Raw genomic sequence first — 144,179 nt, 5'->3', positions numbered from 1 at the left:
TGAGTACACATATTGGCATCTGTATGTGTGCCTAAAAATACACACACACATATATATCTGCATGTATGTTTTATATATATATATATGTGTGTGTGTGTGTGTATAATATGTATTGTATATATGGGTGGGTGGGTGTTGATAGATAAAAAATACCTATTTTGTTAAAGCTTAATTTTTATTTATTTTAATAGAGAGGTTTTGTTATTTGAAAAGTATACGAAAAATCATATTATAAGGCAATTTGGATATTTCTCATTTAAAAAAAAACTTAACCTAGTAGTCACACCCAGAGAGGGGAGCTCTCCTACATTCTTCCATTCTGTAATAAAAGCTTTTGCAAGACAACTTTGAGAACTTCAGTCTCATTGATTTTTTTCAGTGAGGACAAATAAGTCTGGGTTCCTTGTTTTCCATGCTGATTGAATTGGTTTTGGTCAGAATTGCTCAAAAATAAATGAAGAGGCTTTTACACCATTTTTTCCAAAGGTGGATTTCACAAGTCTACCTCAAATTATCTCAAATAATAACAGCAGCATTTGCAGTCATACCAAAATTTAAGGATGGATTGATTCCATGTCCATCCCTGTCTTTTTTTCCTGTTCTTTCAAAGTGAGAAAGAAACAGGGATTAATTGAAGAAAAGTAAGTGTGAAAGTTTGGGATTGGGACGGGGGATAGCATTCTACCTCACATAAAAGCACATAAGCCTTTTGTTTGCTGTTAATGAGCTCTTAAAGGCTGGTGTGGGGGTCAGAGAATTTTAGTTTAGTAAAAAACTATCTACTCTCTCTTGAATTACCTCACAAAACCACTTGTTTTATGTTTTTGCAAGGCAAATAGGGTTAAGTGGCTTGCCCAAGGCCACACAGCTAGGTAATTATTAAGTGTCTGAGGTCGGATTTGAACTCAGGTACTCCTGACTTCAGGGCTGGTGCTCTATCCACTACGCCACCTAGCCACCCCAAGAGTCATGGTACTTTGCTTAAAATAGAAGAGAAGGAGGGGAAAATTATAACTTGATAAGAAAAAAAGAAGAAAAGAACAATTTAGTGGGTAAACTCTGTGTGAGGTCCTTGGGCTCTTGACTCACCTATTTTTCTTCCCTGACTTAAAAATATAAAGTATTTATTGCTAATGACTTAAATTAATGCTTTATTATCCTGCCTGAAAATATCACAGTAATACTAATAAGATTTTTTCCTTTTTTAGATCAAGTCCTCAAGTCCCACAGACCTTTCATAGTGTATCTACAAATAGTGGGGTATATGGGGTACTCAAGGAGAACTAGTATTTCTGGTATGGGTGCTTGCCAAGCTCTTTTCAGATCTGCTTATCTACATTGGTGTTTACCTGTCTCCCAGCTCTCACCTGTGGTTTCATGATGCTGTAGTATATGCAGCAGCCACATTTGGTAAAACCATCTTGGAAGACAGGTTAATGAAGATAACTTACAGTAACTTACCTATGAGTTAGAGGGATTTCTTACCCCAAACATGTGAAATCTTCCCCCAGAAGAATGTGCAGATGAGAACAATTTGTTCTAATGGCCAATGATGTGGGTGAAGCAGGTGCTGTGGTATATTAGAGTTTGGTCAGACATCAAAGACACCAAGATTGCCCACTGCATGCTTGCTCAGGACTTTGGAAGAGAGAGACTGAAGTCCTCATGCAACTCTGCCTCACATAAATCCAACTCATGAGGAAATCAAGGCATCATATCACTGGATCTCTTCAAAAACATAAGATGAACAACAACAACAAATCATAGGCCATTAACTTCCCATTCTCTCTGCCTTCCCCTTCCCAAATAATGAAGTACCATTTAACAACCAGCCACAGTTAGAACTGATCTTTTATCCAGCTGGCATTGGTACTCATTAAAATAGCAAGTAAATACTTTTAAAGAATAACAACAGCAACAAAAACCCTTTGGATTAATAAGCATTTTTCTGCTAACTTACTTTTAAAATATAGTTGAGTTTGCATCCATGATCCTGGATGAAATATATGACACAAAACACACATAGCATGATATAGTATTTTAAGAACCAACTTCTATCAGGAAGACCTAGGTTCAAGTCCCATTTGACTATGTGACCCTGGACAATTCATTTAGTCTCTTGGTACCCAGGTCATATTTCCCCTATATGTGTTGTCTCCCCATTAGAATGCAAGCTTCTTGGGACCAGGAATTGTCCCATTTTTACATTTTTATCTCCAACATTTTGCAGAGTATCTGTAATACAAGTTATTAATAAATATTTATTCATGAGTAGATGTTAGGGAGGGGGCAATCAAGGTTAAATGACTTGCTAGTATATGTCTGAGATCAAATTTGAACTCAAGTCCTCCTATCTCCAGGGCAGGGGCTCTATCCTCTTTCCTAATTAGTTGCCCTTCATTCATTCATTCATTCATTCATTCTTAAATTTTAAGGCAGATGGCTATCTGTATTGGTAGAAGGGGTTTCCTAATCATTTCTAAATCAGTGAAATCACAGAAATTATTCAAAAATCACAAGGCATAACAATAGCAAGATTTTTTTCTTGCATATTTTTCTAGAGTTAAGATTCTATAGGTTATTCCTTCAGCAAGTATTTCATTCAAAAGATATTTTAAGGGGTTATTATGTGCGTAACATTATGTAAAGGGATACAATTAAAGTGTTACATAAAATAATGCAGTTTTCAATTATTACAACAATTTTTTTTCAGATCACACTATAAGGTAGGTAGCTACAAGATTACTTAGAAGATATCTGGTCCAATTCCCTCATTTTTCAGATGAGGAAACTAAAGCCCAGAGAAACTAAGTGCTTACCAAAATCACACCAGTAGCAAGTACCAGGATTTGAATTCAAGAACATCTAACTCCAAACTCAGCATTCTTTCCAATATATTACTTCTCTACTTATAAGGAAGCTTATGGATATACATCTCATTCAGTCTTTAGTATATATGTATGTATATATATATATATATATATATTTATATTTATATACCTGTACCACAAGTAATGCAAAAGTTATTTTACAGATGAAGAATTCTATTCTAAGAGGTTATACTGGCTTGTCTTAAGTTCCCAGAGTTAGTAAGTAGAGGGTTTGCCTTTGTTAAATTCTTCCCCTTCCCTCCCTTTTTTTTGGTTGAGTAACTTGCCCAAGGACACACAAGTAAGTACTAAGTGTCTGAGGTCACATTTGAACTCAGGTCCTCCTGAGTTGAGGGCCAATGACCTATCCATTGTGTCATCTAGCTAACCCTTTCCCCTTTTTTCTTTCCTGGTAGGGAATTAAAGAACCTGGACTAACCACTTACTCAAATCCTCCCCTGAAGATTTGTCACTCTTCCTATTGACCATGCTCTTTTTTTCTTTCTTAGCACTGAAAATTCTCTGCTACATCATATCTTCATTAAGGGTATTCAGGGACTACCCTGTCTTTGGGCAGAGAAAAGTGCTTACCCAAGGACCATCCCTATTCTGCTTGCAAAAATGACCACTTTGGACTCTTTAAACCAGTGGATTCTAAAGGGGGGTAGGAGAAGGAAAGGGAAAAAGAGTGAGAAGGAGAAGGAGAGGGAGAGAAAGAGGGAAACAGTAAGAGAGAGAACAAGAGAGACAGAGACAGACAGAGACAGAGAGTGAGTGTGTATGTGAGAAAGAGAAAGAGAGGAAGAGAGACAAAAAGAGAGTGTAAGAGGGTGTGTGTGTGAGAGACAGAGACAGAGAGAGACAAGACAGAGACAGAGAGACAGAATGTGTGCGTGTGTGATATATATATACATATATATGTATATATATATATATATATATATATATATATATCGAGAGAGAGAGAGAGAGAGAGAGAGAGAGAGAGAGAGTTAGCATCATAACACCTCTGTTATGGGACTGACTTTCTTTCCTTGCATGTACAGGAGTAGAGCTCAGTGTCAGTATAACTTTAATGTGTCCTTAATCCTTAGAATCATACCTCTGGGAATAGTAACTTAATATACTACAGAAACTTAGTAAGAATAATTAACTTCCTTGCACAGTAGTTGATTTTCTTGATTTAAAAAAGACAGCCAGTAAAAGTGATTTAAGTAACTCACAAAGTTCACATTGTATTGAAAAATAATTTTTAATGAAGCTGTTATCATGTAACGGGAATGTAATAAAACATCCCAAAACCAAAATTTTCTATTTTTATGAGCTCCTGTAAAATTTCCAAAACATTTCTTTCAATGAGCACAAAAATTATTGGATTGAAAATGTCCATGCCAAGTTTCTATTTGGAGTAAAATTTTCAAGACTATTACCCCAAAAACCTTTGAAAATGAAATTTTATCATGTAAATGCTGACAGATTACTATCACTTTGCTAACTATGTAGTACAAGAGTAAGGATCTTCAACTTCCTTCTAACCTACTGTTTCAGGGTGTCACAATTCAATATAAATACTTTCCTTACAAAGCATTACCCAAATGAGTTTGCATTTTTCCCCAGTTGGGGGGGGGGAGAGAGAGAGAGACAGAGAGAGACAGAGAGAGAGAGAGACAGAGAGAGACAGAGAGAGAGAGAGAGAGAGAGAGAGAGAGAAAGATGATGGAAAGTGAGGGAGATGATGAACTATGAAAAAGTGAAAATAGAGAATCCAATCTTTGGTCAGGGAACCTTATGTTTCAAGCACCTCACTTATCCTTTTGACTTATTCCTGAAGAAAGCACACTGACTACATTTATTTTCCCTTTTTTCAGCACAAACCTAAGATCACCCTTTATGCAAGTACAGACAAGAATCAAATCCTTGTCTGCTAACAAACAAGACCAAGAAATCAAATAGCACATATGGAATCTATTATGGATTATGGTTTGGCATAACTATTCTCTGCAATGACCTAGAAATTAATCAAAGGACCAACTATAGAGGTATACAGTAGGCTGCTACTTAAAACAAAGAGGAAATTCAGGATTTGGAATATATTTTTTCAATTCACACTATTCTTAAGTCCCTTCCACTAGATCAGTCACTTAAAGAATCAATGAGGCCTCCTCAATTCTAAATCAAGTTTCTCTTTTCCATAGGAGTGGTTCCCAAAGCATTAATCTCTGTCAATGTATCCAGTGCACGTTCCTCTTTATGAACAGCTTCCAGCATTAAGTAGAGCAATTCTGTCTACCATCTGGCTTTGTAAGGAAAAAGCTTCTTCTACGTGAAAATACAAAACTGACCTGCCTCAAGTCTAGACGCATAATCTTTTCAAGGATACAGACCATCTCCTTATCCATTCCAACTGAATGAAGTTTTAGATGAACCAGAGATAAGAGATGAAAGGTTTCAAACCTCATTTTATATGTTTGCTTTGAAAAAAAGAAAAGAAAAGAAAAGAAAAAGGGCATTGGAGTCACCTTTATGAGTACCACTTCCTCAGGGAACCAACAGGACGTTTACTGTTTACTGTGTGACAATCAAAGGCAAAGAAGTACATTTTCAATACCTCAGCAGGAAACCCTGGGTTTCTCCTGGGGTGTTGCTGACCTCTTTGCTCACCTGCTTTCAACTGATCTTGGTCAAAACTCTATCAGTTTCATTACTTAAGTGGGAGTAGCACTTCCCTTTAGTAACAATTCCAAGTGTTTGGATTTGGGAATAACACACTGGATGAAATCATAGTAATCAAACAAAACAGTAACTATAACAATAGGAAATTCAATAGTTAAAGAGGAAAATAAAATGATACCTTGAAGTCAGCTATAGGACCTCCAAACCCAGGATGTAATCCTATTTTGTTTAGAAACTTTTTGTCTCTTCTATCTTCCTTCAGCCCTGAGAGGAAGGAATCTGGGACCCTTTATCTAATAATATTTTAAAATAAAGGTGTGAAATTGCTAAGGAACACACAACACATCTTGAAAACTTGCTCTTTCAGCTTCTTGTGTGGCAAGTTTTTAATAAAGTTAAATGTCACCTACAGGGGAGTAGGTATTCTGTCATGAGAGAATATAAGCTCCTTGAGAACAGGAACTGTTTTGTTTATTACAACGTCAATCACAGTGCCTGGTACATTCGAGGCACTTAATAAATGCTTGATGATTGATGACTGATTGATTACTAATTCTATTGCAGAGAACAATAGAAGGTGCCCCTGCCCAGGCTCCTGAAGGTCAACTTCAGTGCCAGTTCACTAGTAGAGAATAAGGCAGATAATTTTGCATGCCAAAGTAATCTCAAGTACCCAATTCATTGTAATGAGCGATTCCAACACTTTTTGGAAACCTTTATCTTCTGATTCCTGGTTTACTAATCTGCAAATTGAAGGTAAGAACTCTTATACTGCCCATCTCATAAGTCTGTTGTGAGGAATGGACTTTAAAACCTTATAATATCTTTGGGTTAAGAAAGGGAAGTGAAATACCCTAGAGGAGCCTAGCTCTCCCACATATTCCAGCAAAAATTCTAACAATGTTCAAGATCAAATAATGTTCAAGAAATCCAAAGAAACATGGCATGAAGTGACTTCATCTAGAACAGGCTACACAAAAAAGACAGCCAGAAGCCTGTGGATATTTAGAGAGTAATCTCACTAGGGAAGCTGGCTTGAACACAGGTAAACACAGAATCTTAAGACTTAGAACTCAGAGGGATGCCAAAGGTCTATTTAACATTAACATAGTGCCTGTTTCTAAATGCAACCAGATGACACAGTTGGTAGAGCACTGGCCCTGAAATCAGGAGGACCTGCTTTCAAGTGTGATCTCAGACACTTAAAACTGCATGGCCTTGGGCAAGTCACTTATCCCTGATTGCATCGCATCCAAGATCATCTCCAATGGCCCTAAACCATATCTGGTCATTGGACCCAGATGATTCTGGAGGAGAAAGTGAGGCCGGTGACCTAGCACAATACTCCCTCATTCAAATCCAATTCATGTGCTTGTCATGACCTCATCTCCCTGATTATGGTCCTCTAGAACAAAGTACAAACATTATTACCAGGGACTTAATGCTGGTTGACTACTTCACTAGGAATGAAATGACTTACTCAAGGGGATCCAGGTAGTGATAGAATGGATTTAAACAAAAAAAAAAGAACCCAAAAAAATATGTGTGTATAATATTATATATATGCAAATATTTTAAAAGTTAGATAAGATCAATATGTGAATTATATTAGAATTAGAATAGAAAGCAACATGCATATTTCCTAGATATGACATTTACCTTGAGCTGTGCCTAAAAATCTCAACGAATGCAGCAAAAAGGAAATATTAAACACCCCCTTGACCAGCCATAATGTAATAAAATTATTTTTTTAAGGCAAATGGGGTTGTGCCTGTTCCCAGACACAATTAATAAATGTCTGAGGTTACATTTGAACTTGGGTCCTCCTGACTCCATGTAATAAATTAAAATGCAATACAATTATAATCAATATAGGGGGTGTAAATGAAGAATTCATAAATAAAATGGAGATTAATTTAATACTAAAAATTTTAGCCAGAGACCAAAGAAAATGACAACAATGACATACTGTAACAAAATTCTTTTTTAGTATAGCCAAAGCAAAGCAATCCCTAAAGAAAAATTTCTATCTACAAACATTTTCATTAACAGAAGAAAGAATAAGATCAGTATGTGGATCATGCTCTTTTAGTGATGAAAAAGAACTGGAAATTGAGGGGATGCCCAACAGTTGGAAAAATGGCTGAATAAGTGTGGTATATGGTTGTGATGGATTATATACTATTATGCCATAAGAAATAACAAGCAGGATGGTTTCAGAAAAATCTGGAAAGACATATATGAGATAATTCAAAGTGAAGTGAACAGAACCAGGAGAAAAATGTACAGCAATATTGTAATAATGCTTAACTGTTCAAACACTTAGCTATTCTGACCAAGAAAATGTTCCAAGACAATTCCAAAGGACCCATTATGAAAATGCTATCCATTTTCAGAGACAGATCTGATGATCTCTGAATGTTGATTGAAATGCACTTTATGTTTCTTGCTTTTCATTGTTTGCTTGTTTTTTTTAATGACTAATATGGAAATTTTAAAAGATAATTTGAATATGTAACTGTTAAAAACCAGAAAAGCAGCAATTAAAAAAATCTAACAAATAAAAATAGCAATCCTGAATATCAGGGAATAAATGAACAAAATTGAAAGCGATACATTGAATCATTAAATAAAACTAACAGTTGCTTATTGGGGAGAAACTAATAAAAGAGGAAATAAAAATTAGCTAATCTGATATTTTAAGATAGGAAAATCAAATTGTCAGTTTCAAAATAAAGAAAGTTTCACAACAGATGAAAGAATAAAAAACATTCATATATAATATCAAAATTAATAAAATAAGAAATATAGAACTGATATAACTCAATATTGGAGGGGAAGAATATGAGCAAGCTATAAATTGGGGGTATGAGGGGAAAACCAGGACCAGTTAAATTTGCAAGTGATTTCTAACAAATATTTTTTTAAAAATATTAATTCCACTAATATATATATACAATATTTAGAAAAATATAGGAAAAAGAATTCTAAAATCTTTTTATACTTAAACCAAGAGATAAAGCAGAAAAAGAAAATATAGATACTAAAAAAAGTTGAACATATTATTTTACAAAGAGACTTCAGTTACATATTAAAAAGATTATACACTATGATCAGGTTGATTTTATATAAGAAATGCAGAATTTTTTCATTATTAGAAAACTATATACTAGATCATATTAGTAATAAAATAATAACTATATGATTACATTATTATATGCAGAAAAAGTTCAAAATAAAATATAATATCCATTTTTATTAATAACACTGGAAAACAGGAATAATTAGACCTTTCCTTAATGTGATAGTATTTATCTGAAACAAAAATCTAACATTATCTGTAATTAAGAAATACTAAGGGCCTTTCTAATAATATCAGGGTAACAAGGATTTCCATTGTTGCCATTTATTATTTGACATGATTCTAAGACTTCTAACTATGGTTATAAGATAATAAAAATAAATTAAGGAAATCAGCATAAGAGGAAATAAATTTGATTTTACAGTATGACTAAGATCCCTAAAAGTTTTAACTAAAAAAATAAATAATTAACAGCTTGAGTAAAACAGTACCCTGATAGGGGATATTTACCTTTTAGAAGGAAACTCTTGAATTAATCCAAACAAATTGGTGAGAAAATCTTTTGAGGTTGGAGTTGGTATGAAGAAGAAAATCCTGGAGAAACACAAAAGCTGTCTTCAAGTACTGTACATGAAGGATTGTCAGGAAAAAGAATTAAACTTGTTTTGCTTGGGCAGAGTGCAAAACAAGGACCAAGGAGGTAAATTTCAAATTAATATATGGAAGAAAATCTTATAATTAAAGGAGTTCTATAAAGGAATGGGGTCACCATGAGAGCTATTGAATTTCCTGTCACTGGAAGTGTTCACAAAGAGGAGGGATAGTTGCTTATCAAGGATATTCCTGATTCAGGTAGCCTTTGGATTGGATGACTCCTAACCCCCTTCCAACTCTAGGATACTTTGGTTCCAGGATGCACAAAGGCAAAATTTAAGGCTTCATAACAGACAAATGGAAAATATCATTTAGAGGACAACAGCCCTTTGAGACTACAAATTGCAGAAAAGGTTCTAATTCTAATTGGAAGGCATTCTTTAGACCTGTCAAAAAGTCAATAAATAGCTATAACATGCCAGACAATGTGCCAAGCATAGAAAATACAAATATCAAAAAAAATATTATCCTTGACCTCAAGGAGCTTATAATCAAGAGGGGGAAGACTACAAACAAGACTATAAACAAGCATGAAGAATACCAAAGAAATTAAAGCAGGTGGGAAATGATCAGTCAACTGAATAACTGGAAAATGAAGAATAGACTGATCTGGGGACCCTCATTAAATAGAAATTTAGGAAGGAATTTTTGCTCCACATTCTATTCATGGTGTAGGTTATGTTGTCTGATGGAAAAGTGAAGAGAACAGTGAAATCACAGGCTCATCCTTATTTTCCCATCACCTTTTAAATTAATTATCTTTGTCTCCCTTTTAGGTTTTTCTTTTACTAAAGTAGTATGGGCCTACTAAAACAATATATCCTTTTCACCACAAAACGAAGCAGAATGATCCTATTCTACATCAATTAAGAAGCAAAACTAGGGAATCATGACAAATATCCATCTTAAAGATTTAATAATAAACTCATTGTAAAAATTTAGCCTCTAATTGGCATGATGGATAGCACTGGTCTTGGAGTCACTAGATTTGAGTTAGGGTATATCAGGTATAACTATGTGAAGCAAGACACTTAATTTTCTTATAGTACCATTTTCAAGGATAATTCTTCTCTCACTAACTTTGGTGGAAGGGGTTCCTAAAGGATAGTTGCTTTCATTTTTACTCTTAAAATTCTAGAAGTTGCAAGGCAGGCTGCTTTTTCTAGTTTTGCTGTTCATAAGTCCCCTACTGATTATCAGTCAAAGTTAATTTTTAGAAATGCATCCCAAATGAGGAGTTCACTGTGTATAAATGAGATCCCCAGGAAGAGTGGACACAAACTTAAGAGATTACAATACAGCAAAAGAATAAAATTACAGTCCTAAATACTGGAAGTCCTTTATTTTCTTAGTTCTCAACAAGTTTAGTTGTATAGTTCTCTGCAAGACTCTAAGAAGGGTTAATGCCATTTATAGTCATCAATCCAACTTCGTCAATGTGCCTAGTTCACAGGTTAGTAAACTACTGTCCAAATGATCAAATCTAACCCTATCACCTGTTTTTATACAGCCTGTGAGCTAAGAAGGTCTTTATATTTTTAAATAGTAGAAGAAAATTTCATGACATATGAAAACTATATGAAATTCAAATTCAACTTCAATAAATATTTATTTGTACATGACCACATTTGCTTGCTTATATAATATCTGACTGTTTTCTTGATAGAGCAGATGAACACCTAAGACATGATATTTTTATATGGACACTACTTGGCTCACTACAAAAAATCAGCAGCTAGGTGGCACAGTGGATAAAGCACCAGCCTTGGTGTCAGGAGTACCTGGGTTCAAATCCGGTCTCAGACACTTAATAATTACCTAGCTGTGTGGCCTTGGGCAAGCCACTTAACCCCATTTGCCTTGAAAAAAAACTAAAAAAAAATAATAAAAACAAAAAAAGAGTGAATTCAAATTATACAGCCTTTTGAATGCCATACATGATGGGGGGAGCTTTTTCCTCCTGTATTAATTTATATCATTATGCCAAGACATTTTATTTTATTTTTTTATTACCTGTACAGAACCATCTTGTCAAAATAAGAAAAAAAAGAGGGGTAAAGAAGTTTTATTATGATTCTTTTTTTTTTTTTGTAGCTCAGGGACAAGTTTAAAATTTTTCTAAACCAAAAGAATCATCCGATGCAAATTAAAACAGTTCTGAGTTACCACCTCACACCTATCTGATTGACCAATAAAAAAGGAAAATGATGAATGTTTAAGCGGGATGCATTGTTGGTGGAGTTGTGAACTGAAGAATTATCTGCAACTACTATTTTCAAAGCAGAAAGGAAGATAATTGGTGGTACTGGGTCCAGAATCAGGAAAACCTGAATTCAAATTTGGTCTCTGACACTTAGTTGTATGTTAATGGGCAAGTCATTTAACCTCTGTTTATCTTAATTTCTTCTAGTATAGAACAGAGATAATCATAGCAGCTACCTCAAAGAGCTGCTGTGAGACTCAAAAGAGTTAATATTTGTAAATGAGAAATAAAAAAGTGCTTAGCACAGTAACTGGAACATAGAGGACTTTCCATAAATGCTTATTCAACCTCCTATCTACTATTATCAAATTCATTAGCTTTAAAAATTAGGGTTTTGTTGCAAACTTGATGTTTCTTAATGAATTCATCCTAAAACAGGCAAAACAGCACTCTCATGCAAAACTTATGCCACCAACTTTTGAGTATGTCAAATTTTGTCAAACATGAAGCCCGCTGCATGGTAGGCCATGCACATTGTGATAGCCTCCATGATTGGCACTACTGTGTCCAAGGAATTTGTTCTTCTTCCTACTTTTTTTGGGGGGAGGGGGTTCACCCTCTACTAAAAGACTTCTATCTATTTCACCTAGAGTATGTGTCATGAAGTAAATCAGAACCTGATGTGGAGAAGGGATTTGTTCATCCCTTTTTCTCCCTATGAGAAATGGCCCTAGGGTTGTTTCTTTGTATTATTTGTCCTCAGTTTCTGATACTAAGTAATTCTCAACCAACCAAGAGTTCAAACATTGGTAATTTTGGAAATTGGAGGTGGGATGGGTATAAGTCATCAGTCATATCAACATTGAAATTCTGAAAAGTCTGGAGCCCTAACATCCCCCTCCCCCAAGGGTTTCTGAACTCAATGAGGATTGAGTTAAATTGTAATTTACATAAATTACAAGTTAATCCCTTTTCCTTCCCCAGGAATTGAGGTAATGAAGTAAGGAAAGGGCATTATGCCTCCTATGAGGCAGATGAAGGTGGAGTATATTCGTGCTATACCTTCTGAAAGAAACAAGATGAAACTACTGTTTTACACTTTGACAATAACTAAGCTAGGACAATTAAGTGGTGCAGTGGCCAGAGCACTGGTCCTGGAGTCAGGAGGACCCAAGTTCAAATTTGGCTTCAGACACTTAAGAATTGCCTAGCTGTGTGACCTTGGGCAATTCACTGAACCCTATTGTCTTAAATAAATAAAAAAATTTTATAAAGTCAAGAGGACAACAACTAACATTATTTGAATCACAAGTAGTGACAAATCCCATGGTTGTCAAAGTTAAAACAAAAATTGAAACCTCGATCCTACACAGATTTACAGCAAATATATTTTCCAAGATCAAACTATAGTTCCAGCAATGATTTTTTAGATCTTGATTTAACTGCCAAAGAAACTTTCAGATTTCAAAATTCATTTACCTGTGCAATTGAGGGACTTCCACTGAATTTTCAAATGGAAATGATTAAGACATGACATAAGACAAATATCAAGAGAAGAATCTAGAGGAATCCTAAAAATATTTTCAAAGGGATAAATATGTTCACTTAAAATCATAGACTTACAGACTGCTATCATTTTATAATAGTGTCTTTCTATGTGAAAAGATATTTTCAAAGATGCAATATGTAAAATCTCATTGCACATCACCATTAAAAGATGAACATTTACAATCAAATTTGATTATAGGGAATACTAACTTTGAATTCCATTTAAGGAAATCAATATCCCCTCAAAAAGAATTGTACCCTTCTCCTTAATAGATTTATATCACAAAAAAGCAGTTCATTATTATTATATTTAGAATTTTGTCAATAAAAATTCTGTGGAAATTTGCTTTCTCTCTAACCATATTAAGTTCCTATATGATACCTTTAATTTTATCTCTCTAACCACAAAGCCTAAAGTATTTTCTTATAAAGTCCTTCATAGAAAAAAAAATGTTATGGTCCTTGGTCTAGTTTTCCTCATTGTGGTATGTTATACAAAAACCCTGAATGGTATCTGATTCTTTAAGCCAGTCACAATTTATTTCCCATTATTGATATTAATTTAATAACTCAAAACTTCTATAAAGCTTCTAAAGTGATTAAGGACTTCTGCACACATTCTTTCAATTGATTAATCAATTTGATCAAGATAGTCTAGTTTTTCAAGGTTACTTCCACTAAGGTGGGGATAGAAATCACCACTATTACCCCCTTTTCCTCATTTATAAAATGGGAGTAGTAATAGCACCAACCTCACATTCTTGATGTGAGAATCAAATAAAAACCATATAAAACACTCTTAAAGTGTTAAATAAATGTTGATTTTTTTTAACAGTTCTGATAATTTTATATAACAGGGGAACATTTGAAAAACCGGAGACAACAACAAAAGTTATAAAACTACATTAATATGTTTCATATTTATATGTAAACAATACAATTACAATCTAACAGATTATTATCTTCTTTTTAAAAAAAACTATTCTAGCTTGTCTCATTACCCAAAAAAATTCTATATTTACTTTAATTTGATACTCTGAAGGATCTTTGATTTCATTTTCCTGCGTGCTTACCCCTCTATCAAGCTGATGGCAACTTGAGTAAGTCTTCCTATTCTGTGCAATTCTTATCTATGTCTTTCAATAAATTCCCCAGTGAGATTTTATGCAACACTTGAATTGCTCTTTAGAGTTTCTAAGGATGAAGAATTCTTTATCATCTAAGAGGCAGTAAATATTCTGCTTTTTCTATCTCTTGGAATAACACTAGGTGGGGCTAAGGGAAGAAAAAAAGCACAAAGTGAAATTCAAGAATGAAGGCATTTGGGAGGGTTGGAATATGACCTTAGAGGATGTATGAGAGTCAGAAGGAGAGACAAAAAGCAGACACTCGAGATTCAGGGGAAACAAATATAAATATGAAGGGTCAGGGTGCCCGAATATTCATCTTATGTCTCTAATCAAGATATATAAAAAGTAGAAAATGTTAATAACAAGCCCATTCCTTGTAGCACTTCCTTTCCCAATCAATTATTTTTGCTTTAGGTAGATTTAAGAGGTAAACAGCAAAAGGTACACTGTCCAATGATACTAAAAAAAAAAAGCAATAGGCCTTTTGTTTAGTATGTTTTAACACAAGTGGAGGCTTATGACTTAACTTGAGATATTCAGCAGCAAAAGGAGGAGGACAAGGAAAGGTAATATATCCAGTTAATAGTTACCAGAAAGACTAGAATTTAAGAGACTAAATTTTCAGCAAAAATACATATAATCTTTTACTTAGATATAGAAAAGATAGAGCTTTTACCATGTTCCAGACACTATTCTAAGTTTCTAAACAAAATAATTTATACCCTTATAGTCTAATGTAAGACAGTACTGTATAGGAGGTTGGGGAACACAAGGGGGGGGGGATGGTGTAGCAATGTGGCAAGTGAAAAGAAAGGGGGAAGGAAGAGTCATAAAGAGACAGACAGAGAGAGAGAGAGAGAGAGAGAGAGAGAGAGAGAGAGAGAGAGAGAGAGAGAGATTGAGAGAGAGAGTCCAAGTATGACTGCATTGGGAACTTCCTAAAATGATGACTCCAGAGAGAGATCTCTAATCAGAAAAGTCTTAGCAGGAAGGTTTCTCCAAGTGGATAATTCCCAGGTGGGCAATGAAAAAAAAAGAGGGATTGAGATTAGGGGTTGAGGGCAGGGGGAGGAGAGAGACTCCAGGCGTGGTTAAAGTGAAGTGTGGCTAATGGAACCATGGATAAAGATAGAAAAAGGGAGTGAGGGGTTAAGCTAAAACCTGTCTAATTGGTTGCCAAAATCTGTTATCAGGAGCAAGGAACTACAAAGTTAGCTAGGCTGGAAGTTTCTGAGGATATAAATTCTAGAAAGGCTCTCAAAAAGCAACAGGATAGAGATGACAAAAAGGAAGCAGAAGTATGCTTAAAGAAGAGATTATCCATTATAGATAAACAGGAGATGAATTAATAGCCAGCATTTCTTCCTTTGCTCTTTGGATTATTTGTAACTTTAATTATTTCAAGATCATAGTGTTTCATGATTCATAAACATATAATTACTAGTAAATTACTAATTACTAGTAAAATATTGGTATTAAAGAAATGATCTTTTATGACATTGAACAGTTAAAGATCTTTGAAATCACTATGCCATTTCTGAAATGAAATTCAACTTGATTTCTTCCCATTTAACTCTAGGCCTATTCATCATTCAGAAAATAAAAATTATATCTTCTTCCAATTTTTTTTGCAGGACCCTGAATCAACATATTTCCTTGTAAATCTTGAATGAAACTCATGCTTAAAGACAAGAATGATTTCTTATCCTAACATGCATATCTTAATAAAAACAGATCCAAAAGTCACCATTGCATAAATCAATGAATTTTATTCTTTTGATTCACTGGTGTTAACAAACACTACAAAGATTGTTATTGTTGTTGTATTGCTGGGTTTTTTTTTTTTACTCAATAGAAAGAGTCAAATGATAAGAGGATCAAAAAACCAATTAATTTCTTATGGGAAACTTGCTTTCATTTTATTCCAGTTAAGTCCCTTAAGTCTTTGAAATCTTTTATGTAGATATAATAATAGCTGACTTTTATACAGCACTTAAGATAGATTTAGATTTAACTAGGGACCTTAAAGGGATTCTAGAGGTTATTTAGTGTGCATGTTTAAATATGAAGAAAATCAGACTCAAGAGAGACAAGTAAACTGACCAAAGTTCACTGGAAGCTCCATCTTGAATTGGAAATGGTCTTAGAAATTCAATTGTCCAATTCCCTCATTTTACACATGAAGAAACTGAAGCCTAGAGTATTTAAGTGACTTGTTCAGGTTCACACTCCATCATAAGTTGGCAAAGTCAACATTTTAGGCAGTCAATGAAAATTTATTAAGTAACTACTCTATATCAAAGATTTTATTAAGTGCTGGGAATACAAATTTGAAAGGAGAAAACATGCCTGCCCTCAATCTAATAAGGCAAGACAATTCACAAATGGGGAAGGGGAGGAAGAAAAGAAAGAAGTACATGATGGAAAGGTCTAAAGGACAAACAAGTAAGAAAGGGACAGATGAACAATGGATTGGAACTTTCCTTAAATAGAGGGGTAAATGCAGGTGCTGTGTCTCTAAATTCAGTGGGATTTGAACCCTGTTCCTCTGGCTCCAAACTCCATACTATTTTCATTCTTTCCAAAATCTCATTAAATTTTCCCAGCAACCCTGTTCAATAGGTGTTATGATTAGTTTCATTTTACAGATGAAAAACAGGATCAGAAATTTTAAACGATTTGCCCAGAATCACACAGAAAGTAAGCATCTGTGTTATCGCTGTAAAAATAAAAGTGACTAGGTAGTGATATCAACTTTAAAGATGCAACAGAAGTAGCTCTAGTTAATGAAACATAGAAGGATAAAAAGATAGAAAGATGAAAGAAAGAAAGAAAAAGATAGATTAGGTGCAAATATCAATATATCAATACACACATATGTATAAAGACATCTATCTCAGATAGCTAGATAATATATATCTATGAAATTGATAGACTTTATTTATCTATATATATATATATATTCATCCAGTTATAAATTAATATGGATATATACACATACCTATTGTTATGCATGTATATATATATACACACATATGTGTCTAAATATGTAACTGCATATATGTGTATGTCTATAAAACCTAGGAAGGATGTGTGGATATATAGTGTTAAAGAATAATTCCATGATAAGTGGGCTATATTAGGTGAAATGGGTTGTATTGTTAAAGGAAGTTTGAAAGTGTCTGGCCAAGGAGATAAATATAGCCCCCATTTGAAGGAGTTCATATTTTTAGTTCATGGTCTCAAAAATCAATTTGAACACATTTCCCTTTCCTCCTCCCTATGGGAAATGTTAATGAAGGCTAAGGCCTGGTCCTAGAACAGAGGAAAACAGGAAGAAAGTCCAGGGTAAATCTAGTGAAGGCTCCAGAGACCTTGCTGTTCATAGTGCAGATAAAAAAGGAAGATGGGGGGGAAGTTCTTAGGTATAAAACCTGATGACGCCAATCACAAGTCATTCCAGTGAGGAAACAAAAGAGGAACTGTATATCTAGAGAAATAGAAGAATGACAAATAAGAAAATTTCATAGAAATGTGGGCAGATGTAGGAAATGACACACAGTGAGGAAAATTAAGCCAGAAGCTCAACAATATGTTTAGGTTGAAGACAATGTTTATACTAAAAGATCAAAGCAAAAACTCACTCTTCCTTTCAGGCAACAATTAGTTAATTACACAAGTGAAAAATAACATTTCTCCTCAGTTATAGTCATCCTATTCAGGATTATTTGATTGTCTGTTATATTTTAGTTATGACAGAAAAATATTGATATTTCACATAAACTCATGTGGCTACAAATTGACAAGCTCAGGTAATAATTATAATTAATAACTTTAAGGTATGCAAAGAATTTTACAAATATCTCATTTTATCCTTACAACAATCCTGGAAGGTAGGTCCTATTATTCACATTTTATAGTTAAGGTAAGGCAGACAGTTAAGTGACTTGTGCAGGATTATAAGGTTAATAAGTGTCTGAGATTGGATTTGAATTTAATTCTTTCAGCACTGTAAATCCATTGTGACACCTAGCTGCATGAAAATTCCATTGAGATTCCCCACCTGAAAATTCTCTTCCCTGGATTCTACTCTCTGTAGTTGTTTCTGCCTCTCTTTTCCCCAATTTCCATAAGAAAAAAAAGTTCTTCACTATTATTCAATTAGAAATCAGAAGGAATGGGAATTCTGAGAAGCCTAGAAAGACTTGCATGAACTGATGCTGAGCAAGATGAGCAGAACAAGAAAAACATTGTATACCATAATAGCAACTTGGGGGTGATGATCAACCTTAATGAACTTGCTCATTCCATCAATGCAATAATCAGGGACAATTTTAGGATATCTTCGACAGATAATACCATCTGTATCCAGAGAAAGAACTGTGGAGTTTAAACAAAGACCAAATTATCTTCAATTTAAAAAAAAAGTTGTCTTATGTACCACATAATTTTGCTATATCTAATATTTTGTTTTTTCCTCAAAGATATGATTTTTTTCTCTCGACACATTCAATTTTGATCAATGTATAGCATAGAAACAATGTAAAGATTATCAGACTGCTTTCTGTTAGGGGGAAGGGGGAGGAAAGGGAGGATGGGGGGAATGTGTAAAATTAAAAACTTTACCAAAAAATAATAGGTAGAAACTACTATTGTATACATTTGGAAAACAAATAAAATATATAATTAAAAAAGAAAAGAAAAAAGTTCCTGGTTGGCAAAGACTTTATTTTGTATTTGTATCCTCAGGAGTTAGCACATGTAAAGGTATTTAAAACTTCTTCATTCAAGGATGCATTCAAAAGAAAAGGACATGGAAATGAAAGACAAATAAAATAATGCCACCATATCCTGAGCAGCAACATAATATAGTCAGTTGTAAAGTGAACTGGATTTGGATTGAGAGACCTTGAATCAAATCCAAGTTCTGCTACTTGCTACCTAGGTGACCTTGAGGAAGTTACTGATAACCCTGAGTTTCAGATTCTTTATCTGTAAAATCAGGAACTTGGACTATATGACCTGTAAATGTCCTTATACCTCTGAATCTAGGAACATAAAAAAATAGGTATCAGCACCCAGGGAAAGGCAAATCTATTCAATTTCTATCTCCCTATCTCCTTCCTCTATCAAGGAGAAAACTTCAGAGCAAGAAGGAGAGAACAATAATGATTAACAGAAAACCAAAATCTAAATTAAGGAAACAGTAAGGACCTGACTATCCTTAATAACTTTGAATTGGCAGGTCAACCCTCTCTACAACCAGGAGTACACCGAGGCCAGCTCAGATCTAGAAAGCAGATTGTCAAATTTTCAAGTGTGAACATTTTCACTTCAGAAATTTACAAACAATACAAATTTATTGTTTTGGTGATTGTCTAGATTAAAGGAAGTGATAGAGAAAAATGTTAATTATGAAGAATAAATTTTAAAATGTGCCACAATCATTTTTCCCCTGGAGAGACAATTGTTAAACATTTACCAGCATGCCAATGATTACACTCCTAAAATAACCTGCAAATATTTTGCTGCAGTATTTTTAACGATGCTTGGAGGATCTTGGAGACAAGATAAGGAGATTTCAGAATGACTCATTTTTCAAAAGGAAAGAAAAAGGGTGAAATTTTCAAATTATTGTCTGATGAATTTGATATCAAGTTCTAGGAAAAGGATAAAATGGATTATTAATGAGCATATAAAAAGGGAGAGTTGATTATTATAAGTCATCTCTAAGAGCAAATCATACTAAATTAATATTTCGTTTTTTGACAGAGCTATTAGACTGGTACTTAAAGGGGAATCATGCAAACATAGTATGTATATTTGTATTTCAGTAAAATCTTTGACAAGTTTTTTCCTCATAATTTCCTTTTGGAGAGACACTGGAGATAGAGGGTAGTGTGCTAGATAATAGGTAGTTACAGTATATTCATTACTGGTTGAATGACTGAAGACAAAGAATATAGATTAAAGCATCTGTCATCATGAATATAAGTCTTTAGTGAGGTTCTGTTTGATATTTTTATCAATAGCTTGATTGAAAGAATAAATTAAATGATATCAAATCTATGTTTGAAATGAAGGTCAGATGGTCTTTTAATACATTAGCTGACATTATCAAAATTCCTGCCCCCCCCAAGAAAGAAATTGACAGGCTTGAAAACAAAGAAAAAGCTAAAAAAGATGAAATTTAATAGGAATAAACATAAAGTTCACATTCAAATTACAAAAAATAAACTGCACAAGTACAGGAAGTATACTTGCACAAAATATTCATAGCAGTTCTGTTTGTGGTAGCAAAGAATTGGAAATTGAATAAATGTCTATCAATTGGAGAATGGCTGAACAAATTGTAATATATGTATATTATAGATCACTATTGTTCTATTAGAAACCAGGAGGGATAGTATTTCAGAGAAGCCTGGAAAGACCTGCATGAACTGATGCTGAGCAAGATGAGCAGAACCACAAAAACATCATACACCATAGCAGCAACATGGGGGTAATGATCAACCTTAATGGACTTGATCATTCCATCAGTGCAATAATCAGGAACAATTTTAGGGTATCTTTGACAGAGAATACCATCTGTATCCAGAGAAAGAATTGTGGGATTTAAACAAAGGCCAAAGACTATTGCCTTCAATTTTTTTTAAAGTTGTCTTATATACAACATAATTTTGCTTTCTCTAATATTTTATTTTTTCCTCAAGGATATGATTTTTCTCTCAACATATCCAATTTTGATCAATGTATAGCATGGAAATAATGTAAAGATTATCAGATTGCCTTCTGTGGGGAGGGATGGGAGGAGGGAAGGGAGGGTGGGGAAAAAAATTGTAAAATTCAAAACATTACCAAAAAATTATAGGTAGAAACTATTATTGTATATAACCGGAAAACAAAATATATATATATACATGTAAATATATATAAAACAAGTATAGGATGTGGAAATGTACAGAAAAATAGAGAATATGAAAAAAAAGATATGAAGGTATAATATTTTTCAGCAGTTTGGTGAGGCAGTCAAACAAAGCTTCTACAATTGATCCCCTCACCTGAGCTACCTAACACTTGGAGAAGATTCTGTCTTTAGGAAGAACCTCTAGTAAAGTTAATAATCTACTTGAATTTATATCAGTGATTTACAAAATTCCACCCAGTCATAGTGATCTTGAAACCTCAGCTGCCATTCTTCAAAACACACCCTCCATCCCTCACTGACCATTCCCTTATCTCTATCACCCTCAACCCAACCCTCCCATACCCTGTATCATACTTTAAAAGCTATTAATTCTTCCATTGTGGAATATTTTTGCTTTATGGGTAACAAACTTGCCTTTTTCTTTTTTCTAAATTTCACATATTTTTATTATATTTTAAGCTTTGAACTGTCTCCTTTTTTCCCCTTCCCATGCCATACTAAAGAAAGTCACCATTTGAAATAGATAGAAACACATATTTATGCATTTATTGATATATAGATATAAATGTGTATATGTATATAAGAATGTAAAACCATACTATGCATACTTCTATTTATCAGTTCTTTCTTGGAGATGGATAACATCTTCCTTTGTAGTTGATTTGAATATTATAATGCTCAAAATAACTTAATCATTCATAACTATTCTTCAAATAATATTGCTGTTATTTTATATCATGTCCTCTTGGTTCTACTTAATTCACTCTTCTTTATTTCATACACTCTTCTTTATTTCATACACTCTTCTTTATTTCATTCCTAAAACCAACCTGCTCATCATTTCTTACAGCACAGTAGTTTATTCCAATCATATACCACAAATTTGTTTAGCCATTCCCCAATTGATGGGCATTGCAAATTTGCTTTCATCTTAAACTTTTCCTTTTCAGGTTCTCTCCCTATCACTATTATTCAGTAACTTTCCTCTTTCAGGTCCATATAATTCACAACTACAACCCAATCAAAATCCTGATATGGTTCTTATTCTTATATTGAAGAAGACCAAAATGACATCTCTATGTTTGAGACAAATTGCATGGCATTGATTGAGGATGGTCTGTTAAAAACACTATGTAAGTACTCAGTCCATCTCTCTGGGATCCTGTCCCTATCGTTAATCAATGTGGACCCAACATCACTGAGTAGTTGAGATGTACCATCTGTCTTTGGTCCATAAATAGTCTTCAGGGCATCATAAAAGCATTTTGGTTTGTTACTGTCTGCATAAAACTGAATTTCATCTGTCCTCCTACTGAACCAAGTCCTGCATCTCTCTAATCTTCACATGGACTTTACTTTTGATGGAATTAAATGCTGCCTTCTTAGAAATGGATGAACTATCCTGTTGGTAAACCCTGTGGAGTTCTCATTTTTCATTTAACAATTTCTGTATTTCCCTATCATTTTCATCAAACCTGTCTTGGTATATGGAAGTGTTCTGGTTCAGATGAGCAAATGCAGTGCTGTACATCAGATCTCTGAAAGTTGCTCACTCCTTTTCCACAGTTTTCCCTCCAAGTTAGCAACAAACTTCCCACTCAGAGGGACACTCTAATCTCTTGACATTAATTCTTCTAGTATTCATTTTGCCTTGGGCCGCCACTTTGGTTGAATATGAATTATTTAACTTAGAGTCTATGATTAGTCCAGGACTCTGTACCATACATTGCCTTTGTCACTCTCACATCCTGTCTGTCTCTTCTCCTCACAATCATATTGTCTAACAGATGTCAATATTTGCTACAAGGATACATCTAGGAAGTTTTATTGCATTTAGATAAACAGGAGACAGAGTTTATGATGAGGTCATGAGATACATAAGTCTTCAGTAGAAGGTGACCATTGATGTTGCTGTTTCCTATTCCATTCCTCCTAAGGACTATCTGCAATGTCTGGTAATCTGAACCTACTCTAGCATTAAAGTCACCCAGAATTATAAGTTTGTCCTCTTTGGGTACGTTGATGATAAGGGTCTCCAGGTCTTAATAAAATTTTTCTTTAACTTCATCATGGTAGGAGCATAGGCACTGATGATGGTGGCATGGTGCTTTCCTAGAAGTAGTAATCTAATTGTAATGAGGTTATCATTCACTCCTTTTGGTATACATTCAAGAATATTGACTAGATTAGTTTTGATTGCAAAACCCAGCTTCATAGCATTCCCTTTCACCACAACCACTCCAGAAACACATATATACAGCTTCGACTTCAGTAAGCATTCATTTGCCAGACTTGTTTCACTCAGGATTAATATTTGGATACCATACCTGCTGAAGTCTCTCACAACAAGAACTGCTTATCTTTCAGGATCTTTTGTGTTATCTATGAGTGTGCACACATTCCATTCACCAATGGTGAGTGGAATCTTCTTTAAAGAAGTTTTTGTAGATTTTTTTGTGTTTCAACCACATTGTGGGATTCCCCACCTGTGGTAATCAGACCAGATTTGCGTAAACAGACAATTTTAAGGGCACCTTTTCTATCCCCTTCCTCACATTAGGAGGTGGGTAGTATGATCCTTAAAAGGACTGCTCAGTCACCCAGGGGGGCTGTCAAATTCCACTGCTACTTTCAATGGGGAAATAACCCTTTGGCCTGGGCTGCCTGTGTGCAGGGCTATGACTACAGCTCCCAGTGTATCCACACCTGCTGCTCCATCACTTGCCTGTCAACACAGGCTTTTGAGGAATGGTTATAAGTGATGTCTTTTGTTGCCAGTGTAAATTGGATTTAAGTGAGATAAAGTTGCCCGAAATCAACCACCTCACTCTCTCTTCCAAAGTCATCATGATCCACATAGAAAAACAGAGTCAAGACAACTAGTGATGGTTTTAGATGCAGTGGTGTCCTCAATGTCTGACCAAGCTCTAAGTGCTCCACAGTACTTGCTTTAGCTGGGTTCATGGCCACTGGAACAAATTATTCTCCTATGACTATTTCACCAGTGGAAGACTTCACATGCTTGGGGTAGACAACTCCCACTACTCATCAATGAGCTTGAGACTCCCTCAGTTACCCTCAACCCAATTTAGCCCTCCTGCTGAAATGGTTTAGTGGGGTGTGGCTGCTGTGCATGCCACAGATTCTTGGAGCCACAGGGGAGAGTTAGGTGGCTCAAGTAGACATCAGAGGTAGAAAGTAGCCCTGAAGAGGGTTCAACAACCCTCACTTCAAGGTACTAGTCTTCCTTGAACATACCTTACAGCCAGCATTGACTATTTGCTAAAATGGAGAAACTGCCCATTTCAGAAAGAAGAGATGGATTTTCTGGAGCAAATGAAATCAGAATTTGGAGAAATGAAATCAGAACTCAGGTATTAGCTATACTACAATAAATACTTCCACCTGTGCACAATACTTTCATTATGGGGAGATCCTCCAATTTGAGAAGGGTGATAGACTTGGCTCTCTTCAACCAATTGGTGGCTTAGTAGTTATGTCACAGGGTGCTACCTAGATTACATAAATATTAGCGGGCTTGCCCATGATCATCTTTGACTGTATCAGAAGTAGGATTGGAATCTAGATGCTCCTGGTTCAGCAGGAACCTCCAAAGCTGCCTCTTTCATGGAGTATAACCACCAATTTATTCCCAGGTTTTCCACCCTTATAAACCTCTCATCAGTCTTCTGAAATACCTTAAGTGGGGTATAGTTGGATTTGTAATCAGAGGACCTGAGTTCAACTACTGCTACTTATTGTGAGATCTTGAAGGAATCACTAGACCTCTCTGGGAGCAAACTGAGAGCACTAGACTCTGATATCCAGAGTCTGTTCCAGCTTATGGTCTGAAAGAAAATCCTTTGTCACGGATTCTAACTTAATATATTCAGACCCTCAGAAGCAGGTAAAATTGGAATTTAATAAAATCCATGTTGCCTTGAGGACATTCCTCCACATGCCCATTAGCAATGACTAAACTCACTGTAGATCTTCTCAGTTTTGCTATAATATATATGGTACAGTAAAAAAAGTACCACTGTTGATACTAGAGGATTTGAGTTCAAGTCCTGACCCTAACACTTAATTTCCTTCTGACCTAGACATAACTTATGAGTCAGATCATGAAACACTAATCATGTTGACAGTCTATCTAGTCACCAAGGAAATTTGTTAAAATTTAATACACTTTTCTACCCACAATATGGTATTTTACATGGCCTATAGTTTTTATCCTAAATTTTTCCCCCCCAGGCTTTCACTCTACAAGCTACAATCCCTATAGTTTAAGAGTATTTTAGGGTTCTATGGTCTGCAAGGAACCTGAGAAGACCAACCATCATTTCACCCTAGAGCAAGACTTAAGTTCCAGTTCTGACTATAATACAGCAATTGTTATACTAGTATACTTCCTAAAATGTAGATGAGATGCTTAAGAAGTCTCACTTTCACTCAGGTAATGATCCTCATGACTCACAAGGACTAGTTTCCTCATTGGGGGCTTTCCAATGCTCTTCCGGCTTTGCTTTGATATACATCATATAATACTTTTGTAATCTAGAGAATCTAAATTCAAGCCCTGTCCCAACATTATCTAGGTGTCCTTGAAAAACTTAACTTCCATAGACTTCTATGTCTTCTTGTTAAATGAACCCGTAGGACCAGACAAGTTTAGCAAACCCTTCTGGTTCTAGATCTATGATCCTATGATCAGCTCTGTACTAAACCTTTCAAACCAGAAGATCACCTCTCATAAAAACAACTGGAATTTCTTCTAATATAGGGAAATTATTATTTTTAACCATGTGTCATAGACCCCTTTGGCAGGCTCCTGAAGTCCTTGGATCCCTTTTCAGATAAATGTTTTTAAATGTATAAAGTAAAAGATGTAGAATTATAAAGAAAATTGATTATATTGAAGTGGAGTTATCACATTTTAAAGCCAAATTCATAATAAAAAATTACTAACTTCCTGTTTTTGCACCAGGCATGATGTCAAGTGCTAGAGTTTCAAAAAAGATGCAAAAGACAGTCCTTACCCTCAAGGAACTTACATATGAGGGGAGGGGGGAAGCAACATGCAAACAAATTTATTCAAAATAAGCTATATATATATATATATATATATATATATATATATATATATATATATATATATACAGGATAAGCAGGAAATAATTAAAAGAAGAGATTCAAGAGGGTTTGAGGAAGGCTTTCTGTAGGAGGTGAAGGAAAACAGGGAGGTCAGTAGTCAAAGCAGGGAATGGGGAGCATTCCAGGCATGAAGGAATGATCATAGGTATTCTAGGGTACAGGAAGATCTCAAGGAAAGGCTGCTAGAGGCAGATTGAATTTCCTGCTACAGTCTCATTGCAACTCTCAGGTGAGAGGACCTCAGATCAAGGATTCTAGTGCACTAAGTCTTCCATCATCTACTGGGCCAGCATGATGCCTGAGGAAAGGCTACTCAGGGCTAGGCTAGGCAGCTTCCATTTGCGCCCCCCCCCCAGGCAATCATTTCAATCTCTACCCAGAGGAGACATTTTTGTGTCTTTTACTTCCAGCCCAGTCACCCACAAGGCATAGAAGAGTAACCCTACCTTTAAATTTAGGCCTTTCATCTCCTGATGTAACAAGGTCTCCCACTGCCTCCAAGGTCACTTCCAGTCATCATGATTCATATCTGACCACTAGACCCAGATGATTCTGGATGAGAAAGTGAGGCTGGTGACTGTGTATAGCCCCCCTCACTCAAATCCAAGTCACTTGCATGCCATGGCATCACCTCCCTGATATCATGATCTTCTTTGAGAATGAAGGAAAAATGACAACTCTGATGGTAACACTCCATGTTTAAACATTTTTATAGTCAGTTGTATCCTTCATTCCCAGTGACTCTAAACCCTGTTCACATCCCCTATTGTCTGATTTTTCTTTCCTCTTCCCCTGAAGCCTCCCATCACAAAGTTTTACCCTAAGTCCACCTAGCCCTTCCATTGTGTCCTCTGGAATGCTTTTTTATAGGCCACAAAATACCTTTATTTTAAATCTGTTCCTTTCCCACTCCTTTCCCACAGTTCCTATACTGGCTATACCTTCACAACCAGTTCTCCCTAGTTAACAGCTCAAGGCAGGGGAGTTCAATATTTCTTTCTCCATGTTGCCAGTTCCAGCTTCTCCCCCTTCCTCCATCAGCCTGTAACCTCTCTTCCTTTGAAGTTCTTGCTAGTCATATGCACACCTAATCAAAATCCTGGTAGCTATTTTCTACAGACCCCCCCCCCCCAGATTACTCCCATTCCTTTCTCAATGAATTTGATACCTGATTTAATTTTTCTCTCCTTAACTCCTGTCCTCTTACTAGGAGACTTCAACATATAACCAATAATAATCTATTGGTTTTCCACTTCTTCCTCTATCTTCTCTTAATTAATCCTATCCTTCATCTGTACCCTGACCTCAAATTCCTTGATCCCTTAATTCTTTCCTAGGCTATTTCCCCTATTAGCCATTCTCTCCTTTTCTCATCTTTACTCCTCTAAGAACAAATTCAATTCTACAATATTTTCCGTTTTTGGATTCCTACCCCCCTTATCATATCACTGATTATGCCCAGCTAGGCCCTTAAATCACCTCCACAATTTATTGCCTTTACTTAAGCACATGCTGCTGAACAAAGGAGGAAAAAAAGTCATACAATCATTTTGAATGCATCCAGTATAAATTTATGTTACATTACTTCAACTGGTCTCTTACTGCTGATAAGCAATTCAACAAGGCCTTCCTTATCAGCTCAGTATACTGCTCTCCACAGTGACTCTTCCAAACCTTTTCTTCCCTCCTCATACCTTCCATGGTTTCCCCTCTTCCACTCTTTTGGCTGAGAACTTTGCCTTATAGTTTCACGGGGAAAAAAATGAGGCCATTTTCCATAAACTTTTTTTCCTCCCCTTTTCCTCATCTCCTGCCACTTAAATTCCTTCTTCCATTTTCTCTTTCTTCATCCCTATTTCACATGATGAAGTGGCCTTACTTCTTAATTCTACTTGATCAAATGATCCCTTTGCCTCCCATAAGCTCTAATAGATTTCCCTCTCTGTCATCTCCACTCTTTCATTCATTTGTTTATCTATCTATGTATTTATTTATACAAGGCAATGGGGTTAAGTGACTTGCCCAGTGACACACAGCTTGGTAATTACTAAGTGTATGAGGCAGGATTTGAACTCAGGTCCTCCTGACTCCAGGACCAGTGCTCTATCCACTGCACCTCTTTCATTTATTTTCAATCTCTCTACTGGTTTATTTGCTATTCCATTCAAACATGCTCATGATTCCCCCATTCAGAAAAAAAACACTCACTTGATTCTTCCATCCGTGCTAATTACCCTATATCCCCTTCTACTTTTTGTAACTAAACTCCTTGAAAAAGCAATCTACAAAATGTTCTTCTGCTTTCCTGCTCTCACTCTCTTCTTAACTCCTTACAATCTGACTTCCAACCTTATCATTTCATCAAAAAGACTCTCTCCAAATTCAGTTGACAAATTCAATGACCTTTTCTCAATTCTCATTCTTTTTTTTGATTCTCATTCTTCTTCTCCTCCTCCTTCTTCTGTCTTTGATATTGTTGATCTCTCTCTCTCTCTCTCTCTCTCTCTCTCTCTGAACATTCTCTTCTCTTAAAGTTTCACTATCTCCTAGTTTTCTCCCTATATATCTGACCACTCCTTCTCTATCACTATTCTGATCCTCTTCCGTCATACCTTCTAATTTTAGTTATTCTTCACCATTCTATTCTGTCAAGTCTTCTTCCTCTATACTACTTTATTTGGTGATTTTATCAACTCCCAAGGATTTAATTACCTTTGCTATGCTAATGATTCTCAATCTATATTCCCTGCCCTAGTCCCTCTACTGATCTATAATCTTGAATCTCTAACTTCCTTTTAAATATCTTGAATTGGATGACCAGTAAATTTCTTAATCTCAATATGTCCAAAATAGAAATAATCTCTCCTCCAAAACCCTTCCCCTACTCCCTAGCTTCCCTATGATTTTAGAGAGTGTAGCCATCCTTCCAGCTCCTCAGGCTCACAACCTAGTAGTCATCCTGAATTCCTCACAATCTCTCACCCTCCCCACCCCATCCAAGCTGTTGCCAAGACCAGCTGATTTCATCTTTGCAATACTTCTCAAATAAACTCCCTTCTCTCCTCTGAGAGTACCACCACTTTAGTGCAGACTTCATTACCTTACCCCTTGATTATTGTAATAGCCTACTGTGCTTCACTCTGATTCATTTTTCATTTAGCCACTAAAGTGATTTTCCTAAAATGCAGGTCTGACCATGTCACCCATCCCTTTCTCTCCCATAGACGCATTCAATAAATTCCAATGGCTTCCTATTACCTCCAGGATTGCAAATACAAAATGTTTCACATTTAAAGCCCTTCATAACCGAGCCCTCTCTGACCTTTCCAGTCATCTTACATTTTATTCCTCAACACATACATTTCAATTAAGACACAGGCTTCCTGGTTGTTCCACATACAAGATATTCCATCTCTTAGCTGCAAATATTTTCTCTGGATGACTCCCATACCTGGACACTCTTCCTCCACACTGACAACTTACTTCCTTGGCTTCCTTTAAATCCCAACTAAAATCTTACCTTTTACACAAGAAGCCTTTCCTAACCCTCTTAATTCTAGTACCTTCCCTCTTTTAATTATTTCCTATTTATCCCATATATAACTTGGTATACATACATATATATATATATATAATATATATATATATATATTTGTCTGTTGTCTCCCCCATTGGATTATATGTTCCTTGAGGCCAAGAACTATCTTTTGCTACTTTTTAAACATAATGCAAAGAAGTCACTGGCTAGAGAAATGCCAAAAGCAAATTATCCTTAGAAACCAGGTGTTCTGGTTATAGATGCAGCACCAGACATGTTTGAGATTCTAAGCCTATTAGGGAAGATAGAAAACCTCAGTTTGATGATTCAGAGTCTAACTTTCTGTGTTGTTCTTATGCTTATTATATTATCTGACAAGGATAAAGTGGTCGAAAGTGATTATGCTATAATCTAGCTAGTTTTGGGGGTGAATAAGCTGTCTCTGCTACAAGAAAATCACATGCTATTTGACACTTTAGGTATGTGCAGAAGCTAAGAATTTTGCTGGGTTCTGAAATATTCAATAATCGTTTCAAGATAGTATTTTCTGGAAGTTATATGAAGCTAATGGGAAAGAAACTCTATCTCTTTATGAATTCCTAAATGAAAGGAAAGATCAATTGATTCACAAATTGTGCTGACTGCTCAGCTTACTAAAGAAGTTAATAGTCTCTTAGTGCTATTAGAAAAAAAATCTTCAGAGCCAAAATAAAAATGAAGTCCAACTTCCTTATCATCAGGAATAAGGGAATACAGAGAAAAACTGAGAGAGACATTGAGAATCCCTGAGAGTCAGTTTAGGAAGCTACCTTAGGAACAAAGAAACAAACAAAAAAAAGATCTTCAGGTATTTTATTTTTATTTTTTCAGTTAATTTATTCAAAACATGGTCAACACATTCAACAACCATGCGGTAGATGTATAAATAGGTAAAAAAATGGCATAGTTTTTTACCTTTATTGCTTATAATCCAGTAGACTATATCAGTACTTCTGCCTATGAGTGCAGATACCAGAATATTAATAGAGTGATAAAATATTTAATTAAATAACTAGAATCTAGAATATAAGTTAAAATGTATAAATGCATATTCACTATATCAATGTGCTTGCCACTATCATGCAGGAGATCTTGTACAGAGTCCAAGTTGAAGAGGAATTTCCTATGACTGGTGCTCCAGATGTTCCTGTTTGGGAAATACATTTTGGTCTTTTCTTTTTTTGTTTTTTTAACAAGGCAATAGGGTTAAGTGGCTTGCCCAAGGCCACACAGCTAGATAATTATTAAGTGTCTGAGGCTGGATTTAAACTCAGGTACTCCTGTGCCAGGGTACCACTCTGTGCCACCTAGACACACCTCATATTGGTCTTTTCATCAAGTCTACAAACACTGTAGAAACATATGAAAAAGGTCTATCATTCTCAAGCACTTGGTCTAAGCATATGCATAGGAAATACCAAAGAACAATGTCTAATTATATGGATTATAATGTGAAATTAGATAGAACCGATAGAACTCATGCATAAATATATATATCTCAGACAGACAATACAACTGAACTGTGAGTTGGATCTAGAATTAAGCAGGAGGTATAGGGTTAGTTGGATTTGTTTTCAGCTTCAAGCATCCCAAACTTCTTACAGGAATAAAGGCCCATGTTTTTAATGCCAACATTGACCAGTAAAAATACTGGTCATACAAAAATGTATGACTGCAAATCATGAAATACTATAATGTCTAAAGAAATGAAAATTAATATCACTCAGAGAGTATGGAGAGAGGTTCATGATGGGTGTTAATAGATAGCAACCCATAACACATAAGGTTGTCATCAGAGAAATTATGATTAACAAAAAAGATGAGCTGGTCATGTGTTAAAAAATTTAACTCCCTAAAATGGGGGAGGACTTTGTGTTTCTGCAGTAATATATCTGGCATTTACAATTTACAATTATTGTTATAGTTATGGTGCCATAGCAACATAACCAGGTTGCCAGTGCCTGATATCACTCATATATGTTATACTTTTATACTTAAGGCATATTATATTAAGTACCTTAAGAAGACAGAAGCATGGTGGAAAACATGAGACTGACAATCAATAGAAAGAGAAACAGAAGCAACTTTATCATTGGAGAATACTACAGACCACTTGAGCAGAAAGAGGAAATAGATAAGGAGTTAAAGAGATTACAAATCTGGCACAAAGGTATAATAAGGTAGTGAGGGAATGATGGAGGTTTCAATTATCTGATCCAAAAGAAGAGCAGCTATATAATATCCTTTTATGATTATTTTATCCTTCAAAAAGCTGAAGAATCAACAAAAAGAAATTGTTTTAGATCAGATTTTGACTAGGAAGGGGAAATTGGTTGCTAAGATAGAAATAATAGGAATAGGAATGTCCAGGCATATAACCACTCATTGTGCTTATCATGGAGAAGAAGATAGCTGAACACAATCTGATTTACTTCTTGTGTTTTGGAAATAAAGATTTTAAAGTTTTCACAGGAAAAAGAGGTAGAATCCAATAGACTTAAGTTAAATAGGAGGAATCATTCCAAGAGGTATAAGAAATTCTCAAGAATAAAATTATAAAGGGGGGGGATGAGAATTGTCTAAAGAGACTGATATAAATACATAAAAAATCAAAAGCCAAATTGTACTTTTCAAAAGAATGTGTAAAAGGTAGAGATGTGTAGGTTGGTAAGAGAGGATGAATACAAGCATTGCACAGTCCTATAAAGAAAGTCATGAAGGATAAAGTTCAGAATGATCTGAAGCTCACGAAGAAAGTTAAGAATAACAAGAAGGGCTTTCCATCCAGTTAGGTCAAGATCAGGAAAGGAAGATGGTCACTTCTTGGACTGAATGGGACAAATAGCTGGCAACCCAGAGAAGGAAGGTTACACAATTTTTATTATGCTTCTATTTTTTCTGCTAAGGATAATGACCTTTTTGATGAAATGATAAAAGAAAAAATACTACTAGGGAGTTGATATTTAAAATAGGTAAGGAGAAAGTAAGATAGCATTTTTTTTATTTAAGTCACCTAACAAATAAACTACATCTTGGAGGTCAGTAGAGAGATTAGGGCTGGATAAGTAGATAGGTGTTTATTAAATCCATGGGAGCTGATGAGATCCTTGAGTGAAATAGTGTAGGAGAAGAGAAAAAAACCCAAATCAAAACCCTGACAGACACCCATAGAAACCCAGAGATGTAAGAGTATAAAGAAGAGAACTATCGGACTGAGAGCCAAGATGGTTGGGTGAAGGCAGAATTCCCAACTCCTCCCACCCAAGGGGAAAAAAACTCCAGACGCTGAAAAATTAAAACTCCAACCAAAATCTAAAAGGGTAGAACCCATAGAAAGACTAAGTGAAGCAAACTTCCAGTCCAAGACCACTTGGTGGATCCACGGAAAAGGTCTATTCCACTAGAACCAGGAGTTGGAAAAAAAAAAAACTATGGTGCAGTCCAGAGCACAGCTGCACTAAGCTGGAACAAGCCAGCTCCAGTCTTCCAGGAACAGCCTGCTAAGTCCCTGGGTCCTTGGGAGTGCCTGGGTCCTTGACAGCAGGAGCAGTTTCCAGACCTCTTGGTCCAGGGATTTCTGGGGATGGCTTGGAGAGTCAATGAGAGAACTCTGCTGTACCAGAGTAAATGCAGAGCCCAGGCCAGCGTTGACCTCAGGGCTGCCCCCAGGAACCTACAGAGCCACCCGGTAGCAGCTTCCAGAGTGCTCAGCCTATGCATGGTAAGGGGGTGAAGAGAGATTACAGAGGGTCTCTCTCTCTCTCTGCAGTCCCTGGGGCAGGACTCTTTGCTCTTCTCATACTTAGATCCAGGTCCCCATCTGGGCCCCCATACTACTTTAGAGGAACAGGGACCTTCCCCACAGCTCCAGGGCAGGTCATCATTCACAGACCAGAGCACAGGTCAAGTAGTCAGAGTCTTTCATAAGACATTGGAAAAATTAAGGTCCCTGGAGGAGGTGGGGGTGTCCCTAAAACCCCCAAAATATTTGAAAGTGTGATAAATTAGTCATTGGCTGAGGAAATGAGAAAATAACAGAAAAAGAAGAATCTGACCATAGAAAATTACTTTAGTCCCATGGAGGCTCAAAATATACACTCAGAAGACAACAAGTTTAAAGTTTCTATATCCAAAGCCTCCAAGAAAAATAGGAAATAGTCTCAGGCTATGGAATGGCTCAGAAAAGACTTTGAAAAGCAAGTAAGGGAGATAGGAGGAAAACTGGGAAGAGAAATGAGAGTGATGCAGGTAAATCATGAAAACCAAGTCAGCAACTTAGTGAAGAAGATACAAAGAAACACTGAAGAAAATAGCATGCTAAAAATCAATTTAAGTCAAATGGAAAAAGCAGTTAGGCAAATGAGAAGACGAATGCTTTAAAAAGCAGAATTGGCCAGATGGAAAAGGAGATAAAAAAGCTCTCTGAAGGAAATAACTCTTTCAAATGTAGAGTGGAACTAAAGAAAACTGATGACTTTGTGAGAAATCAAAAAAATAAATAAATAAATAAAACAAGACCAAAAGAATGAAAAACTAGAAGAAAATGTGAAATATCTCATTTGAAAAACAACTGACCTGGAAAATATATCCAGAAGAGATAATTTAAAAAATTATTGAGCTACCTGAGGAGGTATAAGGTGAAAGGAGAGAGAGAGAGAGAGAGAGAGAGAGAGAGAGAGAGAGAGAGAGAGAGAATAAAATAAATGGGAGTGGGGAGGAACAGAAGGGAAGAAAATTCAATTAACAATAGCAACTTAGCAACTGTGGGGGAAAAATTATTGAAGCACCTTCTCTGATGGACTTATGGTAAGAAATGCAACCCATCAGAGACAAGAGACAAAGGTATCTAAAACACAGATTGAAGTATACTTTTTTTCCCTTCCTCTCATTTTATTTCTCTTGAGGTTTCTCTATCTTTGGGGGGGGGGGGGGAAGAGGAGGGTTTATGTCTATTTTCACAACAAGATTATTGTAGTAATGTGAAAATAAATAAATAGATAATTTTTTAAAAAAAGAAGATAATTGGATCAAAGTTTCAGAGAAGTCAAATAGAATGAGGATTAAGGAAAGGTCTTTGGATATGGCATTTAAAAGACCATTGACTACTTTGAAGAGAGCAATACAGGGCAAATGATGAATTAGCACAGAGGAAATAGATATATCTATTTTTATTACATTATTATTATATCATATTATAATTACTATATTGTTATATATTATAGCATATCTATTTATACAAACTTTTCAAGAAATTTATCTACAAAGAACAAAAGAGATATGTCTTAATAGAGGGGGGACAGTTAGATCAAGTGAATGTTTTTGAGGAAGACAAAGAGATATTTGTAGGCAGTAGGGAAGAGATCAGGAAGAGAATAGAGATGATAAAAGAAATAAAGTGTTGTAGGACATAGGATGGAATAGGATCATTTCTACAGGTAGAAGGGTTTGCCTTGGCAAAAGAGATAGTAGCAGAAGACATCTGAATAATATTAAAGGAGGGAGTTTATAGTAAAAGACCTCAATTTTTTTTTTCTGTAAAATGAGGCAAGAATTTCACCTAAAAGGATGAGGGAGGGGTGAGCCTTGGAAGGTTTGAAGAGAGATGAAAAGAATAACTGTGATGAGTAGGATAGTGAGTAGAAAAGGGAGGTATAGAAGAATTGACTAGGACTAGTGATGGTCCAGTTGAGGTTATTTAACATAGATTTGTAGTAGATTCAGGTGAGTTTTCTCCACCTTAATTCAGCAACATATGTTTAAGAAAAAAATAAGAAGATGACTCGAAGCTAATGCTTGGCAGGGCTCAACAAGTGAAATAAGGAGGCTTGAGACTCAAGAGAAAGACAGTGTAAAGCTGAACTGGTTCCTGAATGGTAAAGGTATGAAAGGAGGAGAGTTTGGCTAATGTACTGGTGATGGCCTAGAAGAAAACTGAGAAGGCTAGGCACTGGAGATAATGGTGTGGATAAAGAACAGAGTTTGGTATAGGAAAAGTAGAAATTCAAAAATTTGTGATCAAATAAGGGAATTTCAGAGTTCTTGAAATGGAGGTAGGGTATTGTGGTTAAATGTCAAGATATTACAATGTTTTATGTACGGCTGAGGTGAGATGGAGGAGATCATGGATATGAGGTTAAGTAACTGTGAGATTAGGGTGTTTGAAGGAGTATTAATGTGTGTTTTGAAGTCCCTTTGTTTCTGGGCAGGAATTGGAGAGGAGAGAAAAATAGTGGTCTAGATTTTGAACTCATGAAGGAAGAGGGGAAGTATACTGAAGGTTTAGAAACAACCAGAATTTTGATTGGGTTATAAATGTGAATTGTATGAACTTGAAAGAAGAGGTGACTGAAAGAAGATGGTGATAGGAGTAGAACCTGGAAATGGTAATGGAAATCAAGGAGTATTCCTACTTCCCTGTCTTGATCATTTATTCAAGGGGAATGAATAAAAGTACAAATAATGCTGAAAAGAGAGCCAGGTAGGGTTGTGCCAACAAGAGGCTGCCAGGTATTATGTCTTGCCAAGATAACTCATTCCTCCACACTAAGGCTCTAAAGTTCTTTTTCTTCTCATGTTATCCTTATGTTATTCCCCAAGGCATTGGGCCTCTATGGGGCTAATTCCCTCCTGAATCAAATGTAACTGTCTTTGATGTCTAGGGATGGAGCAGCCAGTAGACAGGAATACATTGACTGTCAGGAAGACATCTAAGTCGGGTCACAACCACTCTTGTCCTCCTCCACCTATGTTAAGGGGTCCCCAAACTTGCCTTTTTGAAAGGCCATATTTTCTAGAAATATTGGACCCAGAATATGCAGGAGGCCCTGAATGTGTCAAGGACAAAGGCCTCCTCCCTGATGATAAGCCAGATAACAGATATTCCTGGTTTAGTTCCCTAGGGAAGAGAAAAAACCCCTACTTTTTTCATTGCCTTGTGTCTCCCCTCTAGGAGAAGTCTTGTCCTTTTCACACCTTTAATGCACATTTCCACCTCCCATGCCAGTCCCCTTCAGGTGGAAATTGTGTTTCCTCCTTCATTTGATCTACTCTTATGAAGATGCAAATTTCTGTGGTTTTAGATTCCACTTGAGTTCAGTCCTCTGATAATAAGACTAGTTTTCGCCAAAGTTTTGTGAAATTGTGATTGCCTGTTGACACTTGCACTGGAACTTGAACAATTAATCCCAGAATACTGGTACTCCAATAGGTGAACTTTCACCTCATATGGCCTAGCACTTAGATACCTTATTACCAACAGTCCCAAATCTTGCATTAGATTTCCTCATTAGAATGTAAGTTCTTAATGATCAACAGGGAGATTTTTATTGTTTGATTATTATATGCTTTAAGAACCATTATCCCAAATCGGCCATAGGTTCTGGAACAAGGGCACGTTTCCCCCTGTAGGGTTCTAGGAGTACCCCTGAGGAGCTAGGAAGTGACTCTTTGATGACAACCCTCCCCCCCCAAGTGTGTTTGTCCCCAAGGTTACCAATTGGAAATCATTTTAGTCAACCTTAAGCAGCTTTTGGAAATGAATTTTTACTAAGGTGGTAGAGTTAATAAGACTTGGCATACGCTACTGGGTCTATACCCTGAAGAGATCATGAAAAAGGGTAAAAACATCTCTTGTACAAAAATATTCATAGAAGCCCTGTTTGTGGTGGCAAAGAATTGGAAATTGAGTGAATGTCCATCAATTGGGGGAATGGATGAACAAACTGTGGTATATGTATGTTATAGAACACTATTGTTCTATTAGAAACCAGGAAGGATGGGAATTCAGGGAAGCCTGGAAGGATTTGCATGAACTGATGCTGAGTGAGATGAGCAGAACCAGAACACTGTACATCCTAACAGCAACGTGGGGTTGATGATCTTGATGGACTCGCTCATTTCAACACTGCAACAATCAGGACAATTTTGGGATATCTGAATACCATCTGCATCCATAGAGGGAAGTGTGGAGTTTGAATAAATACCAAAAAAAAAAGGTATCTTATTATGGAATTTTGCTATCTCTTATATTTTATTTTTTTCTTAAGGCTATGACTTCTCAACACATTCAATTTTGATCAATGTATAGCATGGAAGCAATGTAAAGACTATCAGACAGTCTTCTGTGGGGGTAGAGATGTGAGATTGGAGGAAAAATTGTAAAATTCAAAAAACAATAAAAAAAAATAAGACTTGGTATAAAAATATTCTAGCCAAAAGTCTGTGACATACTCTCTCAAAAGTGAATACAAATTTCAAAAGAAAAGGAGCTCAAGTTTCAAAGGCAAATATGGCAGACAATTCATAGTTCATGGCTAATAATAGTAACTAGCATTTGTATAGTGTCTCCTATGTGCTAGATAATTCATGAATATTTCCTTTGATCCTCACAACAACCCTGGGAGGCAGGTATTATTATTATTATTATTATTATTATTTTCATTTTACAGTTGTGGCAGAGAGGTTAAGTGACTTGCCCAAAGTCACACAGTTAGCTAAAGACTTAGGTTAGATTTGAACTCAGGTCTTCCTGACTTCAGACCCAGCACTAGCAACCATCATAGTATGATTGTTTAAAGTCCTCCTCCATTTTGGGGGTAAAGAAATTCCCCATAGGCATGCTTTCTTCTTTGTGAAGCCATGAATCAATAACTACTCTAGTTCTTTTTTGTTTGTGTTTGTGTTTGTGTTTGTGTTTGTTTTTGCAAGGCAGTGGAGTTAATGGATTATCCAGGGTCACATAGCTGTATAATTAAGTGTCTGAGGCTAGATTTGAACTCAGCTCTTCCTGACTCCAGGGCCTGTCCTCTGTCCACTGCATCACCAAGCTGCCCCTTATCTACTCTATTCTTGACCACTGAAACATATCTGCCCATCAGATGACCTTGGAATGCCACAAGGATATCAATGGGAACATGAAAATTCCAGTATTTTCTGGACCTTCTGAAACTCAAAGTCAATGTCTGTCCAGAAGAGGGGCCAAAATCTAAGGTAAGATCTTCTGCTCTCTTCACTTCCTTCTCCCCAGGTTCCTTTCCTCCGTCCCTGCCCCAGGTTTGAACATTTCAATGATGTGAAGTACTCCCTTCACTGGCTTAGATTTATCCTTGTTTTGACTTAAGAAAAACCCATATGGCCAATCCTAAAAAGACAAGCTAGAATCTTTTCATTCACAAGAGAAATACAAAGTATTTAATCATATAAAGAAGAAAATTGCCCATTTGAATTCCCTTTTGGCTGGCCCTTCCTCTGCCTCTCCTGTCACATAAAATCATGGATGTTTAAAATGCAAAGCCCTTCCAAGTTTAAGCAACTATCTTATTTTACAGATGAGGAAACCTGAGACCAGAGGAAACTGTGGATGCCTTGAATTCAAGGTTCCTGATTTCTAGACCAATGCACCTTCCAGAGCTACATCTCCTTGCTCTTAGAAATTTGTCAAAGGCCCTGATTTTTTTTTCAACATTTACTCAATTGGACATTTTATTATTGTTTTTCAGTTGTGCCCCAAACTTAGTGGGGTTTTTTTTGGCAAAAATTTTGGGTTTTCTTGGCAAAGATACTGGAGTGGCTTGCCATTCCTTCTCCAGTTTGTTACAGAAAGAGGCAATCGAGGCAGACAGGGTGAAGTGACTTGCCCAGAATCCCCGTTAGCGTCTGGGGCTACATTTGAACTCGGGAAAATGAGTCTTCCAGACTTCAGACCCCAGTACTCGTATCTACAGCAACACCTAGCTGTCCCCCCATTTGACATTAGGTGCCCACCAATGCCAATCACTGGGTTCTGGGAAAGCAAAACCAAAAAGTCTCTTTAAGGAGTAACACTCTACATAGCATAAAAGGCTTTTCTGCCGTAAGCTATAATTGTCGAAAGCTCCTTTATTTTTTCATTTTCAGTCCCGATTCCTTCATCTTTACTTTTTGGCTTATTTAAAAGAAAAACTTTTATTCCTGATCCTTCCCCCCCCCCCCATTTGGATCCTCTTCATTCGTGTTTCCTAAACTTGGCCTTGTGCAGGTCTAACAGATGGAAGCTGCTTAAAAATAACTGAATACATTTAAAAGGGTGGGGTGGGGGTGGGGGGGCAAAATGACCTTTTTTAAAATAAAAATACCTTATTCTGTCCCACGCCCTCGCTCGGGACAGCTGCAGATCACGCTTGCAGCAAGCTTGGAAAGCGAACGAAAATTCTATTTAGATTTTTGAGCGTGCTGGTCACCATCGGGGCCATCCCCCGGCACAACTGTGAACCGCAAATTTGCATCTACTACCCCTGGGTACCCCCGGGCCCCCTCTCTTCTCCTCTCCCTCCTCAGTATCTGATCTGAAAGAGAAGAAGTCGAGAGTGAATTCGATTTAGAGTATGACTCCGGGTATCATTTCAAAAAGCCCGTGGAGGCGGAGCACTGAGAAGCGTCTCCCCGGCTGCTTCCGCTCGGGCGCCCGGAAGTAGCCGAGTGCACTCGTTACCCGCGGAGCGACTTCCGCAATAATCGGAAGGGGTGGGGCCCGGCTGACGGCTAGCGCCGCGCGGGGCATTGTGGGAAGGGCAGCCGGCGTCGTCGCTGCCATTTTAGGGAAGTCCTGTGGCCGCGGCCTCCGCGTTTTGGGGGGGGGGAGCCCTTCGTGGCCGTTGTGAACACGGAAGGTCGCCCTCGGGCCCGCCGGGGCCGCTCCCGGAGCTTCGAGGCGGCGTCCGGAGGCAGCGGGGAAGGCGGAGCGAGGGCGCGCGAGGCGGGAGGAAGGGGCCCGGAGGCGAAGGCGGCCTTGTGGGCCCGCGGAGATGGGCCGGTCCCGCAGCCGGAGCTCGTCCCGCTCCAAGCACACCAAGAGCAGTAAGCACAACAAGAAGCGCAGCCGCTCGCGGTCGCGCTCCCGGGAGAAGGAGCGGGTTCGGAAGCGCTCCAAGTCCCGGGAGAGCAAGAGGAACCGGCGCCGCGAGTCGCGCTCCCGCTCGCGCTCCACCAACGCGGCCGTGTCCCGCCGCGAGCGGGAGCGCGAGCGCGCCTCGTCCCCCCCGGACCGCATCGACATCTTCGGGCGCACGGTGAGCAAGCGGAGCAGCCTGGACGAGAAGCAGAAACGCGAGGAGGAGGAGAAGAAGGCAGAGTTCGAGCGGCAGCGAAAGATGTGAGCGCGCGCGCGCCGCGGCGGGGGGAGGGGCGCCGCGCCGTGCCCGCACCCCGGCCCCTGCCCGGCAAGCGCGCGGCCCGGGCGCGGAGGGCACGGAGGCCCGGCCCGGGCGCGAGGCGGGGCCTGAGTCCGGGGGGAGGGGCCCCATTAACCACATTTTAAAAAAAAGTGATCCCCCCCCCCCCCCCCCCCCCCCGGTCTACTGACGAATATTTTGGGAAGCGGGACTTAACTTTGTTGAGAGGGATAAAGCGTTTCGTTCCTCAACGTACTATTATGAATCTTAGATTATGCTCTTGGAGCGCTTTAGGATGCCACATTAAGGGACGTTAGAGGTCGTCTTCTCTATCCATCTCTATTTTTGCAGATGAAGAAATCATCCCATGTTGTCTACACTTTTTCTAAGATTTTTCCTCTCTTTAGTTTTTTTTGCAAGGCAATGGGCTTAAATGACTTGCCCAAGGCCACGGCTCTGTAATTATTAAGTGTCTGAGGGTGGATTTGAACTCAGGTCCTCCTGACTCTAGGGTCCCAGGTGCCGCCTAATAGACTCAAAATTATCCAGAGAGCTTTATTGACCTATCCATCTTTACTCTTGCAGATGAAGAAATCATCTATGTTGTCTATACTGTTTTCTAAGACCTTTTCCAAAAGACTCAAAATTATCTAGAGAGCTTTATTGACCACCTTTTTCACTGTGCAGATGAGAGTGTCTATACCATAAAACTCATCTATATTTAGAAAACAAGTTAATCATAATTCATTTATTTTTGACAAGAAATTGAATTTTATGAAGGGAAAGAGAAAATTAAACTTACTTTTGGATGTAGGAGTTTAATATGGGTTAAACTTTCATTTGGATTGACCTTAGTTGACAGAGTACCTTCCAAAAACCCCATGAAATAATTTGTAGTGTAAGAATTACCCCATTTTTAAAGACTCAGCTGCGTGTGCAGTTTCCTGTCAAATTGTAGTTGAGCTGGGATTCCAGCCTTCCATGAGGCTTATTATATAAGAGTATGGAGCAAACAGAATAATAGCATAACTACATATGAAAGGTGCAAATCGTGCTGTATGAGGTGGAGTGAGAGGATGAAGGTTAATATAGACTTCCTGAGGTTAAGAAGAAGCAACAGTGTAATGTAAATTCTGAAAAATCTGAATTTGAGTTCTGACTTTTAACAGTTTTAGTTAAGCCATACAATGATAAATTCTAGTTGATTCTTTGAACTTCAGTTCCCTTATCTATAAAATGAACTTTAATAAGTTTGTGGGAAATAGAAAAATATAAACAAGTATATATATATATATACACACACATATACATATATATATATATGTGAACATAAAAGATACAAATGGTGCTTTGTGATGTGCAGGAAGATGAAGGTTTTTATGGACTTTTAGAAAATGGGAGTAAGAGCCCATATTTGTTAATAGAAAGAACTTTGGAGTCTGAATTTGGGTTCTAGCCATGTGTCTAGGAATAGTTACTTCTCTGAACCTCCCCTCCCCCCCAATATCTGTAAGAAGGAGGAGGATCATGCTCAGGTTCTGATCACTTTACCACTTCATAGGCTTGCTGTGAGGAAAATGTTTTGTGAATAACCAAATGGAATCATACTGATTTGGGGAAGGCTTTCTGGAGGATTTGAGTATGGGTGTTATTGAATGTGTGAGATAATAATAGCTCACATAAATGTCAACCTGTAATGAGGTTTTGTTGGGGGTTTTTTTTTGCCAAGGCAATAGGATAAAGTGATTTGCCCAAGGTCAAATAGCTAGGTTAATTACTAAGTGTCTGAGGCTGGATTTGAACTCAGGTGCTCTATACGCTACACCACCTAGCTGCCTCCAAGTAATGGTTTTTAGAAAGCATCTTAGAGCAATAATGCAAATATTATTTTCCCCACTTTTGAGGAAACTGAAGTTCATACAGTAGGAAAACTCAAAGTCATAAGGCTTGCATATGTCAGGAATATTACTATTCAGACTCTTCATTTACTATGAGGAAACTGAAGCCCAAAGAGGTTGTAACTTACCTTAAGTCTTAGAAGTGGCAGAAATACCATTGGAATCCAGGTACCTGATGCCATATCCAGGATTGTTTCAACTTCATCATAGTTGCCTTTTAAACTTTTCCACATAAAATTAGTTAATTCAGGATTCCTTAATAGATGATTTAAGTGTTAGGGATGATCTAAACTATTTTTTAAAGATATAATTGGTTTGGGAATATAACTTGTTTGTTTTCAATAAAGTCTCCAATGCTGGGAAAGTTTAGTGTGACCAGAGGTCAGGAAACTGGCCATTTTCATCATTACCATTCTTGCTTGACTTTTTTCTCAAAGCTGCTGAGTGTTTCTGACCAGAGATCTTGAAGGCACATTTGTTGGTAGGATTGGGAGAATGATTTGGGAAGTTCTTGAAATCTTTTGAACTTAGCAAAGTGCTGAATGAAGTTTTGGAATGTACATTTGTATGTATACATTTTCCTGGTTTCTTGAGAGCTTAGTCTTGGTAGCTTGAAGTAGACAGTAATAATAAGTAACATTAATATCATTTTAACATTTGTGGTGCTCTACAAATATTTTCCAAGTTTTGATTTACAAGAAATTTTGCTGCCCTAGAATATTAATACCACTCAGGCCTAGAAGCCATTACTAGCACCTCCTTCCCAGTCATGTAAATTGCCTTGTATTTTGTGTGTGTGTTTTAAAATTTCCTTATGGATGTTTGTTATGTGGTTTCCACTATAAGCTCCAAAAAGGGCAGAAACTGATTCATTTTTGCCTTCTATCCTTATTCCCCAAGTATTTGACAATATAATAGAAACTTAGTAAAATACCTGATTATTACTTGCAATTGCCATCCCAACCTTAGGCCACCTCTAAATCTTCTTTAGCTACTCCCCCCCCCCCCCCTTATTTTCTCCTGCCAGTGAAATCCACATTTCTTCCCTCTTCTAGTCTTGCTATATTTGGTCATTTCCATGCCAGTAGTTTAGATCCTTTAAGTCTAGATTTTGTTCAAGACTTAGTGCTAATATATTCTACTTTTGGATTTCTTAAGAATGTTATAAGCCCTTTATTTTCTAAATTGTGAGGTTGTCCTTACAATGCTTTCCTTACCTATTAATATAATTGTGTGTAGTTTGAGAAAGGATCTTTTCTGGCTCTGGTCGTGGTATTATGAATAGGATAGCCTGGTAAGTTTCAGAAATAGAAATTTGTGAAATAAATCTGGTTGGTATAGATGGGGACTTTTTGCATGAAAGGAAAAACCTTTTCAGTCAGTCCCTAAATACCCCACAATAGTAGATCTTGCTGAGAAGAAATAAAGACCCCCAAATCGATCTGATTTGCTGTTTGCTATGCAGGGGGCAAAGAACCTTGACTGAAGGCCAGCTTTTTCATGTAAAAGTCAAGAAAATGCAAGAAAGATAAGATAAGATAGAATAGATAAAATAAATGGAGGTGAACCACATTAAAAGGAAAAACTAGACACTTGAGGACTTATTCTTGACCAAGCTAAAAACAGTAATTATGTAGCATTGGTATTGGTAGGGAAAGAGTGGCAAACAGTCTCAACCATTGTACTTTAACACATGAAAGTATCTATTCCTTGTTGAAAACATACCAACTAATACTGTTCAGCATTGTTTGTATATGGGGCATAGAGTAATATTTTTTTTCAGGTTTTTTTTTTTTTCAAGGCAATGGGGTTAAGTGGCTTGCCTAAGGCCACACGGCTAGGTAATTATTAAGTGTCTGAGGTCGGATTTGAACCCAGGTACTCCTGACTCCAAGGCCATTGCTCTATTCACTGCGCCACCTAGCCGCCCCCTGGCATAGAGTAATATTATTCCCCTTGTACCAAAGAGTACTTATACAATAATGTATCTCTTAATGTTTGGCTGCAGTTTTCTTTCAAGGAGAGGGAAAGGTCAGAATTATGCAATATTTTAATAATCGTAAGATTTGTGCATGACCTGAGAAGAGAGCATAGGAAAATGTTGAGAAAATGTATGAGAATGTTCATATTGATTTATGTATCCTTCATAGTTTATAACAGAATTTAGGGAGAGCTTTGTGTCTCTCCCCTTAGCATAGGTGAGTGATCCCTGAGTTGTACATTTTTAGCCTTTGGGTAGCATTGCAGCCTATTTTTAGTTAATAGTCTTCTAAAACTGTGAAATGGCACAATATGATCCAGTTAAATTAGAGCACATTGGTCTGTATCCACCAGACTATATTAGTCACTTATGTGCCCAGACTATACTAAGATTGTGAAACGACTAAAGGAAGAGGAAGTAGTCCTTGCCCTTAAGGAGCTTGCATTATTTAATTGATGTATTCTATCAGAATAAGAAAGCTGACTTATCTTGCCTTGTAAAGTCACTTTTGGTGATTAAAAAATTGATCAGTTATTCAAAAATTAAGTGCTGGAACATACTTTTTTTCCTGACTGGTACTAACTTTAACTTCCCTAAAAGATTTTCAAAGTCATAGACTATTTTAAAAGGTAACAAAGTTAGTATACTGCTGGGTAATTGAATTTTTTTTCCAATTTAACCTGAAGAGTTAATTTTTGATAATATTTTTATCTTTGTCTCACTGGCTTTACTCACCCTGTTCAACTGGTTAATTTGCATTTGTTTCTATGATATAGTAAGTTCTTGAGGGTTTATGTTTCATTTCTAATTCAGAAGTATAAATATTTTAGACAATAGGAATTCATTGAATTCGGATTTAAGCTTTAAAAATTAGACTATTAGTCATTATGTCATTCAACACCCAAACTTAACAGGTAAAAAAAATGACAAGTAACAGTTAAATACGGCTCTGTACTACTTTGCCTTTCTGTCTCACTTGCTATTTTATATTTATGCATCAGTTATCCATTATCAAAAAATAATTTTTAAGAACTCACAGTAATTTTTATTGTGGACTTAATAAACATCAGCATTTCCTAGAATATTCAATAGAATATCATCTAAATCTTAACATAGTAGTTTTTTTCTTTTACTCTGGCCCCTTCTGAACTTTTGCTCCCTTCCATTTTCAATGTTTCAGTTTTTTCCACTTCACCCAAATAGGAACTTTTCTTTCTAACATATTGTTGCTATATGCATGTTATTTTTACATATTTAAACAAAAAAGTCAGGATATTTGCTGCCTGAAAATTGATCGTTTCCTTCTGCATCATTAGTCCCATCACCTATCTACCAAGGGGTGTAGCTTCTTTTTGATCTTAGAAGTGTCTTTTTATTGTATACTTTTTTTTTGTTTTTGCTAGACTTGACTCAGACCTGTTCATATAGGAACAAAATATGATATTTATCAGTCATTTAGCAGTTAACAAGGAGATTACTAATTATTATTAATAAGGGTAAGCTCTGAGAATGAATTAGATTGACTTCACTCAGGGAAGACTGCCATGAGTATCTGAGGGTCCGAGGAGGTTTTTGTATTCGGGAGGCCAGTAAATGATGTCAACTGTCTGAGCCCCTTAGTCACCTTAGCCAACCAAATCTTAAGTCATGTTTGAAATAGTTATTTATGGAAAAACTAGCCTGATCAGCATGTGAGGAAAGGTTAGGATGTTCTTATCACATTGATTCAAATAAGTCATTGTTGTTTCTTTGCTATTTTTACACATGTGGTTATTATAACCACATTTTTTAAAACTGACAGTGTTTCAAGTGTGAAAGGTCATTAGTAAAGTCAGCCTCTCCTCCACCTTGTACAGGTCAGTGATTTATAGTTAAATTCATTGGGTACACTGAGAAGTGAAGTACGCAGAACTTGCACCTTCTGACTCGTAAGAGAAGACTCCTCTCTGAGCAGTAGTAGTATTAAGAAAAGTTCGTGTAAATAGGATGGTAGGATGGCCATCTTTACAACTGGAAAGACTTTATCCAGCCTAGTGCTCTATTAGAAAAAGGGAGACTTGAGAGGTTAACTTGAATTCCTCTACTCTAAATTGAATACTTTTTCTTCTGCTCTTTGCTGTTGCCTTAAAAAAAAAAACTTATTTTCAAGAGCATTTCTTTAGTTTAGTATAGTTAAATGTATACAGTTATTGAGATTCATGGATTATAAGTAAATAGTTCACATAAACTAGGAAGGGATAATGAGAATTAATGAAATTAAAGTACTTGCTATGTTCTGCACTGTAAAGCTGAACCTCCATTTTTGAGGAAGCACTTGAGCCATCCAACAACTAGCTCTCAACTACCTTCTCGTTTTGAAAAACACTCCTGGCTCCCACTGGCAAGAGCCTCCTGGAATCTTTTGAGGAAGATCTCAGGCCAGGCTGGTAACTGACACAGTCTCTGAGCCTGGTTGACATCCAGATACTCATTTGTGTGACTCTGGGAAAGTCATTTATTCTTCATTTCAGTTTCCTTGGACTACAAAATGGGGATTATACTAGTGCCTACTTCTATTTGTAAAACACTTGGTTAAGCACAGTGCCTGACATAATGCTTAAAAATGCTTAATCCCTCCAAACTTTTCTGAGTTCACCACCTTCCTGCTGGATTTCTTCCACAATCCCCTCTTCAACTTCCTTTTTTGTATAGTCTTTCCTCTTTAAAATATTAGCTCTTTTAAGATCAGGAATTTTTTTTCCTTACATTTATATTCCCAGAGTTTCACACAATATTTAGCATGCAGTAATCACTTGATGAATGCTTTGTTCATTGTAGCTCACAATTTTTCTTCCCTTCTCAATTCCTATCCTCATTCTAGAGAATACTTCAGTGTACATACTGATTCTTCCTTCAAAAATCTTAGTTCCCATGACCTGCTCTTCTGCTCCATTTCAACCACACACATTGCTTTTATCATGCCATTACCCACAAACGTACCACTTCTATATTCAGGAATTCTGAAACTCCCTTATTCATTCATAATCTTAGTTGTTTTTTTTTTAACCTCCCCCCTGTGTCTTTACTTTTTATAACCCTTGTCTTCATCTGCACCTTGACCTCAAGTCCTTTGACTTCTCAATTCTCTCCTGGACCATCTAATCAACACTAGTCACACTCTTCTCTTCTCCCCATCTTGACCCCTTCATGAACTAATTCAATTCAGCTCCATCCTGTCCTCCTTTCTTGAATCTTTATCCCTGCTATCATATCAATGATTATGCCCAGCCAATCCTCAGTCTTGAATCATACCCACTGTTTAATACCTTTACTTCTACACTGGTACTACTGAAAGAAAATAGAGAAATTAATGCTATCATTCTGAAGTGATCCACTACATTTGTAAGCATAGTTTCAGTTAGATCCTCACTGCTATTAGACTATCCTACTTTTACACCCTTATCTGCTCACTATCCCACTCTGCATAGTGACTCTTCCAAATCCCTCCTCAAACTTTCCATGGTTTCACTTTCCCCCACTCTCTCATCTGAGAACTTTGCCTCATATTTTGCTAGAACAAACTTCACCTTCACCATTCTCCATGAATTCCTTCCCTCTCTCTTCCTTATTTCCTATCACTCATGCTTCTACCATTTCTTGATTCATATGACAAAGTGGCCTTACTCCTTGCCTTGGCCAGTTTGTCAGCCTATTCAAATAAATTCCAATCATTCTATCTCCTCTACTAGCTTTCTTTCTCTGTTATCATCAATATTTGATTTATTTTCAGTCTCTCCCTCTACTGGCTCATTTTCCACTACCAACAAATATGCCCATGTCTCCTCAAAAAAAAAAATAACCTTCATTGGATCCTTCCAAACTATCCTTTAGTACTTTGCAGTTAACCTCCTTGAAAAAAGTGTCTACAGTAAATTGTCTTTACTTTCCTCTCCTATCATTCTGTTCTTTCATTTTTGCATTCTGATTGGGGGGGCGGGAAATAATTTTTTCCAGCTACAATGCAACAGTATTGTCAATAATCATTTTTTTTTTAACTTCTGTTTGAGTTTTACATTTTTCTCTCCCTCTGATAGAAAGCAGTCTTAATATGGGCTATACTTGTATAACCATGCTAAACATAGATCTATATTAATCATGTTACTCTCATTTTTTTCTTAACCTGTACAATCTGGCTTTCAACCTTAAGATTCCACTGAAATTGTTTTTTCCCCTAAGTTATTACTGAGATATCTTTAATTGCCAAATCCCATGACCTTTTCTCAACCCTAATTCTCCTTGACCTCTTTCCAGTCTTTGACAGTTGATCATTCTCTCCTTGATATTCTCCCCCCTCCTTTAGATTTTCAGTACACCAATTTTCTTCTTGTCTTCTGATTGCCTCTTGTGTGAATCCTCTTCCTGATCATTCCTTCTAATAATCTGTCCCTTGCAGTTCTGTCATGGAATCTCCTTCTATATTGTTACCATTGTTAATCTCATCAGCTCCCATGGATTTTAATCATTTCTTTCTGCTGATTCTGCCATAACCTATCTGCTGACCTCTAATCTTGCATCTCCAACTGCCTTTCAGACCTCTCAAACTGAATGTCCACTATACATCTTAGATTCAGTATTTCCAAAATGGAATGCATTATCTAATTTCTTCTTAAACCCTTCCCCTACACCCTCAAACCCCACCTTCTCTATTACCTAGAGAGCAATACCATTCTTCCAGTTCTTTAGACTCACAGTTTTGGGAGAAATTCTGGTTTTCCCAGTTTCATGTCCAATCTGTTGCCAAGACCTGCCAATTTCATTTGACAGCACTTCTCAAATATATTCCCTTCCCTTCCCTTCTCTTCTCTGATTGTGCCACCACTCTATGTATTACCTCAAAATGTGATTATTGTAATAGCCTGTCAGCCCCTACAAAGTCTTTCTCCAATTCAATCTCTATTGAGCCATTAAAGTGTTTTTTTCCTAAAATGCAGGTTCGTTCCTCCTCAAAGTCTAGTGGCTCCCTAGCAACAAATTCAAAGACTATCATAACCTAGGGCCATCCTCCATTCCAGTCTTAAACCTCTCTCCTACTTCTTAAAAATCCACTGACCTGGCCTCCTTGCTATTCTGCAAACAATTTTCTATCTCTTAGCTCTGACCCTTTTCTCCTGCTGTTCTCTCATTCCTGGAATCTTCTTCCTCTATTCTGCCTGACCTCCCTGGCTTCAAATCCCAACTAAATTTGTGTCTTTTACTAAAAGCCTTCCTCAACTCCTAATTCTAGGTCCCTTGTATGTTGTATCCCCCATTAGATTGTAAGCTCCTTGAGGGCAGAGACTATTTGAAACTTGTTCTAATTAGGAGTCAGAGCAGCCTTGAAAATAAGTATTAAAATTTTACCAGCTTCCATTCATTTTTGCCAATTTGCAATGGCAAACCTTCCCAAGTCTTATTGATTATAAAGCTCCTTCCCCATGCCCCTGAATATGTCTTAAATATATTCTTGTACTTCTATGATTCCTTTCTTTTGGCCTCAGTTTTCTTATCTATTAAGTTTTCTGAGAATTAGAATAGGTAATTTCAGAGATCATTTTCAATGCTAGATTTATCATCTTAATGACTGTCTCCAAGAATCCATTCAGTTGTACCTCCTTATAGTTTACAAAGAATTTTCCTCATAATAATCTTGTGAAGTGGGTGAACAGAAAAAACTGGAATATGGAAAATTCTGTAATTTAACAATTGCCTTTGAGAGATAGAAGACAAAGGAACAAGGTAGGTGATAGTTATCTTCAGTGGCTTTTAAAAAGACTTGATATTTTGTAGTTGCTAATCAAAGTCAAGGAGAATTTAATAAGAACCTGTTATACATGATATAGATAACATCTAGATCTATTCAAATGACTATAAGTCAATAGTCTTAGACTGAATCTGTTGAACTGTCTGGGAATTTTTTTTCTCCTTTTTTTCTTGATGATATTTTACTGTTAAGAAAGTTTTTCATCATTCATTTACTTGCATATTTATAGGTTACACAGTTTTCTTCCACCTTCCCCCCACAGTCAGCATTGTACGTGTACATTTGTGTTTGCATATTGCATGTACATAATGTTTACATATTAGTCATTTTGTGTATGAGGAATTATGACTAAGGGAAAAGAAAGAAAACCATAGAATAGGAAGAAAAACCATAAAGAGAAATTCTGAAAAAGTGAACTTAGTGTTCATTTGGATTCTGTGGGCTCCCCCCGCTTCTGGATATAAATGGCATTGTCCATAGCATGACTCCCAGGATTGTCCTAGCTCTGAACTGCTGAGAGCAGCTGCATCCATCATAGTTGATCAACTCACAATATTGTTGTTAATGTGTACAGCATTTTCTTGGTTCTGTTTCCCTTTGGCTCAGCATCAGTTCCTGTAATTTGTTCCATGTTTCTCTAGAGTCTGACCGTATATGATTTTTTTTTTTGGCTAGGCAAAGGGGTTAAGTGACTTGCCCAAGGCCACATAGCTAGGTAATTATTAAGTGTCTGAGGCTGGATTTGAACTCAGGTACTCCTGACTCCAGGGCTGGTGGTCTATCCACTGTGCCACTAGCCGCCCCCATATATGATTTCTTATTGAATATTAGTATTTGATAACAATCATATACCATAACTTGTTCAGCCATTCCCCAATTGATGAACTTCTTCCCCTCAATTTCCAATTCTTTGCCATTATAAAAAGAGCTGCTAAATATTTTGGAATCTGTAGAATCCCCCCCTTTTTTTTTGTGATTGCTTCAGGATATAGACCTTGAGCATAGTCTATGTTGCTCTGCGGAATGGTTGGATTGGTTCACAACTCCACCAAAAATGCATTAGTGTCCTAATCTTCCCACAACATTTCCAACATTGATCATTTCCCCTTTTTGTCATCTTAGCCAATCTGATAGGTGTGAGGTGACACTTCATAGTTGTTTTAATTTACATTTCTCTGATCAGTAATGATTTGGAGCATTTTTTTTTCATAAGTAGGTTTAATTTCTTCATTTGAATACTGCCTGTTCATATCCTTTGACCATTTATCAATTGAGGAATGACTTGTAACCTTATAAATCCTATTCAGTTCTCTATATATTTTAGAAATGAGACCTTTATAAAAACCTCTAGCTATGAAAATTGTTTCCCAGCTTTCTGTTTTCCTTCTAATTGTTTGGTCATAAATTTCTTCCCTTTTCATAGATCTGACAGTATTTGTTAATCTGGTAGTTGGTATCATCATCGCCTTTTATGTCTAAATCCTGTACTACCCATTTTGCCCTTATTTTGATATAGGGTCCATGCCCAATTTTTTTACTTTTCAATTGATATTATTTTGTTTTTCCAATTACATGTTACGAAAGTTTTTCAACAGTCATCCACATGCATATACATATTTTTAAAGTATATAATTTCTTGTCACCCTCCCTTCCCATCCCTCTCCCCAGGGCAACCAACAAAAACCATTTTGCATAAAATAACCATGCCAAGCACATCTGCTTTTTGTGTATGGTTTGTAAGGAATAGGATAAAATTATTTGGAAGTCAGAGGGTGGTTGAGCTGGTAACAAATGACTCAATAGAATCATTGGTTTAGAGTTGGAATGTTCTTTAGAGAGCCCATCCAACCTGTTCATTTTACAGATAAGGAAACTGAAACACAGAAAGTCCAAATGTCTTGCTTAAAGTCGAATAGGTTGTAGAAGACCTGGGATGCCAATAGAGATCCTTTAACTCCAAATTTTTTACTCTTTTTCTACTACTCTGGTGGCCACCTAACCCAGGACTATATTCAAAAAATGCAGAGAGGTCTTGATTCTAAATCTTGCTACTTTTTCTTGGTTTAATTTTTTTTTAGCTTTTATATAATTTCTTCATGTCTATAGAAAATCTCAATATTACTAGCACATGGTGTGAAAGAGTTCTTTTCTGAGATTTTACAAAATTCTTGGGTTTTTGAATCCCATATCTCAGCTCATCTGTGACCTTGGCAGATCACTGAATCTGTCTTAGTTTCTTTATAAAATGAGGGTGTTGGTCTAAATAATAATAATGTCCCTTTCAGCTTTTTTTAGACCACAAAATACTCCTTTGATCTCAGTGCTGAAGCAGAAACATAACCTGGATTTGGAATCAGGACATCTGGATGTGAATCCTATTTCTGATACTTAACCTATGTGACCTTATCTTAGCCTCATTTTCCTTAACTGTGTAGTGGACATGATGATGGATTATTAATTACTTATCTGTTGTAAGTGAAGTATTTTAAAAACTCCCATAGTTCTGTGAAATTATAAAATTGTCCTTGTTTATTAAATCCAAAAGCAAATTACAATTGATAGCTTGTGGACAAAGCATATGCTATTGGAGCTTTCAAATTATTTTTTTTTTCCCCTTTCATTTGCTAGTCGACAGCAGGAAATAGAAGAGAAACTCATTGAGGAAGAAACAGCAAGAAGAGTGGAAGAACTTGTGGCAAAACGAGTAGAGGAAGAATTGGAGAAAAGGAAGGATGAAATTGAGCGAGAAGTTCTCCGAAGGGTGGAAGAAGCTAAGCGCATCATGGAAAAGCAGTTGCTCGAAGAACTCGAGCGACAGAGACAAGCTGAGCTTGCAGCACAAAAAGCTAGAGAGGTAACGCTCGGTCGTTTGGAAAGTAGAGACAGTCCATGGCAAAACTTTCAGTTTTGGGTTGTGCCTCCTGCTCAGTTCAGAAAGAGATGGAATACAGACTATCTAATTCCTTTCTCATATAAACTTGCATTGCTGTGGAAGTTAATTTTTAGCCTATTCAGAAGAGCTGACTGGTGCTTTTAAACAGTTATTCTCCTAAAACCTATTCAAGGATACTTGATTTTAATGGAACTGGCCTACATATTTGAGAAGTGTTTGAAACTTTTGCCATGGCTGCAGGACCTACAACCAATCCTTTCTTTTTTTTGGGGTGGGGGGAAAGGAGGGTTGGAGACTGGTGAAGGGAAAAGGTTAAACTCCACCTGTGGTTATGTATTCTTCTTTTCTGTTTCATCATTCTATTTACCTAGACTGTGAGAGGCTTCTTGCCTTCAGTCAGATTAAAAAGAGCAGGGCCCAGCTTTGAGCGACAGCACCTGCTTTTGACAAATAGGTTTTCTTATTCTTCTTTTTTTTCCCTTTAAAAAAAAACAACTTCAAATCCTGCCTCAACACAATGGATTAATTCTTGGCATTCTGATCCTTAAAGCCCTCCACTGTCCTAATGTGTTTCAAAGAATCTTTTTAGGAAAAATGTCCAGATCATTATCCATTTTTTTAGTATCTACTAACAACTCCTTTTTTCTCTAGAGAGTTATGAAGGAACAGGTTGTCCTTGTCTGGAGTCAAGCTAAACACATGATTTGTTTTATCAGCAGCTGGAGCAGAAGTTGAAAATGTCTTTCTGTGAGACAGTAATTTGCTACTGAAGTCTCTATGGCTTGTCTGCACCAATTACTCTGTATTTCTGAAACTTGTAAAAAGTCACTGAGGCTTTTCAAGGCAAAACTACAGCACTGAATGATACTCCACTTATGTTGGCAGAAACGAAAATGATTGTTTACTACAGGAAACTCTGTAGTAGCTTGTCCTTAAATTTTTGTGACTAATAGTCACTCTTAATGTTTTCTGGTTAAAGACAAATTAACAGAATATCAAATCTCATTTGCACTTAAGTTAAAAATTATTTTAAGTTTTCTCATGTTAATTTTGCCAAGATAAGCATATATTTCTGTGCTTACAACAAATTCCAGTTAATTTCATAGGTTTTATGTGCATAAATTTTGTTAAATGTGGTATATATCAGTGCTTTTAATAAGAAAATATTTTTGGAGTAATAGTGCTGTCTTGTAGCGAGTTACTAATCATAGTAAGATTTTTTTTCTCTTCATGTGCTTGCTTTGTTTCATATTAACAACTTTTTTTCACACGGACACAATCCTCTTGACAGTCTTTCCAAATACTAAAATCATGTATGCTGTAAACTGAACACTGCCCAAATCATCATGCAGTATTCATATAGTTTGCATAACAAAATTTCATTAAATTCTCCAAGAAAAATAAGTTACAGAACTTTTATTTCCTGACCATGCCTCCCCTGGATTCCTGAATTCCAGTTCAAACTGTAGATGACAATTAAAGCTGCCTTAAGAAATTGTCAACATACTGAATGTTAAGTCCATTTTCCCCATGGAAGAAGCCCTTAGTTCCATGAAGTATGGATTACCATTTGTATTTTTCACTAACAGTAAATGTATTTTTCTTATTAATTGTTTGCCTTAGGAATGATGAATTACATTTTTTGTTCCTTCTTACCATAAACATCTGCATTCCTCAGCTCAGCCTTCCTTGTATGTTGTTTCTTTATAAATGGTTGAGCTGCTGATGCAGGTATTGCCAAGCTAACAGTACAAATCATTTTAAAGAGGAAGCTGGCGCGTATGGCAGCCGAGGAGCACACTCTGCAGGACACTGGACAAGACAGTAAATATTCAACTTTTAATGCTGATTAAAGGAGTATAGGTAAAGAATACGTAGGTATACATAATTGGTGAGACAAATATTCACTTTATTTATATTTTATATATTATTTTTTTAATTTGGTAAATACTATCCAGTTTTGTAGTTGTCCTTGTTGATTTGTGTGATATTAAAGTATTAGTAATAACTATCAGGAATCTATGATTAGGGAGGGTTTAGTTGGTTGCTGTTTGGACTGGGAGGGATGATTTAAATTTAGTACTAGAACCAATTTTAGTGGCTGCACAGTTTACCAATTTGTCAGACAATAGGTGGCTATAAAGCTGCCCTGTAAGTCAGTTCACAAAAAAAAGTTCAGAGGAAGATTAGTAAAGATGCACAAATAAAAAATACTTTACTTTTCTAACATTTTACCATGTCCTCCCCTTTAGGAGGAAGAGCGTGCAAAACGTGAGGAACTAGAGCGAATACTGGAAGAGAATAATCGAAAAATTGCAGATGCACAAGCCAAACTGGTATGTACACCATAAATAAGAAGAATGCATATGACATGTAAACATGAGGGCTCCAAACCAGTTGACTTGCATTTTTGTTTGTGGTTAACGGTTTACTCCCTATAATTTGATACATTTGACCAAAGCTTTAAGGGCTTGCAGCAGACCCAGATGATAATCTTAGGAAGTAAGCACTGTTGTTGTCCCCATTTTACGAAGAAGGGATTGAGGCAAACAGAGGCTAAGTGACTTGCCCAGGATCACATAGCTAGTAAGTGTCTGATGCTAGATTTAAACTCCAGTCTTTCTGACTCCATGCCTTAAGCTCTAATCCCTGTGACCCTGGCTGCTTCTTTAAAACTAGAAATTCTTTAAATGGGAAGCAGTCAGTAAGGTTTTAACAAGTCCCTAGTCCAAGAATCTTTGTTCTCCACCCCCTTCCAAAGTAATCTCTGTAATTTGGGACCAAGTCAAGAACCTGCTGGTTCTTGTGAAAATTCTTTTCTGTTACTCTGAATCCTAAGACCACATTGGAGCTTTAAGGTGCTAAAATCAACTTTTAAATGATAAAACAACTTGTTAACTTATTAATTAATAGGACACTAAGATTTTTAATTTTCCATTTGTTTTATAATTTGATCATTTGAGTCTAAATAAACTTTCATAAAAAGTCTCATGGTAATCTTTAAGAAGAAAAAGGTAGGTTTTTTTTTTAATCCTTTGGATATTGAGATTTTAGACTGATTATCAGTCGCATGAGGACAGTAGGACCATTAAATTATGCATTCACTTGAGTCAGAGTGGCTGTTTTTTCTGTGGAAAATGTCTTGCTCTACTGAGCAAATATAAATCTTGGACTCAAGTAGAAATCCTGTCATTGGACAGGAAACAATTTAAAAAGTATTTAGTCCATTTTTTCACATTATAGATGAGGAAATTAGGGCCCTTGCCCATGGGTATACACATAGTCTACCATTTAATGACAGGGTCTCAAAGTAGCTCAGAAAGAGCATGTTTACATTGAGCTGGCCTTAAAATAATCTTAGATCAACTTATATGGGTAAGTGGAGTTGTAAGGCCATGGGACAAGGGCATTCTTAGTTCTCTGGTTTCCTCTTTTGAGATTGCAATAAAGTAGAAGAAATATTCTTAAACTGCAAAAATGTTTGTTATGTAAATGTATTTTGGGGATCATACAATCTGATATTTTCATTTCATACATGAAAAAGCTATCTTGCCCAAAATTATAGAGCTAGTAATCTACAGTGCTGGGACTTGAATCTTGGTCTTCTGATTCTAGCACTCTTTGTTATTATATCTAGGTCCAGATTATTATAAATAATAAATCCTTTGATGTGGTAGCATGTATTTGATTCATTGATTTTCAAAGTTATAATTATATACAATATAGTAATTGATTCCAGCTCAATGGCAGTAGACAATGCAAATTCAAATAATGTGACTACAGTACTTCAGGGGATTCATTCTCACTAGTCAGAATTTAGCTGTGCAGTAAATCTGGTTCCTTAAGTACCTTTCCATTGAGCTTAGTTTTTGCTTAGAGTCCTGGGAATCAAGAGAGAGAAGAATTTGCTTTAAGAGCTTATACAAGAGCATTTATTTATTTAGAATCTTATATGAGTATTTTGATAATTCTTTTTTTAATAAGATCTAATTCCTGCTCCTTCTCACCACTCAGGATCTTGTGATTTATTTTAGTAGGAGTACATTTAAGCAAAAATTGAACGTGTGTGTGTGTGTGTGTGTGTACACATGTATATTGCATATATAATGTGTTTCTGTATATATACATGTCACATGAAGATGTCTCATTTATGAGAAAGTATGTGATGATAATTTTCATTGATGTTTAGGAAAATCACTATAAAGGAGAAGGGTCACTTTCAGAATGCTAGTTTGCTAAAGCTGCATAGATCAAGTCTGAATCTGTGCTTTATGAAGAATGAACCAAGAATTAGATTGAATTGGGAGATTGGGGAAAGGATCTAGAAGAAGGGAGAATGGGAGTCGAAACTAAGGGGAAAGGGGGATGGGGAAACTATGAGATGAGAAGAGCCTAGACAGATGAGAGTTTGGAAAATAGTTAAGAGAATGTTGGAGATAATGATGCAACTAGTTGATTGAGGGTCTAAAATGTCAGCCTGAACAGTTTGAAAATACTACAATATCTATCGCATTGATTGAATTTGAGTTTAATATCAATTAAATTAGAGAAATCTAGTAATAAGGAGACCTTCCAAGAGTAACTGTATCAGTATTAGCATGATAAAACAAGGAGAGGTTGGGATTTGGAAGTAAAGAGCATAAGATTAAAGTTGAATAATTTTATCCTAGAAGATTGGAGAGACTGTTTGCTATAAAGAAAGATAATTCCAAAGTTGGAAACTGGTAAGATTGGTGAAACCATTGACAGATAATATAGAAGTTAATCAGCAGTTAACAAAATTAATGCCTACCATACTGTCCTAGGCATACAAGGTACTGCAAATTTAATGATTTTTGAGGACATGAAAGTTGAGTTTAATAAGATTACCTTTTAGTGAAAATACATTTTTGTCTGCTGGAAAGAGAGTATGTGAGAATCAAACTTGTTAGTCTGATTCTTCCTGCCCCTATTTGGGGTCAGGACATACTGGGAGTGGTTTGAGGCAAACAGGGTTTACTGACTTGCTAGGATCACGCAGCCAGTAAGTATTTCTGCTAGAGACTCAGAAAGATGAGTATTCCTAGCTCCAGACCTCGTGCTCTATCCACTTCACTATATATTAACCCCTCAAGTTAGTCAAGTTGGTTTACCATGTGTGGAAATTGTGCTAAGTACTCGGGGGTACAAAGAAAGGTAAAACTTAAGGCTAGAGATTTGAAAGCATGCCTTTGTGAGATGGCTAATACTTTTTATACTCATTTTATAGACAGTTGAGTCACATGACTAAATCAGAAAGGATTTAAAACCTGAGCTTTAAGGCTTCTCTTGTATTTTTTTTCCTGCCTTTTTCATTTTAAATTTTTTTTCCTTTTTCTTAGACTTGTAGCACTTTACCTTAGATTTGAATATATTTATTTTTAGAAGATACTTGCATGGAATGTTCATTTAAGTTATATAGAAGGAAGAGGTGATAGTAGGAATAAGGTAAAGGATATTGCTGTGTTTATCTGGCCAGTTATTGCATCTATTCTTATTAGGCAAACACCTCTTTAGTGCCTTATAATCCAGAGAGGCGGGTCTGATAAGCTAAAGCCCCCAAAGATCGTTTGATAGAAATTATAGTGAGGTAAATTTTTGACTCCATGTAAAGAACTTGGTAACAGAGTAAACAAAAGAAAATTAGTTGCCTTATTAAATGAGAAGTCAGTAGAAGCATTCAGCCGTGTTGGATAGAAAATTCCTTCAATAGGTATCAAGTAAAAGTCGATAACTGGCACAAAGGCTTTACTTTTAAAGGTCAGGTACAGATACCCAATTTAAGAATGGTTCTGTAATTGAATGAAGAAAAATATGGATTAAAATGATACATATCTAGCATCTGACAACATTATCCTTGCAGGCCAGATTCACAGGATTCATCTGTTTGAGGTGAGATTTAAGCAAGGAATCTTTTTTTAAATGTTTGAAGTCTGAGGCTAGTAATGACAACCTGGAAGTATATGTTTAGTATTGTTTCTCAGGTCACTGTTAATTTTTATTCAAATTTATAGGTGAGAGAAAGTTGGAGAGGAATAGATGAGAATAACATTAATAGCTAACTATTTTCTCTTTTTTTGTTTTTGGGTTGGGGGGGTGTTTTTTTTTTTTTTTTTTTTTGCAAGGCAATGGGGTTAAGTTGCCCAAAGTCACACAGCTAGGTGATTATTAAGTGTTGAGTGGTCAGATTTGAACTAAGGTCCTCCTGTCTGGTGCTCTATTCACTGTGCCACCTAGCTGCCCAACAGCTAGCTATTTTCTAAAAGTTTTCAAAGCACATTTTAAATACACAACCTCACTGTAGTTTTTGCCCCCCTTATTAAGGAGTAAACTGGGGCTAAGAGAAATTGAGTCTTTTCATTGTCACACAGCTAGAAGTGTAGGAGACATGAGTAGAATCCTGGTCTTCTAAAACCCAAATCCTGTACTTATCTGCCACTTTGGAAGATATATTCAACATTCAAAACTTTTCAGCATAGAAATGTCAATTAAATGTTATTAGGTGAAATTTCATATGGATAAATGTAAAGTCTTACTTAGACTTTAAAATTACAACTGCCCCAGGTAAGAATGGACACATTTGCTTAGAAAGGGAAAAGGGAAGATTTAGGATGGTTGTATTTTGCAGCTTAAAAGAACCCTCCTTTAGAACATTTAGATAATTGCATATGTTTAAAAGATTTGGAAGGTTTTAATATACTACAGTGTGAATACATGATTTGGTCTACCTTACCCAAAATGTATAGTTTTCACTGTGAGGAAGATGACGGTCCTTCCTTTTCTTAGGAAGGACTTTGACAAATTGGAGCATATCTAGGGGAAAGTGTCCAGGATTGTGAACCAAATTCCTGAATGTTGTAATATATCAGATGTTGACTGGCAAAGAACTGGTGATGTTTAACTTAAGGGAAAATTTAGCATCTGGATCCTTTAGCCTTTTAGTCCAACTAGGCTAAAAAATGTGGGAAATGGACTAGGGAATCAAACTCTCATGTTGGTGGAACTATTAGGTTCTCAGGAAGTCACATAAGTCTGGTCAAATATTAGGGACAGCTTTGCAGATATTTAGGGGAAAACTGATTTTTGTAGGAGAGGAATCAGATTAGTCCTATTATAACTTGTTAGGGCAGGCAGTTCTAATACTCCCATAATTAGATGCAAAGACCAGAAGACCAATTGGAGGAATATAGTCCAAGCATGGCATGGATTAGTTCACAAATTATCTCTGAAATTCTTTTAGATTTTGTGCTTCATTTATTCAGCAAGAATTTTACTAAGCCCTTACTGTGTACAGGGCTTTATATTAAGCAATGAATCCTATTTAGTCTGTATGTTAGAAGTATTGATGGAGCTATTATATTAAGTATTATATTAAGTATAAAGTATAAATGAAATTGCATGTTCAGACAATTAACTTTCTTCCCATTTAGTGAAAGATGATATAGTGAGAGAAGGACACAATCTAGAGTCCAGGGTGACAATTTCTGTAAAAGAAGCACTGGGGTTTGTCTAGCCAGAGTGTTTAGATTGGACTAATAGTATAGGACTAGAATGAGAACTGGAAGAGGGACCATTTTTTTTTAAATTTTGTGTTTCACTTTAAATAGAAGAGTTAATTAAGGAATTAGGGACTGCATTTGTGAGCTTGGCCTAATCAGTAAAAGCATCCTGTTATTAGAGTCTTGGGGTATATATTCAAGATCTCAAGTAAAAGGGAAAAAATTCCTTGAGTAAAGTGTTCAAGATCTCAAGTAGAGAGGAAAAAATTCTCTTGTTAAGAGAAGTTCCCAGAATATATTAGTCCAGAGAAAAAATATGGAAAGAATTATCTGTCCATAAATAAGAGGAAGCTAACAATGTTTAGAAAACAGTGCCAGTTTAGTATTATTTGTCAGAGAGGAAAAGGGAAAAATGGTAAAAAAAAATTCAAGGAGGCATGATTATTTAACAGGCAGTAGATGACTTAGCATGCATATGAGTGGCCACTATGTTAAGGTGATCATATAAGCTCTACTGTAAGTATTACAGAGAAATAGAATACAAAGAAATTAACTCAAGGAGCTTACAATTTAGTTGGAGTCAATATATTTAAAGGAAAAAAAGGGACAGTAGAAGAATAGTGTTTTCAAAACAACAAACAAATAGACTTGCCTGGCATGCTATCATCCTTGGAGACTCTCAGAGTCAAATATGACTGAACAACATTAGTAAGATTATACATGATAAAAGGGTCAAGTGGTTTTGATAATGCTATGCATAGGTTTTAGTAGGAAAGAGATGATTGGACTGGAGTTGTTAACAGGTCTTATAATTTTAAGGTTGGATTTTAATAGTACCTTGAGAGATGAGTTACTTGAGTTCTGCTAAGCAAAGAAAGGGTGATGTTTCATTTAATGGTTTTAAAAGAAAACTAAAAAGATGTTAACCACCCACCATAAGAATCTTTGATTTCTGATCCATATTTAGTTACTTTTATATTTGGAAACTGGCCTGCCAATGTGCTTTAACATAAATTCTGCTAAGTAATTAGCTAAAAATTAAGGGTTGTGTTTTATTGCAGATGAAGAAACTGCTCTTCTGACTTGTTAATTTTTATTACTTTCATAGGTGTAGATTTTCCTAAAATTCAAGAAGCTATTTCATATTATCAAGGCAAAATAATGGCAGTTTTAGCAATGGAACTATGCCGGCAAAGGGAATATAAAAATTATAATGTTCTATGTGTATTCTTTAATCATAGCTCATCTTGACCTTAAGATGCTTCTTTGAGTTCCATTCAGAATGAAATTCTTGTTCCTGTAAATATGTTAGTGCATTTATATTAGGGTTTACAGTGTGTTTTTTTCTCACAACAGTCCTTTGAAATAGCTTGTACAAACACTATAACTAATTTACAAATAAAGAAAATGAGGATTTGAGAGATTAAGTGATTGATTGGCTGAAAGTCCAACTTTAAAAAACAAAAGTTTGGTATCAGAATTGCAATAGTTTAAAGGTCTTAAGCAGACTAGTCCAAGAAGGATGGAAAAGTGGTCACCAATTTCTCTTCATTTGTATGGGTTTTTTTTATACCATCTGTCCCCATAAACATTCTTCACTTCCAGTTTTCTGAGGTTTTTCCTAGTTTTTAGCCATTGTCCCACAATTGGTTGAAAATCCAGCAGATAGAAGAAATTTTCAAAACTCTTTAATACATTTGATTTTATTTGATATTCATAGTAACTATTGTGGGAACAAGTCATTTTTCCATTTTACATATGAGAAAACAGATGTTGTGAATGTGTTGTTTAAATTTTTAGTAAAATATTATGTTCATTTTAGTAGGAAGTAAACTAGCATTAAAAGACATTTTTAGAAAAAATGTTAATTTTTTGTTTAACATCAGAATTTGTATTAAATCTTATAAATCAGTAAACCAGATTTTGCAACATTTTTAGTCATTGATGATTGTATTAATATATAATCATAATTAAGTATACATATAAAAAGTACATTGGTGATCTGCACCCAGGAAATATTTTATTTATATTCAATTCTTATCATACTTTAGGGGAGGGATTTATTACTGGTTGTTGGAGAGTGAATAGTACGCTGAGAATGCTATGGTTCTAAGACTAGTATGCTTAAGACCATGAATGTTCTAGACAAGAAAATCCTTAAAGGAGGAACTGTTTTCTTCAAATATTTGAAAGACTTTCATGAGGAAGAGAAACTTTTGTTTGACCCATATAGGCAGAAATTGAGGCACTGAGTATCAGCTACAAAGAGAGATTTCATCTTGATAAAAAAGAAAAATTTCATGACAGTACTGACCAAAAGTTGGACTATATCAGAAGGTTATGAGCTTTCCCTTACTTGGAGGTTTGTTAGACAAAGGTTGGATGACCATGGATTAAATTGGATGGTCTTTAAGATCTCTTCCAATCCTGATAAAGTTAGAGATAAGGCTAGACAAAGAGGAAAAAAAAAGAATAATAGCAGAGGAAGGGGGGAAAAAATGAGGGAATGAGAAAGGAGACAACCCGAAAAAAACACTCAAATGATTATCTCATTTTCCCAGAAAGCAACTTGGCCTAGTTTATGTTCTTACAACTGAGGTATCAGTAGAATTTAGTGTGTCCATTTACTGCTAAAGTTTTGCTGGTGTCCTTTTAATCTGTTCACAATAATAGAAAAGCAGAGACCCAACAGTCATTAATTTTCCCATGGTTTGTGCTGATTAGCAGTGGCTAGTGACAGAAATGAACTAGCCTTTTCAAATTATGTCTAGCAGAATACTTTAAAACTGATTCTTGACCCCCCCCCAATCTAGTTAAATCCTCTTCTTCCATATCACCTGACTCCCCCCCCAATCTAGTTAAATCCTCTTCTTCCATATCACCTGACTGTTGCATCTAGGCAGTTTTAGTTGGGCTCCCTAAATCTAGTAAAAATATTAATTACTATACCCCACATTAAAGTAAAATCATAAAAAATAATACCTTGCTGGGAGGTCCTCAAAATAAAAGTAGATAGAGTTTGGCCTCAGAGATAGCTTCCAGATTCCAGGAGTCCCAGAGCATTTTAAGTACTTTAAATGTGCATGGAACACTCCTCTCTATTTTTTTTTTTTTTTTTTTTTTTAGGTTTTTGCAAGGCAAATGGGCTTAAGTGACTTGCCCCAAGGCCACACAGCTAGGTAATTATTAAGTGTCTGAGGCCAGATTTGAACTCTGGGAGTCCTGACTCCAGGGCCAGTGCTTTATCCACTGCGCCACCTAGCCGCCCCGGAACACTCCTTTTTAATGTCATGTCATGTCTAAGTACAACTATCCTTATATAAGAAGTTGATAGGAAAAATCAGTTAATAGAATTTCATCTTTTTCTAAAATATCCGATTTTGCAGAAATAGTGGTTTGGAAATGTAATAGTGTGCCACAAGAAATTACATTAGCTATCATTCAGAGAAGATGTGTTGATTTCTCAGAAGAAATAAAAGTGAGTTTAGAGGCAAGTCCTTGAGGGTTCCCTTACCTAGGCAGTAAAGAAAAAACCTACATTTTTAGACTAGAAGTAGTAAAAATAGATCATACACAAAGGAAAAAGAAATGATTGAATAAATCCAGGAAAAGGAGGAGTATGGTGATTAAAAAAAATCCTAAATTGGCGACCCAAAAAGATTATTTAAATATTATTAAATATTATTTAAAATATGAACATTGTTTTTCATAGAGCTTTTGGTTTTTAAGGATGATTATAAATAATATCCTGACATCATAAAGCTAAAGTTTAAAATATTAGGTTATAAAAGTAATTTCTCCCTTCTAAGAATTTTCTGATATTAAACATTAAATTAGCATATAAACAGTACTTGTTTTATGTCCTGTAAAGAAAAAAATATGAACTTAATAGAGTCCTGAAAATTTTCAGAACATAAAGAAATATTCAATTGGAGGTTCTTATTTGATAAGAAGGGGGAAGGATGATGCATAGCTTCCTTTTTTGCAGTGCTTATACTTAAGAGTTAAGAATATTATGTTTAAAAGGAAAAAAGAAACTAAAATGGAGAATTTGTGAATAATTGAAGAGGTGCCTACTGCCAGCAGTCTTTGTAATTTCATCTCAGATCCTAGGAGGTAACAGGAACCAAGAGGGATCTTGCTAATATTGCACCCTTAGAAAGGTACTTAACAACTGATTTAACATGTACAAAGTCACAGCCCATAAGAGAATAAAGAAACAAAGGATCTCGAGTTTGAATAGATAGAATGACTAAGTGACCCAAGATAGGATGGATATTGCTATGGTTAAGTAGAAGGAATGAAGGTGCAAATTTAGCTTGACTGTAAATATTTTCTTTGAAGATCTCCTAGAATCTCATCCTGCAAAGCTAGGCAGTCATGTCATCATTCTGTTCTTACTGTCATCCCCACCCCGTTAACCTTTGACTAATGACCCCACCCTGGGGACCTAACAGTGTAATTAGTTATCCCTCTATCTCATTTTCTCTCATCCCCATACTCCTCAATTCAAAGCCACTCCTGTACCAGTTATGTACCAGGCACTGTGTTAAAAGCACTGGGTATTCAAAGAGGCAAAAGATAGTCTTTATCTTGAAGGAACTTAGTATAGTGGGATGCCAGCAAACAAATAATTATAAAGAAGATATATACACTATTAGGAAATAATTAATAGAAGGAAGATAACAGAATTAAGAGGGTTTAGGAAAGGCTTCATGTGGAACATGGAATTTTAGTTGCAACTTTAAAGGTAGTTCTAAAATTCAGAAAGACTAGATTTTATACTCTTTTCATTAACTTTACAGTCTCCTCCCAGCTTCTGAGTGGTTTTGAAGGGTGTCAAAATATTTATTACTTCCCATTGTATTTCAACTCTCCCTGTGTGATCATCATTTGACACTGCTTCTTTCTCCAAAATTCCATTAAAACTTTTCCATAATCCTCATGTTGACTATTTTCTACTGACCCCCTATTTATTCTCTTCCTGTTTTTCCCTCAAAACTTTAGCTAGCTACCTGGCTGACTATATTCCTCATAACTAATCTCCCAGTTTCACAATCTTTCCTCCTGTCCTATTTCCTTTGGGAAAAAAAAACACTATAGTCTCCCTCCTAACCTTATTGTCCTTGACTCCTTTCTCTCCCTTATCTCCCCATATCATTTATCTGTTAGATCCTACAGTTCCTACCTCCACATCTCATACCACTCCTTAATCCTACCCCTTTATTAATCTTGAGTAAACTAGATTTTTTTTTTCTTTTGCAAAGCATTGGGGTTCAGTGATTTGTTCAAAGTCACCCAGGTAATTTATTAAGTGTCTGAAGCTGTATTTGAATTCAGGTCCTCCTGACTGTAGGACCGGTACTCTATCCACTGCGCCACCTAGCTGTCCCATCATAGACTAGTAGACGCTTCCTTCTTTCTGTTTTAAATTTCTTTCCTCTCTAATCCAGACTCTCATACAGTTGCCAAAATTCTTTTCCTTAAAGTTCCAAAGATCATATCTGATTCACCATTAAAAAGCTTCCCTATTACCTCTAAAACTGATTATAATTTTTTTGTTGTTTGGTTTTTAAACTCAACAACTTGGTCCCTACCCATCTTTATCCAACCTGACTGTACATACTTCTTAGTCTGTCCTTTTTTCCTTTCCTCATACAAAATACTTGTATTTCCTATCTCTTTGCCTTTGCACTACTTTTTCTCTTCCTCAAATGCCCTCTATCCTCATTTATGCTTCAAAGAATGCTTTTATTTCCTTCAGAAATATACTTCAACTACCACTTGTGCACAGACCTTTCCTGTTGTCGCTCTCCTAACTTAAATAAGTTGTGTCTATTTTCTATATATTTGTGTACATTTTGTCTACCCCATTGAACTCCTTGAAATTAATAGTCATTTGATTTTTAAAAAATTAATTTGTATCCTCAGTGCCTGGTACGGGCATTTAATAAATTTAGTGTTTGATTTTTTTTCTTTGACCCCATCACATCCTCCCTTTATTATATTTTTCTTTATAGACTTCACATCCATTTCTTTAGTAGAATTTTAACTCCTTCTGGGCCAGGAATTATTCAGATTATGTTTTATCCTTGTATTCTTTACACATAGCAATATTCCTTGTAGATGATATTTAATAAATGTTTATTGAATTGAAGGCAGAAACTCTTCCTCTGACAATACATAAAGGAAAGACACAGCCTATTGGATAAATCAGAATGCTTAGAACTTCAGCTTTGACGGTTTAGCATGTCTTCATGGGATGTGGGGAATTGAGATATTCACACTTGAACTTAGTTTGTATGCTTACTTTATTGATTGAGTCTTATGAGGGAAAAGATGGAAGGAAAGATAATTTTGAAGCATGAGTTTATAGATCTAGAGTTAGAAGGAATCCCAGAGGTTACTTACATTGGAGCCTAAAGTGGTAGGGTAACTTAGACAAGGTAACGAAAGTTGTAAGTGTCAGAGACAGAATTTGAACCCAGCATCCCTTTCTACCATAAATAATAGTGTCAAATCTCTGAAGTCCAAGATAGCAAAAGAATTGGTAAGATGCTACATTGAAGAGGAGTCTTCTATAGGTTTTTTTAGATGGATTCTGAGTCTAGTGGGGTTTTTGCACTGTTTCTGAAGCACAGTTAGCTAAAATAGATTTAGAGACTTTTTGATTGTAGGTCCTGTATGAAAAATTGAGTCATGAAATCATAGATTTTTAGTGGTTTTTTTCCATATATTCTGTTGCTAGAACTTTGCTATTTAAACCTTTATGAACATAGGGGTTTCAGATGAGAATTTAAATGTTAGTAATATTCCTTCTCTTTAAATCTGAAATTATTAATAGCTGACATTTATGTAGCACTTGAAATTTTGGTTTGCAAGGTAATTTACAATACATTATTTCAATTGAGTGTCACTGTTATTTGCATTATACTCAGAATCTGAGGCTCAGAAAAGCTAAATGAGTTGCACCATGGTCACAGTGAAATGTGTTACAAATCTAGGTTTTCTTAACTTCAGATTTTGCACTGAAAGATTTATTGCATGTGGTAAATATAGTATTTGAATTAAGGGGCTTAATTTCCCTTATTTTTAATTCCAGGTTTTACTTATCCATCTTCTATTCTCATCATAAGCATTGTTGATATAATGTACACCAGGATGCTTTTTTGTGTTTTATTTTGATATATTTAAGGAGAAAAGTTCCTTGGTCGTCCTGTTTTATAGATAATGAAATATAGCACTGAGCATTTAAACAGTTTACCCAATCACATGGCTAATTTGCATCAAAATTGGGACCATAACCCATATATATTTCATAATTTAACCAAATCTATATCCCTTAACTGTCTCAGTAACTCGGCAAATATTTGAACTACTCTTAAATTGCAAACATTATTCTAAATATCAGGTTGAGATGGGAGTGGAAGAATTATATTCCTTTGTCCTTGGAGATATATAAAACAGATAAAAAAAATTTGGAATCGGTATAATATTACATTATTAGAATTTGGCTAGACACATATCTTGATCAAATATGTAAAGACAAAAAGATCAAAGATTAGGATGGGGCTAGAGAATTAGAATCAATTAATGAATGTCCTTTTTGGTTGTGGCAAGTATTAAGTTGAGTTCTTTCTTTAATTTGTAAGGGCTATGTCTGCTTTGTTCTTGGGTCTCCTCTCCACTCCCCACTGCTTCTCCCAATGTGAATGGATTTGTATGAATAAGGAAGTGTAGGAGATTGGCTTTTATTTTTTCTCCTGATAATTGAGCTGGCAATAGTTTTATTCCTGCTTTTATTATTAGACCATTACTGAAATTAGTGTCTGAAAAGTAAAAAATGGTCTTTATTTTATTTAGGTCCAATTAATTTTAGTAGGCAAAATATCTCTTAGCATTCATACACTGTTTTTATGGATAGATAAATGTTAAATAGGACACTGCCCCTTGCCTAGTGAGTTTACCATCCTACTTGGGTGAGAGATAAACTGAACTAAGTGGAGGCAAAATGATCCTAAATACCCTCTGAGTTGTATAAAGTGATCCTGAGGCAGAATTTAAAGTAGACTTTGATCCGTAAGGTTTTTATAGTCCCAAGTTTTTGTGAATCAAAGAAGGAAGTATGTGCTAAAGGAAACATTAGGGTGTGGGCCATGATGAATACAGCAGGTTGTTTAGAACCATGTGTGAGTACCAGGAAGTTAGGTTAGAGATCAAGATTACTTGAGGCCATATAGTTTTTTTTTTGTTGTTTCAGTTTTTAAGTTTTTGCATGGCAAATGAGGTTAAGTGGCTTGCCCAAGGTCACACAGCTAGGTAATTATTAAGTGTTTGAGGCTGGATTTGAACTCAGCTACTCCTGACTCCACAGTGTCACCTAGCCTCCCGAGGCCATATAGATTTTGAGTTTTTTAAAATAAATTGTGAATAACCTATTAAAAATGATCAACAAGTGGTTGGTAATAAAGCAATTGTTGCTCTATAACAAAGTCATTGTGGAAGCTTTAGCTGGGGCTGTGGATGAAATTTTTGTGGGAAGGTCAAGTAAAGATGTCCAGGAATAGTAGAAGGAGTTATATGTGCAAATTATTTGTTTATTGACCTTCAGGAATCAGGAGAGAAGATTAAAGATCCTATAGGGAAGAGAAATGTCTAGGTTGAGAAGGATATTGGAAGCAGAAGTAGAGGGGTTGGTCTTGAAGATGAGAGAGAATATTACTTGTTTAGAAATATACAATAAAGAGAAAATAGGTGAGACATGAGATTAAATTATAAAAGAGAAAAATAGACAACTTATTTTTCTAGATGGTATCAACTTTTCTTATACCGTTGGGGAAAGAAAAAAATTGGCCAAGACTACATAAGGAATCCTGGGGAATAAAGGCTTTTTGAATTTGGTTAAGGATAATTGAAATAACTTGCCAGATGTAGTAATTGTGCTAAGCTCAGTTGATGCATTAATAAAATGAATTGCAGCATTATACCCATTAGAAGTTAAAATGAATTTATAGGCTAGGTTACAATGATTTCATGATTCTCATGTCCCATGAACAGGAAATAGTAAAAAAAAAAAAAAAAAAAAGGAAGTTTAGGGGTGAACCAGAAATGGGACCTAAGAGTTTATTAAGATGTTCTTATTTAAGCAGAGTGTTTTGAAAGATTAATGATTTCATCAATGTGGATACATAATTTCATCTATTTTTATGTTGTTCTAGTGCTTTTATAAACCTCTTTCATCCAGTTTAGAAAGACTAGGAGATTGGACAGGATCTTACTGACTGTAGGACAAATAGACCCTCATGCAATAACAAGCATTTACTCAAGAAGTTAATTACCTTTTGTTAAAGTCATCTTTTTGTGTTTACTTTTGGCTTTTTTATCCCTTATAAATTCAGAATGGTTTTGTGTGTGTGTGTCTGTGTGTGTGTGTGTAGCTAATTAAATGTGGTTTATTAAATATATTTTTTGAATTAAAATATGAAAATCAGAAAAAAATTTCTCATTTTTTTAACTTACAGGCTGAAGAACAATTGAGAATTGTTGAAGAACAAAGAAAGATTCATGAGGAAAGGATGAAACTAGAACAAGAGAGACAACGTCAACAAAAAGAAGAGCAAAAAATTATCCTGGGCAAGGGGAAGTCCAGACCAAAACTGTCCTTCTCAATAAAAACCACGCAGGATTAAATTGAAAACTCTGAACTTTTTACAAAGAGAAATGAAAAAACTTTGTATGGTAGCTTCATGTTGAAGTGGTTTTTTTTTTTTGTTTGTTTGTTTTTTTAATTTGGAAAATCTGGAAAGTTAGCTTGTTCTAATAGGGGCTGTGCTCTGCAACTTTTTTTTTTCCTTTTTAACTTCCATTAAGTCAAATCCTTATCAGATCATTGTTGTCTTCTAAAGAGTTTTATTTTCATCCACTTTAATTCTCTGTAAGTGGTCTGACACATATCAGGTCACTATGTAAATTGTGGATGGTCTGATAAGGTTTTTACTGACCCACTCACCTCAGAGTTATACTCTGTTTATTAGACCATAATGCTGGTTTTGCTGACTTTTTTCTTTTTTTCTTTTTTCTTTTTTTTTTTAAGAAAAAATACAACAAAAAAAGGGAAAAGTTGGTAATTGCATTGGTAAATTCCCAGGGTATTACTGGACCTATGTGGTGTATTGTTAAATCAGTGTCCTATGATACTGTTCCACTGTTGCGCTTGATGTTCCTGATACAGGTAAGGAATCAGTTGGTCAACTCTGCTATAAATATATATATATATAATATATATATATATGTATCTATGTGTATATACATATACACATAGATACATATATATATATAGTTCAGTATTGTCTCTGTTCAGTTTGTTTTTCTTACATTGACTAAATCCAACCAGCATTCCCCATTGTGTAAATAAATCAATTTGCTGAATAAAATAAGTCTTAAATCTCTATGTTTAAGTAATTTTTTTTTAAGTTCTATTTAAGAAAAAATCTTCGTCAGTCACCAGTTTTAACACTAAAGGTCACTAATTTTTCTCCCAATTTATAACTTTAATACAGAATTTAAAATAAACTTGTGAATTCATATTTAATGGCTATTTTCATAAATATTTGCTTAATTATTAAAATGATTATAGCTTCAGTAGTCATTTACAGGACCCAGATAGGTATTTAAATTCTAATCTCAGGTTTGTGCCTCTAAAAGAATTAGATTTAAATATTATCACCACAGATTGTTCTTAAAACTAGGGAAGAATATGTTTAAATTAATAGGTGGGGAGGGGTGGAGAGGGGAGGGGGGTTGTTGTTTGTTTTTTCTTCCAAAATTTAGAAAAATTTTAAGTATTTGTTTATTCAAAAAGTTTTCAGATTTTTTTGGTACATGCATATATTTATTTTGAAGTATATATTTAAAATTTTAAATATCTTATGCATGTGATGGGTCATCTTTTTTGATTGGAATTCTAATGCCCTCAGCTTGTCTTTGTTTGAATTTTTTTTTCCTTTTACCTACTGATATAAAACAGCCAAGAAAATTATTTGGGTACCAAATAGTGATTACCTAAGTTATACAAACATGAAGTTGAAGTAAGAAGGTACTGATATTACTTCATAGACAATTTCTAGACCTGTATAACTAAAAGATTTCTTTGCATGATTACTTCCATTCTTGTGGATGAAGATACGGTAGTGGCAGTAAGCATTACATGATCAATTTAAACATTATTCAAAATAAATTTTAAAATAAGGCACATAATTAAAAATAGGCATGAATTGTAAGAGCTATGCTCTTAAATAATGTGATACCCAATGACTAAAGTTATTTTGTCTTACTAGATGAAAGATAAGCAATTTAGGATCAGGATTACTTTTGCACTTGTTTGGTTTTTTTTTGTTGTTGTTTTTGTTTTTGGAACCTTTGGATTTTGATTTTTATCTTTTTTTTGCTTTGGGGGAGCTTTACTGGTAGTGTAAATGTATACATAATCTTTTATGCAGATTCATTGCTGTAAAGTTTCTGTATTTGGGTTTTGGGAATTGTGTAAACTTAAACTATTTTGTTTTTAATTCCAAATGTATTTTCACAGCACTTATATAAAGAGATGACTTGGGCTTTCATTACTATAAGTAGCTTTTCTTGCCTTTTTTTGATCCTGTTTCTTACTACAATAAGTGGTATGGTCAAATCACAGTAAGTTGCGTATTGACAAATGTCTATTTGTATTATATCTGCTTGCCATCTGAGTCTATAGTTTTAAAACATTTCATGTGCTCAAATAAAAAATTCTTTTTCTGCCAGGCTGCAGGGAACAAGAATATAACAAATGTTAATAATATACTAAATCATTATATGTGCTACAACAATGTAATAATTCCTTTATAGTTATGTATCCACTGCCTTTGTTAAAAGTATTATAGAAGTACAAATTATATTACATTTTATTTTCATTTGAGAATGTAATGATTGAATCTAATCTCTTAAAATTAGAACTTACTTTAAAAAAATTTCAATGCAACCTAGAATGATTTGAATATGAATTTTTTGTTTACTTTTGTTAACTTGAAATGTCTTAATTACAGTAAATGCCACCCTGAAGTTTGCAGAATACCAGTTGCATAAAGAAAAACCTTCAAATTAGCTTTGTGTGAAGACTCTTTAATGTCTGAAAGAGTCTTTTTCCTATATTAACACTACTGACTTGCTTAAGTATTGGAGTTTGTTATTTTAGTTTCCAATCTGGTAGAGCAAGCTATCTACTGCTTCTAACTTTAGCCAAACAGCTAATTATAAAGTATGGATGAATATGACATAAACATGCTTTGCTAGGGTTTTCAACCTTTCATTAAGTATCACTAATTTTGAAAATGCAAAAACTTGTAAACAAATATATGAGGGGGATATGGACTTAGTTTATAACATAGGTTAATGGAATTCTACACAACTTCTTACATCTGATTTTTCAACCAAGAGTTTAGAGCAGTCAGCATAACTTAAATTGGCTGATCTTAGTTGCAAACATCATCTAGATGTGTTTGTGTGAAATTTTTTCTAATAGTAAAAGAACAGGTCTAAAGTAATATTCAAACTGGATTTCCAAACAGTAATGGACAATTGGCTGTACAATGTACAATTGTCTTCACATTGAATGAGGATTACTCCACCTTGTATCTTTTGTGAATTCAGTTTTTCCTTTCCTATTCCTGTAAACCATTAAAATATGTTTGAATAAGTTGGAAATGAGTTCTGTATACTTTAGAATTTTAAGGCATTTATTACCTACTCTCATTTATTAATTTATGATATTGGTGATCATTATTGTAGGTAATTCAAAAGATGCTCCTACTTGTAATTAGAATGTGATTTTATAGCAAATCTACATTCTTAATGTTTTGCTTTAAATAGTTAATCTCAGTATTTCCAGCCCACACTTGCTAAATAATTGGGGAGCTAGATCATTTGGGAGCATGGTAAAAGATTTGGGATTGAATTTAGAATAATCCATAAAACATCACTGGTATGCAAATAATTGAAAGCTGACTACCCAACTTTTCTAAACCTTAAAATTAAGATCTTTGCTGTGGTTGTGCAAAATTATTTCATTTAACAGTGTTTGTTTTGGTAACCATTTTGCAATTAGGTTAAAATATCTTTTATTTGGATGTTTTAAGTGAATTTTAGAATACTAAAATTATCCAGGCAGTTATTATGTATCAATAAAAAAAAAATTTATGGAACGGATGAGAAGAAAGAAGATGCCCCATCTCTTCTAAGCATCTTTTTTTATATCCTATTAGGATGGGCATAATTAACTATACCTTTTAAAACAAATTTGCTGATTTGACATCAGTCATTCATTCATTCATGGACTTTATACCAATAGGTAACACTACATGGAATAGTTATTAGTACAAATTCTCATAAAACAGCTTTTTAAACTTGGCTCAGTTAGAGCATATGAAGTTATTGCTGTTATCTTCATTTAGGAAGTAATATTAAGTAATTTGCACATTGCCATAGCTTCAGATTAAGTAAATGTTAGAGAATGAGGAATCAGCATGTACCTAATAATAGTTTTGTTTGTTTCTTTTTAAAGTTAGTTGTGTGCTTGCAGGTGACTTGAAGTGGTTAAAAAAACTTAAAAGATTTGAAGGCTTTGTTGGTTATTGAAATTGAAGACCCCTATATAAAAACTTCATTTACTGACATGGAATTCACTCTATGCTTGGCATTTCTATAAAAGATGACATGGAAAAATGTCCCTGGCTTCAAAAACTTGCATTTTATTGGATAGAAATGCATTGTCATCTGAGGAATCCTCCTTGAGAATATACCTCTGTAGAAGATCAACTTCTTTTATAAAATAGACTAAACCAACTTTGAACATTGGGTCACAGGTTGAACTCAAAGTAAAATCAGAAAAGCTTGAAGATTTAACATGACTGGAGTAAAAATGTTAACATTGTTAGTGTTTAAGATGAAAATGTGACTTTTATGACCACTAAGAAAAAAATAGTAAAATTAATACTCAGGTTTTTAAGAACAGGTTATATAAATTTAAGAAAATTACATATAGGAAGTTTGAGAAATGAGAGAAATAGTAGGTACTTAAAGATTTTTTTTTAATCTTTCACCATAAGGTTTCTAATTAAATTAAAATTTTTCTTTTCAAAATATTGATTTAAATAATAGTAAGGAGATAGTATTTGAAGATTTCCAAAGCACTCTCATCTCATTTGAGCCTCACATCAAACTTTTAAGTAGTATTTTTAGCCCTTACAAGCTTAATGAGAATTCTATGAATAATAAAGGAGGCTAGATTCAAACTGGTCTCTCCAAGCTTGTGTTCCGCACCTTCGGTATTATTGACAGGGGGCGGGGAACCTGCCTACAGGCTGTGTTGATCTGGTGTTGCCAAGGCAACTGCAGGTGGGACTCGAAATTTAATAAATCTAGGGACTTATTAGGGCTGAATTCAATTTAACAACCAAATACAGTCTTCAGATGAGTTATAACTATCCAAATGGTCCTTGGCCATTGATATAAGGATTACCCCTGGGCTGCTTGCTCCCAAGATTCAATAGAAAATTAAAGATGCTAAGTGTTGGAATAAGTTAACCTTTCTAATCTTTAAAGTTTCCCCAAAGTTTCTCTGAGCAACTTTGTGAGGCATTTCATAAAATTGCCTTGACAGGAAGCAATTTCCCTTAGATCAGTCAAATGACTCACCCATAATAACCCGTTTTCTGAATCGTCTAATTCCAAATCCATTGCCCCTTCTACTGTGCCACAGTGCTTCACCAGTAATTATATTGAGAGTGATGAAAGTCCTACATCAAGTCCCAGGAGAGACACTGAAATATTTTAAATATTCAATTTGTTGAGGAAAAATGTATATATTCTTGGAGGTGATTTTTGTTTAGGGAGTTGTAGCTGTTTTGCCTAGTGTTTCAAAAATGTGACATGACATTCAATTAGATAATTACATAAACAATACTTTAGTTCTGTGAAAGTTACTTAAGAGATCCTGGAAACTACTGGGTAGGAGTAGAGAAGTTCTGAAAGAATTTTAAGAAAAAAAGTTTGATGGAGCGAATCAGGGAACTGGTCTTGAAGGAAAAACGGTTTAAATCCTGCCTCTTGAGAGCACTGTAACCTCAATTGATCAAGTCACTAAAACCTCAGACTTTAGGCAGCTTTAAGAAAACTTTAATATACATATATATATAGAGAGAGAGAGAGAGAGACAAGGAGTTTCACATCACAGTTCTGATTTTAAAAAGCAAGCAAACTTGGTTTCAATATATTATGGGGAAGGGCTATTTGATTCTTGAGCAGACATTGGTCTTGATTTTCTTACAAAAATAATCTCTACTGACCTCTTAAGTGCTTTTACTTCCATCTCCATCATCCATGAAAAAAAGCTTAAATTTTTCTGAAGTTTTCAAAACTTGGCATGAATAAATTCTTCAGAAATTATTTTTTTGGGAAAGCTCAAGCTAGACTTCTTTACTTCCTTAACTTTATTGATCCCTTGATATTTAGCCTGTCAAAACAGGGATTATTGAAAGAAGTCAAAATGTGTTGACCAAGTAGATTTTTGCCTTTTGGATTTTAAAAAAAATGAACTAGCAAGACCCCTAAGAAATTTCCTGTATATCCTCTGTACTTGTACAGTTTTTTAATTTTGCTAACGGGGGACCTAGAAATAGATCTATAGTAGGTTTGAAATGATAACCTCATTTTTGGCATTCAAAAATGTAGATACAAGCGAAAGCTTATGAAATCCAGTCAAGTTTATATTTTAAGGTTTAAATTGTAATTTTAGAAGCTTCTAATATTTTAACACCTTGGAGTTGTGTTCATTCTCTAGTTGTTTTTCCTCAGCTATATTGCAATTGAGGAATTATTACATATCCTATTTATCGAGCACTTGTATGTACGTATGCATGCACTGTGCTAAGCAGTGAGACTACCCCCAAAAAATGTCTTGTAAAATGTGTCCATCCTTACAATTTTTAAAAGGTAAAGGGAGGGAATGTCAGAAGAGTTTTTACTCAGGGTAGTGGAATAATTACTGATGGATAATAAAATTTTCGATTACTAAAAAAAAATCTAGAAACCAAAAGTATTTTCAGACAATAGAGATCTCGTTTCCTCTCGATTACTTCGAAATTGTAGACAAGCTGAGGTTACACCTCGCAAACTCTTAGAAAAGAGTGCTTTTTTGCTAACCTTTTTCACAAATGAATTACAGCGTAAAGGGGGGAGCGCGGGCATGTCAATTTTTGTGAATCTTTTTTTAAGAAGTTAAATCAGGCTCGCTGTTTAGATCGGATTTGAAGTGAATTCCTAAGACGTTTTAAAGTTTATTCACCAAGTACTTCGTCCATTAGCACTGAGGGCTTCTTTTTGTCAGATGTGCCTTGTCCCGCATGACACAGCTTCTCCGGCGGGTCCCCCGGCAGCCGCCCCGGGCCGGAGCCCGCTGTGCGGGAGTGGGCTGCGCCCGTCCGGCTCGCGGCTGGGCAGTAAGGCGGCGGGGTCGTGAAATTTGTCTCCGATTCCCGATTAAAATGTACGACGTGACAGAAGCCATTTCTTGTTTAAACCTTTAAAGAAAATACCGCGTTTCTCCTGTTGGTAGTAGCGGAGGACGTTTGGGAGCGAGCCCCGGAGCCCGGGGCGGGACGCCTGGCTGCCCCTGGGCCGTGTGCGGGGCGAGCCGTGGCCGGGCGGCGGGTGGGGGGCCGCCGTCTCCCCTCGCGCACGCACGTCTCCGAGGTTTATTCCGCCTTTCTAGCAGGGAGGCCGCCGATCGCCCCGGCGCACCCCGTTGTCCCGTGCTGCGGCACACTGGCTTGGGAATCCCTGGGACTGTGTGCGGGGACTGGGACCCCGACCGCCCTGGCCCTGCTAGGTGGGGGCGCGGACGGGCGGACGGGCGGACAGACGGACGGACGGGCGGACGGGCGGACGGCGCCTGCGGCTCCGCTCCGCTTCCCCGAAAGGGGCCAGTGGCCGCGAGTGGGCGCTGTGGCTCCGTGGAAGTGAGCTCCGGCGAGCTAGAGCGCGGCGTCCCGGCCCCGGAGCTCGGTGCACACGCGCTGGCTGCGCCCTCCCGGTCTCCTGCACCGCGCTCTTCCCGAGGAGCGTGGGGAGCCGAGGCACGAACACGCAGGGGCGTGGGGCGGCGGGCCCACGCGCGCTTGGCGGCCGCAGCCGCGTCTCCGGGCCCGGCTGGCTGCCCCGTCGCTAAGCGGCGTCGGGGGAGCTCGTGGGGCCCGGCTGCCGAGGCTCCGCGGACGCCAAGTGCCGGGGGGCCCCGCGGGGCCCCCACGTCGGGCCCGCGGGCGGCGTCCGTGGGGCGGGGGCGACGGGAAGCCCGCGTCCTCCTCGCCCCCCCCCCGCACTTCTGCCAGGTCACACGGGAGTCGGGGGGGGGGGGGCAGCGGGGCGCCGCCCCCCGCCCGCGCCCCCTCCCCATTGCAGGCTCCTGCGGGCCGGGCCCGGAGCCGCGGGGCGGGGCGCGGCGGGGGGCGGGGCGGTTACCTGTCAGACACGGCCAAGCCCCGCCCCGGGGCCGCGCGTTGGCGGCCGGAGGCGCGTGATGGACTGGGGCGCCGGCCAACCGGAGCGCGGCTCTCAGGCGGCGGCCCTATGAGCGGCGCTCGGAGGGGCGGAGGGGCCGAGTTTATATTGCTATGACAGCGCGCTGGAAGCGGTTACTTTCCTTCGGCGGAGACTCGGCGCGGCGGAGCCGGCGGAGGAAGAGGAGGCGGCCGCTGCCCCGGACCGCCAGCCGCTGCCCCGGACCGCCGAGCCGCTGCCCCGCACCGCCAGCCGCTGCCCCGCACCGCCAGCCGCACACGCGCAGCCGGGCCGGACCGGACCGCCCCGCGCCCCGCGCCCCGCGCCCCGGCCGAGGACGCCGCCCGCCCCGGAGCCCCCCGCCCGGGGGGACATGGCCGCCGGCCGACGCGGCTCCGGCGCGCTCGGGGCGCTGCCCCTGCCCCGGCGTCTCTAGAGCGACGCGGCGGCCCGCGGCTCCCGGCGCCAGCCCGGCCCCTGCGGGGGCCGCTCCCCGCGCTCCCCGGCGCCCCTCGGAGCCCCGCGCCCTGCATGCGCCGCGGCACACTGGCTCCCCACGGGAGCTCGCCGGCCGCGCTGCACCCTGCGCTGCTGTCCGGGGCCCCGAGATAGCAGGCGGGCCGCGGGCGCGGGCGGGCGGGGGCGGCCGCCGGGCTCCGGAGGAGCTCGGATGCCCGGCTGAGCCGGCCGAGCCCCGCGCGCGCACAGTCGGCCGCGGCCGCCTCGGGCTCGCCGCGCCCCGTCCTCCTCGTCGCGGGCATCGGAAGCGCGGGCGCCGCGCCCGGGCCGGGGGAGGCGCGGGGGGCCCCGGGAGTGGCGCGAGCATGGCCGCCGCCAGGAGGGACCCCGTCTGGAAGTACTGCTGGGGCGTCCTGGTGGTCCTGCTGCGGACCGCCGCCTCCAGGTCCATCGTCCTGGAGCCCATCTACTGGAATTCCTCCAACTCCAAGTAAGTCCTCGCCCGGCCTCGCACGCACAAAACAGGGGGGGAAGGCAGAAAAAAGATAAAAAAAGGCCCACCCCCCTTTTCCGCCTCCCCCGGTCTCACCTCGCACCCCTCCGAAAGCTGTCAGGTTCTCCCCACCTGCTCCGGCGCTCGGAGAGGGCCGCCGTGCCGCCCGCCGGGGGCGGGGGCCGTAGGGGTTACTTTGTTGCAAGGTGAGGCGAGGTGGCGCGGCTGAGGAGGGGGACGGGGCGTCCCCCACAAAAAGCCCCCCGCGAGCCGCCTCCCGGCGCCCCTCCGGACCGCACTAAGCGGGGAGGGGGGAGCGCGACTCCTGCGAATCCACCGACAGAACTTGGGCGGCCAGCTCCTGCCCCCACCCCCACCCCCCACCCCGAACCGAATTTTAAGTCGCTCCCGGCCCACTTCCTCAGCAAACCGGGGGGACGAGCGCTCTGTGCCCCCCAGAGCGGGCTCTTTATGCGCAGGGGCTCGCTGGAAGCCGGGGCTCGCTGGAAGCCGGGGCTCGCTGGGAGCCGGGGCTCGCTGGGAGCCGGGGCTCGCTTGCATACATTGGCATCCCGAATATTGGATTTTTGAGATAGAAGGCGTCGGATGTTCTGCCAAGGATTCCTTTGTGACGATGACTTCCTCGGGCAGAAGGGAGCAATATTCCGATGTTGTTTCACGGCCCTAAGAAGCCGACCTAGATGCTGTTGACTTATATCTAAACTAAACAAAGTTTTATTTAAAGAAAGGGTGGTTTTATGAAGTCTTCCTTCCTTACCGGCTCCTCCTTCCTACCTTCGACCCTTATTAGCCACCTATTTCTATTGGGAAGAAAGATCTTTCAGAGAATAACTTTGTGTGAAGGCAAATGCAATAAACCGAGGCAGAAATAAAAGACATTTTCAGGAATAATAGCCGTGATCAACACGGCAAATGTGTTTACACATAAAATTCAATATTTTATATTATTAAAGTGGTTTTTTTGTTATGTTTATTTGTTTCATGCCCTGGTGAAACTTTATAGAATCCCAGAATAAAGGCAAGAAGGGGAAGGTTATGATAAAGTGATGTAGACTGTTTTTTTTAAATTGAAGAACTCTGATCGGCCAGATTAGTGAAGTCAGATTCAAGTCTAAAGCAAGTTTGAATTAAGAATTGGGAGTGGGGGGGTGGTATAGGAAGTGTCAGGCTTATTTGAAAGTAAAGATCCCAACTAAAGAATTTGACTTCCACTCTTTCCAGCCAGAAAATTTTTACAGATATCTCTAGTCATTTTTCAAGAATATTAAGATTTGCCCCGCAAAAAATGTTACCCAAGTATTCTTTATTTGAAAGGCAAAAATTGATTTTAGTCAATTTCAAAAACCTTCAGCCATGAAAGATGTCTTAAACATTCAGTTCATAATTTAGAAGTTAAAATAATGATTTAATTATGCCTACCTGTCTAGATATGCTCTTTAAAAACATGACGATTATTATTTTTTCTGACATGTAACGATTAAAAATCCTACCATCCCCAAAATGCAATGTGCCAGTTGAATAGAGTGTAAAAGCTTAATAGGTACAAGGAAGAGGTTTCACTGGTAGGCCTGTTGTAGCTGAGTAGTTGCACATAACTGCACTAGAGGAATGAATATGTATTCTGGAGCTAGTGAGCAGTTTATTCCTACAGAGGTCACTCTTCCAATACATAATGCTCTCAGCAGGATGGCACTCTTCTCTACCTTGTCTGGTTAGACTGCCCTTACTTCTCACTTTCACTAATAGGCTCTTCTTAGGTGTTGATTTTTCCTTTCATGATAGAAATGTTTGTATTTAACCCTTATTAGAATATATTTACATTCCTCTGACTTAAGTTCTTTCACAGTTAAACTGTGTCTTTGATTCAGCATTAATACCCTTGTGGTCCTCCTGTTTTTGGTTTTGGAAAGGTCCCACTTTAAAAAGAAAAGCTCCAGATGACAATCTTTAATGTTGTTTTTACCCCGATTTAAACAAACACTATAGAAACTTTATCTTTTCAAATATGTGACTATCTTCTGGGATGGAATGAGTGAGCCACCGAAAGGTCATCGCTATTGTGAAGAAGCACAGTGTTAAAAATGAAGTCTTTTTTCTATCATCGGGGTCATTGATTTATAGGTCATTTGGAGGCCTGTACTTTAAAGAGCCTAATTTACTGATATTGCTTTTGTTATGTTTGTTCCACTTTTCAAGAGAAGAATTTCTTTTTAATTCTTGTCACAATTGTTTGCCCAGAGGACCCTGGGCAATTTTTTCCTTGGAAAAAAAAAAGGTCATCCTCACAGAGAATAATATAAGAGGACTGCTAACTTGAGAAATTAGAATTTTTTTTTCCCCTATTGCCACCAAAAGTTCCAAGGTAGTGATATGAAAGGACCCCTTTTAGTCTGTATATAGTAATTGCAGCCCTTTAGTGACAAGCAATTTATTTGTAGATGCTGTATATTCATTCCCAATGAAAAGTTTAGTTTGGCAAGCCTGGTTTAGGAGGGAAGTGGTCATATTCACTGAAATTTAATGTCTCGAGTTAATATAAAGTGTTCCATCGTGGATTTATCCTGAAACATATAAATCCTTTCAGTTTTGTTTAGTTTGGAGGTCATCTTTTTTAGCAGGTGGTTGGCATAGGGAGCATGCAGCAGCTGTTTGAACACAAGGTCCAGAAAATCCTTTGCAAATTCATCGTCACCATAGCTTTTTTCATCATACCATCTCCCCCATCCCTCAAATCCCAGGACATTCAGGAATTAATGAAAAGGAATGTCATATAATGAAACATAGTAACTACCCGGTAAAATTATATAAATTACATTGCTACCTTTTATAGTCAACTTAGGGAAAAGGCAGCATTTGAAGCTATTAAGTCTTCCTTTGGGGAATTCAAGAATGACTATGGAAGCATAGCTTCTATTACTTCATTAACATGCTTAAGTCAAGAATTATTTCTACCACCACCACCATCATGCCCCCCCAGTTGAGGGTTTTATTCAAATAAATTAATACACCTCAGTTCTGTTCTACAAGTTCACCTCACAGCAAATGGCCATTACTTCATTTTACCTTTCGGAATGAATTCTGTTCACTTTATTGATGACTTTGGCCAAATGTTAGCAGCAGCCCCATTATCAGTAAAAAGTGTTTTTTTGTGTGTCTGAGGTTGTGATTTCCTCCACAGTACATGTCAGGTTAACAAAGCATTTTTCTTTCTCCATGGAATCTTTCTACATTCTCTATTCTTGATATTGATTGACTCAAGAAAAACAAAGAGTGGCTGAATAATTGGCAGATAACCTATAATACATGGACTCTGCTAGACTCTACCTCTGAATAAATACTAACATGTCAGAGATTGATAAACTAAAACTACAATGGTCGGTCCTGTTTAAACAGTCTATTCAGTAGCATACATAAGCCAGCCTCCCCTCACACCACCACACCACCATTGTATCCGAAATTCTTATTTTTGTAAGTAAACAAATGCACATTCAGTGCTGATTGAATAGCCCCTTGAACTATGCTCTGCAGTTTGAGTTTGGGTTAATCTTGTCGGTTTTAATATAGAGAGAAAAAAAAGGACAAAGCACCAGGGGTGGGAATTGTTCCTGCTTTCACAACCACATTCCTTGAATCTTGTCAGGATGATAAACTGTAGGTAATGGACAGTCGTCGTTTCGAGGGACAACTGAGCCAACTAGAGCACAAAGAGCTCGCTAAAGCGATATCTCACAACATGTTGGGTTGCCTTCTTTTCAGGGTAGAATTTATTTGGGAATCCTGTGTCTTGGGACTGCACTTTTTAACCTCAAGCCATTACAACTTCAAGCCTCAGAAATAGGAGCTAGAGGTTAAACTGACTGGTTAAGCACTTGGTTTTAAATCTTCCACAAAGCCAAAGCTGTTGACACTTACCATGCTAATGCAAAGAAATTCGAACAGCGCCTCCAACCCTAATAAGTTATTCCTGACACCTATTCTTTGGCATTATTAGTGTAGGTGAATTAGTTAGAGACTTCTAGACCAGCAAGAGCAGAATTTTGGAATGCTGTCCTTTGGCCTTCCATGAACAGGATCAACTGGAGTATAATTGGCATATTATTTATAGTAATTATCGAAAAGCCTCTTATCTGTAAATTTTACCAAGACCAAGCAGTTGGGTAGTGTAGTAATTACCTTTCTATTGGCATGGCAGGAAAGCGATGAAGTCTGTCTCTCTCTCTCTCTCTCTCTCATGACCCTCCAACTGATAAATTTTAGTGAGCTCATTGAGCTCAGTGTGACACGTAGCTTAGAGTTACCTTTTCATAGAACCTGATGAAAAATATTTGAAACCCCTGGATGACTGCAGTGATGAGTCACAGAAATGGGAGTGGTAAGAAAAGGGAACACAGATGATAGGCTCTAATCACTTCTTTTAAAGTTTTTTTTTAATGAAAACTTTATTATTAAAATTTTTAATTGCAAATTAGGAAAAGTGGTCTTCTGAGAAAAATCGTGATTAAAATGGCCTTCATGTGTGGCTAATCTCTGCCTTCCTTTGCTGCTGACATAAAGAACCAGTTTTTCAGGTCACTTATCATACATCTACATAGATTTGCTTATGAGCTCACCCTTTGTGGAGCCTTGTGGAGACTTAAATGGGAGTGTTCAACTGTTTAAAATATTTTGATTAAAATATGCAGAACCCATAGAACTATAAGCTTCTAGCCAGGACTTAGTTCTTTCATGGAAGAGGGTTTTTTTTTTTTTTTTGAGGGGAGAATTAAAAGAGAGATGGCATATATGAAAAGCAAAGAAGGAAGGATGGCAAATGGGACAGCGTTAGAACAGCTTGGAAAAACTCCTGTGGCTTCATTGTCTCTATAAAGGCAGAGAATACAAAGACGTAAGCAATTCAGCCCTTCTCCCATGATGGAAAATGTAAACCGTTGACAGGGCTCCCCTGCTTAACTTATTTAATTCTCATTTTAAATTCAGCACTATACCAGCCGTGTGAACTCTGAAGATTTCTTTAGTAATCCATTTTGTAGTTCCGAATCAAAAACAAAGTGAAAGGGTCTGACACAATTTGCTTTTATTTTTAGGCAAATCAACCCTGGTCATAGTTAATAAGGGGATTACAACCCAGACTAGGTCTTTACAGATGTAATGTAAATCAAGGGCAGAGTATAAAGAAACTGATCCCTTTTGATTGAAGTATGGTAAAAAGGCATAGAGAAACTAGCAGCAGTAATCTGATTGTATGGCAATAAAACCACCATTTTCTGTCTTTCAGATAAAAATAATGTGGTAAATCCATGCAGTTCATAAGATGTAAAGGCAGATAAAGAGTGATACCATGGCAACATATAGATTAGCTTGATGTTAAAAATGACATGTCTCTGAAAAGGGTGTAGAAAACTAAGGTCCTTGCTCGAGGCTGTTAGGTATTATGTGAGAACTGCACAGAACTTGGAAACTAGGATTAGAAAGTATGAAAGGCCTACTTGTGGCCTGGGATGGTTAAAGAAGTGAAGAAAAGCTGCTCAGTTCTTGCTCATTGGTAGTGTATAATATGGTAAAGGTAGATTTCATTTACTGCCCTTTTTTTCTTCTCCCCCCCCTTCCCCTCCCCCCCCTTTTGGGGGAGATTTGGGCTGATTAAAACTTCAGATCACTGCAGTTGTTAGGCTCTGGAAGATTTTCCTTTTTAACTCCTGGCCTAACAGCAGCAGCCATTCTGTAGGATTAGCTGCACTCTGAGTTTGTTTCCTTAATCTATTTGGGCTTCAGGCAGAGACATGCTGGGAAGGAACAGAGACCAGAGGGGATAGGTAGGGCTGGGGTTATCTGAAAAGAAAACAGAGACCTTTTGATTTCAGCCATCTTTCAGACTGGTCTCACTCTCACACTGCATGAGAGAGGCAAAGATAAACATTACACATTGTCCCTTTCCCTCAGCAAGATACTTCTGCCATTTTTGCATTTCCCACCTTACCAAAAATAAAGGGGGGGGGGATCCAGGTTTAATTCAAATTAGCAGAAAATCCAATCAATATGCCTAAAGTGATGTGGCTAATCCAGGTGATATTTTATTTCTGAAATGTCAAAAATCAGTCTCTTAAATTGAGGAAGATAGGCTGTACTTGATTTTGAGAAGATTTCCTAAGAAACAGTTTTAATGGTCTGTAGCTTTGAAAGTAAGAAAAGATACAACGTACTTTTTCTACATAGATCTTTTATTGCACCTATCCTGAAGAGCCTTGTAAGACATTGATCTTTTCTTTTCACCCTCCATACTTACAACTTAGTACTTTAAAAAAAAGAAAAAGTCTTTTGAACCTATCATTAGGTACCATGCAGAGTTAACATCCTATAGGAACAAGCCCCAAAGGAAATATTTGCTTTATTGCCTGTCATTTTGTGCTGCTAGGAAAGATCTTACCATTACTTTGAGTGAGCCTACACTTTAAGCACTGAGAAAATACTGAAGGTAACGATAGCTATGGTGTATTTTGAGGGAGGAAATGAATTTTAGATGTGTTAGACAAAGTGGAATTAAATGGTTTACTCTTGGAGGCACTGGTTATGGCAGTATTCTAAGTTTCTATACTCTGCCTATGAAAGTCTGTGAAAGATCTTAATTAGACTCTCAATTTTCTATTGAAGTTTCTTTAACCCTGATAAACTAATCCCTAGACACTTCTGAATTACTGATAATGATATTTATTCTTTAGTAGAATTTAAGAGTTTTTTCCCTTTCTTGGTTTGTGTTTTGGGGATGATTTTGATTTCACAAAATGTCACCCAAGTGAATAGACATGGTTTGTGGAGTTACTGATGCATTTACCTCCTTGCCTAATTTAACCCTCAGTAGTCTATATCAAAAGGTCTTTTTTTCATTTTTCCAGACTCTATTAAACCAAGGGATACCCTCTTCTAATTTACAGGCTGGTCACATCCAAGCACCTTGCATTCTGCATTTGACAATGATTGCTAATGGGCCATTCAACTAAAGTATTTGCTTGTTAACAGGGAACAGAGCATGATAAATGTCCAGCAAGCTTGCGGCCTCCTTCAGCTTTTCAAATGCAGACTGGTGCATATTTATGGCAGGCAAATGACAAAAGAAGTAGCTGAATTACTCTGGCCTTATGCTTTCAGTTAGAACTAGGGTTAAAGTGATTAAAGAAATAATGCAAAAAGCAACCTCATTTGTTTGCTTACCATTATACACCATTTAGCTTTCCAACCTACTTGCCATGACACATTTCAGAAATATTATAGATAAGGGTAGTATTTTTATCTAGTAAACCATAGGAAAGAGTAGGTAATCATTTATGAAGTATTTTCTTTACTCTAAACACCAACACCAGGTAGGCCTATTCATAGCGTTCCTACAGAGAATCAGCAGCTCTATACTATTAAAATATTGTTCATTTATATGTGTATATGTGTATATATATATATAAATATATATATATATACACATAATTTGTGTGTGTGTGTATACACACACACACACATTTAAGGGTGAACTTAGGGTTCAGGGAATTTTGCAGTTGTTGAATGCATTCATGCTGATTTCAAATAAAAACACACAAAATGTGAAAGTCCCACTATGGAAAACAAGGTTGTCTTGCTCTTAGTGGTTTTCTAAACAATATATGATGGGGGAAATGGAAATAAAGAAGTGTTAATTGGTTTTCTGTTCCCATTCTCCAAAGTACTTAACATGTGGATTTTCAAAATAGTAAGTGGCAGGTACACATTTTATAAATGTTCTAAATGAATGAATGCCTCCTAGGTATCTTGCACCATTTTGATTTGAAAGCCCATCATTGTATTTCAATACTACAAAACCTTTCTATTTTCTCTTTCTAATTAAAACAATCACCCACTTTTTCCCTGGCAGCCAATTTTAATTAGAGGTTGTACTACTGTTCCTCTAGTTCTCACCAGCCAGGTTTGCATTAGACCTGAGGCATTTTATCCTTGTCCTTCAGACAAGCCCTTCTCACACACCCACTTTTGCTTCTCTTGCCCAGATTTATAGAATTTTTAAAATGTGAGCTACAAGGAACCGTTAATACAACTCTCTCATTTTATAGGGGAAGAAACTGAGTCCCATTTTAGCATTTTATTATAGTGGTAAAAAGCCCAAGATTTGGAATCAGTGTATGCCTTACTAGTTGCATGGCACTTAGCTAGTCACTTAAACTTCTCTCTGACTCTATTTACTCATCTGTAAACTGAAGATAATATTTGCACTACTCACCCTACCCACCAGGCCATGGAGAAGATCAGATGATAGTATAACACAAGTGTTTCAAACTCTTAAAGCCTTACAAAAATGAATCGTTACTATGAATGCATAAATGGATAAAGCATTTATTAATTGCTGTGTACAAAGCACCATGCTAAGTGCTGAGAAGACAAATAGAAAAGTCTTACAGTGCCTGTTCTCAAGGAACTCATTTTCTCATGGAGAAAGACTGCAAATAAAGCAGGTTTCAGCTGCAAAGTCAGATGGAAATGTCCTGTGGTCCATAGGGTGCAGAGGCAAAGCAGATGATAATTTTTCTTCATTGTCATTTCCAAGATAAGATCTTGGTTTCTGCTGTTGAATCATTTGACAGTGGCTGCCAGGGCCAGGCTGAATGCAGAAGTGATGATCCAAGGGGTGCTAACACTCCCAAGGCTCTTGTACTTGGTAGCAGTTAACTAGCCGTTGCTGATGGGGGTAATGAGAAAGGTGGGTCCCCTCTCCACAATGACTTCTCCCCTCAATGATAGTTGTGGGGACTGGTCTGAAAGTAAGGTATGGTTTTTATCATCATTAATCATCATCATCATTGATTTATTTAAATGATTTGTCCAAAGTCACACTGTGGCAGACCCAAGACTAGAAAGTTCAGACATCTTGACTCCTAGGCCCTTGTTCTCTCCACTAAACCATGACATTTATCTGCATAATTGAGATTAAGATGAATGTGTATGGGGGATGGGGAAAGGAATATGAGTAAATGATTATTCTGGCAGAGTCTCTTTTATTTTTCTAATTCAGAAATTCTGAGGAGGGTTAGACCTAGAGAATTTTTTTATGCTAATGTTTCAGATCTATTATAGGCTCCCAGAAAACTCATACATAATACCATTCCCAGAATGCATCTTCCCACAGAAAGTGTTATAAATAGTTTTGGGGGAGGGAATAAATGAAATAGTGATGTTAATTAAGACTATGTCACATACCCATTTCATATATAGGCAAATTTCCTGGGGATTCCCAATTTATGATATGCTTATATGTGAAAATATGGGCTTAATTCCAAACAAATTTGAAAAAGGAATGTTCAGAAGATTCCTCGTTATAATGGGAATTTCTTTCTTGCATAAATAACAAATTTATTTCCAGAGATCTAACAAACACTTCTAAAGGCAGCCAATTACTTATATTATAAAATTCTAAAGATAAAGTTTGTAAACAGTGGGAAAATCAGGGGCTGCTAGGTGGTGCAGTGGATAAAGCACCGGCCCTGGAGTCAGGAGTACCTGGGTTCAAATCCGATCTCAGACACTTAATAATTACCTACCTGTGTGGCCTTGGGAAAGCCACTTAACCCCATTTGCCTTGCCAAAATCTAAAAAAAAAAAGTGGGGAAATCAAGCTCTTGCCATTCATTCTGTTTGGTCTTAGAGTAATGGAATAGGGCACTGAATTTGGAGAGAAAGGCAGGGGCTCTAAATCCTACCTCATACACTTACTAGCTAAATGATGTAAAGGCAGGTCTCAGTTTGGTTGTGCCTCGGTTTCTTTAACAAGTGGGGCTTTTGGGGCTTGATGTCTTTCTAAGGGCCCTTCCAGTTCTTAATCTATGCTTCTATGAATCTCTTGTCATTTATGGTTGTTATAGATGTTTTATATGTTATAGATGTTTATAGCTGTTACTTAACAATTTACACAATCTGTGATTTTAGTTTTCATCCTATGCACTGACTCATCTTATAATATCTATGACTTAATATACAGATGACTAGTCATCTAAAGGATAGAACTGGGTTTGAATCTGACTTTTAATACTTAGCTGTATGACCCTGGGCAAATCATTTAAAGTCTCTGAAGCTGGTTTTTTTCCCCTTCATAGAGTAAGAGTAATAATAACACTTCTAAAGATCAAATGAGATGATATGTGGAAAGTGCTATGTAAACCTTGGAACACTATATAATTGAAAGTTATTATTATTATTATTTATTATTACTATTTTCTTAAGTTGCTATAACTTAAAACTTAATTACCCTGTGATCAATTTATAACAAATTTCCTCTTTTGACTTTACTCAGTCTGTTCCTCAGGTGATGGCCATACACTCATTGGACCCATAAAATCTTTCTCATCTGCCAAATTGCCATAGTCTGTATTCCCCAAGCAAGGCCTCCAACAGCACAATATCATTTTCTTAATGCAATAAGGCACAGAGTAATGCTTTAGTGGAGGATCATGAGTAAATAAGAGGAATAAGGAAAAGGAAAAAAGCTGATAAGACAAGTGAAAAAACATTGGTCATATTTTAACCTGAACATAGACTGTGCAGGTATATGTGTATTATATATCATCCAAAAACTTATTGGTGTACACCCAGATTATGGCCCTAAGGAAGCTTACAGCAGAAATTCAATAAACATTAAGCACTGGCAATATCCAGATAAGAACAATTCCTGACTTCAAGAAATTCATACTCTGAGTGATTAAGCATGCACTCATGTGAAGGGGAATGAGTAGAGGGGAAAGAACTTTTGTAAAAAGGTGGGAGAAGGGAATTAGCATTTGAGTAGTGTCTTCTATATGCCATATTCTCTGGACTAAGCAGGAGAGGCACTGTTATTCTCAACCAGGTTAAATGATTTGCCCATCGTCACAAAACTAGTTAGTATCTGAGGTCACATTTGAACTCAGGTCTTCCTAACTCCAAACCTTTAAGAAAGACCCGGGTTCAAAAATCGTATCTCAGATGCTACCTGTGTGACCCTGGACAAGTCACTTAATGTTGCTTTCCTCAGTTGTCTCATCTATAGAATGAACTGGAGAAGGAAATGACAAATTACTCCAGTGTCCTTGCAAAGAAAACTCCAAATGAGGTTGTGAAGAGTCTGATATGACTGAAATGACCCATACAACAAAGGGTGGAGATTTTATGTGATGTGACCCACAGGCCTAACCCCACTGGATGTTGTTACTTGGTTTGGAGCTAGGGAGTAGTTAGTTCCATATAAACAGTGTTAAAAATTATTGGAAAATGTTATAGTTCAGGAACTTAACAGTAGAATTTGCTTCCAATACATTAAGAGTATTTCAAAATAATTCTGGTCAGAGTAAATTTATCCCTGTAAATGTGAGGAAAATAAAACCAGACACAGTTGATTACATAACATTCAGAGTCAGAAGGGACATTAGAGAATTAGTCAAATCCTTTCATTTTTCAATATGAGAAAACTGAAATTCCCCAAGGTCACCCACTAAAGTAAGTGGCAGGGCTAGGATTTGAACCATGTTTGGACTCCAGATCTACTGTTCCTTCTACCACACACAGATCCTTACAGGATTAAATTAGCTTCCATGACTGGTTTCTCCACTGTATCTGAAAGGAATGACCTAGCTATATCATGTTCGAATTCACCTTCACATAAGGACAAATACTAAATGATTACTCCATTCTTTGTCATTGAGAAATTAACTAATCTGTTAAATGGAAATTAGTCTTTGGGTTGGAAAATGTAGTTAATTTCTACCACATTAGCCCTCTTATTTAGAAAACATATTCAACCAAATATCCACTGAGACTTTCATATGTGGGTATGTTAATTACAACCTAACTAATTTAAACTTCTTTTGGTTAAAATCCTGACCAAAACAAAAAACTGAAAAGTAGATAGAATTTCTTTGTTGCTTTGTTAAACATTTATAACATGTTATTTTATTCATAGAGGTGTTTTTTAATAAAATATATAGTAATTTCCAAATGATTTCTTTCTAATTATTAATGTTACAGACTAATGCCTAATGAAACCAGAAGCAGTTACTAGTTCCTTAAAAGATAACTAGCCAGTTATTATAAAAATACGTTTATTATACATTACTTTTGTCTCTTAAGAGGCATCGTTTTTATGAATTGATCAGTTGTGAGAAAAGTAAAGAGGTCAGATGATCAATGACTTAGAATGGTTTAAAGACTGGGTCTGTATAAAGGCTAAGGAGATAGTATGACATCTTTAAAATCTAGTCACAATTAAATGCCATTTTATTTTGGATTTTGGGATCTTTGCCAGCTTCCAGCTTGTCAGAGCTGAGAAGATTCAAATCAAGTCCAGGCCCATTTCTACAGCAAACTGGAAATCCTGGCTTCTTGCCTATAGATTGATTCAATGTACCCCATCTGGCTTTTGATGTTCTGCAAGTTTGAAGCAGTTTGTTTAAGGAAGCTATGCAGTGAATCCTGGTGAACCTATCTGTCTTCATATAGCGCTGTAGCTTGGAGTCTAGAATTAGTGCATCTTTTTGAATTTGCATTTTCACTTGTGCATATACCATCTGTTTATCTATTGACTGAGTAGCAGAGGATCTCTAAACCTGATTGGATAAAAAGTACTGATTGGAATCAGGAACATCTTGACTCCTTTTGGGGCCCTGAAGCTCAACTGCATTCAGTGCCTGCACTTAACTTGCTTTCTTCATGTTCAATTAACTTCAGTTTAGTTCAATAGCAGCCTGTTTTAATCACTCCACATCACTTAACATTTTTTTTTTATTTTGGTCAAGGTAATTGTAGGCTGCTCAGGGTGGTTGAGCAAGAGAAAAACTATGTTGGCCACCAAAATTACTTTGTAGCACATATCATATTTTTCAAGGGCACACATTTAGTAGAAAGTATGTATTTAACCATGAATTGATTCCTCAGTAAAATCAGATTTGGGACTTGGAAGAGTGCTAGAGAGGATAGGGGATGAGAATTTTTAAAAATGACCATTATTGTGCCAGGCACAATTAAGAACTTTAAAGATGTTATCATTTGTTCTTAGAAATTATTTGGGCCAGTCCTACCCCCGTTTTGCAAATGCAGAGACTGAGGATGAGTTAAATGAATTGTCTAAAAGAACACAGTAAATCAAAGAGGTGACTTTTGAATCTAAGACTTGTGACTTGTATCTAGGACTCCACTACCTCATTTGGGGGGGGGGGGGGGGATAACACATTATCTTGAAGTTTCTGAGTACTGTGTGTATAGTGTGTGTGTGTTTGTGGGGTGTGTGTGTGTGTGTGTGTGTGTGTGTGTGTTTGGTGTATGTGTTCTTTAGCTTCCACTTTCATTGAGTAAAGAGTGAGCTGCATTAGAGGAATAACTTCCATGAATTTACTGCAAAAGGGGAAAAAAATCTTTTCCTTGCCAAGCTTGAGTATAAAGCAGAAGTGCCCCTGACCTAAGCTGGGGAGAACTGAAGGAGCAAGGAAGATGTCTGATGGGGAATTCTCTGGTTACACAGCAGCCTCTTATCTGATTAAGAAGGACTACTAATACCTTCTTCCATACAGCACCTTTATTGTACCAGTTTTGTGTCACTGGAAAACTGTTACCAGGATTATATACCAATTCACAAGGAAACCATATTCAGAGCAGAATCTAAGATGATCCCTTGCATTCACTCTTTTGAAGTAGGATCATGTGGAACTCTATCTTATTGAACACTAAAAAAGAAAAAAAGAAATCTTAAGTGGTATGAATTTCTTTTTGTATAGTCTTCAAAATGTGAAAATGACTCCAATCATTCCAATTCTAGGGTTAATATAATTATCACTGTATATGTATATGCATATATATATATATATATGTAACTGAAAATACTATTTAAATTTTATTTATCTATAGCTATATAAATAAAAGAAATAGCCACTGCTGTCTAGTGCTTCATCTATAAATAACAAGAGTTCCCACCCTCTTTTATAGACTTTTGCTTAGGACCATGACTTAGAACAAGACTGTACAGGTGGGAATAAATTTCAATTGGGAAAGAGAAGACTTTAAACTCTTTCTGTCTCTAGGTTATGAAATATTTGTTTCAGTAATGGAAGCAGTAAAGCAAGCATAGTACATTATGGCATGAATGAAATCATCCATTTGCTTTTCCCCATCCCCCATCTGCATATTCTGCATATCAATCATTTGTTAAACTCCACCCCCAATTTTTCAACCATTATTTGTGGATATTTCAGATACTTAAAAAAAAAAAATTTTAAGGGTGAATGGGACTGTAGAATCACCCAGATACATGCCTCAGTTTTCATTTTGAAAAAGGTAAAGGGTTGGATTTTTTTGTTTTCAACAGTTTTGTTTGTTTTTTTTTTTTTTAGACCCATGCAGGCTGGTCCGTGTTACCTGTAAAGAGAAAATATCTATGGATTTTTGTACATCACACAGACATGTTTAGTTTGTCTGCTTTGTTTTAGAAGATTAGCACACTGTAGTTCTGTATCTTTTAGAGCAAGAGATATGTTTTTCATCCTCTGCTTGCAGTCTTGTGACCACCCTCCTTGTGGAACAGGTTTTTATTACAGTGTAATCAAGACACATATAAAGAAAAGCTCAATAAGTAATTGGATTTTTTTTCCTAGGAGAAAGAGGAAAACCATTATAATCTTAGGAGCATTGTAAAAATAAAGCTTTAATTTAGCATCAGGTTTTTTTAAGCATTGTGTGATAAATAAGGAAAAACACCAACATTAATATCAAAGGAAATCAGTTTTCATTACAGTAAAGGTTCGATTGTGCAGTGCTGTAGGCAGTGAAATTTAATATTATTGTGACTTGAACAGTAATTGTAGGATGACAGAGGGAAATGGATTAAGTTTAAATGTAAGTGTACACAATAGCACATGGACTCTGTCAAATGGAAGTTTAGGTTATTGGAGCAAAGAGAGAGCCCTCTGGCTCTGTCATTATGAATTAGTATTTTGTAAATAACTAGCCTCTGGACTGTAGATTTATTACTTTTCTCAAATGTATACATATGACATATACACATGCATTCATGACATTTATAATTGAATTGCTGATCTGGTTTTTGACCCATATGCTTGGAATGCATTTGATTCTCTGAGGTTCTCATCTTTCTTTGAAAAAAAAATAGATTGTGCTTGCTGTTGGTGTGAAGCTTGAAATGCCCACCCCATTTTCAACTCTGAGATTCATAACACTTTAATGGCCCCATACCAAATAAAATTCCCAATTTTCCCCTTTTCTTTTCCTAGAGTAAACTAGGTTCAAGTTGCAGATGATCTTTGTTTTAGAAAAGTGTGAAAGAAGGGACACCTGTGAAAACAGGCAATTGTCCCAACCCACATACACATTTATAGAAAATGTCAGTTAAAGCTTCCAATTTCTGCCTTCCTTTTTGGCAGTTTAAAACCAGGAGAAGATCTAGTGTTGCTGGTTGCTTGAAGCTTTAAGGTAATTGCTTGATGCTCCAAGAGCCGTATCTGGTAACTTAATTCAGCATAAACCTAATACCTCATAGCTACATCCCACTGTCTCTCTTGTTTTCTCTATAAGTATCTGCAGAAACCTGTTCTAATGTTAGAGTACAAAAGGGGGCAGTAAAGGGCTGTCCACAAAAATGGAAATATTTTTTTCAAAGATTTTTTTTTTATAGCCAATACAACTGTAGTAATGCTTGGACCTCTGATCTTATTTGTTATTATCAAATAAGAATTTTTACTTTATTTTTTTTGACATTTAGAGACTTCAACATTAAACAATTTAGCATTTAAATCAATGCAAAACATAATATTTTGCCACAGGAAATGGGCCATCAAATTGGAAGTATGGATTCAGATTCCTTTTTAAGAGTATTTATGTAGTTCCCAACTACTTAAAATGTTCCCTAAAGTAATCTGTAGTCCCAATGAACACAGAGCTCCTTTTTCTTCTGTATTAATGTAATTATATCTCTGTAGAAAAACTAGAACAAAACAAAACTTTAAAGTTTGAGGTTTCTAGTTGAAGTACCAAAGTGTGTGGTAATGTCATAGGTCAAGAGTTGGGCTTTGATCCAGAGCAGCATGCATCATTTATCAAGAGTTAACCAAGAAAAAAATAGCCAATTGCAATGAACCTTCAGAGTGTTTTCTCACCCAGAAGTTTGGGAATAGTGTATAAAGATTGGGTTTTCCCAGTGACCCATGGCATTAGCAATTAATAATTAAAAGAAGAAAGAGAAAAAAAAGGAAAATATTTTAGGAAATAAGTACATTTCTTCTGAAACACAGCAAACTGGAAATGTGTTTAATATGTGTATTGGTCACTAGTGAATAGAGGACTGGGTATGTGTTTGGGTTATCAGTTTCTAGGATTGTAAACTTGCAAGAGTGAGGATTCAGATTCCTAGAAATGTTACCCAATTTGTCTTTGGAGAGTGTAAAGATCAAATACAACAAATTGATTAAGAGCAACCAGTGCTGTTAACTTCAGATTAGAATTACTTTTTATTATAATGTGTTATAAAAGTCTGGCAAATTTTTTTTAGATTTTGAACCATGTTCTGGAAAATAAATTAGAAGTGAATGGATGGTGCTGATAAAGTTCAGTGTCATATTGAATTGGCTTTTGTGGTTTTTTTTCATTGCAACAAGAAAAATGATTCTGTTTCCTTTCATTCTATTATATAATTAACAGGCCCCTCTTTCACAGGTGAATGCTGCATACTACACACACACACACACACACACACACACATATATATATAATATGAATATTTTAAAAAATTTTATATGAAAATCATTTAACAGATAAATAGTTGAAAAGTTGAGAAATTGGCATATTTCAAGTAAGATGTTCTTAAAGTTTATTTTATAACCTTTCTCAGTTAAGTTTGAAAGGTCAAGCAAAGAGGTTTGCTACTCTAATATTATTTATTGGCACTGCTTAAACTTTTACCTTGTATTACTTCAGTATTTACATACGTAACTACGCTATATTAATTTGTCCTTGTTTGAATATTGCTTTATAAAAGTGTTTTAGGGGGTGGCTAGGTGGCGTAGTGGATAAAACACTGGCCTTGGAGTCAGGAGTACCTGGGTTCAAATCCGGTCTCAGACACTTAATAATTACCTAGCTGTGTGGCCTTGGGCAAGTCACTTAACCCCATTTGCCTTGCCAAAAATAAACCTATAAAAATGTTTTAAAATAGCTTTGACTATATGAGTTACCTCTCTGTGGAAGAAGTGATGAACTTGTAGTCATAGCTTGAATTCAAATCCTATCTCTCCAACTTACTACCAAGATGATCATTATCTAATTTTTTAACTTCTCTGAGTCTTAGTTTCTTAATCTGTAAAATGGGGGTGGGGGATAAATGAAATCTTTAAAAATTTCTGGTTGTAGATCTATGAACCAATAAACTATAGTGTTTATTACTATATATAAGTGGGCGTTAAATAAATTCTTCTATCTTAACAGTTTCAATCTCAAGAAATATTTAAGGATCTAATTGGTCGTGCCTATTAGAGGAGATAAGAGGTAGGACAAATAGCCCTCCCTATTTATGGAATACTTTTACATACCCTTTATGATTTTGGAGATGGAGCCTAAGCTAAAATATGTTTACCCCATTCAAAGGTATGGTTTCAGTTACATTTCTTCTTCATCTCTGATAAGAACCAAGGATAGGAGGAGATAGATTTTACTCTAATTACTTAAGTCATGATTATAGAGAAATCCTAGTTGAGTGAATATAGATAGCATTGGACTAGAATTCAGCAAGATTTGGATTCTAGATGTCTCCCTATAGGTTTATTAGCTGTGTAGTAGTTGCTGTAGACGTATTCCTTCTCTGTAAAATGGCAAGAATAATAGCAACTATTGCACAGATTTGTGAAATGAAATTATGTATATAAAAGACTTTGTAAATCTTGAAGTGTACTATATACATTTCAGTCACTCAACAAACATTTATTTAGTGCTTACCATGTACCAGGGTTGTGCTCTTAAGCATAGTGCCTACAAAATAAGGGGAAAAAAAATCCCTATCGTCACGGGGCTCACAGACTATTGGGAGATTACAGAGAGAGAGAGAGAGAGAGAGAGAGAGAGAGAGAGATGAATAGGTAGGGACATATATATTGCCTATATGTATATGTGTATATGTGTATATATACTCACAGATATATATATATTATCTACCATCCATTAATTTTTGTGTGTTTTTGTGTATGTAGGTATGTATATATGTTAGACATTGGAGTGAGTTTGGTTTTTGTCCTTCATTATTGAAGAAGACTAAAACAACATCACTATGTTGGAGACAAGTCACAGTGTGTCTGACTGTGTCTGATCAGACCAATCCCAGCTCAGAATGCTCTATCACAGTTTGGGTACAAAAATAATCCATGTGAACACAGGGGTGTTCTAAACACCCTTTTCCTAAATTTAAGCATCTTACATTTCCCTGGAACTTCTTCAGTTCTGCCTTGTTCATAGAGTACAATACCTCCTCTTATGAGGGCACACCATGTTGGGTGATCCTATGGCAGTGTCTCCTATGTTGCACAATCAATTCCAAAGTTCTTAAGAGAGACCTTCATGGGGCAGCCAGGTGGAACAGTGAATAGAGCACAGGCCCTGGAGTCAGGAGGACTTGTTCAAATTTGGCCTCAGACACTTAATTACCTAGCTGTGTGGCCTTGGGCAAGTCATTTAACCCCATTGCCTTGCAAAAAAACCTAAAATAAGAGAGAGGAGAGGAGAGGAGAGGAGAGGAGAGGAGAGGAGACCAACCTTCAGAAGGTTCCTTATCTATTGGAATGAGATAGAGAAGAGAAGAGAAGAGAAGAGAAGAGAAGAGAAGAGAAGAGAAGAGAAGAGGAGACCAACCTTCAGAATGTTCCTTATCTATTGGAATGAGATAGGGAAGCTTCAAGGGAAGGCACTAGCTTTGGGAAAGGCCTCTTGCAGAAAGTGGACTTTGAGCATTTTTGAAGGAAACCCTGGAAGTCAAGTCATGAGATAGAAGTCAGAGGGCAGGGCAGGCAGAGTGAAGAACAGACAAAATAAGGTAGAAATTGTTTTTTTTTTATTTAGGTTCAGTAACTGGTAGATTTTTATAAATTATTTAATCTTATCTATCAGTTTTTTATTATGGCAAATTATGGTAAAGAACTGTCATTTTCAATTTTCTAGTTAAAAGATTTTAGCAATACAATAAAATTTGTTCATGATATGACTTGTTATTACACAGATTGCCATGAGGACAAAACAAATCATGTTCCCTCAAATAGAACAACTACAGACATAACAATAAATCTTTTACAAAGGAAGCCTTTAAGAAAAGTGTTTGTCATATCCACAAGCACAGAACTAAGGTACAATATTATAAAGGAGTTTGACCTTGTTATTTTAGAAATAAGATCAACCATGTCATCTCTTGGTGGAAATTCATTTAACCTATATATTATATTAATTTAGTAGTACATTGTCATTGAGCTTATTATACTGCTTTTATTTTCTTCTAAAATCAATATGAGAGAACAATGAACTATTTTACACTATAAAATCTGAGCTTTGAAAAAGATAATATGATGTATATCTATGTTGTACATAGCTATATATATATATAATATATATATTATATATATAAGCTCCCATATGTGATGGAATTTTTTACAAAGTACTTTTCTTTCCTTATAACCATTTTAGGAGGTAGGTAATACAAATAATTATTATTTTTATCTTAAAGCTAAGGAAACAAGACTCAGAAAAATAATTAATTTTCCCCTGATCTAAAAAGCTAGTCTAGTAGAAAGAGCAACAAATTTGGAGTCAGGATATGGGTTTGAATCCTGGAAACTGATGCCTGTGTGACTCTGGGCAGCAAGTTCATCATCTGGAATATGAAGTGGTCAGCCAAAGTGAACTCTTGAGGTTCATTTAGCTTGAGATCATATTACTTTATAAGCATTGCATTTAAGATTTGAACGTGGGGCGGGGGGGGGGGGGGTGGCTAGGTGGCACAGTGGATAAAGCACCGACCCTGGAGTCAGGAGTACCTGGGTTCAAATCTGGTCTCAGACACTTAATAATTACCTAGCTGTGTGGCCTTGGGCAAGCCACTTAAACCCCATTTGCCTTGCAAAAACCTAAAAAAAAAAAAAAAAGATTTGAACATAGGTCAGTAACTCGCTTCTAGGACTACATTTCCACCACAACTCTCCCAGGCCTAGAACAGACCTATAGTAACATCAAGGGACCTCATTAACAGCCAGCTAAGAACACAAGGACCATACTTCTATTATGTTCTAAAATAACTTTGTTATTAAGAAAAGCATGCCACCTTTATTTGTCTATATATTCAACTTTTCTCCACTGGTAAACAGAGATTGTTTGCTTTTGGATATTAATTATAATTTTGTGTAAAAAAGAATACCATACAATTAGTCTTCTTTATTCATGCTTTTGGGTTATAGATCCCTGTAGGGCTAGGTAGACATACCAGGTGGCTATATTTTATGATCCTACAGTCTCAGATATCTACCTTTAAAAGAAGCCTCAGGGCTTTAGATATGGCTAATGTGCTCTTGGCTTGAAGCTTTACACCCCATGGCTCTTAATGTGACACTTGTGAGCCCTTTTTTGGTATATTTCCTTTCTCTTGACTTTCCTTGACTTCATTTTACAGCTTTTTTAAAAGTGCATTGAAAAATTGAAAGCAGGTTTTTTTTTTCCCCATACTAAAGTTAAGATAGAACAGCCTAGACAAGACAGTTCACAAAGAAGGGACTCTGGGTTGAACTTATTAACTCATCTTATTTGACACTGATTTTGTGGTTTTCTTCATTATGTACATATTATGTACTATAAATAAATGAAGGAGATTATATATATTATAAGGCATATTATAACATAACAAAACATAATATAATGATATGATAGAGGAAGATGTGTAGACAAGTATAGATCCTTTCTCTTTACTATCCTCTAAATCTTGTTGATGGGTTGTTTCAGCCAAATTTCTCCTATAGGCTAGAATGCTTTTCCTCCCTTTTGTAATTCTATCATCCTTCAGGTGCAACTCAGATTTCACCATCATATTTGACTTCCTTGATAACTCATCCCAGAATGATCATTCCTCCTCATTCCTATAGCATTGACTACCAACATGGCACCCATTGGCTATTTGTACTCTGTCTTCTAGTAGATAGCATTTCTATATCTTACCCTCCTAGATAAATGATAAGTTCTTAGATGGAAGCCAGGATAAAGTAAAAAAGTATGGGGAAAATTTTGACCTAAGAATTAGGAAACTTGGGTCCTATTGCAACTCTATTGCCTTGGGCAGATGAGCTCATGATCATCTTCAGTGTTTCCCTCGTAATGATTTTGCTCTAAGTGCCTGGAACTTTGCTTTGCACTTAGAATGGTACTCGATAAATAATTTAAATAGTAGCTATAATAATCTTTTAATATTTGTTGATAATGATTCTGGGGATCTTGTCTTAATTCCTGCTCTTTTTCTATACTTCGTCCAATTTCCTTAACAGATAGGAGGATTTGATTATGTCTGAATATACAAATTCATCTGGAAATGATATTCAGTAAATGGGTCAATGTTTAATTTAAAATTTTTTTTCATGTATGATAGATTAAATTTTGGAAGAGGTATTAGGAAGTCTGTTTCAGTCTTATGACAACCGCAGACTGTCTTTCTATTGAGAAATCACTTATTTTTCAATGCATGAGAATTCTCATTTATGACTTGGTCTACAAAAAAAACTTCCTAACCATTGGAGCTGTTCAAACAAAGAATGAGTTGACTCAGGTCTGAGTTCCCAGTTCACTGTTAGATTAGATGACCTCTCAAATCCTTCAAACTCCAAGGTTATGTGTTCCTCTTTATATACCTGTGTTATAATAAGTCAGTGGGCTATTTTTTTTTTTTTTGGAAATTTGATTCCTTAGATTTTTGAGCACTTTGTAACCATTAACATAAGATATTAGAGCTTATCTTACTGGTAACTAACTGGTAGATAAATTACTTGGTTTTTGTCTGAATTGTTTAATCACTACTTTAAATCAGCATACTGAAAACTGTTGCCCCAGCTTCTCCAACAGTAAATAAAAGGACTCCATAATGACACATTTTTCAGTTTTGCGTGATAACACTATATAATTGATATAATAAAACATTACTTTTATTTCATATCTTTTAAAATGTAAATTGATTATGACTATTAATTTTTCATGATTACCATTATTATTACTTTGAAAAATTGTCAAGTATTATTTTCACGTCAGGGTCCTCTATAAAGATAGATAAATAGATGTGCTCTTAGCTGTATTTGAACTTATTTTTTAAAAATAAGTTATGCTCGATAAACATGGAATAGGTAAAGAAATTAATAAAGAAATTAATCAAGGTTTGATTTACCTTTGCAGAGCGAATTAGAAAACTGAGGCAGTAATTTATGTGATACAAGGAATAATCCTATCTGCCCCCACTCTTAATGGTTTCCCCAAGATATCTAATTTTAGATTGTTACAGAGAGGTGATAGATTTGGGGTTCAGAATGAGACATACATTTGTATACAGATAGTGAAGGAATTTATTTTTCTTGATGAATATTGTTACAGGAAATAGATTCCTATTCATTAAAAAAAAGTGACGGTATTTATTACACATATGAAATGTTGCATGTGCTTTCAGATGAGGTAACTGTATTATTTGTTTTACTTAACTGTTTTCCTTATTTACAAGAGATCTTCAGAAGTGGAACTAATCTGAAAATGTTTTTAACAAAAAACAATACACATCAATAAAACTTTAAAGAGAAAAAAGTGATCAGTCTGAAAGCAATTTTAAAAACCCTTGAATTACATAGAAAATTGCTTTAGTTTTTCATTTTGTTTTCTTAGTATAAGCATAGCTTAAATTTAAAAAAAGCAGACCATACTTTGTCAAGTGAATAATATAGAAATTTATAGGAGTTGTGGACTATATATGTTGAGGGAATAAATCTCCACCTCTTCACTTAGGAAAATTCTCATAAAAAAAAAATAGGTAGTTCAGCAGCTTCTTGAATGAAGAAAAAAGGAGGAATTTAGAAATGAGTAGATCTGGGAAAAGATCACAGATCTCATTTGTCATGAACCACCTTTGCAGTTTGCTTGAAATCTGTGGACCCCTTCTCAGAAAAGCAGATAAAAGTTGTTTGTATGGTTGCAGTGATTGAACAAAAAAGGCAGCTTTAGGAGATTTTAAAATATAACAGAAATGTAACATAACTTTGCTAATGTAAAGTGGCATTTTCCATGGCTCCTGCTTCTTGAGAAGTTGGTTGATGGTGAAATATAACACAAAAGAATGGGTGTGTGGAGAAGAGAACAGTTTGTCTTCCTTGCTTAAAGTTTGCAGTGTGGTATCATACTGAGTACAATGAATAGAATGTTAGTCTTGGAATCAGGGATATCTGAATTCAAATCCAGCCTCAAATATTTACTAGCTCTGTGACCCTGAGCAAGTTATTTAACCAGTTGCCTCAGTATTCTCAATGGTAAAATGGTAAAAACTAGGAGTTGTGAGAATCAAATGAGATGAATAATTGCAAAGTGCTTAGCATGCCTGGCACATACTAAGCACTATATAAATGTTATTATTTTTATACAGTAGTCAATAAGGAGTTAGATTTCAGGGGGGGAAGATTTAGTGATAGATAAGATTTCTATTTTCTTTCTAGAATAGGTGAAATCGGGGTGGCTAGGTGGCATAGTGGATAAAGCACCGGGCTTGGAGTCAGGAGTACCTGGCTTCAAATTCGGTCTCAGACACTTAATAATTACCTAGCTGCGTGGCCTTGGGCAAGCCACTTAACCCCATTTGCCTTGCAAAAAAAAACCCTAAAAAAATGGGGGACAAATAGAATAGGTGAAATTACCTGGATTCCTTATATATAGAGACTGAACAGTAGACATCAAAGTTACAGAAAACTGTGGTATGGATGGGAGTGCTGGGTGAGAACTAAAAGAATTGGGAGCTCAAATATAAGTTCTGCTATTTTATTATCAATAGGACTTGTTTTAAGTACCTTATTTCTCCAGTACTCAGGTTCCACATTTACAAAATAAGGATGTTTAAACTTAATGATCTCTCAGGTTCCTCCTAAGAAAATTTATTTGGGACACTTTTTACAAGTAGTCAACTAGTGGGTACTGCCTGTTTTCATTTCTATAAAGAAAATACTATGTGTATGTGTGTATATTTGCAGAGACACTCATACATACATACATACATATATATATATATCAAAAAAATTTAGAGAAGATACTGTAATAAGCTATGTCATGAACATTTCTGGAAAAATCATATATTAATTGTGGCTTCATCTATAAAGTTGGTTCTAATTTACAGTTCTAGCATAAGAACACATGATAACCAAGTGGACATTTTGATTTTTGCATTAGGGAGGACTTTTATGTTAGATTTACTTTTCTGGTTTACTTCGGAGCAATATGAATAAAATGTTTGAGCATTATGCATATATTATATATATATATATATATATATATATATTAGTCCAGGGTATAAAGGAAGCCATTAGAGGGAAAATTGAGTTCTTGGATTTGGGGGGGGGGGCTAATTCTAAAATGAAAAAAGCCCAAAGGAGAATGGCAGACTATAGTATACAACATACATTTTTCCTGCCATAAAATGACATTTAACAAATAAACCTGTAATTAAATTTCTCTTTTGTCATGTTACATGCTGCTTCACAACTAACATGATGCACTTACAGAGAAAATTAATGCCATTCATTAGTATAAATCATAAGCTTATGGGTCCAAGCAAGTCCCCAAAAGGATTTGAGATTGGGGGTGTCAAACCATATTTTTTTTTTATATTCACCAGTGTATGATGACCCAATAATAATCATGGCTGGTGGGCTTCTTCAGTTAAATAAAGGATTGTAATGGAAGGATTCAAAACCTAGGGCTTTGTTCTCAGGCTTTAATATTTTAATGAGCCTGCAGGCTTGGCTGACTACGAATGAGCTGGGATTTCTAAGTGTGTTGTTTAATGTTAGCAGTTGTAGAAGGATGTTCATTAGGAAGCTCTTGTTTCAGCTTCTCAAAGAAACTCTCCATTAAGAAAGATCTTTCAGCAGCATGGAGGGCCTGAAAAGAGAAAGAAGGGCGGGAAGCTTTTAGCTTCAGGCATTAGGGGATATTGTATCAGTAGCCTTCATTCCAAAGCGTTGCTTATAAGCAGTAATTGGAGCAAATACATCTCAAAAAAAAAAAGATTAGTATTAGAAGGACAGTGGCTGTTGTTCCTGCAAGAGGAGGGCCCTTCATTTTGCAGCTGAATCAATATTACAACTAATTATTTCTAGTTATCTTTTATGGGTTTGTAAGACATTTCTTTTGTTTAGTACATAAAAAACCTATTGTTTGATCAGTGACTGACTAATTATGATAAGTAATTTGAAACATTCTTGATGAAACTTGTCTGTTAATTAACATCAACAGCAAATGGAAAATAACAGGACAACAAAGTGTTAGTACATTCACTGTTCTCTCAGATTGATGAGATCTTTGTATGGAATTCCCAATACGCGAAAGCTGCCAATTCCTTTAAACACACATACACACATACAAAACAAACAGGTGGGAAGGTCTGACTCACCGCAAAGGAAAATTTCTTGCAGAGTTAAACAAAGAGCTACTGAAACATTATGACTGAGGGGGTGGTTAAATAATTAGAGCAGGACAGAACACACTGCTTCTCTTAAAGGGTGTATTTACTCCTCTCCCCCCCCCACACCCCTTTAAATCTTGATTCCTAAGACCTTAGTGGTTGACTATCCCATGGTAGGGTGATATGGTATAGTACAAATTTGGTTATTGAGGGTATAAAACTGCCAAGTGGGAAATTTTAGAAATATTGCATTATGTAGTATTGCTATTCAGGTCAACTCAAATGTCATCTCTTTTCTGTTTTTGGTTCTTTTAGATTTCTACCTGGACAAGGACTGGTACTATACCCACAGATAGGAGACAAACTGGATATAATCTGCCCAAAGGTGGACTCTAAAACTGTTGGCCAGTATGAATATTATAAAGTCTATATGGTTGATAAAGACCAAGCAGATAAATGCACTATTAAAAAGGAAAACACACCTCTGCTCAACTGTGCCAAGCCAGACCAAGACGTTAAATTTACCATCAAGTTTCAAGAATTCAGCCCTAACCTCTGGGGTTTAGAATTTCAAAAAAACAAAGATTATTACATTATATGTAAGTACAAAATGCAAATATTGTTACCAATTTATAATATTAAAGTTAAGCTGGATGGGTTTGTATGCTTTAAAAAATTTTCTTAAAATGATCTCTTGATAAATCTATTTAGTTGAGGATATCTGTGTTCAAATGCTTACTTTGAAATAATTCAGGTTATTGCAGAATAATAATGTAGGCTAAATATGCAAATGTTATTTCTAGATAAAGATTCTATATGCATACATGCATAAAATGAAAAAAAGGTTTTGCTAGTAACTAGGAGCTATTTGAAACATTTGTATATTTTTGTTTTCTTATTAACAAAACCTATTTTTATGATTGCCTATGAATGTTTGGTTATCTCTCACACAAATAATATCTTGTCTCTGAAAAAAAAAGTGGAGCTTTTTCTTAGACTTTGTGGTTGCTTTTGACCATGTTCATCATGTTTATCTTTTAGTTAAAACTGATGTGTTTGATATGGAGAGCTAGAGTGTTGATATTAAGATAATTCATTTTATTTTATTGACATACTTTGGGTCTTAGTAATAAGTAGTATACAACTATTGGAGAATTATACACAAGCAGTGTAATCATAGAACTCAGAAATGCTAGCTATACTGCTTATGGACTAGTCCTTAAGAGATTACACATAGTATAAATACTTGAATTCTTGAATCAGGTCAGATACTCTTTATTAATATATTTTAATTAATAAAATTAATAGCTCTACCACTATTTAATGAAATCATCATGTATTAATTGGGTGCCTGAGGTCAGTAAGACATTGCTATGTAAGAAGATAGTATCAGAAAGCCAGAATCTGCACTGCATCTGTGGAATTTTGACAAATTAAACAGTTATCCAGATACATTTTTTTCCGGGGGGGGGGGGGGGGAGTGGGGATTCCAAAGTATTGAAAATTTTTTTGTTTGTCAAGTACACATAATTATTTAAATTTTAAATTTATATAGGTCTTTGTTTTCAATTCTTAGTAAATCTTTGGATCAAACCAACAAATAATAAGAATTTAATGTGTAAAAGATTCTATTTGTGTTAAAAGGAAAGGGACCAGGCTTGTGATTTCATTGGAATAGAAAACAAGTGAATAAGAAAACCTCTTTTACTAATGCATAAATAACTTGTTTCAGGCAAGACTTGAATGTAGGTCTTCTCTGCTTTGAGGTTTAGCCCTTTTATCTGTACTCCATGGTGCCTTTCTCTGCTTTGTATTATAATGCCTCTAAAACAGAAGATATTGAATCAGAATCTATCAGCACTTAAATTACTTTTTGCAATCAATTTGAAAACTATTATTGGCACTCTCATTCTACTTGGCTACCATGTTTTACTACGCTAAGTTAATATTGTAGGATGTTCTCATTTCTACTGGGAGAATCTTGGCAAATAACAGATATTGTCTAATGTATTTCATTGCAATCGAAGCAAAAGCTTCAAAACATTTTACAGCTGAAATGAAAAATAGTACTAGAATTGTCTTCAAATTGTTGTTAGTTTTTTTTCTCTTGCCCTATTCTGTGAACCTAGAATACTAGAGATACTATATATTAGCTTTTACCAAGTTAATTCAGAGTGATACATTCAGAACAAGTTGACAAAATAAAAGCAAGCAAAGTGATATTACCTGTTAAGGGACAATTGTGATAAAAGAAAATGGAAATCAATCTAAAGAATGAACTAATCATATTAAGGAGGAAAGGTAAAAATTTATGTAACTGAAAATGCTGATGCTTCAGAAATGAAATTTGTTGGGACTCTGATATCTTGAACCTAATTGTTTGCTTTTGGTAAGGTGATGGAATAAGACTGTTGCTAGTGGTTCAGTTGTATGATGTCAACTTTACTATTCCAAAGGCATTAAATACATTCAGAGCTTTTTAAACAAAAAAAAAATTGCCTTACACTTTATAGTTTAGAGCAGACCAGTTATAATAGAAGAAGATATTAAAATTCATCCATTCTTTCATTCATTCATTCAACAAACACGTAATAAATTCCCACTCTGGTATTAAGGCACTATGTTAAAAAATGAAGAGAAAATATGAATAAATGGTGACCTTGTCTTCAAGGCTTATAATCCTAAGAGACTTAATATTTAGTAAAATATTTTCTCATGCTTTTTCTGATTCTTTTTTTAAAACTCATAGAACTTTAAAGCAATAGACAATGTTCTCTAATTGACCTTTGAGTCAAAGTTAATGAGTAAAATTGTTATAGGTGACTTTTATTTGGAGTAGATAACCCTTATATTAGTTTTATCATTTAATAAGAGAGATAAAACTCTGAATTGCATGGAATGTTACTTTGGCAGTCATCGGTTTAGAACTTTTTAATCCCCTTATTTTGTTGATGTAGAGAGGTTAAGCAACTTACCCAAGATCATATAGATGGTAGTAGCAGAGTTGGAATTGTGCAGTCTTTCAAATTAATAAAATTAATTCACCCATGTGTCTGGAAAAGTGAATTGCTGTACAATTTTTATTACATGGTGAAATTGGGGTTCCACTTAGACTAATAACATTTCAATTTTTGAATCAGTATCTTAGAATGAGCTTTTTGAATTGGGTACATACTCACATTTTATAGTGCAATGGTGGCATCTGAGTTGGTTGACTTGTGAACAGTGACAGTTTACTGTTAAAAATTGATGTAATAATGTGGCTTTAGTGTTTCTTAACCTGGAGAACAGGGTTATAGTAACAAGTTTAAAGAACTCAAGGATTGTTTGTGTGCCATTTAGTATATGAATATCATGATTAGAGAAGATATCTTGGACTCTGAAGTTTATCAAGGAGCTCAAGCAACCAAAAATTATAATCTCTTGTCATTGTGATCCCCACATCTAAATGTTATCCTCACAAGATTGTGAGAACTACTATTTTACAAAACTGCAAAAGCTTTAAGATAGGGCTCAAAAATTTGTTCTGAATCTAGAAATCAGACACACAAATAGGAATGCCATTAATTTCATAGAGAAGACTCATTAAAAAAAAGTAGTCAGATGAGCAAGTAAGGTTTAATTCATTCTCTCTGACCCCCTTTGCAGACAGTAAAGGCAAAAAGAGAAGTGGAGAAAGGAGAAAGAAGTAGAAGTTTTAAATAAACTACAATTAGTTTTGAAAATTTACTTTAGAAACTGTTGATCTCTTCCTTCCCCCCCACACCAACATCCAGTGAGTGAGATAGGCAGAGCTATCATTCAAGGGGCAGGCTTTGAGCCCACATCTTTTTTTAAGCAAGCAATTACAAATATGAATGGAGAGTAGGGAAGAGGTAGCCCTCAATCATTACTAAAAACAGATAGCTGGGTGAGTTGGAGGATGTAACAGAAGAATTGGGAAGCAGAAGTTTTTGCTTTAGGTACATGTCTGTCTCAGTTTCGCTGCTTTTTTAAGGGAGGGGAGAAGGAAGATAGCCCTGTTTGGTTTGCTAGTAAGGCAATGCATAATGTAATATCTTTATTATACTGAATTTAGATGAATCTGAATAAATGTTGTTTAAATGCTGCCTTGGGAAAAATACTACAAAGTAGATAAATCATAATAGCAGAAGACATTAAAATTCATTCATTCACTTATTCTATATACAGTTGTATGTGGTTTTGGTGAGGGCCTGTGTGGAGAGAGGCTATATATAGTAGGAGATCCACACAATGAGATGTGGTTTGTAACAGATCTCAGTGGGGCACTGATACATTCAGAAATGTATCTCTCTAATATGTTCTTCTAAAGCCTGGGGCCTTAAGATGTCCAGGTGATTGATACATCTATTCTTCTACTTCCAGAAAGAACTGTATCCATATATGATACGTTGAATGTCTTAATTTCAGTACATTTATGACTGAATTTTCATATTGAAATCTATATATGTACATATTATTGAAAGGAACTTAGGTGACATGATGAGATTTCTTTGTACCATGAATTTTTTGAGTCCTGATTTGATGTACTAGAGAAAATTTAGGAATTAATTCCCCTTCAGTCCCACAGAACTGATTTTTATGTAGGCCTCAAAGAAATGGAAGTACAGGATGGAAAAAAAACTTAAAGCTCTAAATCTAAATTCTAATTCTCTTGGCTTCTATTCTTTCAAGGTAATGGAAAGAGAATTTAAAAATTATAAATTATTACTTTACAGAGAAACCAATGTAATTTATTATTTTTTTTGTTTGTTTTTTGGCAAGGCAATGGGGTTAAGTGGCTTTCCCAAGGCCACACAGCTAGGTAATTATTAAGTGTCTGAGGCTGGATTTGAACTCAGGTACTCCTGACTCCAGGGCCTGTGTTCTATCTACTGCGCCACCTAGCTGCCCCAAAACCAGTGTAATTTAAAAATTTAAAATTATTACTTTTGATATTAGGACACTCACAGAATTGGTACTATAAAAATATTCTTTTTTTGCTTAGAAAGAAAATATACTGTATTTTAGAAGTAAGCAGACTTTTAAAATTATGGATCTTTTATTAATTCATTCATTCAAAGAGTATTTAATAACATGAATAACATTATGAAAAGGAGAGTATATACTCAACTCCATATGATTTCTAATAGTAACCAGCTTTTAAATACCAAAGAAAGGAAAAAGAATTCTTTCTTTACAATGGAGAAAGGAAGAGGAATGGGTTTAAAGGATGTGATTAGCATGATTCAAACGTAATTCAATGTATCAATTGATTTATTAATTAGTATGTAGCAACTTCCAAATGATTCTCTAGCAAAATTATAAAAAGATTTTCTGAGCCATAATAATCAAGTCTTTGATTTAAAATGTTACAAAGTCTTAAAACACAGTTAATCATTTCGGAGGGTTACGGTATCTATCTGACTACCTTATGAAAAGCTTTACAGAAACTATGTGGAGTCTCGTTATCATAGCTTACTTTGACATGCAGCAAAATGGAATATATGGGGTTTAAAAATTACTTAACAATTTTTCAAATAACTTGCTTTAAATAATTGACTTTAATCTTAAAATACGTACATTGACTTTGAGTTTAAAGAAGTATTCTTTGGTCCTACAAGGGTCTCCTGCTCTTAAATAGAGTAAAATATTCATTGACTTTAAAACAATGATAATAATTTTTCATAACTGTGTAATAGTTTTCCTTTTGCACTTAATGAAAATTTGTGTTATAAAAAAAAACCTACTTCTGTGCCATAGTTTGAAGCCTATCTCCCAAATATAAGCTTTTGCTTTAGTGAGCACTCAAATTAATATTGGCAAAGTGTTCTAGGAAAATTTAGTTTTCATTTATAACTATGCCATAGAGCTTCTTTTTGAACACTTTGCATGCCCAGTTTAAATTTTATGTTTCAAGGAGGTAAGCTAAAGCTAAATGAATCGGCATTTTGATGATTTGGCAATCCTGGACACCCATCTTTTCATGGTTTTGTGGATTAGCCCTCCAACCTTCTGAAACAACCAGGCCAAGTACATATGAAAGAATTATAAAAAGATTTTTATTATATGACTAGCATTACATGAGTCAGGGCATTAAAAGTAGAAGCCATTTTATTAGTTTTTGAAATTTTTTTAAGTCAGTGAATACTATGACAAAGCTACTGGGTGGACAAAGAAATCACTATTAAGATACTAGATCTTGGTTTGATTTTATAAGGGGTTTAGATACCACTCTATTTGCTGCACTATTTTATTAGAAACCACCAGTTTGCTGATCCAAAAAAATAGCTGAAAAAGCTAGGCCCCAAAGATTATGTTTGATTTTTTTTTTTTTTATAAAATGTGTCCTGAGGTGTGCCCAGTAAATTCATACATGGGTGTGGCATTTTCCAGAGCCACACTGGAATGGAAAGCATTCTTTAAGAACCACTACTGCCTAAGTGAATAAAACATTCTGAAGACTTTTTCTGGCTCAGTTCTCTAGAATAGATATTTCACACCAGCTTGTAAAATTGGTAAAATTCAGAGGAAGCTTAGGTTTTTTCCCCCATTCAGAATGGCAGAATGAATGAAAATGATTAAATGAATATAATAGTATGTTTAAAGTATTAAAACTAAAGGAGAGCATTTAATATCCTGGTCTCCTTGTTAAATATGTATGAATTTACTTTTCTTTTTGTGTTAAAATACTCTGTAACCCCTTTCCTAAGTAATCTGACTTTAATAACTTAACTTTTCAAATTTTCTTTTTTTATATGATTTCTAGAAGTATAAATCATATGACTGAATAATAATGGTTATACGCCTTTGTCAAAAAAAAAAAACCAACTTCCATACTGCATATATTTTGTAATCAAATATTCTTCCACTATTTCAAATAGCCAAATAAAATGAAAAGAGGCAGCTAGATAAGAAAATAGTAATAGTTTCAGTTACAGTTATATTTTACTTACAATAACTGAAGTATACTATTGTTACTTGATGGCTCATTTGTAGATTGCTAATTCTTTTAATAGGTTCAACTAAGTGGCATAGTGTATGGAGCTGTAGACTGGGAGTTAGGAAGTTCAAATCGTACTTCAGAGAGACCCTTTCTTGCTCCCAGTCATTTAACATTACATCAGCCTTACTTTCTTCATCTGTAAAATGGGGATGATAATAATAATCTCACAGGGGTTGTAGTGAGTCTAAAGCAAGATAATATGGGATTGGGCTGCTAGGTAACGCAGTGAATAAAGCACTGGCCCTGGAGTCAGGAGTACCTGGGTTCAAATCCAGTCTCAGACATTTAATAATTACCTAGCTGTGTGGCCTTGGGCAAGCCACTTAACCCCATTTGCCTTGCAAAAACCTAAAAAAAAATAAAATAAAATAAAAAAATAATAATATGGGATTGCCAAATAAAGTATATGTAACTGCCAGATGTTACCATTAACTTTTCTGATTTTTATACTTTTAATGCGTCACTTTTGTAAATAACTCCCACACCTACCAGCCTGTCTATAGGAGTCTTTCATTTCACTGGCTTTGCGACCTAAAACAATACTGTATATTCTGCAGAATAATAGGCACAACTATCTTTTTTGCAAAAATCAGACCAAGGGGAGGAGGTTTGGTTAAAAAAAAACCACCATAAGTGCAACTGGGTAGCAGAGTAAATAGAGTTCAAACTGAGTCTCAGACCCTTGACAGTTATTTATCTGTGTGACCTTGGGCAAGTCACTTAACCCTGATTCCCCCCCCATTCTATTAAATAAAACATGGAGTTTATAAGTTTTAATAACTTAAGATCTAATTATGAGACCTCATTCATTTTCACTGGTTATATAAAGTACTTTTCTAGACTCCTCTGGTACTTAGTATTGCCCAAGCATGTTAGCAGATCCTTTTTAATGCCTATGAGACAGAGGCAGGGAGGAATTTCCAAATATGTAATCAGTCTCCTCTTCACCTTGTTTTTCCATCTAACACTAATATTAGTAGTTTTTGTACATTTCCTTACATAAGAAAAAATATATCAACTGAAATTTTAGTAGTGGTCTAATATAGTTTGAAATGTCTTCTGTAGATTAAAAAAATGTTTAAAAACTGTCTTGTTGATGTGACTGGCCAGAAAATATATTGTTATCCAGATTTTTCCCTGTGTCAGAATTTTAAATAAACTATGTCTATCATTCCTTAATGTAAAGTGATAGTTTGAAAGTTACTTTCTGATTTGGTTGAAGGCTCTCAAAGGGTGTGTACCAGCAAAACTACTTAGTTGAACATAAATAAAACTCATAAAAGTTATGTTATTAGGAAAGAAATATCTTAATGCCTACAAATCTTCAAGTGGTTAAATGAAGTCTGTGACCCCAAGAATTAATGGAATTTTTGTCTATGACCAGAAACAGCATGGAAGAAAATACAACTAAAAATAGATTTGTTCACATTCAGTGGCATTGCTTAGGTAGTTGTGATGGTTTATCTCCTTTAAAGCCAAACAGAGCTAGTATCTCAGGGAATCTGTAAGTACCACTTCTCTAGTCCCAAGGGCAGCAAATGAAAGAACCAAATCATTTATGTAAAGTGGATGTGAAAACAGACAGAAAATGAAGAAAGATTACTTAGCAAGGAAAAAAATTATTTAGGAATTGCTCAGAATGAAACTACTTTTAATATTTCATAAGATACAATTTAATATCCAAGCTTCTATTTATTTATAGCCTTTTTTTAGTTCACTAGCTTTATAAATGATTTAACAGTACTGGAGATATAGTACAAACACACACAAAAAGAAACAAATTCTCCTCTTAGCCTTTAAATATTCATCAACAAAATTCTTTAAAAATGAACATCCAACAAAGGTGCAGAAAGACAGTATAAATTTCTATTGCTATATAGAGACATATTTATACAACTTTTAGAAGTCACATATATTTGTTCTCTAAATTCAAGGCCTGATGCCCTTTCCTGTAGTAAAATTGGCAGTTTTATAAGAATGAAAATAAGCTGAATTAAAGAATTAAGGAAGTTGAAGAAAATATGCCTCTTTAAACTCACCAGATCAAGTCAACTAGGGGCTATGTGCTTCCCCAAAAACCTTACTATTACCTGTAATTGAACTTGTATAATGTATTCACACACGTGATTTTTTCCAGATAGATCTTCATTTAGGATGATAGCACAGATATTCATTTAGGTTAACATTTATAACAATAGGGTAGGAATAAATAACATCTTATGCTTACCTAACTCTTAGAGGTTTTCAAAACATTTTCCTTATAAAACTATGAAGGAAGTAGCACAAATATTATTACCTTCATTTTACAAATGCGGAAACTGAGGATAAGTGAACTACCTATAATTATGGATTTAAAAATTATCTCATAGTTGCCAGTTCAACCCTCCCTAGCCACTACATTACCCTGGCTCTCATATGTCAGGAATAGAGAAAATAGATAAAAAAAAAAGTCTTAGAGATTTTGGGATAATTACATATCCATGTGTTTGTACACTTATGTATATCTGTGTCTATATATCATTTTATGTGGGTAGGAGTGAGAGAGAGACAGACAGACGAAGAGAGGGATAAGCAGAGACAAAAAGAAAATGAATATATAAAGAAGTTTCATGATTATAATATGTTAGGCCTTCAGTCCCTGGCATCATTGGGTAACTAACTAAAGATTTTAACTCCATAAAAGATAAACTAAATAAATTATTACTTTTAAATGATGGAGAAAGAGAAAAGAAAGTATACTGCCATTGTGGTTTTGTCAGCAATATGTTAGATCTGGATTCTCACTGTCATCCTAGAAACCAGTTTGGAGAACTCAGCTACATGACTTAATTGTCTGCACCTCCATTTCTCAGGAGACCTGTGCCATTATAAAAGTATGTGAAACTCTCCAAAGAAAGATGCTATAGAATACAATTTTACTATGTCCATCTTCCTAATAACAATTCCTAAATGCACATGTGTATTCACATGTATTAAACTTCTAACTTGCTTAGCCAAGTAAAAGTGCTACTGTTTTTGGCATATCCCCCAGTAGTATCATAATTGATCAAATTACAGAGGTGCCAAACTATATGTTACTAAAGGTTAGTTATGTGATTGTAAGTAGCTTTTTGAGTTTGCAATGAAGCCCAGTTTTGTTTGCCTGATGTAAAATCGGGAGATGAAGGTATTCTTTTATTGAAGCAAACATGTGGAAAATTGCTCTAGATTGTTATAGTATAGAACATCTCCCGTGAAAGGAATGAGGTTCATCTATAGGGCAAACTCAGACAGTAGCACTTTATTGGGGTTACTGCTGGTCTCTAGATGGTCAGAGCAAATAACATCATGTCCATCTAAACTATTATACCATCAGAGGGGCACATTTTCTCTTCTCTAGTGTTATATTCTAAACTGTCAGTAGACATTAACTCAGTCAGTGGTGATGCCCTACCACCTAGAGATGAACTCTGCCTCAAAATGATGTTTTCCACTTCAGTGCCATTCGTCTACCAATTACTGGGTCATTAATATCATTGCATGCAATTAGTGACAGTAGAATGAGCAAGAGGTTCGTGGTTTTGTTGGTTGTTGGATTTTTTTTTCTATCATTGTGAAGTTTTTACTATAACCCTTTATTAACCAGATACTTCCTTCATTATATAAAAGTATGTGTGTATATGTATATATGTATGAAATAGTAGAGTCAGTCCAAACAGAATTTGGGGTTTTGTATGTGGGAAGGATAGAGAGAGAAGATTGCTTCTTCTGATTTTATATATATATATATATATATATATATATATATATATATATATTCCTTTTTTCCCCAAAAAAAACCTGTGAGTAGAGAAAAATAAGTCACTTAGATGTTAACCAATTATATTAGTTCTGTTAAGCAGACCTCAGCATAGCAGTAGAGAAGCATTTCTCTCTATTTATATTTGTTTGTGTATGAAGCTCTTCTTACTGTCTCTAAAAGCCTATCATAAAATGTTTACTGACTTTAGATGAAACTGATCATTTAGTTACCTTCTTAAAGAAACTCCATTTTAGTTAATGGCTTTTTGTCAATAATAAAATTTCCTTCTCACATTTATAATGGCATAATCTCTTTATACTATTGACTTTCAAGCTCTTGATAAATTTGCCATGTTTGAATCACCATGGCAATATGACAGGATCTCTTAAGGCATGCCATTGAGCCTCTTTTATAACATCAGTTCACAACTTATCCTAAGGAGATGTTCCACCAGCATGTGTCTTTTAGCAATAAAATTTGAGACCTATTAAAGCAGAATTCATTTTTTTTAGAAGTTTAATTACACAGTGAATAAAGTGATGGATGTAACAAGAGTTTTTTGAGGGGAGAGGAAAGGGGGTATTTGATAGAAAAGAATAAAGTAAACCACACTGTACTAAATCTTATTCATTTTAGTTGAAGAAAGGTAGACAGCTTATCATGATCAGGACTATTTGATTTTCCTGAGAAAGTAGGATGTCTTGGAGGAGCTTAGGACAGACTTTAGGTTTTTGTCATTCTCTGTTGCTTTTTCTCTAGGGCTTAGAAGTGACAGTCAAGGCTTGTCTTTTATACAAAATTAATGCTGATCTCTGGTATACAAATTCATTAAATTAAGTGCTCTAAGCTGTAAGTAATTCTGTGTGAATTTAAAAGACTGTGACAGTCTATGAGTAAGATGAGGAATTTGTTGTTTTCTGAATCTTACCCAAGGGGTATGTAGTTAAGGCGCATGCATTATATAGGCTCCTTGACTCAGTTTTGCATGTCTTCCTTTTCTCTCATCTGAATATAACTGGGCATTAAGTGTCATGAAAACATCTGGGTTAATGTTCAAATCAGAGTATCTTTTTAAAAAATTTTACTGCTAAATTCTCCCTTACCCTTTCTAATCTATTTATAGAATATAGAATTATACATTATGCAAATTATAAACTAGAAGAGAAGGTAAATCATTATACATTATCTTTTATTTCAGAATTAATGTATCTGCAATAGCCTTTTGGTATTTGATAAACTGGTCAAAAAGATTAAATTGTAACTTAGTACTCTAGAGGCAGTTTAATATAGTCAACAGAGCCCAGGTCTTAGAGTCGGGGGACCTGGGCTCAAATCTTACTTTTAATACTTACCATCTGTCTGAATTGGGCAAGTCCCCATCTTTAAAACAAGACCCTGAAGGTCCTTTTAACTGTGAAGTATAATCCTATCTAAATTAGTTTTTTTATATCATTTATTTTTACCTCTCAAAAAAGTAACTATTAGCATTTGGAATTTTAGTCCCAAAGGACTAGAACACATTTTTTTCTTTTAGTATGTTTTTAAAATAATCTGGCATAGGATCTTGCATAAGATTTTCATAGATACAAAACCCCAAATGTGGTACAGTGTTTTAAAAGTGAAAAATAACCTATTTGTTTTAGCAAAGAAAAAACCAATAAAACACGGGTGGGAGATTTAAAAAATCAAGGAATACTAAGAAATATTGAATTACATATTTCCTCATGGAGAGGTTTGTTCTTGCACCAATTGATTCTTTATTATTGAAAAGGAAAAATACATAGAAGTGCTTCAAAAGAAGGTGAAATTTTCTACCATGGAATTTCTTAATTGGCTAAAAGCAAAAGTGTTGCTTATCTTTGGTTGAATATTGCCATTATTATGTTTAGTCCTGTCCTCTTAACTCCTTAAAAGGATGGGATAGGAAATAGACCTGTATTTTCATTGATATAGGAAAATTCTGGGTGAGGAAATTCCATCCATCAGTTCAAGTTGACATCTCCTCAAAGGAGTCTTTAAGAGAGTTTGCTAGAGCTGAGAAGTGCAGACCTTTGTCACATAGTCAGCATGTGTTAACAATCTAGACTTGAACACAGGTCAGGTCACTATGAGGCTGTCTCTCTATACCACTCTCTCTTAAAAGGATATAGCCATGTGTTGTTAATGCTGACAGAGGCATCAACCATTCCATTTGGGTGCCTAGAAATTAATTCCTTTTCTGGTCCTCATCTCTTAAGTATATTTTTGAATGTGTTAACATTTGATGACAAGCGAGTTAAGATAGATGTATCCTGATTTTATTGCACAATACTTTTCATATTAAGTAACCCAACATCTTTCCACCTACGTATTTCTTGGCTGGCATAACTCATTCCATTTTTGTTTCTAGTGGAAACTCAAAAGATTTGTAAAAAGAAAAAGTATAATCTAGTTCATATTCATGTGCATTTTTAACAATTGCTTTGTCTGCCTTTTCTTTATAGGCTATAGTTTGTTACTTTTTCATTTTTCAAAAAAGTTCTGATATGATCAAAGGAGATGGTGACCAGTACATAAAAAGCACTATTAAATATTTATTCCTTTCCCCTTTATTAAGATGTCAGAAATTAAGAGGTCTTGAAAACCCCTATTTCTGCAATGAGGTAGAATGGACCTTAGAAACCTCAAGCTGACATGGATTGTACATGATATGGTGAAAGAAAAGAGCATGTATAGAAAAGACTATCCAAAGGAGATTTGCTTTTGTTGTTTCTTGTTGTTGTTTTAAAGTAATTTGTTTCACACAGAGGTAGCATAGTAGATAGTGAACTTGAAGCTAATCAATGTGATTCACTTAACCTTAGCCTCTCTGTGCTTTAGGAAATCTAAGGCTTTAAATTTCAGAGAAGAGACTGGTCTTCACTGGTAGAAGATATTTCTTCACCTAAGACTTCTTTTTCATATACCATAGATATTATAAGTCTAGTCCTCAGTCATGAATTGACTTTATAGTTAAATGAGATTGGGATTATTGTATCATTTATTATATTAGCCAAATGGTGGGATTGAATTAGCATAGTAGTGATAAAAATAAATGTTGCTTTTCACAAAGTCCAAATTATTTTCCTTCTGTGGAAAACATTTGCAACTATTAATTCAGTTTCTGTCTCTCTTTAATGGACCTTTTCTATTTTGAGGAATATTTTTATTGAATTTAGAATATCAAACTGTTCAATTCTCTTATGTCCATCTATACTCCAAAGTAATTTATACATAAGAAATGGTGCTTAGTATATAAGCAGGCTTGAATTTTCATGTGTTTTGTAGTTTAAAATTTAAAAAAATAATGAAGGTAGTAGGGATTTTTCTTTTAGTTTTTTCCTTAGTGAAACAGCTTTGATTTTGCATTCTTGCCATTATTTCTAATCTCTTTGTGAATGGAAAGCCATATATAGGCACAAATCCAGAAGCTTAATTCTCCATCTGATTAGAGCAATGTTACCAATGTGATGGGCTGGAAACAGCCAAGATCCATGCAGCAGCTTAGCCTCCTGGGAAGCAGAGTAATAACAATCAAATGAAGACATATTAAAATGTAATATTACTTCCTCTCCATGGGGACTGTATAAAAATCATAGCCAGAAATACTCTTGTCTGCTTATTCTGGTTTTTCCCGGGTTGCTTTTTTCTGTACTGATAGCCAAGGCAGCACACACATAGTTAGCAAAGGCTGCAAGTAAATGTGAAAAAAGAGAACCATGAAAATTCAAAATCTGATTGGTATAATTTTCATGAACATTTGGGAATATTTCAACAATATGAACTCTGGATACCTTTAACTGAATAATGATCTTTACTTACTGCAAATAAAGCTTTGAGATCTGTCTAATGGGAAACTATTATGGCAACTTTCCATCCTAGATATTGTTTTTTTTTTCTTGGAGCATATAATGATTTGCCACTCACTGAAAACTCAGCTATGACAAATCGGACATTTTCCCCCAGTTTAATTGAGTCAATAGAATTTCATACATTTAGTAATCTCATGTTTGTAGCCGCATTAGGTTATGATGAAGAAGATAGCCTAAAAATACTATCCAATTCTGGTGCCATTATTTGAGAATTAATAGATAAATGAATTTTTGCTTTCTTATGAGAATAATTTCCTTAAAAGAATTAAGTAAATGCTAAAATTATTGGATCATACACTCCTTAATTTTATTACCAAACTTTATTCCTAAGCACTAGGTAATTAATGCCTCTTATTTTTTTTTCAAATCTTGATGTTTGTTCCTGTGAAGACGGGACTTGAAATATTGGTTTCTCTTTTCAAATGAGAAAATTAATTTCACTATTCCATAACTGTTCATAGCCTTCAGCTGAAACATCAAAAAAACACCAAACAAATTACAATAATGACCAAAAAGACCCCAAACCATAAAGTGAAAAAACAATATTCAACAGCAAAATCTTTGCTGTACTCAAAGCCAATATAAAAGGGCTACAGGATTATGGTTACCTCCTCCCTTTTCCCAAATGAACATATAACAAGTTGGAGAGGAGGGGGCTTGGATTAAGGTAGCTATAATTTGCACTCCAGGATCAAATATAAAGCCAACTGAAACTATTCAGGAATATTTTGCACTTGGTATTATGTTTGACTTTTGTACATGGAGCTTTCAACAAGTATTAACATCTTGAAACACTGTTTTCTTTGACATTCGAGATGATGCCTCCCTATAAAGTGAAAGTCCTTCATCTCTGTGAAGCCTAGAGCAGTGGGTTTTAGCTACCCACATCCAAACAGCCCCATAGCCAAATACATCAGGTGATATTTTGACAGATTTAGTGTCATTTTTTGGAATAGTTTCCTCAAGTAACCTTGGTTAATTATCAGTTTAATTAAGGGGAGGGAGCAGAGCCTAGACCCTTTCTGAAAGTCATTTCTCAGAGTATGCAGCCTGCTCTAAGTAATATCCTGTGTCTTCTGAAGACCAATTAGAGGACAGGAAAAATGAATTCTATTTCAGATTCGTGCATCCAATATCAATGTCTCAAAAGCTTTCCTTAGCCACACCAAAAACAAGAAAACAAACAAATGAGAAGAGTTTGATGCCATAAAATACATACATCAACCTCTTTCTAGTTTTGGTCATTCTCACATAGTAATGCTGCTGAATTAGATCTGTCTTCCTCACACATTCTTATGTTTTTGAGCTACTAGTAAGTGTTAATTCAAGCTACCCCTGTAATTAGTTTTATTTGTTTTTAATTTTGGGGGGTGGGGGAGTTTGCTCTGACTGCATTTTAAGCTAAATTCAGTTGTTCCCAACATAACAGAAATGTTATTCAGGAGACAAGAAAATTTTTTTTATTTTAGTTTTTGCAAGGCAAATGGGGTTAAGTGGCTTGTCAAAGACCACACAACTAGGTAATTATTAAGTGTCTGAGACTGGATTTGAACTCAGGTACTCCTGACTCCAGGGCTGGTGCTCTATCCACTGTGCCACCTAGCTGCCCCTCAGGAAATAAGAAATTTTAAAATGACTCAATTATTGGTATCCTAAGGCAGTCACAAATCAGGTGGAATCAGTAGTAATTGCCTAGAATAGAGAGTTTTTAATTAGAATGTATGAACTTATTCTAAATAATATTTTGATAACTTTAACTTTAATGTAATTAGTGCCATTTGAAAGCTTATGTATTTTATTTTTATGCATTCAAAAATATTATTCCGAAAAGGGGTCCATAGGTCGTCACACTGTCAAAGCAGATCATGACAAAACACACAAAAAAGGTGAACCTATCACCCACATGTCTTTAAAACTTAAAAAGAAATTATATCTATTTATCATTGTATCTTTCCTTTCTACCTTCTTCTTTTCTTTGTATTTTGGTACGAGGTAAATAAAGTTTGATACATTTAGTTCTTTATAGGTACCTTTGACACCAGTATGATTTTACATCAGAATTTCACCCTTTTCCCTACTTTCAGATGTAAAAGAAACATTTCTTTACATTATTTTTTGGGGGAGACTATGGAAACATGCTCTTCAGATCTTGTTTTTAATCATACAATACCACGAACATTGAGCTTTTTTTTAGATTTTTATTTTGTGGGACTTGGTACTAGCATAAAAATGAGGGTGTATAAATATATATATTATACATATATCTACCACAGATAATGAGACATATTGAAAGTCTACTAATTAGCCAGTAGCAGAAGTACAAATGTAAGGTGGGACATGGAAAAGAAACAAAAGTCATCATCAATCCAGGGAATATGAGTTGTAAAACATTGAGGAATGCACACAGATAAGTGAAATCATCTAAATACACACATTCATTTTCCACTTCATTCTTAGAGTTCACATGCCTCTTATATTTGGGGAAAAAAAACCAAAAGGGGAAAGCACTGTGGGCCAAGAACTGAACTATGTAGATAAAGCTTTGTTAAATCCATATCCAGAGATGATATGGGTCTACTTAAAAAATATGTGGTTTTCTAGTTTGTTTGTTTGTGCTTTTTAATTGATGAACTATGAATAACTAGAAATAGAGAAGATCTGAAATATGTATTGAATTTGAAGGGAGAGGAAAAAGGAAAAAAACAAATGAAAACATGATAAACTTGCATACTATTAAAAGTCAGTTTATTACTCAGGATCATGCAAATTGTTAAATATTGGGTTATTGCCGTTAAGTAGTATGACAAATCATTTATTTACTCAGAGTCCATGGTGAATTCAATTTATCACTAAAATAATGCTATTAGTAGAAATTTCAAGCTAAGACTGTATTGGGTACAGGGATAAAAATGCTTTGGAGGGGGGTTAGAGAACATTAGTTCAAATTCCAATTTAGTTGTGTTACCTACCTGATTTTAATCTCTCATCTGTTGGACCTCAGCTCTCATTCAGCACTACATCTGTAGTCGTTATATAAACTTTGTGTGGAAGGAGCCTTTTACAACAAAGTTATTTTAAGCTTATTATCTAACTTAATTTTACTAGGGTCTGTTAAATAAAAAAAATTCAATACCAGCTATAACAGAGAGCTTACAACTGGGAGTAAACTATAGATATCAATTGATTGAACCATAAGCATTAATTGAATACTTGCTATTTACTAGACAATGTGCTAAACTCTGAGGCTACAAAGATAAAAGTGAAATTGTCCTTTTTTTTTCCTTCAAGATGCTTACATTTTAGCAGGGGAAGTAACATGAACACATATAAATTATATGCAGTATATATAAAATGCATACAAAGTAGATTTGGGAAGGAGGGTATTAGCAGCTGTGGGGTTCATGTAGTCTTCTTGTAAAAGTAACCCTTGAGCTGAGACCTAAAAGAAACCAGGGATTCTCAGAGATGGAAGTGAAGTTAGTATGGATTCCAGCAATCAGATCCACTAGTGGCAAAGGTTGGAAGGCTAGATATGTAGTATCTTATGTGAGGAACAGAAAGTAGACCTCTATACCTAGATCATAGAGGGTGTGGAAGGGAGTAATGTGTGATGTTAGAAAGGGGGCAGCTTGGTGTCACAGTAGAGAGGAGAGCACAGGTCCTGGAATCAGAAAGACCTGAGTTCAAATCCATACATACTAACTGTGTGATCCTAAGCAAGTCTCTTAATTCTAATTGCCTCCAAAAAAAAAGAATACTAACAAAGATTAAAATGAAGTTTTGATTTGCCCAAAGAAGAATTTATATTTGAATATAGAGAGGAAATCAGTGGAGTTTATTGAATAGGGAGTGGGCAGAGAAGTATGTGCTTTGGGAAAAGCAAAAAGCAATATGAACACAGGGGAAACACCTGTTTGCTTTTTTAAATGGAAAACAGAATGAATCCTTAGAATTTGAAAAAGCAAGAGTAGTAAATATTCAGTTTCCTGTTGCATAAAAGTATCAGCTTTCAGCATTTAAGGACTAGATGCACAAATGGATCAGGTAGACAGGTAGATTTCAATTCTCTGGCACCTCAATTAGAGGACAGACTCTTGTATCCATTTGGAGAATGCCTTTTGCATTTATGCCAGGAAATATCCTGACCTCCTTTTACCTGCACAAAAGTGAATAAGCTATTTTCTATGTAAAGTTTTCTTGCTTTTCAGAGTTGTTGTTTTTTTTATTACGAAAATACCTATTGTCATATGAAACACTCCATTCCTTGCCCTCTACAGTTAGAAGAAAGAAATGCATTCTCTTTCTGAACTTCCTATTTCTGGCTGTTTCTAGTCCTCTGAGGTTGGAACTGATATTACTAATCCAATCATTTTAAATACAGTCTTTCCCTTGCAGCCAGTTTTCTACTTACGTTCGGTTTCAGAGCTCATCAGGGCCAGAACAAAGCATTTAACAACAGAAAGATTTTAACAGAATATTTAAACTGGTTTTTTCATAAAGTCTACATTCTTCCTTTTCCCCTTCTCCTGAAAGTAGACAGACCCCCTACAGGGGTTCCATTTGTGATCCATCTTTTTAACAGTATCAGTGCAGGAGGAAGGACTACAATGAGGAAGCCTCACCCACCTACCTGTACCATGGGCTTTGAATACGACTCTCAAACCCTAGGCACCAGATTGATGAATATGAGGATTGTGTATAAAAAGAAATCACTTCCATGTTCCTTCCAATATTGTAGAGAGAATAGTATTGTGGGTGCGAATCATTGATTCTAATGTTTCCCAAGATCTGATTATTATTGTGAAGGATATGACCTAGGCTGTGAATCTCTGAAAGCATTCTACCAGGAAACCCCTCTTTCTATTTTTAAAGTAGATGTCTATATTTAAAGAATGACATCAGGACTTGTAACCATGCTTACAGGAGAATAAATCTCTTTTCAGATATAGCACAGGAGCCAGGGAGGAGAAAGGGTAGGGAGAGGTTGATGAAAGGGACAAAAAGCATCCTCTATATTTCACTTAGAGAACTTATATTCCCTGGTGCAGGGAGGAGAATCAAGCTAATTGTTCTTTCAACAGGAAATCTGTACTGAAGGAAGCAGGTGTTGTGTGGTGATTGTCACTTTAAAAAATTACTGTATTAAGTACCTTGCTCTTTTGAGTTTATCCCTGAAAAGTTGATTGGTTGGCATTTTTTGGAAGGCACTATCCCTTTTATCTAGAATAATAATACTTAGGTAGCCATTTGTGAAGGAAGAAAGTGTTTAATTATAAATCCTAATAACATACATAAAACACCACTGTTTATGTAAAATATACAACCTGCCGATTTGTTCATTTTTATTTTTATTTTTTGTGTTCTTTTGTTTTCTTTTGTTTTCTTTTGCTTTTTGACTTTGAGCATTTCATGCCTTTTTGGGGAACAAATCCTTTTGGAAAACTTGATTAACTGAGAGCGAATTCTTATTTTTTAAAATTGTTTTCAGACATTTCATGTTCATGTAAACTTGGCTTATTGATTTCCTGATTTTTTCTTTCTTTATTTTTTTGTTCATTTTATTTTTAATCAGCTACATCAAATGGGTCTTTGGAGGGCCTGGATAACCAGGAGGGAGGGGTGTGCCAGACAAAAGCCATGAAGATCCTCATGAAAGTTGGACAAGGTAAAGACCATCTGCTGCTTCATGAAATCCCTTTGATCTGTTTCAGTCCCCATACTTAGAGTTCAGGCTTCTTTTAATAGGGTGGACCAGTGTGTGCCAACAGAGTCTAGTTCACTCACTCTTCCCCCGAGTTTTGAAAGCAAAGCCTATTTTACTGTACTATGAGCTACTGACAGATTTCCTCATGTCACTGTAATAAGAATCTTTTATTGGAGATCTCTCTAAAAGAAAAGGCTAGCTAGGAAAGATTTTTTTCTTCTTCTTCAAAAGCAAAATATCTCCATGGTTCAAAATTACATGATACAAAATAAAAACTAATGTTTCTACAGTTTTTCTTGTTCCTGAATTCTGACTACAGAAGAGGTTTTTGTTCATTGTGTCTTTTCATATATAGATAACCTATTGTGTAGAGAGAAAGAATTATTCTTCTAATTAGAAATTGGTATAGTAGTCAATCAACTTGCTCAGTTAAATTGAAATGTCATCTGCAAAGCTTTGCTTGCCAAATGCAAGAATCCCTATAGTTTTCACAGATGGCCTCATAATCTAAACCTCTGAAATCACTAGTATAACCATTTTGCTTTAAAAGGAAAATTACATTCTTGTATCTCACAGTACTTTGCATAAAGAATCTTCTGTTCAGAGCTATTCATGCCTCATGAGATCTATATCCAGCTCATAAAGCTTAATATCATTAGATATCTAAGCCGTAATTAATCATTTGTTTTTCATATAGATGCCAGTTCTTCTGGGTCAGTCAGGAATAATGACCCAACAAGACGTCCAGAACTGGAAGCTGGCACAAATGGAAGAAGTTCAACAACAAGTCCTTTTGTAAAACCAAATCCAGGTAGATAAGAATAATTTTGTTATGGGGTGGTACTTTCTAGTGTAATGACCAGTTATAATCATTTCTCTCTTTCTCTCCCCTTCCCCTGATTACCCTAAGATTATTGGATTTTCTGTTTGGTTGATTGTTTTGTGGAAAAAGGCAATTTTTTTAGGAATAGAACCAAGTAAAAATACTTTTGTTACCCCTCCACATTAGAGATTATTTTTTTTTCACATTAGAGTTTCTTTAGGCAGTAAAATAGTCTCTTCTCCACCACCCTGATCCTCCTGATGAAATTCAGAATTAATGCTACTAAAAAGAATGAAATCTATTTCCAAGAATGTCTGGGCTATACACATTTCAAAATAGCTTTATTTAGCTGCTATAAGAGCAAGTCTACAGCCCTAGCCTGGAAGACCAGAGTAATTTTCAGTCTTTCTTTTTTTCTTGACTAATGCATTATCAAACTGGTTTTCCACATCAGTTTGAAGCTCACATTAATGTATATATAATTAATGACCTAATCTCTTATCTAATTAGTTAGTCCACAAAGAACCTAATTGATCCTTTTGTACATTACAGTTAGTTGTATTTTAAGACTACTTTCTAGGCTCATCTTTTTTTTTTTTAATAGAGTGCTTTAAAAAATATTTTGCATTTTAAATTCATATAAAAATCAAACAGATCACTGACAGAGAGAGATTTAAAATACTGTCAGGCAAACCTCATTGTCATTTAACTTCATTTTTTCAACAGTCTTCTAGCAATAGCTATATATTTGTTGCCATGCTAATGAATTTTTTATATAGCACTTGTTGAGCCGACGTCAGCAATTTTGTGCTCTGGGATCTGTGTGCCTAGTGGGTAGTCATGTGAATTTAGCATCTGCAGCAATATTCTATCTCTTATCAAGCATCAAGGAGGAAAGTTGTTATTTCTAACTTTCTATGACAAGATGTGTCAAATTCTTGTGACAAACTGATAAATGGATAATATAATGATGCCAGGCAATTTTTTTAGCTCTTAACATTTGGGTTGGCAGTCTGTTCAGTGTGAGAGTTTCTCCTGCTTTCCAACTGTATTTTAAGTGCAAATCAAAAAATAAAAATGGGATTCAAATGCTTTCCTGGTTCTCATCATTCTTTTCCCGTTCTAAGGCTGTTCTACCAGTAGGCGGGGCATTTCCTTAGAAGCCAGCTATTTTGAAGGCTCCCATGAAACCTTAAAGTAAGGGCATCAGGGCAATGCAATGTGAATGGGAAAACCTGAACTGAGAATTGGCCATTTTCGTTTTCTTCCTCCCCCCCTGTTGCTGCCTCAGGCTAGCTAACATCGGTTAAAAGATGAGGCATGAATCAAGAGCTGGCTGTCACTGCCAGTCCTTGCTACTGATGGATGATGATGTATAAAAAGAAAACAATGTGGTTTGAAAGCAGCATAAAAGTAAGACCCAGAGACACAAAGTCTTGTTTCCTATTGATTGCTGACTTTTGCTGTTTGCATTCAGCTGTCGAACAGGGTAATTGGTTTGTCAAAGTTTAGCTGCCAGTTAATTCTTTGGTTCTGCTTAGTTTTCACATTTTTTTAAGGGCTGCAGAAATAGCCTGTCAGCATCCAGGGCAGTGATAAATTTTGTTTTTCTCTTCCTCTCTTTGATTCTCTCTAGGTCCTAGCACAGATGGCAACAGTGCTGGACATTCGGGGAACAATATCCTTGGTTCCGAAGTGGCCTTATTTGCAGGGATTGCTTCAGGATGCATCATCTTCATTGTCATCATCATCACCCTAGTGGTTCTTTTACTAAAGTACCGGAGAAGACATAGGAAGCATTCACCCCAGCACACTACGACACTGTCACTCAGTACGTTAGCCACCCCCAAGCGAAGTGGCAACAACAATGGCTCTGAGCCTAGTGACATTATTATCCCCTTAAGGACTGCAGACAGTGTCTTCTGCCCTCACTATGAAAAAGTCAGCGGGGATTATGGGCATCCAGTGTACATAGTCCAAGAAATGCCTCCACAGAGTCCAGCAAACATTTACTACAAGGTCTGAAAGAACTCTCTGGTGGTACCTTTTGATTTCCCAGAGGAAATTTACTGGTCAGATGCTTTCATTTGAGGGTTTTTAAATGACACATTGTGCATTAGGATTGACTAGAGCACAGTGGGGGGAAAGGGCACCAAGCCCCTTCGCAGAGAGCCTTCTTGAGCTGGACAGCTTACCTAGTCTGTAGAATTTCTGTCTTGGTGAATAAAAATTCACTCGAAGCTGGAAGACTTTATATAGAAGATACCCATTCTGATTGCTGTACTCTTGTTACATTCATCATCCTCTAAGCCATGTGATGCTGCAGGTATTCGGGCATGTCCAAGAAGCCAAGGGAAGGAGGAGTGATTTGTGGACAATAATAGTTCTAGACACGCTGGGAAGGTGCTCTAGGATATCGAGCTTGAAACGCCGTCTCCCAACCCAGTGTGTGTATCTCTCGCTCAGCTTATACTGGATGTGTCCCACAGACCTCTGGGGCTAAGTAAGACTCTTAAAAGTTCTCTTGTTTTTTAGTCCATCACTGTTACTTTCACTTTTGTTCTATCCAGGGCCTGCCATACTTCACAGGAGATTTCCTTTCACTCCATATCCAGCATCACTAATGGAACATTAATGTCGTTGGGAGTTCTTTGCTCCTTCCATTTGCTACAGCAGCTATAGTTGAATGGGTAATACATTTTCTAGAAATTGTGTTTGCTAATAAGGAGCCTTCCAGCCAGAAGTTAACGCCATCCGCCGAATCAGACTAGGAGTTCGTGGATGGGGGTAGGGTGGGGAAAAGGGCTGACTGCAATTGCAGTTCAATGCTGCTGCCTCTAAAACATGAAGCTGGAAACAAACAAAAAAAACATTTTTAGGTAGCACAGCACTTTGGTTTGCTAAGTTTTAAGAGGCAAGTGGGAGACACAACACCACACGCAGTGGATTAGGGCTGCATTTGAAGGAATTCACTGTTATCAAATAGCAATGTTCAGAGAGAAAAAAATAGTACCTTTTGGTTCAGTAGAACAAAGGGGAGTATTGTTAGTAAATGAACAAGCTTGGAGGGAAAGACAATAGTAGGCCGCTGATGATATATTAGGGCAGGACTGTTGTGGTACTGGCAATAAGAGACACAGCTATGAAGCTGTAGGAAAGTCTTAGTCTGCTTTGGGATGGTTTTTTAAAGCAGACTCAGCTGCTATACTTATCACATTTTATGAAACACAGGGAAAACATTAGGAGAAGAGCAGAGAGCCAAATCTGACCTAAAAAGTTCAAAAGCCAAAGGTCAAATGGGCTGTAATTCCATCATCATTGACATTATTAAAGAATTCTTATATATAAAAGGTAGGTCAGATCTCTCCCCCTCCCCCTCCCCCATCCCATTCATAGAGATCCAGATTGAGCCTTATGACACTTTGGTTTATGGCGGTGCTGTCCCTGTTGCATGGTGAAGTCTAGGTACTGTGACTGACACAGCAGTTCACCCGGTGCTCTGTTTCCAAGTAAAGCACATATGGCAAACCTCTTAAGAGTCCACAAGACTGAAATAAATTATGATGTCGAGGGGGAGGAGGAAGATATGACTTATTTATAATAGGTGTATAGAACACAAGGGATATAAAATGAAAGATTATTGCTAATATATATTTTAAGATTGCACAGAGTGCACACCAGAAGATGTGAAATTCATTTGTGGCAATTAAATGGTCTGACCTCTCAGTGCTTTAAAAAAAAGAAATTTTTTTTTAAATTGGACAGCTACTTCTGGGAAAAACAACTTCATTCCAAAAATAACAATAATGAGAGCAAATACAAAAATAACAAAAGTCCTCTGAAGGCATCTCACGTAACAGTAGACTAGGAAATACAAGCCCCAAAATACCAGGAAATCGATGTTGCTGCATCATATATTTAACAATGACAAGATGTTCCGGCATTTATTTTCTGTGTTGTGTTTTCCCTTGCCTTATGGCTGAAGTGTTCACTAGAATCCAGCATTGAGGGGCTTCCAGTTAAAAGTTTAGCTTTTGCCCCCTCTCTCCCCCTGTCCCCACTCTCCTCCTCCCTGCCCTCCCTTCAAAAGGAAAAAAAAAAGAAAAAAGTAAACATGAAACCTACTTTTTATGTGCTATGCAAAATAGACATCTTTAACGTGGTCCTGTTACTATGGTAACACTTTGCTTTCTGAATTGGAAGGGAAAAAAAAAATGTAGCAACAGCATTTTAAGGTTCTCAAACCTCCAGTGAGTACCTGCAAAAATGAACTGTCACAGAAATGATAATTCTCTCTATTTCCTGAACCTGAAAAATGATGTTGGTCCAAAATGCGTGTCTGTGTGAGAGAATGGGTGTGTGGTGTGTGTGTACATATATGTATAATATATATCTGCAATATATATTATATATATCTATATCATAGTTCTGTGGAATGTTACCATGGTGACTAACCACAGTACATATGTAATTCTTTCCATCACCCCCAACCCTTTTCTTCTTTATGTGAATCCATACAAGATTTTCTTGTAAGCCATTAAAATTTTATTTTCAGGGTGGGGAGAGGGAAGAGAAGGGGGAATCTGGGAATAGTGAATCTGATTTTAATGAAATCAAATTTATGTATCATCAGTTGGCTACGTTTTGGTCATGTACTAAACTGTGAAAAATCAGATGAATCGATGAAGAGTTACCTGCAACCAATTGAAAATGTGTACTGTGTGTCTGTTTTGTGTCTGGTGCAGAATATGACAATCTACCAACTGTTCCTTTATTTGAAGTTGGTTCAGCTTTGGAAAGTTACTGTAAATGCCTTGCTTGTATTATCAACCCTAGTCACCTGACTTTGGAATTTGCACCATCATGTTTAAGTGAAGATGCTGTAAATAGGTTCAGATATACTGTATATGGATACGGGGTGTTACAGTAGCCTTATTCACCTTTTTAATAAAATACACATGAAAACAAGACAGAAATGGCTTTTCTTAACCAGATTGTGTACATAGAGCAATGTTGGTTTTTTATAAAGTCTAAGCAAGATGTTTTGTATAAAATTTGAATTTTGCAATGTATTTAGCTACAGCTTGTTTAAAGGCAGTGTCTTTCCCCTTTGCACTGTAATGAGGAAAAAATGGTATAAAAAGGTTGCCAAATTGCTGCATATTTGTGCCGTAATTGTGTACCATGAATATTTATTTAAAATTTTGTTGTCCAATTTGTAAGTAACACAGTATTATGCTTGAGTTATAAATATTTTTTCTTTCTTTGTTTTTTTTTAATAGCCTGTCATAGGTTTTTAAATCTGCTTTAGTTCCACATCACAGTTAGTCCTCCCCCACCCCCACCCTCCCAGAAAATGAAATCCGTGAAAAATCACATTCCACGTCTGTTTCAAACTGAATTTGTTCTTAAAAAATAAAATATTTTTTTCCTATGGAAAAATTGCCTTCAAAGTATTTTCCTTTCCTCTTTTTTTCTTTTCTTTTCTTTGATTCTTTTCTTTTCTTTTACCCTAGCTTACTTATTCCTCCTAATTGCTAGTCATTTTACCTGTAGCATTTTCTTTGGAGATATGTATGCACAAACTTTATGTTGATTTCAATATCAGCTACACAGTCATTAACTCACAACAAAAAAAGCCACATTTAAAAAACAATTATATATATTTTTTCATTTTTCTGAAATGTAGTCATTCTGAAAATATTCCATGGTCTAATTAGAAGTGCCTCATTTGAATAATCATCTACCAAGACAGGGCACTTTCTGGGGGTGGGGTGTTTAGAATGTGGTAGAGAGGATATTTTTGCCATCCTAACAATTGTTTCTGAATTGTCTTTGGAGTTTCCACTCAGGAAAGACAGTTTGTATAATTCCTATTTGTCAAGTTATTTGTCTTTCCTGAATAATCTAGGGAGGAAATGACTGACAAGTCAATGCTTCAAAGAGTAAACCTATAGGTGAAGTCTGGATTATTGAGGCAAATTTATTGATGCTGGATTTGAGGTAAGCTTGCAGGCCGACATTGAGTTTAATCAGCTTTACACATAATGCAGCCAAATCAGCTTCTTACTTGTTGGGAGAATCATCATAGAACTTTTTAGTTTGCTTAAGTTGCTTTTGGGGTAAGCCACATTTCCTTAGAAAATCCAAAGTCCATTGAGTTTAGATAAAACACTTCTGACCACCATTATTAGGGAATGTTCTAGCTAGCTGACTTTCCAACAGTGTTGATGGATTTGCATTTATTTTTCTCTCAGGCTTCTCTCATAATCAAATCAGCTGGCTCTGGCTTATGGCTATCATCTGTGGCTAAACAATGGCAGTATTATGTGGGGGAAAGAACACTGCCTTGGGAGTCGGAGGCCTGGGCTCTGGTCCTTGATATGCCTGTTGACCTTGGACTAATCATTTAACTTCCCTGGGACTTTAATGAAAAATGGATGTGGACTAGGTGATCTCTGAGATCATTTTTTTTGTCTTGAAGTTCTGACTCCCCAGAGAAGAAAAAAAAAGAAAAAAGGATACCCAAGTATGGCTTATTGATCATGCTGTCTAGTTTTACTTCATTGCCAGGATGAGGAATTGCATGGGACAGTAGATAAAGCTATCCACTTTGAGTTGGGAATGCAGAGGTTCAAATGCTGACTGAACTTTGCTGTGTGTCACCTAAATTCTCTGTGTCCATTTCCCTATCTCTGTAAATGGACATGACAGCACGGACCTCATCATGTCCTTGTGAGGACTGAATGAGAAAGTATGTATACAAAGACAATATGGTATAGTTAAAAACTGTAGGGTCAGAAGATCTGAAGTCAAATCCCACCATTAACATATATACAACCTATAGGACTCTGAATAAATCACAGCTCCTGAGATCTTCAGCTTCCCTTTCTAGAAACTAAGAATTGGATTACATGGCCTCAGTTACAATCCTTGAAGTGTTATTTACTATAAATGCCATATATACTAATTACTACATAGTCCATGCTTTCCACACTCAGTTTGATACCTAGTTTCCCAGTGTGAATCAAAGTAGATAGGTTTAATTAAGTAGGAAATAAAATTAAAATTTCCAATTGCCCATCTAAATATGAGTCAGTGGAGGGTGGTGGCTAAGCTACTGTATTAAAATTAGAAAAACCTGGGTTTAGAAAAGCCCGCCAACATTATCTGACCACAAGCAGGTCATTTATTCCCCCTTAGCCTCAGCCCTGGTTTTATTGATAAATTGTGATCTGCTCAAGTAGAAGGGATTCTTAAGCAATGAAAGCACAAGTCCTTGAGGGATTGATGGTTTCCACCTAAATTTTGGATAGTAAGAATTGATCTTATAATAGAAAAAGGGCCTCATCACAAAGGAGGGATAACAAAATTGCTAATACATCTGAAACTTCAGGAAACATCCCTCTCAGCCCACCTTTTTAAAAATATGACTATACTATATTTGTCTTGGATAGTCAATCATAGGTGTATTCATCTTTTCAAAACTCCTGTAATGACTTATTTTTTGCAGAATAGTTGTCCATAATAGAAATGGGGGAGTGGAATAAGGTTGAATGGAAATCAGTAGAATAGCACTATATGCTTCTTTGGCCTAATGGTATATTTTTCAATTTCTGAATCCTGTGAAAAGCTCATAGATATAACTGTGTTATGAAAAAATATCTAAAATATTGAACTTGAACTTTTAAAGTATTTTTTGGAATTTTTTTTTCTGTTATTTGCTTTAGTAATTTTCTTATAAGCAAGAGAGCCAGATCTGTAATCTGACTCTGCAATCTATGATTGTAGAAGCAATGCAATATTTTTTTGCACTAGTCATTTATTCCAGTTAGATTCTTCAACACCAATTCTGGTAAAAAAAAATAGTTATTCATAATACTTTATTACATTCGTGTAGATGGAAGAATCATTCTGTTGTCTTTTTTTCATAGCCATGACCAAATACATTTAACAACAGGTATAAATTAGCTATAGAATTTTTATTCCAGTAGAGCAATGCCTCAATTAATGAACTCCCTTGGGGCGGAAAGCTCCTTTATGTGAAGTCAGCCTCATTTAAAAACAACAATCCACCCAAACCAAACGGATCACCTTGTAAAACAAAACTGCTTGCTTTTGCAGCTGGGTGACAGAAGTCCCTTACTCGGGGCACAACTCCTATTTGCCTAGGCCTACCCTGGCTGAAGATTAACAGACTCATACTTTAAGGCAAAGTGATGAAATCTGCAAACTTTGTCTTTTGTCCCTAAGCATCCAGCTCTCCCTGCCTCACTTTATTCAGCTGGCTGAAGTGACTATCTTATAGTATTTACCCCCAACCCCTTTCTAGACAGAGTTGACTGAATAACTGGTCATTTATGCTTGTTGCTTGATCAAATTGATTTTAAATGGAAATCACACTAAAGGGAATGGTTGCCTCAACCCAATATTCTCTTGTAAGTTTGGGACCACCTGTTGGGCATATTGTAGAAGGAATTTTTTTTCTTTCTTTTGGTCAGTACAGGATTAGATAGGCATTAAGATTCTCACTTCAGAATCTATAAGCTCCAGCTCCGAAATGAAAAAGCTTTTTTCCTAGGTATTTCAGGAATTACCAGTTACATGGGGACCTATGACCCAAGACCTAATAAGAGGAGCCTATAATCAGTCCCTTAGACAGCCTTCTCTCTGTACAGTTGTCTTTGGGTCCCTGTTTAATGAACTGCAAGGGGGTCATTTAGACCAGTTTATCTTTACAGAGCCAAGCCAGCTTCTTCTTACTCGCTTGGAAAAAGTGGCCTGCCTAAGCTTCCTCAAGATATAATTTTAGAAGCTCTTGGGAATGGAAAGATGATGGTAACTTTATTATTATTTTCTTCTCAAACTTGGAATCTACTTTGACTTAGCAAAAGTCATCCTGCCATCCTGTCCCCTCCCTCCTGTCTTGTGTGAGCACAGATGAAACTCCCACACTCTTAACCCAATTTCTGCCCTTTGTTCCTTCTACCCCCAACTCATAGATAAATATATTCTATATTCTGGCACACTTAGTGTTATTTTAGTCAGTGCTTAATGATTTTTCATAACATAACCTTTTTATCTGATGTCTTGGAATGCATCCTGTATTATTTCAACCCTGATCAGAGTTTCTGACAAGGTAGTCAGTGACATCAGATATATCTGTTACTGTATATAAGTGAACTAGGTTAATTTTTTTTAATTGTGAATTTTATCCTAAAAATAAAAAAGCTTGAGATGTGTGTCATCCTAAGGTGGGTGGGGGGAGGGAAATTTAAAATGTTTATCTTTAGAGTAAGACTCCCACCCCAGTTTCATTTTGTTCTCAATTCCTGAAAACCACTTATGCCCAAGTTTAAGGAAGAGGAAAAAAAAATTAAATATAATAATAACTATTGGTACTTTAAGGTTTGCAAAATACTTCTTCATAAATTTCATTTTTCCTATCACAGCAATCCTGGAAGGTAGATGTTATTCCTATAACCATTTTATAGATGAGAAAACTGGGACAGACAGAGCTTAAGCAACTTGCCCAGTGTCACTCAGCTACTGGCTGGATTCAAACCCCAGGTCTTCCTGATTCCAGATCTGATAATGCTAGCCACTGTATCTCTTATCTTCCCAAGTAACATTAGTACTCATATATGTTATTGAGTCATACATTCCTTCATGAAAGCTTAAAAAAAAATCACAATGAACATCACCTTTCACCCAGACACACCAAGTATTTAATCCTGTCCAGACCTTTACCACTTGGCTAATTGAGCATTCTGTTAAATAATATTTAATAAGTAGACTCAAGAACAATATGTACTCCAAACTTACAACTCAGAATTTTATTGTTTTGTTTGAACAGATCAGTGTTATTTGGTTTCTTTTACCTGCTTTAAATGAAGCACAATTCACATTTTGAAAGGAAAGATAGAAGAAAATAGGTCTGAGTCTCCAGAATCTGTAGTTTCTCAATGCATGATGACCTAGGGCACATCATAGATCTACTTAGGGGCAATGAACTAGCCATTTGCAATGGGGTTGTCCAGAGAGAATTCTTGATTCAATGATATGCATTTAATTCAGTGGCATAAAGCAAACCAAAACAAAAAGTATCTTGTCTATAGCTCAGAAACCTTTAATAAAGGAAAGATGTTAAAGATCAGAGAGCTAAGTAGGCATAGGCACTTCTGGATTTTGCTAGTTCTGGACTAATATCCCAAAATTCAAAAAGATTTCATGCCAAGGTCTTGTCACTTTTAACTAGGCATACTAAATAATTTTGTATGAGGATCAGTATACATACACTGAAAAATAAAAATAGATAAACTAGCCCCCAACCAAACTGGGAATCTTCCCCAGGACCTACTTAAGTGATCTGAAAACAGATGATTTGTAAATGTGTCTTAGCTGAGTGGACTAACTGAACTGAGTTGAGTTGAAGTAAAATGAATTTAGCTGAACCCAATTATATTCATGCAACCCTCCTCACAGGACTGTTGAGAGGAAAGCACTTCATCAACAAATTCAATTCAATCATTTCAATTCAGTGAGCATTTTTAAAGGACCTTCTGTGTGATAAGTGGGCAAATAGGTGGTATAGTGGCAAGACTATTGTCCCTTGCACTCAGGAAGACTCCCCTTCCTGAGTTCAAATCTGACCTTAAGACATTTACTGTGTGACCCTCAACAAGTCACTTATTCCAGTTTGCTTCAATTTCCTCATCTATAAAATGAGCTGGGGAAGGAAATGGCAAATCCCTCCAGTACCTTTGCCAAGAAAACCCCAAATGGGTTTAGTCAGACATGACCGAAAAACAACTGAACAAAAGTGTGGCAAACATAGTGTTGGAGAAAGGAGAAACAGAGACAAAAATGAAAGTCTCTCCTGTCAAAGAGTTTACAATCTACTGGGGAAATAAAATATACACAACATGTAAAAACAAAATATATACAAAGTAAATATAAAATCTTGGAGGCAGGGATTAGGAACAGGGAAGCTATAATATATGTACAGATCTGGGAAGATCTCTTGGGGAAGGTTGTATTTGAGCTCAACTTTGAATGGAGCTTCCAAGAAATAGAAGTAAGCTATAGAAATATGAGTTATTGCTGTTACCACTCCAAGATTCCTTTCTGAAGGGAAAAACATAATGCAATTGTTGTCATTCTGTATATTCCTTGAGTACCTTTTAAAAAAGAAAATTTTAAACTAAGAATAGTCTTGCACATTCCACCCATCTACACGTTCCTCAGTGACTGAGCATCAGGACATTTTTTACATTGCTTTTACAAATATGCCAACAAGCTGCTTAGGAAGTTAATTTTAGTCTATCTGTTCTTTGAAATGTCTTGGTAGTTTGCCTTAAGTGACTGCCTCTGGCCTTAAAGGGTAGAATCAAGAAGTTTCCAATTGGTTTCCTGCCCACATTTCTATGTGTATGTGTGTTTGAAAGACTGCTTCTTGGCTATAATTGGTAGTTTTCTTTACGACAGTTCTGAAGAAAGAAGTGCAGAAACTTTCATGTATGCATATGGCAGCTTGCACTGGGTTTAAAAATGGGGGAAAATGAAGTCTGAGCACTGGGATACTAGCCAATGTGACCTACATGACTACGTGTGGTATAAATGTTTCAGACTAACAGGCAACTTCTCCAACAGAAACAGGGGACATTTCCCTCTTGACTTCCTTCCAGGCTAAAAAATTCTTTAAAATGAAGGGAGTAAAGGCAGGAGGGTCTCTTCCTACCTCCCTTAAATATTTGAAAGAATAATAATAAAGACTGTGTTAATAAGAATTTTACTTAGCAAAGTATTTTTTGTTCTTCATGCTTTTGGCTGATATTCAGGAAAAGACCAGTACATACAAAAAAATGTATGGGTAAGAAAGTTCATTTTGGGTGTAACTCACACATTGATTTTATTTTTTTGATTGATATTTTATTTTATTTTTCTAATTACATGTTCCAAAAGTTTTTCAAAACATTCATCCACTTGCATATTTGTAAGTTACACATTTTTCTGCCACTCTCCCTTCCCATCCCCCTTCCCTTAGTGGAGAACAATCTAGTAAAAATTGCATATTTTCATTTGTGTTTAACATGTTTACATATTAATCATTTTGTGTATGAGAAATTAGGACCAAGGGCAAAGAAAGAAAATCTGTATAATGTCTTTTAAAATGACTTCTATGCATGATATAGGTACTAATCCTTGCTTCCAAAGAGGAAACTCTGTGGCACTGAGTTGGAAGGTGAATAGTATACAGAGATTGTCCTATAGCAGCACCTCATCACATTGTGGTGATAGGACCCTGCCTGCTGAGAATTGTAAGATGTGGGAAACATTCATTCTTTGCCTTACAGAGCACTAGCAGAACTCAAAAACCCATGTGTACCATGATCATTAACAACATGAGGAGAGGCAGATGTAGACACTGTACTACCAACATACCTTGCACCCTAAAAACTAACCTGGAGGAACATATTTTACCCTTGAGTCACTACCACCTCAAGGACATACAAGAGGATGTATTAAAATCATATGGCTTTTCATCCCCTATGTATTATTTTTAAGAGAAGCATTTATGCTTACATTAAGAATGGCTTCCAGAAGAGTGTTTGAAATATGGCAATATTATTTAAAAATAGGATTGCTAGCCAAGCAGGTATTATGATTACAGCAATGATTAAGGCATGTTTAAAGAGCATGGCTATATTTAATAAGATTGCCTGGGGTTTTTTTTTATGGTTTTAAATAAAAACCCTTTGTGTGCTACTTCTAGAGCATCTATCCATGCTGGTAAGTCCTTTGATGAGTTTCTTATTTTCAATCCTTAAAACCTCTTTCCTTGACAACTTTATATATGTCCCTCAAGGACTTTTAGACAAGAGTTATCATTGATATCTTTGTGTCCAATTCTAAGTCATTTCAGCTGGGGAACCTATGAAGTTTCTGTTTGCCATGAGTTTTCTGCAACAGTTTTTACCATTCTGTTCCTCTTTCTTTCTTTGACATTAATGGTCATACCTAGGCTAGATCAATTGGGATTTTTTTCTTTAATCATCAAAATTTTACAAGCACTGACAATATTTATATGTCTTCATCAAGTAGAAACCTTTAAACCTACAACCTAGTTAGCAAGAAGTATTAGCATAAATGAGTAGTCATTTGTAGTATCAGATAAAGAACAGGCCTCAGAGTCAGAAAGACCTGTATTCAAGCCCCCCTTGGATATGTATTATCTATATGACCTGCAAATTCAAGGACTTTGAGTTGCTTCAGCTATCTGCTAAAAAAAAAAGCCAAGAAAGTCCAAAATCTTGAAGTGAATCTAGTTAAAGCAAGATCTGAACTGAAAGCCCCTTTTCCAACTATCTTTTCAATTCCCATCATCATCAATCAATTATAATCCCTGAACTCTGACCTGCATACCAGGTACAGGATCTCCACTCCTTTTCTGCAATGTATGATCTTACTGTACCCAAATGAGAATCTTATAAAAACCCAGTGGGTTTTACAAGTTTGGGCAGCCGATACCCAGAAGCATGCTAGTGGACCTGAGTTCCATCCTCCCAGTGATGTACTGTGAGTTTTTCTCCTCAATAAAACTTTCTTTCCTTTTGGTTTTAGTGTGCTGAATCTTGATAAGAAGAATGCTATAAAAGTAAGTCATTTACCCTTTCAGTGTCCTAAGCAATTCCCTAAGAGTCCAAGTTGTAGAAGTTGTTGATCTGCCCTGGAAGATGACCTTTGTTGGGATTTTCCTATTAAAAATAAAATCACAGGTCTGGTTAAAAGAATATAGTAAAATTAGCAACCAGATTCTCATTAGCAGTCACACTCCAGATCAAGTTCTCAGTCTGGTTCTATCCTGTATCCTCTTTCATCTGTCAGCAGCTTAGCAGTTTCTTGGGTTGTTGGAAGTGTGTTGAGAAATATTTAAAAATATTAATAAGACAAATATTTAATCTGTATAGTTAACATTTTCTCTATTACTTTCTTAGGTCAAGACAATCAACAAAACAATAAGTCAAGATCTATTGTGTTGGTACATTGTGTTGCCTATTTCTAAAGGATAAACAACCACACTAAAAAATTTAATAATCAGCTCCCGAAAGCTGATTGAATCTCTCCCCTTGGCTCTTTATATGTGGAAGTCTGAAGTCTCCCTCCAAAGTCTCTCCTATATTTTGTGACATTTGTCTTGAAAATAAGAATTGCAGGGCAGCTAGGTGGCGCAGTGGATAGAGCCCTCACCCTGGAGTCAGGAGGACCTGAGTTCAATTTTGACTTCAGACACTTAATAATTGCCTAGCTGTGTGACCCTGGGCAAATCACTTAATCCCACTGCCTTAAATAAATTTTTTTAAAAAGTGAAAGGAAAAAAAAAGAAAAGAAGAATTGCTAGCTATGACTCTACTGAATGTATTTATTAAATATAGTGCTAGAATTTGAGGTGAAGAATCTGGGTTCAGATTATGCCTTTGTTACCTTTGTGTCATTTAATTTCAGTCTCATTTATAAATGAGGTGAAGTGAGCTTTAATGCTAATGTCTTCTGTAACTTTTAATGTTAATGTCTTCCCTCTTAAATGTGCTCTAGTTCATCCTATATTTCTTTCATTTGTATATGTCTTTCCATGCTGTTTCCCCATTAGAATGAGCTCCTTAAAAGCTGACAATATTGAAGATTGATTTCTTTTGTTTGTTTTTCCCTTTTTAAAAATATCCTCTGCACCCAGATGCTTCTTAATAAAGCTTTGTTGACTTGACTTGACTATGATACTCCATTCTTGTCCCATCCCATTTCCATAATCATTCTTGTGTGTATGTACATACCTTGCATTTGTTACCAAATCATGCAAATCTTGATTGCTTTTTCAACCTTGTGATATGCTCTGAACTCAGTAGAGGCAAATGATAATGAAAAAGGGAAAATATCAAGGGGCATCTTATCTCCTGAGGCTGAAAGCATCTAAGGGACAATCATCAAGATAAACATAATATATTGACATTTTATGGCAAGCCCTAGGAATTAGACACAAATCACATGCATTAAAATGGCCAATTCTCTGAAGTTTCTGCTTCTAAATGTTTTTTTTTGTTAAAATGTGTTTCAAATCAGAATCCAATTTGTTTGTATGTATGAAAACTAAAATTGGAATTTTTTTCTGCTACAGATAGCAACAGCTAATACAGTTCAAAGTCTGCCATTGTGTATCTTTGTCCTCAAAAAATGCTGCTAAATAATCAAGTATCAAAGACTATAATGTGATGTAAAATGAATATAAATAACATAAATATAAAGGATATAATTGAATAGTTTCTAGAATAATAGAGTTTGTACAATCAGAGTTCAAATCCTTCCTTAGGTTCTCACTGGTAGAAAAAGATCCTGGGCAAATAAAGGAGGTATACTAAATGATTTTTAATATTTCTTCCAGTTCTAAATCTATGATGCCATACTCTGATAGTGAAATACAACCCCTCTGAGCAGAATTCTTCTAAGTCTGAGACCTGTTCTCTACTATTGTATGTCAGTCTCTGGAAGATGTAACCCTTCTAAGCAATCTATTCCCCAAATCCTGATTTTAGGTTTTAAGCTCACTAATCTTTTGAGACATTTCTTTTCTTAGACTTTGGGCTCTGGGCCCTGAATTAATCTATGGGCAAGGACTGCCAATTTTATTACTATAGAGATTATGCAAGGGGCAGTAGGTTCAAGCTTTAGGAATCAGGTTTAAGGTAAATATTTTGGAGGTAATAGCAGCCAACTTGACCAGTTTCTCTAGACAAATTCTTTTTTGATGGAAGACTTTATCTACAACATGCCTATAATCCCTCATGTGCAGAAAGTTAAAAAAAAAAACTAAGGTCTAATAAGAATTAGATATCCATTCTAAAATGGGGCTTCAAAATAGGTTTTGTGGCTTATTTCTTTTCTCATTATGTATCTAGTATAGAGTAGGAAGAAGGGTAACCATAAGAGGGGTGGAAGAACTCAAGGTCAATCTTTGCCTACTTTACAACTCTCTACAGTCATTTGTTATAGGAGAGAGCCAAGATTTTTTTTTTCCCCTTCCTATTTCCTTATTCTCTTTTAGCTAAAATCAACCCCTGAATAATAGGGCTGATAATGAGATTGGGTTAACTTTCTCCTCAATCTTGTTCAGACCCCACCCAAATGGGAAAGTTTAGATCTGATCTAAGGGTAAAACTACTCACTCTTAGATGATGGAGGAGGGAAAATCCTTTATCTACATTATCCAAGGTTGGGAGTGGACTAGGAGTGATATTTATCCTTCTTTCTTGAAGAGGACCATAACATCAAAGGAGATGATGCCATGACAAGCACATGAGCTGAATTTGAGTCAGCTAACAACTTAAAAGAGGTAGAAGGGCTTAAAGACAATCTTTAGCTTCTTCACAATTTTGTGTCAGGCTCCTTCTATTAATAGAGAGGCAGAATATAACTGAGATAGGCCAATATAAATTTTGGAGAAGAAATTTGAAGTTTGAATGCCTAATGATTTCTAAAACCTGTTTTTTTTTTAGGTTTTTGCAAGGCAAATGGGGTTAAGTGTCTTGCCCAAGGCCACACAGCCAGGTAATTATTGAATGTCTGAGGCTGGATTTGAACTCAAACTCAGGTACTCCTGACTCCAGGGCTGGTGCTCTATCCATGGTGCCACCTAATCTCCCCATAAAGCTTATTTCTAAGATGGTTTTGGAAGTAAACATTTGCTAAGAGGGAAAAAAAAAGCATCTATTAAGTGCTTACTGAAGTCACTGTGTATATATTCTCTGAAATTGGGAGGGAGGGGATATATATTGTTATTAAAAAAATGTTAGTACACGTTCATTGGAATCTTCTGAGTTGAGAGTGCCTCTATTACCTTTACCCACTAGAATTTCAAGTCCCCTCACAGGCCAATGTCAGAATTATTCAAAGATAGGAAAGGCTTTTCAATTCAATTCAAAACACAATGTACACATATGTAGAACTATTTCTATTATAGAGTTTATGAAGATTAAAGGTAAGGATATTTTATTTTTCTTGTCTTCCTTTTCCCTTATGCTATGGGTCTCATTTAGAAGACTCTAATAGGAATGAAGAAACTGGTCATAGACTTTTTATTATTTCTACATACAAATAATCAATAGCTAATAATTATAGCCAAGAAGAAAAATGACACCCACTCATTTTCTTTTAAACTTTTCCCTCCTTCTGGGTAATTTCAAAGTCAGAAAAATAACTCCAAGAGAAATGTGTTCTTTGTATGTGAACTATGGGAGATTTAAACCAAGTCTGACTAAACACATACACACACACACATACATGCACCAGAAAAAGATCATGTTACAAGAGAAAGCAATGGGTACCAACCCCCAATGAAACTTTTCAATCTATGCCAGGAAGCAGATGGTATGCTACCAATGGCAGTGTTGCTCATACTCTCTCCAACCTTGCTTAAGAGGTGTTTTATTGGTCTCTAGTGTAGAAAGAGTGCTTAAGTAAAAACATTCTTTCAAAACATACAAAACCATATCTACAGTTTCTAAACACCCATCTTCAACAGAGTAACAGCATGCAGTAGTGGAAAGAGTAGACCTGGAGTTGACAGACCTGGGTTTGAATCCAATTTCTGTTATTTATTAAGTGTGCCATGCAGGAT

The 144,179-nt window shown here is 36.1% G+C and overlaps 2 protein-coding genes across 2 annotated transcripts; both read left to right on the top strand.

Annotated features, from left to right (window-relative positions):
- Positions 1 to 40,353: 40,353 nt before the first annotated feature.
- On the top strand, positions 40,354 to 71,508 carry ARGLU1 (arginine and glutamate rich 1). Its single transcript, XM_074192007.1, has 4 exons — positions 40,354 to 40,947; positions 53,253 to 53,478; positions 55,770 to 55,853; positions 70,556 to 71,508. The coding sequence occupies exons 1-4, from the start codon at positions 40,601 to 40,603 to the stop codon at positions 70,721 to 70,723; spliced, it is 825 nt and encodes a 274-aa protein (XP_074048108.1). The 5' UTR covers positions 40,354 to 40,600; the 3' UTR covers positions 70,724 to 71,508.
- A 7,825-nt stretch (positions 71,509 to 79,333) lies between these two features.
- On the top strand, positions 79,334 to 129,900 carry EFNB2 (ephrin B2). The gene is made up of 5 exons (XM_074192006.1): positions 79,334 to 79,572; positions 105,623 to 105,906; positions 125,557 to 125,649; positions 126,386 to 126,499; positions 128,148 to 129,900. The coding sequence occupies exons 1-5, from the start codon at positions 79,448 to 79,450 to the stop codon at positions 128,534 to 128,536; spliced, it is 1,005 nt and encodes a 334-aa protein (XP_074048107.1). The 5' UTR covers positions 79,334 to 79,447; the 3' UTR covers positions 128,537 to 129,900.
- Positions 129,901 to 144,179: the final 14,279 nt, after the last annotated feature.

This window comes from Macrotis lagotis, chromosome 6 (assembly GCF_037893015.1).
Source record: "Macrotis lagotis isolate mMagLag1 chromosome 6, bilby.v1.9.chrom.fasta, whole genome shotgun sequence".
NCBI classification, from domain to species: domain Eukaryota; kingdom Metazoa; phylum Chordata; class Mammalia; order Peramelemorphia; family Peramelidae; genus Macrotis; species Macrotis lagotis.
Note: the sequence above shows the minus strand (reverse complement) of the source record. Positions and strands in the feature narration are given on the sequence as shown.

Bases quoted from the DNA above. Each gene is read 5' to 3' on its own strand.
- ARGLU1 (XM_074192007.1), top strand. From the start codon at position 40,601: ATGGGCCGGTCCCGCAGCCGGAGCTCGTCCCGCTCCAAGCACACCAAG. The intron at 40,948-53,252 runs GTGAGCGCGCGC...TTCATTTGCTAG, and splicing joins TTCGAGCGGCAGCGAAAGAT to TCGACAGCAGGAAATAGAAG. The intron at 53,479-55,769 runs GTAACGCTCGGT...CCTCCCCTTTAG, and splicing joins CAGCACAAAAAGCTAGAGAG to GAGGAAGAGCGTGCAAAACG.
- EFNB2 (XM_074192006.1), top strand. From the start codon at position 79,448: ATGGCCGCCGCCAGGAGGGACCCCGTCTGGAAGTACTGCTGGGGCGTC. The intron at 105,907-125,556 runs GTAAGTACAAAA...ATTTTTAATCAG, and splicing joins CAAAGATTATTACATTATAT to CTACATCAAATGGGTCTTTG. The intron at 126,500-128,147 runs GTAGATAAGAAT...GATTCTCTCTAG, and splicing joins TTTTGTAAAACCAAATCCAG to GTCCTAGCACAGATGGCAAC.